This window comes from Pezoporus occidentalis, unplaced genomic scaffold (assembly GCF_034315485.1).
Source record: "Pezoporus occidentalis ecotype Australia unplaced genomic scaffold, CSIRO_AGI_Poc_V1 ctg11, whole genome shotgun sequence".
Classification (NCBI taxonomy): Eukaryota; Metazoa; Chordata; class Aves; order Psittaciformes; family Psittacidae; genus Pezoporus; species Pezoporus occidentalis.
This window is the reverse complement of record NW_026912886.1, coordinates 8266664-8373777: the sequence shown is the minus strand read 5'-3', so window position 1 is coordinate 8373777 and position 107114 is coordinate 8266664. Positions and strand designations below refer to the sequence as shown.

Genomic DNA, 107114 nt, shown 5'->3' with positions numbered 1-107114 from the left:
TGCACAAATTGGAATCTACACACAGAAACTGTTACATACATTTGTTCATGGATGTATTCTGAGGAGCCTGACATTCTCTCACACATGGTAAAAAGGGTCACAGGCTTGGAATATTTGTGTCTCCAACACTTTCAGGCCCCGCTGTTCTTTTCATTTTTGTCATGTTTTTTTTCTTAAATGAACAATAAAATAAATCTTTAAGTAATCTGGAGATTCCTCCCTATTTCTCATCACACACAGAAGAAAAAAACCTGAATCAGCATTTTCACATGTGCTTAACTATAATTGTGTGCTGTGCTAAATTAGAGAGCTGTGCTCAGGTTTCATATTACAAGGACTACTTCAATTTTATACAAGAAAAAAAAGGAATATTTTACACTATATTTTAATAAATAATTAATATTAAACTGCATCTATTAAATAAAGGTTCAAACTTGCACAGTGCCGTAAGCTCCCACTGGATGGTGTTTATCGACTTGCAAAATCAGGATCTGGTACAATGATATTTGGAGAGCTCTTCTGTTTCATACTGTGCCAGTTCAATATTGCTAACTACAGGTGTTTAAAAAGCATAAAGTGGCCCATCAAATATCAAAAGATTAACTTGATGCTTGCCAGAGCTTAAAAAAATAAATAAATAAATTTGGAGCTCCGCTTATTTGCCTTCTGGTTTTTGATACTCCAGGGTTCAGTTGGCTCCTGTTTTCATGTTTTTATCTCTAACCATAAAGGTTAGAATTTTTTTTTTGATGGAAGCTGAAGTTTGCATCTACTCACTAGCCTGCAGGAGCAGGCTTTAAGAAAACATCAAATATCCTTAATGCTCCTGGGAAAATTGTAAAAATGGGGAATGCTGCTTGATCACTTACTGATTTACAAATTTTGGTAATAGACATCAGTGCTTTGAACCACCGATGTGAATTAGCCAGGTCTATGTTCCTTTATAGTCTAAGTTTCTTGTGGCATTGAAATTACTGTGGCTCAGAAACCTACCCTGCAACTGAACAGAGTGTTGCTTGCCATGTGAATCTGAAACAGATTTGCTCCTAGACAAGGGGCTTTTTACATTTTATGTTGGAATAGAAACAGTATATTCAGACTAGTTTAAGTATCTTAAGACTAGTGTAGTTACTCCAGTTGTTTTAATAATGAAACTGTTGTTTTCCTCTCCTATTTCAGTTCTTTACCTCCACTAAGAAGCTCCACAAAGTGCAATTTCATGCCATGGATTCTCGTTGTTCATTATTTGATGGACAAGACACAGTCAAAGGTGTTTTGTGAGCCAGTTTGAAGAAGAAACTATAAACCCCTGACTATCTACATATTTTGGTTTGTCTTAAATACAAGAGCTTCTGAAGCAAGAGAAATGAGATGAATTTGTTGGAGGAATGGACAACTGAGTAAACAAGAACTAATACACACTCAGGCTGTTATCACCATATGTAGCAGCATTGTTCCAGTGATGAACTTCTATGAAGAATTAAGAGTTCCATCTGAGGCTTATTGCCCTGTCATTTTTTCATCTGGTCACAGTAAATGGCCTCAAGGTGGGGGAAGGGGCAGGGCAGGGGTGGTGGGGTGCATGTGGAACTAAAAATTCTGGACCAATTTTTTACCCTGTGCAAAATTCTTTTAGAATTCTTTTTTCTTTTTTCACGAGCTGATTTAGTGCTTTAACTGGCTGTTGAGTAAAACGGAAAATATAAAATCTCACTCTATACCTTATACCTTACAACCTATGCATCTTTCAGTTCAAATAAGACTGCAGTGGTAAGCACAAAACAAAATTACCTGAGAACAAAGAGAAAGACTTTTTTTCTCACTGTCTTTGAAAAATCTCTTGTGTTGGTAAGGTACAGTAAGTAGAGGTGAACTACACGCAAACCCACTTCATTTAAGCAGAGTGTTTCTATAAATTGAACAAATAATAATGAAAGATATTTCAAATTATGAGATAATTAAATGTCCAGATTTTCTCTTTACTGATCCATTCAGTTTTACTTTATTTTAGGATTAATAAACTGCCATGCCTAAAGTTACTCTTGAAGTACTGAATCACTATTTGTGTACCTCCTACTGTGACAGTGCTCTGTGAGGCAGTCCCAGTATATATATTCCTTTACTGTTACATTTGGCATGTTTGTTTCTAAGAATCAGTAATTACTAGTAACAGCTGAACAAACAGAAACTGTTCACCCACTTAATGATATGCAAATATTTAATATTCTAAATATTAAGAATTAAGTGCTTTCTGTATCAGTGGCTGAAAACACTGGTATATTCAGTTCAGCCAGAATTGTCTTACTTCAGAGTCTGAGGTATGAATAACCTTGTGTTTAGTTCATCTAATACCCTCTGCTGGACTCGCTGGGTTTGCAGCCCACCTTCCTTAGCAGTGATGCCAAAGACCATCACTGAAATCACAACTGAATTTCTGTTAACATTCATGATCTTTTGTGATGTATTTGATATAATCCATCCTTACATGATTGTAACTATATAGGTGCTGTATTAGTAAGGTTCATGCTTCCTTACACTATTATAAGCTCTACATTTATTTTTATAAAAAAGCAGGACATTATTAGAGCACTTCTGTTTGCATGAAGTCAGCAAGCATTTGGAATGGGCAAAGAATGCAGGTTGGGGCTTTTGCTTTAGCAAACATTAATTACGCGGGTATTTCCTGCATAAGGAATTACTCTTTTAGAAACACAGAGCTGTGTTTTGAGAGTTAGTATTTTTTTGTTACCATGTTTTTTTTGCTTTCTAAATCAAAAGGACTTTTGTTTTCCTTTTCTCACAGTTCATTTATTGCTTTGGGTTTTTACCCCCTGAAGTACATCCCCACTATTTTGATTTTGAATCTGCAATCTTCCTAGGTTTAGAATGTCACTGAGCTGTTGCGAGGTGCCCTGGCCAGGGAGCCTTTGCAGAACTGGGCATACTTAAGAGCTGAAGTATTTTTAGTTGCAAATATTAAAAAAATGCACTCTCAGCTGTTCACACGGCAGTGATTGCACTGGTTAGATACTGGAGAATGCTGATACCTTCATATGTTTTATGAGTGTACTGTAGCTGTGCTTCAGGCAGAAATTCTTCAGAAGAATGAGCAAAAAGAACAGTGAGTGGAACTGCTTAAATTAAAAAAAAAAAAGTTAGTTTAGGTTTGGGTTGGTTTTTTTTTTCAGAAGGGACAGGAATAATACTAGAATTCATATGGACAAAATATACTACAATGCAGGTATATTTTCATTTGGGTATGGTGTCCAGTTCTGCTTTTATTACACAATGACTCCAGTTATCTTTCTAAACCAGGTAATTATCTCAAGTAAATGCCATAATATGAGAATTTATATAGCATTATCTTTCTGAACTGATTTAATTTCATTTTTCTTTTTTGGAATGCTTGTGAGTATCAAGCTGCTAATTGCTAACATTGAAAAAATGAGCATAGGAACACAGGCAAAAGCAGATTTTCCAGGGGGCATAAAGAATGTAATGTGTGTATCTACTTCCCCAGCATCCTTCTCCACTTTTCATTTGCCGCATCTGAAAGGAGAGCACCTGCATTTCTGCACAGAAGTACCCAAGCCCAATAGTAACCTCATTCTGCATCTGACCAGTGGTCCACCAAGCCCAGCAGCCCTTCTCCTAGCAAAAGCCAATATCGACTAAAGGAGTTTGAAACCAAGCAATTGATTTTAGTCTGCAAAGACCTCATGAACTGAAGCTGGCAGTTTTCACACAGTCTTAGAAAAGTCAGTTTCAGACCCTGCAAGAGACTTAGCAGAAAAATTTGTTAACATCTGGGTGCTTTACACAAACAAACTAAACCTTTCAAGTTTAATTTATTTTACCTTTTTGGTTTGATGTCTGCAACACCTATTTGGAAGAAAGCACGACTGCCATGACTGACCACTGATACTAATTAATAACTTCCAATGCAGTATTCATCAAACATTGCAGTTAAAGAAAATTTTCTGTTCTATTTGGTTTTGTATAAGAAAGAACAAACATAAAATAACTGAATCCTGTAAATAAAATAAAATTATAAATTAAGATAAAATATCACCCTTTTTCTTTTCGTCTGTAGCCTCACACATTCCTTTCAAACATGAAATAACTTTTGAAGGAAGGATGGCTGTGGTGAAAATCAATATTTTTCCTCTAGCTGAGCCTACTTCAGAGAAAAGTCAGATCCTGCCTATGCCCTCTGCTTGCATCTAAAAATTTTAGGTTTCATTCCCTGTGGTAACTATCATAACTATACAGCTACTTCATACAGTATATATTGACTTTGTAAACTGTGGTTGTTCTCTGGTGCAGGGATCAGTATTCTGGACTGAGCATTCAAGTGTGGAAACAGGAAAAGTCTGACATGTTATTAGATGCGTCCTTACTCATGCTCTTTGTAAGATTTCCTACATATCCCTGGATAGAAAATCAATGGTTACGTATGAAGTATCTGTGGTTACCTATTGGAAAGCAGCAAGATGCTTCCTCTATTTGTAAAAGAAGCTTGGCTTTCTAATTTAGCAATGGAGGACTGTAAAAGACAAAAATACAGTTGATATGTAATAAGCCTTAGCTTTGCCAAGTTTATTGTGAGAATACCAAAAGACACAATGAGCAGGAAGTGAAGAACTACATACAAACAGTCCTCTGCTAACTACAGCATAAAGATTTGCCTTTGAGCAGGACAGCATCTACTGCTTCTGCAGAACAAGACAAAGTTAATGAGGTAATATAAGTGAAGCTTCAACTGCAGACCAAAATGGAAAATCAGAAGAGAATTAAAGAGAAATACACTTTTATACAAGTACTAATAAGCCTCAGAGCTACTTACAGAGTTTGCACTATTCTAAGTTTAAAAAATCATTAAAAAATGTAATAATATTTTTTCAGTAGAATTTTAATTAGGAACAGGGTCTCATGTAATTATCAAATAAAAGATGATTTCCTGCTCCAAAGAGCTTTCCCTCTAAGTGCCAGCCAGAAGCGTCAGACAAGAATATATTGCTAAGCTGCCCGTCAGTTATTTGTTTAAAGTTCTTAAAACAAAATGTGGCCTTACCATCTGCGGGTTATCGTGCATCAGCACTGAGCTCACGTTTGTCATAGAGTTGACAATTACAGCTTTGCAGGACAAGACCTACTCTCTCACATTTCAGATGTGAAAACAAAGCAGAATATGTGCCTTTATGAGGCTGTAATGTCTCTAGTTGAGGAATCATATTCTACTAAATATGATAGGCCAGATTCTGCCCCTGGTTATGTGCCTTTGTCAACCCACTGACAAAATTAACTGCAAAATAATATAAAGTGACACAGGAATTAAACATTTTTGCATCTTAGAAAGTAGTGAGCTCACCTAAGAACATCCAGGCATTCTAGGCTTAAACTACTTATTTCTTTGCAGCTGCTAGATGTTCTTACTGTAGAGTATACACATTACATAGCATGCAGGTGGCAGTCACATCCAATCACTACTACAAAAACATTTTATTAAGCATACACAGTGTGACAGGGAAATGGAAGACAGCCAGGAATTTGATCTTACCTGGTGCTCTATGTTGCTGTTTCACGCTCTCTTACCATGCTCAGAAAGTCCTATGCTATGTATTTGCTTCAGGCCTAGAGCGTCAAAGTGTATCATTTCTTTTACAAAGCCAAACAGCATCAGTATGACATGTGAAACTAGCCAGTTCTACAGCTCTTTACACTTCAAATGTTTTCACGATATTGAGCCTTACAAGAAAAATGTCAGCCCAGCCTGATCTTTAAGCCTTTCACCATTGAATCAACTCACGTATGTCACAGATATTTAACAGTAACTGTAGAGATGGGTGAACCAGTTTGTGGAAAATCCTGCCCCAGCTTGTGTTTACTCCAAAAGCCCACCCAACCCTCTCAAAAGTTCCTATCACAGCAGTGGGGATCTTATTTCTTTGTTACTCCAAGCTAATTCCCTGTCATCATGATACTTGCGGCTGCTGCAGTAAAGTCACCATCCATCATCATAACCAACCCCTTTAGCTTCATCTACACAGCATAATTATGAAACCTCACTTTGGCAAAGGAGATAAGCAAATACCTAATGTAAGGGATGACAGTCACTCTGCTCAAAAAGCAGGATGTTTCACATGCTGAAAGTGAAAAATGTGCTTAAATACTTTGATGAGTTTTTCTTCTTGTACAACAAGCCTTTTTATCCACAGGAAGAAGATTGCTTCTGAAAAGGAGGTGCAAGAAGAGGTCAGGTGTTTGGGAAGAATGGGCCAGCAGTGTATTTGCTGTCTTATGTTTCTCTGTATTCTCAATTTTGCCATTCCATGTCTTCCCTTTTCCACTACATCTTCCCCCAGCTTTTCTTCCTCTTTACTTTCTGCTTCCCTCCTTTTTGCTCACAGACTCCACACCTGTAAAGACTTTGCTTCATAAGTTTGTGTTGTATTTAATTTAGTACTTATCCATTATTTTGTATTATTCTGCTTTAAATCTGTACACACCATCGTCCAAGCAGAAGCAAATGACCTGTGTGAATGCTGGTGAGTACCTTGTTCTCTGTGGCTGAGAGGTTATAAAGACTGCCACTCTTAATTGCCACCACAAATGACCTTTCAGCCTGAGTTTTGAAGTTCAATCATGAGATATATGGTATTTTCCAAGCTATTTGCACATGTTTTAACTGAAGGCTGTGTGTATGTGTATGCAGCCATGGGTCATTACACAAAGTGAAACCACCAGCTTGTATGTCGTAGGCCACCAGGCAGTCACCAGCTGATAATGACTCTCCGTTATTACTAACCAGGGTCAAATTCATGCCAGTGACCTAGAAGAACAGGGCTCCACATCTCATTACTAACATTCTGAGCTCTCTAGTCTTACTGACCATTTCATTTAGGTATTTAAGTAAAAGAACAAGTCACAAAAAAAAAATAAATAAATCAGGAACTAAACCAGGTATTTCAGTATTAACACATTAAAAGCCATTCAGAGTACATATAATTCTTCCACTCGTAATCTGATAGTGCATTCTTAGCATTCAGATATCTTATTATACAAAACAGCTGAGTAACTATTGACAGAGGTCCCTGGGTATTATTAATATGATAGAGAAGCAGTTGCAGAGTGTTGGGTGAATAACAGACATTTAAAGAAATCATAGAATTGCAGAAATCCCTAAATACTTCTATACTTGATAGCCCTTAATTTTTCTGAGTGACATTGGTCTGTTCAGTAAATAATAAGATTCATTAGAAGACCCTGGAGTGCATTTTAACAGAAAAATAGGCATTTTGAAATTTTCCTTAATTCATACTAAGATAAACTGTAAAGTTTTAAAGCTATTTCTTTTATTTTAAATCCTAGGTCATTAATACAAAGCATTTGCAAATACCAAATGGGATCCCATTATTCAAAAATTTAGGATTTTAATGTCTTTTCCTCTATTTGCAGTTCTTAAGCAGCATTTTTGTTTTCTGTTTTGGGATTGTAAGTAACTGTTGTAAATTTCAGGATATTTAGATATAAATGACTCAAATCTGCAGGACACCTCTAATGTGATACTGACCCAGCAAACAACTGCAAATGCCTGGTTTACTTCACTTAAACTGCTGATTGCCAGACCACATTTTAGGATTTAGTTCTAACAGATCTGGGAATTCAGGGTCTAACTAATTTAAATAAACATACACTCAGCTTTTTACTCTCCTTAAGCTGATAAACAGTACAAAATCATGAACTGTAAGTTCTTTCCCATATTGTCTGTACTACCATCTAAGACATTTCTAATGTAAATTTCCTAATGTTGTCAAGGCACTCATTAGAATAGCAGTTATGCCATCCTTATATCTCTTGAAACACTGAATCCTAAATTTAGACTTAGGCAGGTAAGTAGAGGAATTAATTTTTAACATTTTGTTTTACTGAAGATTTGAAGATTTGAAGATTTGGATCATTTAACTTGTGAAAAACTTATTATTCAGCTATTTATTTGGGCTTTTAGAGATATTCTTTCTGCTTATAGTAGGCTATAAGACACCTTCAATGCAAAAAAATGTGTCCAAATTAGTACATTTGCCTGAAAGGGAGTGGCAGGGGAATAGTGATAGTAAGAAAACATTGTGGGCATGTTGTTCCAGGCATGATAGCAGCCTTGCCAAATCCAGGTGTTCAAAAACCAGAAGACAGTTCCCCAAAACACAAAATTGGATCAAACATCACAAGATTAATATCTGTCTGTTTTTCTTTTGATTTACTTTATGGCTTCTGAGACTTAATTTTTAAATGAAAGCCGAGATTCTTACCTAACCACGGAATTTTGGAAGCTGTGAGTTTAAGAAATAAAAAATTAGAATGAAAACTTCATCTGCCCCTGCTTTTGCTCACCCTCTGTTGCTCAACATCTACACTGGAACTGTGAGGAAGGGACTCCACAAGCTATTTCACCAGAGCTGCACCACCTGGATTCTCCAACACACTGTGAATCACTGGGCTGCCAGTTAATGTAGCATTAAGTCTGCTTTGTGTTGAGGAAGTGATGCAAAGCAAAATTAATGGCCCAGTGAATTTGGTCATACACTGGAACCCAGTAGCAGGATCACGTCCACTTCTCAGCTGCACTTAACAGAGGCACATCTTCCTGCATCTTAAAATTACAGTGGTGATTTACAAGTGCTGCTGAATGCCCCGCTGGAAACTGCTGTGAAAGAAGTGTCACTGGTGTTTGTAAAACGTTTTTCAATTACAGGGAAGGTATTTTTCTAGTTGTTCAAGAGGACTGGTATACTAAAGGTCTGATTCTGTAACACAGAATTGCAATAGGTGTATTTTTGGAGCTGATCTCAGAAACCAATTACTATGAAGGCCCACAGCATAACACAGGTTACCCAAATAAATCCTGCTGTTGATACAGGAAGACATTTCTAGGATGGCGGCCTTCTATCTGCATTAATACAAACCAGATCCCAACACAAACTGCAAGCTTTTTCAGCTAAATTCAGGATATCCATCACCAAATATGTTTGATTATTTGAGTTATTCAGAGAGCTTCCATTTGATTTCTTCTGTGAAGGACAATCTGTGAACTTTGAATCTAAATTTCAGACATTTAACTTATTTTGCCTCTACGTGAACTAAGCTGAAGAAATAGATGTGTTTTGCCTCAGAGGCTTTACGTCAGTCCAATACATGCACTTTCAAGTTTTTGATCTGCCTATGATTATCTCTTAAAAAAAAAGAAAAAATGGGAATTGAACAATGAAATATTTTAGCACAAAAGAAGGTCACTTTTTTTTTTCCCCCAGAAGAAAACCAGGGAAACAGGCACATCTGGTGATCAGGGAACTACAAGAGACAGATGGATTTCTGTTTGACATTTTTATACTATGTAATGCTGACTTTGCAAACTGTTTTATGATAGCAGAAGACTTAAAAAACGTTTCCTGTTTATAATCAGGCTAATTAATTACTGTATAAAGTAAACAGAAGTCTGCAACTTCTAGAAATGAATTCATAATTTTAAGAAGTCTTTAATTTTAAAGATAAATGTAGTCAATTGAATTTACCAGCAAGTCCTAGCTGAGTTTTTAGGTAAGAGTATAAGTTAACCTAGTTTAAACAGTGACCTAAAAACAGTGGTTCCAAATAAACTAACCATAGTTGCCTGTTGCTACAGGAGCAGTCCCGTAAAGGTGTCTGTATATTCATACTGTTTCAAATCATATAATACAAATTATATAAAACTGGAGAGAAGCAGCTCAGTAACACTGAATTCAAAGGAACTGAATTAGCTGTTCATTAAAGCAAGCAGGCATCCATTTTGTTTTGTCTAATTTGCATCTTCACAAAGTTTTCAGCATAAGGGGCTCTTTGGTAAAAGCTCTTCTTTTGAAGATTATGATTATGATTATTTCATGAAAATCTGAATGTATACAGCCATTGCAAAGACACTAGAAATATTATATCAAACAACTTCAGACAATGGCCTCTTTGCAGCCAGGACATATGATATGCTGTCCTCAAAACTGAATACGTATTTGATACTACTGTTGACTGACACGCACTGGGATGCCAGAAAAACATACGTACAAATTTATACATACATATGTATGCATACATGTCTCTGCACATCTAGCACAACACCATAATTTAGTGATAAATTCTATTATATTTAAGCCTCACAATTAGAAATGGAATAATAATGAAAAAAGCCCCACTGAACAGCACTGAGACATTAACTGGTGACCACTACATTGGTGAATCAAGGCATCACATAGTTGTTACATAAAGAAATTCACAGACAGACTCTGTATACAAATCAATTTACATAAGGGGAGTTCAAGTCTGAGGTGTTACCTTACCATGTTGATATTGAGTTGTTTAATGAGTTTTTTCCAAATATTGTTTACAGAATGTGTATGACAAAAACTAAATAAATATGTAGGTCACATTTGTAACCACTGCTAACTCCACTGGTTGCAGCAGATTTATGGCAAGAATTCATATGACACACCTGGTTCAAATGGATTGGCCTTTCCCTTTGGCATAACAAAGGGCACTGCAAAACAGTGATCTTTTATGGAGACAGTAGGCAGGAGCATTCAAAGCTAAAATAAAATTCAGTTACATCTTCTACTGACTTGAAGGATAAATGTGTTGAACCAATTGAATGACCATTACTTCATAGATAGTTATCATTCAACAAAGAACTATATGAAGCAACTGAATTTATTATTTATTCCCCATTATTCCCCATCCCTGACAGTGTTCAAGGCCAGGCTGGATGAGACTTTGAGCAACCTGGTCTAGTGGAAGGTGTCCCTGCCTGTGGCAGGGGGGTTGGAATTAGATGAGCTTTAAGGTCCCTTCCAAACCAAACTATTCTATGATTACAGCTTCTTCCAAAATCCTTTCCCAAATTCAGCATATAGGGATTCCACTGCACATTTCTACAATGCCAAAACTTTCCCCTAGATGCTAGTATAATTAACCCTAGAGCATGTCCTAGTTTCAAAATTATTTCCATGATACAAAATGTGTAAGGAGAGGCAATGTGAGTATGCTGACATAAGCAGGCCTCCTTGGACCCATTGCTGGGATAGCATTATTTACAGTGTTTAGGAAACTATCTGATCTCTGAATCTGTTTGTCTAGTTTAGTCTACTGAGTACACACCTCAGTAGTGCACTAGCCTAGTCTAGTATTCAGAAAGCATTACTGTGTCCTTACCTGATCATCCCAAGCTTATGCAACTGTGTTTTCTGTCTTTCCCACTAACTTTTGAATCTATTGGCCAACCTCAAACAAATTTGATAGAAGAGCAGTGATCTCAAAGATATTCAGTTCTACCCAGCTACATGAAAACTGATGACTAGATAGATGACTGGCCTCATTAAGGGAAAAACTGCAACGTGAACTCAAAAGTTCTGTTTTGTCTGGCTTACCAGCTGGACAATCAACACACATACAGCTCATAACCAGCCACAGGACATGCTGCCTCTTGCCCAGCTAGTAATTAGGAATGGCAATGAGACCTCAGGATATCGTGTATGGGCAGTGAGAGAGGACAAGAAAGCACAGGTGGAAGATTTGAGGTCCTGGATGGCAGAATCATAAGGTATGTGAAAGGAGGTAGCTGATGTTACTGTCATGGAGCTGTATAGAGACATAAGATTAAAAGGCAGAAGTGTAGGTGTTGATTTATGACAACATTCTTTGTCATGGGGAAGGTGTGTAGTTGGTGGTTATCAATAATGGGCAACTGTTCTGTTTTGATTTTTGAAGGGAAGAATGTATGTCTGAGAATCTGATATTCAGGTTAGATGCTCAGTCAGAAGTCAGTGGGTCTATACGCAATTATAGAAACCAAAGGCAGCAAGAACGACAGCTAAGACAGTATTCTCTGCAGAACATTTATAGCTTAAACCAGACATATTCCATGGTGCACTTTAAAGGCAAATCCTGCACTGACCATGCTACATCAACCCTGCTACAAGCTGTAGCATTGCATAGATGCTACCAAGTCCAGGATTTGGGGCAGAATATTTTACAATAGTAAAAAAGGGAGATTCCACTGGCGTTCACTGCTGTTGGACATCATACATACAGGTGGTGTAAGTTACCTTCTAGGTTATACAGATGTTTGAAGTTACAGTGTATCACATATCAGAGTATACTAATAGAATGAAATAGTGACTACATGGTGGCATGCCATAATGTCCCCTGGTAATATATATAAATTCTGTAGATCACAGTACTTCTTCATATGGGAATATATTGACTTATTAAAGTATATGTTGTGTAGCCCAACTACAGTGGTCACAAAGACAGAAATAAATTTCCTGTCCTCAGCTACTACAGCAATGTGCATTTCCATGTTATGATTTACTCTCTGGTAATGGTGCATATTCTGATCATAACCTCCAGCTGCTAGTTATCAGTGTGCTGAACAAAACTGAAGAAACTGCTAAGATCACAAAAGCGAAGCTACGTTTTCAGTAGTTACCCTTTTTCATACAAAACTTCACTAAAATTCTGCTTACTAGAATAAGGAAAAATGTAGAACTAGATTCTTTCCTTTGCACAAAGATCCAGAGGAATAGCAATGTATGGAGCACCACCATCACAAAGGAAATGGTACTTATCATGCACGGCATTTCTACTGAAAAGAATTCTGCTGGTTTTGAGTGGGCAACCAAGTACAAAACTGAGCCCTGTAGTCTCTGAGTGCTCTTGAAAGACATTTTTTATATAGATTTTATGCTTTGGTAGACCCATTATGCTATACGACTAAATAATAGGCATACTTTTCTTATAATACCTTAAAAAATGCTATCATTATACTATTCTCTCCAAATAAAAGGAAAGCAATGACTATACAAGTGCTTCAGTATATGGTAAGAGAATAAAGGCAAGAGTTTTGACCTGCATCTCTGACTCACATTCATGAATTCATTAACCTCAGTGGACTCATTCACCTCTGTCCAAGAGTAAAAACTATTCTCAGTGAAAGATTAAGCTGCAAATGGTAACATTTCCCCAGACTCGTGGCTGACAAAAGCCATTTCATTGTCTGGTATATGTTAGACTGCTGTTAGGTTTGCTGTGAATTAAATCCCTCTACCTATAATCATCAAAGGACTGATGCTTCATCTGGGGATCAACAGACATACAGACTAGTGACACGGTTGGAAAAGCTGCATATGAAAAGTTCTCATTCAAGAGGAATCAACATCTGGAGATACCTACAGCTTTCAGGTTCCTTTATATTCTCAGAATGATACATTCTGCTCAGAGCTCTTGAGCAGGACTCGGGAATTACTCCCTGATTATATGTCTGTCTCAGTATTTCTACTGGGCTCATCAACATGATAACTTGCTAAGATGTGCTTAACTGCTTATTCAGTTGAACATTATTATTGCCATCAGCATATCTTGTGGATCTTTCAGCGAATTTACAATTAACCAGTGCACAGCTTGAATCCACAAATTCTTGGAGTCTGCCAATAGCAATGGGGGTAAAGGAGTCTTCCCTTCATAATCAACAGCATGAAATAAATATTACCACAGTGCATAAAAATCTCTATTTTCCCAGAGCAGAACAAAAGCATGACATGCCTCTTTCTTTCTATAGTCTGTTAAAATATATCTATTGTACTTCCCTATAATGAGGTGAAAATACTATCTGGCAATGCTTTCCCTAACAGATAGCAATGCCCTCAACAGTCTTTACTACATAACTTCAATGTCTGTAACAAATTTGAGTAAATTAATAATGCTTTAGCATGCTTTAGCATGATTAATTAAGTATCTTAAGCACTAGTGTCATCAGTCACTTCAGAACGGGTTTGCAACAAAGCACCTCTTAGAAAGTATGAAACACTGCAACTTTCATTGAGCTCCGTGAGACTGACACTATATTTTAAGACGGAAACTTTTGCATATGTGTAGGAGGAAAATATGCCAGTCTATTCCACGGTTTATAAATTGTTTTCTTGAGAAAAGTGTAGCTTACACAAATGTTTAAATTTGCAAGCTCTTTCCTAAACTACATTAAAGCAGATCATATTCTGACCTATTTGCTCTTGGTGCTTCCTGATCCTTAATTGACTAACCAGGGAGTGTTATTTTTGATTTGCAGCTGCAGATTTCATTTATGCAATCTCAGTGCTTAGTGCTTGCATTAATGAAATCTGTTAGAAGCAATCACCTGTGGCTGTGTCTTTCACTTTTCCATATCTTGTAGATTAGCAGCATGAAAGAGAAAATATTTACATACAACTACTAATGGAGGTGATTTTTGTCATAAAGCAAAAAGATACAGTCTCAGAGTCATTTGCCTCTTTCCCTTCAATGAATTCCTGTTGCTTTCTACACTGTAATTTTCAAAGCTTGTGAGGTCTATCCCATGTATAAAATATTTGTGCCAGGGTTTTGCCAGTTGACGGTTAAAACCAACACAGCTCATTGTGAAAGTGTTCTGCCTGGGTTTCAAAATCAGATCTAGGGTTAAACTAAAGATTGTACCAACTGTATTCCTTAAATCCATTCATTCCATCTGACCTGCAAGTACACATCTGCTGCATGTTAGCCTTACCCTGCTGTCTGACAGTGGCACACATTTGAATCCTCATCATTTTGATTAAAGAGTTGGTTTTGCTAGGATGTCATGTACAGTATATCAAAGGAGATCAGTAACCAGTCTGAAAGTCAGATGACAAAGAAAACAATCAGCACATGCACAGTTAAGCAGAGTTTCATGAAAAGAAGGTTTAATGTAATGAGTCATAATTTGAAAAAGTATCTGTAAGTGGTCTCAGTACTCAAAACTCAGAGTGGGCAGTTCAGGATTTTATTATTTTACTTAATAACATACAGTTATTAAGTATGGATAATCACAAGAAATGTGTTGTCCTAGGCCCTGTGCTACTCTGAGTACAAATTGGTTATCTCACATAATCAAACTGTACAGTACCCAGACACAGGACACGCAAAGCACAGTATATATCAAAACATTTGGTAATAATTTTTTTCAAGTTTTGGAGATTCGTCCAGCTGCTCAGTAAATTAATGCAGATTAGGAAATTGTCTTTCCTTTAATCAATGGATAATGAAGAGCATTTGTTTCAGACTTGTAAGACTATCCCAAATACTAACTCTGTCTTTGTTTGGTAAAAAAATGATTTTTTTGCCTTGCCACATTAAAAGAACCGCTGGTTTCTGCCTTCCTGGCTGATTTATGGTTTTAACATCTTAATCCATTATGTTTTCTATTTGTGTTTATTAGTGCATATATGAGTGCATCTGTGTCTGTGTGTCAAGATCATTATTAATCATAGTAATGGCAGGAAAAAGAAAGAAAACTTCTAAGCCCACTGGAAGAGCAATAGTGTTCCAGTAAGTTCAAGGCCTGCTAGGATTAAGGTTGGCTGATCTGAGCCACCTGTTCTTCAAGTGAATGTAAAAAGATGTGAATACAGTTCCTGAAGAAGAGACCAAGGATTAGCTGGTCTTAGGGAAAGACAAATCCAGATCTTTGCTGAGAAGAAATGGTCAGTGTTAGCTGCCAAGCCTATCAAACCAAGCAGCCTCTTCTCATGTTTACATCTCTCCATGTCTTTAAAAAGTAACAATTGTTTATGTAAGACCTTTATACGTATCTATTTCTTAAGGTATACAGGAAAATGTGTTACAAGTCTCTCAAATTTAAAACCGTGTGATTAGATTGACTAAATTGTTTTTGAAACAGAAATCAATGTTTTTATGATCTACCAGTCCTTTTGATTATATTACTTCAGGATTTCACAAGTGAGCAATTCATAATCACTTGAGCTGCACACTGAAGGATCAGGCTTCCATCCAGTATACATACAGTGCTTGTGCCTTAAGGCTTTGGATCTTAAAGCCCGTAAAGAAATGCAGTCAGGCATAAAGCAGACTACCTGTGACCAAGAAACATGTGTTCATTAAAGAACACCTCTGCAGGACAGAAACAGCAGCTGGTAAAGTTGCATCAGGATGGATTTACTTGGGTCGCTATGTTAAATACATTTGGAAGGGAAAAGAGCAGCTTCTTGCACAATAAGAAAGGTAGTACATGAACACTCCTTCTAGCTGGAAAATGCTGATCTTGAACATGCGATTAATCTTTTTCCCAGGTTTCTCTTTAAAATCATCTGTGTTGTTTTAATGCAGGTAAGAGCATCCTGCGTTGTATCTTCTGCACTAACACCAGCAGAAAGTTTTCCATGGTATGCAAGTATTTGTGCATGATTTTCAGCAGGAAGCTATCCTTTGGTCCTCTAAGTCATGTGCTATTTATTACAAAACCAGGATAGGAGCTGATACTTTCACAAGCAATTATGTGAGTAGGGACCGCAAGCCCTTCTGACTTTCATTAAAAATCACCTGAAAGTTTTAGGTATTTTGAAAATTTCAGCAACCAAGTTTTGAAAGTGCTCTAGAAAGATCATGAACACAACCCTGTACTTCTTCTTTGTGAAGAAGAAAACTTCTCTTTCATTTTGATATTCATTTCATATGTATCTTTAGATCAGCCTAAAATCACAGGTAACACTTACTTACCAATTGGAGTTCACAAGGCTTTGTAACCATTAATTTACTAATAGAGTAATAGTTTCACTGGGATTTCCTTGCAAAGATTGACTCAGCATCTTCAGTCATAAGAAAACATGGATCACTGTACTGGTGAGCCCATCATATCATAAGTGATTTTGACTTGTCTTGCTTTTGTAGATTTCATTGTCCAAGAAACATCCCAGTGTTTTACCAGACCAGAATCCACAGAGTGATGGGATGGCTGTGGCAACTTATTTTTCTGTTAGTGCTTGTTTAAACTCTATGAAATCATTATCTCTGTCTTGAGTCACTGGAATAAACTTGAGCAAAAGGTAGATTCCTCTTATTTAGCAAAAGTTTTCTTTGGTACACATTGTAAAACAATTAAGGTGATCTTTACTGCAATGGACAGCATCAGAAATTATAATGCAGTTCAGATTCTCTTATTGACTGTAGCAAAGGTTCATTCATTAATCCTCTTCCCTTCCCCCTCAAGTTTTTCTTTCTTCTGTGCCCACAGTCAGATATCTGCATCCTGGGACACCCCTCCAACAAACGTTCTCTCCCAACATTGTTTTTTATCAGTTTTTGTAGAGCATATGTTTATATATATTTTTTAATTCTTTAATACATTAAAGTCTATTCATGTGCTTTTGCTGTATCACTACATAGATACATCATAGATTTATAGTCGGAATACTTCTTCAGGGCAATCTGCAGATGCTATACCAAATTTGTGTTTAGTTTCAATGATGCACAAGAAACGCATGTTCATACTTCTTAGCTATCCTGTAATCTACTCCTTTACATCCATGTAGAAAGAGTGATACCATGGCTGTACACATAACATCAGAAGCTTTGATTGCAAAAAGACCATGACTGTATACATAACATCAGAAGCTTGACTGCAAAAAGCAGTGCAGCATAGTTTCATTAAAGAATGAGAGGATGAATCAAGGCCCTCCCCACCATTATTTCTGAGAGATTTGTGGCATCTATTTCCATTAAAAAGACATTAGAACATGAAAATGAGCCTACTGAGCCGCAGCAAGAGTCTATCCTGCCCTGTATCCTATCTTCAACAGAAATGGATGCCTAGGGAAGAGTTGCTTTAAGATAAATTCTGCATAACACAACACAGTCTCAGTGCTACTGATGCACTGTGTCTGAAAGCAAATCTTTGCTTAGTTCATTTTTCAGTAAGCATTGCCATCAACACTTAATCAGATGTTTCTTCCATTTTCATGCCTCTTCACTAGAGCAAACAGCCTCTTAAGATATTAAGATCCTACAACAAAAGTGCATATTTATCATTAACAAAGCAGACTGAGACTGGCAGAAACCAAGAACTTTGTAAACACAAAATAAATGCCACAGCATTGTGAGATGATATGTGACTATAAAACACAGTTTTCCACTTTTCTGTCTTTGTCTCACTTAGGAAAAAACCAAAAACATTTCAGTACCAAGTTCATGGAAGCCCTGTTAGAACAAGAGACCTTCAAAGGTATGTGCTAATTCTCTTACCTGGTGCTCAGCCAGCAGATGGGGCTATTAAAGTCACATGAATGAAACAGAGAAACTGTAATTTGCAAAATTAATGAAAGTCTCTAAGTAATAAAGGACAGAATAAAGAGTACAGCTTATAAGAGATTTGGAAGCATTCAATAATACAATAATTTACTGTACCTTTTTAAAACAAATGCATGCGCTGGAGAGTGAACTAAAGGTACTGCACATATTAATTCCTTTTGTAAGGGGCTGATCTTTCTAATTTTATTGCCTGGGATAAATGTCTTGCAGAAATGAGACCACCTTATGCCAATGTGATACTTTTCAAGTAAGATCTACCAAAAATGAGAAAAAAAGAAAAGAAAAAAGTAAAGGTGTCATGACTGTGCCTCAAATACTAAATCAGTATAATTTCAGTGTTTTGAATTGCCATGGGAATAGCTCAGTTCCCATCAAGTTAAGTCTTGCATAGGTAGCAGTCATGCTTCTCTTTTCCTAATGGTGCTACCATCACTCCCTTCCCTGTTGCCTATTGTTCAGGTATAATTATAATGTGCCTGCAGAAATCCCATTAAATGTCTAGCTTTTGTTTGTAAATTATATGTATCATAAAGGCTATGGACTGATTTTTGTGTTAAAAATTTACAGAAGAATTCCGAGTAAAGAGCCTTAGAATACTATAGTTCAGAAAATAAAAATAGCAGAAGTAGAACCATGTCAGTATTTTAAAATGGAGATTTGAACCCTTTTCTCCAGCTCAGCCAAACCTGCCTTTCAAATGATACAAAGTAGTATTCAGGCACTGCCTAAAGGCTGTCAGTTTTCAAGCAACACAGCCAGTGAACAATTTATTTAAGGGCACAGCATACATGTCATTCCGCTACACATTTTACCCAAACCTAAATCCAAATATGCTGTTAAGGACCTGCAGTTCTTGAATTACTCCCAACCTTATCCAAAGTATATTGCTGGAGTACAGTTTTGTTATCAAAGCTGATCTGAAAAGTGATACAAGCAGAAAGAGGTTTCTTGTTTAAAAAGTAAAAGTTCACCTGCTCATGGATCTGAAATCACAGAGGACACTGAAGAAGATACATTAGAAAGAAAACAGTGAAGGAGAAAAGAAGGGACCATATTTGATGAAGGATGAGGTCATCCTGCTGCCTCAGCAATCTTGACTCCATTTTTTTCACTGAACTTGTGTATTAGTTTTCCACATATGTCTGTGAGGTTAGAATTAATACTTGCTAAAGGGCACATGGTCCACCAAACATTCAGACTGCCCAGCTGTGCAGTAGCCTGCAGCTGAGATTTGTACTTTTATAAAATCCAAGCTATCAAAACTGTTCCCCGATTTCTTAAAGGGAGAGGATAACACATAAGAACTTTAAACCCTGCATCTAATGTTTCTCCGCATCTAATGTTTCTCCCTAACAGGAGTTTCAAAACAGTTGGCTTTTATACATCAATGAGGTTTTGTATATTTAGATGGACAGAGATGGAGAATTAGGTTCATTAAATCTGGAACTAGCATACTATTAGACATCAAGACCAAACCCTAGCTTTTGTACACTGTACTAATTTTTACCTCACTCTAGAGCTGAGAAACATGGAAATGCTAGTACTGGTACATCAAAGCATTGGAAAAATTTAATCAACGGCACCTTCAAGCTATTATGCATATCAAGTGGCAAGATAAAATCATGAATAACAAAGTTCTGCAAAGTGGTTGCACAAACAGCGTTGAAGCAATCTTATAAAAGTGTAGTTTTGCTGGACTGGACATGTCCTCTGCATGGAGGACACCAAGCTCCCAAAGGAAAAAACGTGTAGTAAACTTTTAATGTGTGAAAGATCAAGAGACCGACTGAAGCAGAAGTAAAAAGATGCCCTGGAAAAAAAGAAAAAAGAACCTCACCCATTGTGACACAGGTAGCAACACATGTGGCAAACAAAACATCTTGGCGAGGCCTATTAACATCTGCTGCAGAAAGCTTGGAAGAAAGACATGCAAGCCAAGAGGAGAATAGGGTAACTGGCAAGCAGAGAGAATGTGAGAGTGGGAGCACATGCAGAGAAGCTGCAGAAACAGCAAAAATGATCCCAACATACGGAAGCTGATGTCACACAAACTCATGCTCCTTTCGTCTTCAGAACAACAGGCATCAAGTGATGATGACAACTTCACATTTGGAGCTTCATGCCAACCCTTGATCTGTGGTGCAGCAGCTAATATTATTCTTGGAGCTAGACAGAGTCTTGCCTAAACAGAAGTAATCTACATGAGTTGTGTTCACTTCAGCTCCATTAAAAAAATGTGGGTGGGGTGAAATACATGGGAAAGAAGCAATCATTAAAATGATCCATAAGGAAATTCATTTTGTACTTCTTATTTGGCAATAAGCAAGTGGGGATTTTTTGATTAGGGAAAGGTCCTTGTAATAAAAAATAAAAAATTAAAAAAAAAAAAAGAGACTTTAAACAGTAGGTTTGGGAGAAAAGAGGTTCAAAGGCATCCATTTTTATAAAAGAAATAATCTATTTTTTTTCATTTTCTCCTTGTTCCCTGGCAATGCCTGCTCCAATTCTTTGTTACTGAGCTTAGGAGACTTTTACTTTCACAAGAGACATGAAAGAAGGACATTAAGTTCACGTCACATCTGTGAACATGTTGCCATGTCAACAGGCAGTACTTTGTGGCTTAATTATTGATTGACTCATGTTCCTTTAGGACATAGCACAAGCAATAACAGCACACAGAGCAGCGTTTCTAACTTAGATACCTATTTATGCCATCTAAGAGGTGTGGCACGTCCAACCTAAGCATGGCTAAGGTCTGTATCAGTCTTATAAAAGACCCTACTGCAGTCATCTTACATAAAGAATATGATGGTCTCAAACATACATAATTATATTAATCGCATTGATAAAGAACTAGGATTAGAGCCTCAGTCTTTAAGATCTAAATCCTTAGCCTGAACAACTCCAGCTAAAGAAGAGCTCTTTTAGGTAATGAATGGATTAGTTCCTACAATCACTCAGTCATTCAACAAGTTACACATAGCATCCAGAACAAGTTATTTCCAGGCATTAACTGTGAAGTAAGAAAAGGTAAGAATTTACAGTGCATTACCTAATCCATGGCAGCTATTCATGTGTGTATGGCTTTCCCTTTGTGGGTACAAGGTCGCTTTCACTGAGCAGCAAACTACCTGACATTACTTTATGTTTACTGAGATATAACAGCACGTACCCCAACCATTAACCACGTAGTACCAAATCCTACAAATTACCACCCCAGCTTCCCACAGCTATGTGTCTATATGCACCAAGCAAGGGGACTGCAAACAGGCAGAGAGGAGCACTGAGTCATTCCAAGACCTCTTAGTAAAGTGTGGGGAAGATACACAGAATTGGAAGAGAGGAGCAGTATTTTTTTTAAACAACGGATCTGAATCTGATTTATTTCAAGAACAGTAAATCAGGATTTTCTATGTTGAAGTCTTATGAAGTCTCCTTTGCAAGAGTAAATTTGGATCCTGTATCAGAAGTGCAGTCAGGCAGGATTCTTAAGCACTTGAAAACAAAGCAGAAGGGTAGGGTCTTGTTTTTTAAAACAGGGTATTTAAACTGAGCATATAGTAAAAGTCATGCAAGAATGCAAGACAGATTTCTAGTTTAAAAAAAAACATTTTTTAATTTGTTTGGGTTTTACAGTATAGACAATTCCTCTGAAAATTTCATCTACCACTTATGATTTTAGGGTTAGCATGCTAGGAAGTGGATGGATAGAGAGACACAGCCAGCACCTTGTAACACCCTTTTGATGTGTGTGGTCAAGTTCACATCTTGCAAAGTTTAATATTTCAAACCCAAGTTGTGGACATAGTGCTTCTCACACTCAATTTGTCAGTGCTGTACCATTATCTATATACTGTGGGACAAAATAAGTGCTTTTTGCAGCTCAGTTCTTTACTGTGAGATACAGAAATAATTAAGACACAGCTTTGACTTAGACAGTTATATTTGAACCAAGCAAGTTTTAATTAGGAATGCTGCACCATTTTTTGCAAGATTCTTTTTACATCGTGGAGAGATAACTTTTCAAACTCTGTTTTTCTAAGTAATTTATATATAAAATTTACATTTCTTACAGATGCATAAGTTATGCTGAAATACGTATTTTTACAATTAAACTCATATCTCTTTTCTGGTTAGAATGTATATTTATTTGGAAATTCATCTCACATTTGTTGGGCTGGCAATATTTGCTTTTCAGTACTTCACTGTTCTTCGGAATTTACTGTTGTTTCCTGTGAAGTATCATCTCCAAATCAAGAAATCTGGTCTCATGACTAAGAAAATATGTTCACCCATCAGGTCTACTGATTTTTCTCTGTTGCTGGGATCAAGTCTGCCCAGGTCTTGGAACCTCCTTTACATTATCAGGAAAATAACACTTCCTTTCTTCTACTTTTATTCTACAGGGTCTATTTGGCTGCAGATACAGTCTCAGCAGGGACAGTGCTCAGCACACTGGGATTGCAAATCCTGTTAGGGCTTCTTAGCACTAAAAATGGATGATAATGAGCCTATTTTAAGTTTCAAACAAAAGTACAGCCATCCAAGACATTTATATAGACAAGTTAATTGATATACAGAAGTACTGCAGCTTTACATATTCTTTTTCCTCTCGTCTGTAAAAATGACATTTTTAGCTCCTCATTGTGCTTGCTTAGACCTACTTTTCAATTTAATGAGTGAACTTTTCTCTTACCCCTTCACTCCCCTCTCTTTAAGCATTAATCTCTTGGGTAAAACATTGTCAAATGACTCCTGAAAATCTAAAAATATAATGTCCATGGTATACCCTATCTTGGCAGTGTTATCTTCAAAGAGTTCCAGAAGGCTAGTGAAGCATGACTTCTTTTTTCCTAAACCATGTGTATACAACTAATCAGGCTGAAGGATGCTTTTACTAGATACTCCTTCTCCTAATCTACTAGAACTCTTTCAGATATCTTTCCTACAGATGAAATTAGCCTAACTGGTCTGTAATTCCACATGGTAAAAATCTTTATTAAAGACTGGAGAGGATATACTTTATGAGGTCTTGATATATGCTGCTTATTGAGCTGTAAGAGTCAGAAAAGTCCTCATTAGCCTCCGAAAGTGTTACATGAGTTATTATGTCACAATGACTCAAACTTTCCTCTTTTTAAACACTGGAATTACACTGGCCACTGGCCAGTTCTGAAAGAGCCATCTCTCTGCCCTGGCAGTGAGAGAGGAGCCCACTAGGAGTCTCAATTGTTTTGTATAACCCAATAAACCAAAATTCCAGAGTACTCTTTTCTTGCTACATTTGTTACAGAGAGAACCAGCAGGAAGGAAAAGAGCAGTGGACCTGGTCCCCACAAAACTGATACATCTTAATGAAAAGCAGAATTAATTAATACTTCGTTATGCTCCCTTTTTTCTGTGTTTTATATGGTCCACTATATGATGCAGCAATCCAACTGCCAACCCCAGAACGACAAATCAAGAATTTGTTGTTTCATGCAATTCCTGATTTCACCATTGCCACTCACATTTATGGCCCCACTGACAGAAGAATCTCTCAGCTGGTTTAAGACAGACTCTGCAGCTGGCATGGCATTCCTAACCAGCTGTTTGGCTGAAGGATAGCATAACCTTGCACCTTCACCCCGCAATAAAGATACAAGAGGAAACAAGATGAACCAGAAGTGAAACAGCACCGTATCATTTTCAGCAGTATGATTAGACTGTTTATTTCTTTACAGCTGGACATGCGTCCTTATCTACAAGCTGCGGTAAGCCAAAATACCAAAAGTGCAGAACACAGCTGTATGAGGTCAGCATGGCATTACTCAAATTTTTAACTAAAAATATATACATATAAATTGAGATGCTGTTTGTTCTATTAAACTTACATACCGATGCATGATAAAATCCTACCTCTACCAAAGATTCATGCAGGGAGACTCTTTAATGGCTCAACAAAAATGTGCAGCTGGCACAAATCAAGTTTTTTTTCCCCAGTGGTCAGAACTGTGATTACTCTTAGGTGCATTTTCCAAAGATTTTAGAATGCAAATTACTGACAAGCTTTGTTTATCAAATGCCACAGCTCATGTTTATTATGAAGCTACAATACATTAAGTATTACATGACAAGACTAACTGATTCACAACAGAACTACTCCTCTACCCTTTATTCTTCTGAAAAGTAGAAAAGTACAACTTATTTTCCTAATGCAGTGCTAAACAAATTATGAGCAAATATTGCTTCTACCATATGTAGTGCGCAGTAGCATCTGAGTGACTGTGATGGAGTGAAATCATCACAGCTAGAGAACAGTAAATAACCAGAGGGTGAAGGGAGTCAGAAAATAATTTCATCCGAAGTTGGAATGTCCCTTTGGCTGCTGGGGTCTGCAGTGGCAGTGTATTAATGAATTAAATGCAAAAGTGAGAATAAAAGTTGATGATCCCTGTTACTTGAGAACTTGACAATGCAGGCTAATGAAACCTCTGGCCCTAAGTTTTATATGTCTATGTGTTTTTACTTTAAAGTTGTGTTTAGTCAGGTTCCAAGAGCCTGAAAAAAAGGGTGCTTTATGCAGGTTTGTATTTAGTTTTGTTCAATATGAACCTTTACACAACTGAGAAACATTCCAAGTGATTCTTGACAAAACCTTCTACAGGTTCCTCAAATTTCTTCCTCAGACAAATATAAAAATTAACCATGAAGTTTGGGTATTCATTTGAAATTTAGTGTTACATTAAGCACTCCACTAGGCCCAGCCATTCTCTCAAATAGTTTTAAATGAACCTTCCCTGGCTTATCAATTTCCTGATTTAACAGTCAATTCTTGTGTAAGTCTCTAGGTGTAGGAATCTGTTATATCAACCAGCTGTAACCGTTGCCTGTGGAGATTTTCTTGGACAAAGCAGGTGACTCAATGCCTCTTCTTACAAAAATTTGAGGTGTGGTCACCTACTTCAGTATGTTCCTGTCTGGAACAGGAATCTCACATGACATGCTACATAAAGGAACAAATCTGATAATGCTTTTGCTAATTCTGATCATTCCAAATATTCATGATGTCCTATGCCATTTACTTCTGACCAAGAACATCAGTTAGAAAATGACAACTTTTCAGGAATACAGTTTACTCACAGTTTTGCTTAGGAAAAAAATCCCTCCTTCAGCATTGTTCTCACTCAGTAATAGAGACTGAATTCCTCCAAGGAAGAAATGCTTGCCTTCTTCTCCAGCTCCCCTATAAAAGGTATGGGGAGCACGTCATCTTCCATGTATGTTTCTTCACACTGAATGACATTAATTTGAATAATCCCAATAAGAAGACCCAATACACAGGTCCTGGTAATATGACCATGTGCATTGCACCAAAAACCTTCATGCGATTAATAATGACATAGGCCCACTGATTTTTTTTTTTACAGAAATCCATTCATGTGTTTTCCCAGTCAACAGTGAGTAACAGGAAAACAAAAGACAATTTAATACAACTTTTCTGAAAACCTGTAAAGGTAAAGTTTCCAAAACCGGTCTGTAACTCTGAATCTCCTCTGCTACTTACTGGTGGCTAACCTTGTTTGTGGAAGTAGATCCACTGCCTTGGCTTCACTCTGTCTCTTTTTATTGAACAGACATCCTTTAAAAAGCAGAAAGAACACACTTGGAGATTACAACTCTGGCTACACCTCAGGCAGAGCTCTCCAGGTGAGGAAATGGCACACACCTCTCCATTTCAATCCGTTCATGTTTTGAAGTAAAAAGACGTGTTCACAACATATTTGCATTCCCAAATATTCACACCGATTTCAGAGTACCAGAACCAGTATTTAGCAAAATAGTGGGGGAAAAAAAAATGCAAGTAAGCATCTCAAACACCCCACTTAGGTTTACATTTTGTGCAATAACATGCATAGATGGTCACAGTCCTGAATTCAGACTCTCTCTTTTGTAGAGGCTAACTCTTTACTCCAGGGTTTAACACAACACGGCACCGTGAAGGAACCCCTAGGTCACATTCCAGCCCTTTCACTAAATGGAATGGAAATTGTATATACTCATTCCAGGTATAAAATTAATCTCTTCCTAGTGCTCACTGGACTATTAGCTTGGCAGCCTTTCAGCACTATGCTTTTAGAGCATCAACTCATTTCAAAGAAGAAAATAATGAGTCTTTAAACTCCTGTTTATAGAATTGAAGATTCTCTGATTCTGTTTGAGAATCATGATGATCATGACATAAACCAGGAGAGCTGTGTGTACAACGAGTTGTCTATAAGATCTCTATTATTCACATGCATCTTAAATATTCTGAATTTGAAAAGGCCCATTTACTTGAAGAAGAAACATTATGGCTTAGTGAACTTCACTATTTCATGATCACATACTAAACATTTATAAAAGATTCATTTAAGAGATGTTTTTCTGTTGTGTATTTCCCACATTTTTAGCACAAGACTAAATAAAGAGTGGTAGGAACTTCGCTCGTAGCATTAAACCAATACAACTTTTTCCCTCAAAGCTGTTTGCTTTCTGAATAATTATAACACCTGGCATTAAGGAATTTCTGTGCAGCTACATATAGATATCAAACCCCTCATATTATATGCACAGTTTGCCACCTGTAATATGCTTGATTTGTTTCATTATTTGAATATTTTTGTCTGATTAGTAAGTTGATTCTGTAAACACTTTCTCATGTGATTAACTATGGATAGTTGGTTGACTTCAGTTACTGTTTTCACTAAGACTCAATGAGATTGCAGTAGGTGCTAAGTGATTAAAGGGTTCACATTTTTTTACACCATATGAGCATCTAACTATATTCCCCTGTTGATGTTGTGGAATCATTTACAGTGGTCCTTGCGAAGTATATATTATTTAATAAAACTATAAAGGTGTAACTATAGCCATGCAAACTGATCTTCCAGAACTGCAAAATAACCTTTTAGCCTAGTTAAAAAGATACTACTTATTTTTGGCAAGAACATTTTCCCCCTTTGTTCTATGTATATGGTATGCAAAATTTATAATTTGTATATTGCACCTAATGAATATTCAATAGTCTCTTTTTTTATGTGTATAGCGATCCATACCTTGGGGTCAGTATTTCTAAATGACTGTATCTTCTTTGAAAGGTAAAAGAAATTCAGAAAACTATTCACTTTTCCTGACCACACTGATGGCCCCTTCATTGGGGAAGCTTCTGAAAGAGAAGATTAGTTCCCTTGTCATTTGCCCCAGTTTCACACTGATGTAACTTCACTTGCTGGCATGCGGTCACTCACACTCTGCACCATTTTAGAAGTCAAATTCAGGCCTTTCATGAAACTCTTCCCAAGCAGATGCAGTGACTGACAGGAAAGGCCACCTCTGGTCAAAGGCGACCGAGCATCTTCCCTCAGTGGGTAGCAGCGCTGCAGAGGAGCTTGCTCCACAGGTGGCCGGTGCCCACCAGAGACCGCCTTTCAGCGCTGTGTCGGAGGAGGCAAGCACCGTGCTCCTCACCATCCCCAGGCGGTGACCTCCTCCAAGCCAGAAGCAGCCTCCAGGTCCAAAGTGGCTCCGAACCGCTGAGCCCACCGTGAGGGAGCTCGAGGCCCAGCGGTGTCGCCAGGCCCGTGCTCCAGGGGCGGCCCGCAGCTGTTGGGAGCTCGCCTGCGCTGAGGGAGCGGCGGAGCTGACGAGGCGGGTGGCGGCCCCTCCAGCCGGGGATGGGGCTGCAAAGCGGTGCCAGGTGTGGCGGGGCGGAGCGGGGCCGCCCAGCGGGGTGACAGCCGCAGGTGACAATCAGCCTGTCACCCTCCCCCGGCCAGGGGCAGAGGGCGTTAAATCATGAGGGGAAGAAGGCCGCCCCTCTGGGGAAAGGAGAGGACGCTGCCGCTGGCTCGGGTCACCTCAAGGCCAGCCCCTGAGCAGGGTGCTTCGTGGCCCCGTCGGACATGGAGCTCGTAAGTACATTCCGGCGGGTTAAGGGGGCAGGCGGGCGGCTTCTTCTCCAGCGGCCCTCCCAATGGGGGTTCTCCTCAGCGGGGTTCTGTGGCGCGGCGTTGGGAACGGGGGAGACCCTGCCGAAGCCTCTGGGAAGGGGCGGCGGCTGAAACGGCGCCTTCGGGAAGGCCACCCGGTCCCTGACTGGGACGTGCCGGCGGGGCTGGCTCGGGGACGACTCGGTCCCTGCTGGTGGGAGCTCAGGTCCTGGCGGGGCCGCGCCTCGGAGCCTGGCGGGCCGGACCCAGCCGCCGCTCTCCCGCTCCCGCACGGCGGCACGTGGCAGCTGCCGCGACGCCACGGCCGCTTCTTGGGACGGGACGGGACACAAGGGAGCGGGACGGGAGGGGGACGGCGGACCCGTGAGCGATAAGAGACGAGCAGCGTCGTGTAAACGGGAAAGAGCCCCTGTGGCCGCGTCCCCTCAGCGCGTGGAGAAACGCCTGAGGGGCGCGGGCAGGTTCCGCTCCCGTTTCCATGCTCCGGGAAGGTAGAAGGTTGCTTTAGGCCTCAGGTTTCTTGAATTTGTTTTATGTAACTGGGAGAGGACATGAGGTTTTGCCCTTTCTGTTAGGACCCTTGAGCGTCACGCAGTGAGGTGATGGTTAATTGCTGCTTTTTAAAGACTTTGATAGCAGTAAAGGAAATGTTTCTGTGATCATAGGAAGTTATTGAAATATACATGTATGTACATGAAATCACTGAAAAATTGACAGCAACAGCATAGGCTTTAACATTAGGAATCTTCCAGAGCCCCTCTGGCTTCGTCTTACTCATCCTGTTGTTTAAGGTAAATTCTCAGATTTAGCTTTGATACTCAAGTTTTAAGGAGTTACACAAACACTTTGGTTTTGAGTTATGAGTTAATGTTTAAGGTTTCTTTCCTCCCGCATTCAAACGTCCCATCTTGTGTTTTGGGAGTGCCTTTTCTTTCTCAACTACTGAGAGGCTGGAACCCGCTTGAGCTCTCCTGTGAGCAAACTTTCTGATTATGTTTATTACTCATAGGTGAATGTGACCTTTTCATGTACAAAGGTCTCTACAAACAAACCAAAAAGGCAACTCTAAGGGAAGGCAAAAATGCTTTTATCCTTTTTTTTTTTTCCTTTATATCCTAATGCATTTTCTCCTGGAACCCTTTTCGCAGTTCCTCTTGTAGCCAAATCAGCACATGTGTTACCTTCAAAAGATTGAACTGCTTATCTATGAAATAGATTGTCTTAATTACACCGTTTCATTTGATGTCTGCTTCAGTTGGTCACTTCTTCAGCTGCTGTACGACTGCTTTGAAGGCCAGTTTTGAATTAGTGAGGGGGTTTTTTAATCTCTCAGGAATGCTTCTATTAAAAAAGGCAACTAAAAATCAGTCCTCTGGCTCTTTTATAGTCTCATGTGAATAAAGAAATGGATAAAAGATATCTCCTCATCTATTGGTGTTTATACTGGCTGTTGCCATTCTAGCTTTTTCTGTCCTCTCCTTTATTTTTCAGTCATGGTAATTAGAAAAAGAGTGCTGGTATTAATTCTGGGTGGGATAGCAAATCAAATATATGAACATGTGCCAGGTTTAATGATTTTAGCTAACATAGCAGTCTGTCAGTGATATGTGCTGGACAAGAACCTATGGCAGATAAATCATGAAACACCATTGTTCAAAGTCAGATGCCAAAGAGAGCTTTGGAAGTTTTCAGTGAAGTGAATTCTTAGGTGAGAAGGAAGACTGGTTCTAAGTTTTGAGCATTTTCTGAGTGCCAGCAACGATCTCAAATATGTGTCCATCTTGCTAATGCAGGAAGCCGTGTGTTTGAGAGAAGGAAAAAGAAAAAGAAAAAGCTGCAAAGCCAGGTTCTCAAATTAGGAATGGTGTTTGCCTGGACAATCTTAATGTGGCTGCCTTCTGCATTATGGTACTCATTTAATTATTTATCATTATGTGCCTTCCAGGGAGCATGGTTCACTCAGCACACATAAAGGATAATGCTGACTTATTGGAGATCTTTGATATGTCTTGTGTCCTTTTTAATGGATTAATCGGATAATCATACTCTAAGACATAAACCCAAATTGTGGTGCACACTTACATGCAAACCCTCTGGCATTTCATTACAGGGGAAATTTGAAACCTGAACTTTTTTTTTTTTTTCCCAGTGTGTCTTTTAATGTTATTTTTCACTTAAGCAAAAAACTCTGCAGTAAAACCCATAGAACCATGTTCATTGGCTATACAATAGGATTTAAAGGGCAGAGCCTGTAGAAGGAGCTTCACACCCTGGGACTTCACCTCACTGGGCTTACTGGTAACAGTAAACAGGCTGTTAAATAAGCTTAACTGGGGAGAGATCACAGTTCTGTTTTGTAAATGTATTTGTAGCTGTTTGCTGTTGTTTAGAGAAATCTACATTCCTGAGCTCTGAACCCTTCTGCATTGGTCCACTATTCCTATCCCTGTCTTTCCTGACATTTGTCACCTAAGCATGCTTCTTTGTCTCTTTCCCTACAGTAAGAGCAAATTTTATTTTTCTTCTAAATCATCTGAATGTTGTGAACATTTGTTAAAAAAAGGCATCCTTCCTCCACTCTGTTCTAGTCCCTCTTGTTACACGGGCCACTTTTTTCATCAAATAGGGGTATTTGAATCAAAATTCATGTTCAGTTCTTGCATACCCTGCAGTCCAGAGCTTGTGCAATCTCAAGTGCTTTATAAATGTTTATGAATTAACCCTTGCTGTACCTTTGTAGTAAGGAAGCATTCATTTTCCCATCTGCAGAAGAGAGGGAGGAAGGTGCATGGATGATTCAGAGGTGTGAAGCACTGGCTGCTTCATAATCCTGAATCTGGGAGCTGCACACGAAACCCTTAAGATCAGTTTGCCTAAGATCACAGAGGTGCTTGGGCCAAGCCCAGGAGCAGAACCTCCACCCAAGATCTGTGCTTTCTTTACCTGCTTCGCCTTCCTCTGTGGCCAGACCTTGTCTGCTGATGTTTTTCTTAAATCACATTCCTTCTTTAGTACTCCACCATAGAAGTATCATGTGCATAGTTAATGGAAGGAGCTGCCCTCCACAAAGGAAAAGCACACATCTCCATGCCTGTTCACCTTAAATTAGTCTCTGTAGCTTGAATCATTTTACAGGGGGACATTTATATCTTGAAATGCACATCATGATAAGTAAGTAATATGATGCAGTAATATAAAAATCTTCTCCATTAAGCATAGGTTTTGCTAGGAAGCAAGACAGAAAGAAAAGGGGGGGAATTGGGATATTTCCTGGAAAAGGGGAGACATAACCTCCATTTTTAAAAAGGCTAAAAAGGAAGACCAGGGGAACTACAAGACAGTATCACCTGTGCAAGATCCACCTGGAAACTGTGCTAAGGCACATGGAAAATAAGGAATTGATTGGTGACAGCCAGCATGGCTTCACTAAAGGCAAATCATGCCTGATGAATTTGGTGGCTTTCTATGATGGGATTACAGCATTGGTGGACTTGTGCAAAGGTTTTGACATTGTCCCACATGACATCCTTCTCTGTAAACTGGAGAGATATGGATTTGATGGATGGACCACTCAGTGGATAAGGAATTGCCTGGATGGTTGCACTCAAAGAGTTGTGGTCAATGGCTTGATGTCCAAATGGAGACCAGTGACGAGTGGTGTTCCTCAGGTGTCAATGTCAGGACCAATACTGCTCAATCTTTGTCAGCCACATGGATAGTGGGATTGAGTGCACCCTCAGCAAGTTTGCTGGTGACACCAAACTGGCTGGGGTGGTTGGCATGCTGGAGGGAAGGGATGGGATATAGAGGGAAATTGACAGGCTTTAGAGGTGGGCCCATGTGAAGCTGATGAAGTTCAACAAGGCCAAGTGCATTGTCCTTCTCATAGGTTGAGGCAGTCTCAAGCACAAATACAGGCTGGACAGAGAATGGCTCAAGAGCAGCCCTGATGAGAAGGACTTGTGGCTGTTGGTTGATGAAAAGTTCAACATGAGCCAGCAGTGTGTACTTTCTGTGGCCCAGGAAGCCAACTGTATGCCGGGTTGCACCAAAAGAAGCGGTCAAGGAAGGCAATTCTCCCTCTCTACTCCACTCTCATGACACCCCATCTGGAGTACTGCGTCCAGCTCTGGGGCCCTCAACATAAGAAGGACATGAAGCTGTTGGAGCGAGTCCAGAGGAGGCCACAAAGATGGTCAGGGTCCTCTCCTGTGGAGACAGGCTGACAGAGTTGGGCCTGTTGAGCCAGGAGAAGGCTCCAGGGAGACCTTAGCGCAGCCTTTCAGTACCTTCCAGGGGCTGACAGAAGAGAGACTTTTCCAAGGACATGTAATGATAGGACAAGGAGTATTGCCTTTAAACTGACAGAGGATAGATTTAGATTAGATATTAAGAAGAAATTCTTCACTGTGAGGGTGGTGATACACTGGCATAAGTTGCCCAGAGAAGCTGTGGCTGCCTCATCCCTGAAAGTGTCCAAGGCTAGGTTGAACAGGGCTTTGAGGAAATTGGTCTAGTGGAAGAGGGGGTTGAACTAGGAGAGCTTTAACACAACCATTCTATAATTCTATGTAGAGCAAAATATATTTCAAATTAAAAGAAAACCATAAGCTTAACTCTTCAAGTTCAATCTCTGCCTAATAAAAATTTCAAACACTTTTTAATTATAGAGGATTGGTTTTCTGTCTAATGTAATATTTGCAAAGCTTTGCAAATGGCTCTGAAATACTTACTGAAGTGTTTTAGTTCACAAAGTTAATATAGTATCTTTGACTACTACGGTTTTATAGAGACTTTTGCAGAAATCATTAATTTGGCTTTTGAATAGCCTGGAAAAATTGAGCACTGGCAAGTGGAATATTTTTTTTTCTTTTTTTTTGCCTTTGTACTTCCTGAGCAAGTTCTGACACACACACAGGTGACAACACATCCAGGATTGTGTTTGAAGTACCTAAATGTTTTGTGACAAAAAAAAAATCTGAACCAGAAGTCAATGCCACTGTTTTTGCTTTTGCTTTCCTGCTGTTGTTCCAACAAGTTTTACCTCCTCGCCTCTGCAGAATACACTGAAAAGAATCGATACTGTGCTTTTATGCTGAAACCTTGGTTGGTTTCTGCCAGCTACTTGTTGGGCTGTTCCTGCTTCGATCTTGCATGTAATAATTCTTTTAAAAATAACTTCAAGTTTTACGATTGTGTTTAGCTTATATCTAACAAATATTTTTATTGCAAAGCCCTCGATAACATTAGCATTTCTTTGATTCTAGTCCAGAAAAGTGTCTTGTCACTCAGAATATTTATGCTCACAGTTGGTTTTTTATTCATCTTCATGTGCATAGACTTTCTCTATACATACCTCTCTGCCCATTTTTTAAGTACAAACATACATATATATCAATTTGTATATCACTATTTAGGTACAGGCTATTTGGCAGATGATGATGCACTTTAATTTTTTTCTGTCTATCGTGTATTGCTTCATAGTTCCCAAGTCAGGTCTTACACCATGACTGGAACCAAGTGTTACTTCCTAGTGAAAAGTAATGTATGATACATGGAGTGTCAGGCAATTCATCAGGAGTAAGGAGGAGATGGCCCTAAGGCAAACAGTTTGCTCTTTAGAATATAATGGTTACTTAACCCTTTAACTCATATAGCACATGTGTAAAGGGCAAACTTAGGGAAGAAAATTCTTCTCAAGATATTGGTGTGAACCATGCAAAGAAATATTAATCCTCAGTCTTCACATGTTAGTAAATGAGAATAAGCCCTCAGCCAATCAATGTTGACATTTAGGAGCAATTCATTTAAATTAGAAAAACTCCATCTGTGTTTGTTTCTTGTGAACTGTGGATTCTTACTTTGAGTGTTTTTAACATTATTAGTGGCATGTTCTCCAAATGAAAAGTAGTTGCAGGCATGTTAATATTTTTTGACCAAGTTCAACAGTGATTATTATATGTTTGTTTTCAACAAGAGCTGAAATAACTATTACTTTCCGTGTAATTTCTTCCAGAAATGATGGAAACCTGAAGTGTATTCTTTTTAAGTGTTTAAAGAAATACCGCTGTTCAGCTTGAATCCTATGCCATTGGAAAACAAATCAGGAGTAGTTTTAGGAAGTGCACTATTCAGAAGTACATTTGTCAATAGTACTAGCCTTACAATATTTTTTACTGAGTTGTTTGGGGGGGGTTAAATGAAAAGCCACACACAAACTGCAGAGGTGAACATATTTTTATAGGAGAGACAAATGAAATTGCCTGGATAACTACTTTCAAACCTATAAAATAAACTAGGTGAAGAATAGGGGCCAGTCTTACTCTGAGAACTGTGATCACTTGCTGTTTATATCTACAGATGCTTTTTCCCTACAATAGTGCACAAAGACTCTTGGCTACGGTTCAAATTTATTATTATTATTTTGAAATAGAATTGTTTCTGCCCTTTCATTTGAAGTGGCATGCGTTAATGTTGGCTGATGGCTCTACCTGCTGTTTACCTACTGTTGGGTCACTATGTGCTTTTAGGAATCAGTATGTTTATTTTGTTACATTTTTTCCTTCAGTACAATATTTGCTGAGGAAAATTGGTTTTAACAATGTTATTCTTTACATGGCTTCTGTTTTCATTTTAAAGTAGCTGTCTTAGACCCAGACTGAACAAAGTACTTAAGCACATGTGCAACTTTAAGCCCAGGGACTATTCACAAACTTAGAAGTTGCATGCAAATTTATGTCCCTGGGGCCAGATCAGACCCAGAGAAATAGTTAGAGAGCTTACAGTACAGATTTGGAATTAGAAATCCTGTTGATTTAAAGCCTGAATTGTCTGTTTGGCTGAAGGGCAGTTAATGGGCACTCTGATTCCAAGAAGGTAGAAGACTGATGGTCTGAAAAAGTGAACATAAAACTGTTTAGGAACTTTTACTGTGCCATTTTAGATAAACCTGTGCACCGAAGCATGGTATGAAAGAAGGAATGTTGTACAACGTTAAGTTTTAACTTCTAATTCCCATTTTTAATGAAATATAAGGACTATTTGCTGATTCTTACTGATAGCCCAATATCTGTCTTTCAGTTAAAGTTTTATTAAGCTGGATCAATCATGTTGTGAGCTGGTTTTTTTTTCCTCTTTCTATAAAAAAAAGACAGAGCAATTACTTACTAAAGGCTCAGCACAAACCCCTTAGTATTAACTCCTGAAGGGGTTAATACCACAAAACTCTTCAAGACATCTGGCAGGAGCTGTGGGTGTTGGGTGTGGCAGATCCCAGGGCCGTACCAGTCTCTACAAGGGAGCTGTCATCCTCACTGATTTATCCTTCCCTAATGTCACGGGGTATGGATGTTGAAACTGTGGCTAGAATGTGAAATACAAAAAACATGAAGATTATGATTTAGTGTCTGGGGAGGCTCATTGTTGGCCTCTGTTCACAAGTTGTAAGCATTGGAGGTAGCTTGACACAGGTTACAAAATCTGGTATGTAGCACAAAAAAAAAAAGGCAAAAGTATTTTGGCATTTGGAAGGCCTACATGTGTTAGTGCACAGAAATGAATGACGGCAACAATTAAATCAAAGAGCACGCTGATGATGTATTGCATTGGAGGCACATCGAAGGTGCTTGCAAATAACATTTAAATAAATGTACTTTCTGGTCCTTCATTGGCAAATAAATATAACGGGTACAGTGAATGAAGAAAGTAGGGAATGAGCTTCTTTACTAAAGACAGTTTGGATAATTAGCTGATACATTAATGGAGCTCAGGTGTAAGACTTATGCTCATGGTTTGGCATCTTTCAAACTGATTTATAGGAAGTTAAGTTTCAATATAGGTTTACAAGCACTTGTTTTCATAATGAAATTGATGTTATTCTTTACTTTTTCTATCCTGACACAATTAAATATTCAGTAATTAACAGTAGTTGGAACAAAATGTGTAGCATTAATTTTTTGACAGAATACCCCCATGTAATAAATGTTAACTAAGTGAAACAAGTTGGTTGGTTTTTTTACAGGACTCTTAATTTTCACTCAGGAAATAAGTTGAGGCATACCCCCAGCTCCAGCTTGCAGAAGTGTAATACACAAGCAGTGATCCTGTTTAGAGCATAACATTGCTTTTTCAGCTTCACTTTCTTAAAGCATAATGATAAATGTGATTGTGCTTTCATAATGGTGAAACATAACATAGCGCTTAAGTATCGACATAATTTTTAGTATCTAAAAACTTTCTGATATAGCATGATATAATATGTCAGGGTTAAAGTTCTGTTCTTTTGGACATATTTATTATTTGGATGAAAATTCCATGATTTTCTATAGAAGTAATGTATTTTCATAGAATCACAGAATGGTTTGCATTGGAAGGGACAATAGAAGCTCATCCAGTTCCAATCCCCTGCAATGGGCAGGGACACCTCCCATCAGACTAGGTTGCTCCAAGCCCCATCCAACTTGGCCTTGAACACTGCCAGGGATGGAGCAGTCACAAAGTCAATTAAACTGCTTTGTGCAATTCAGTTTTCTAAAATACTGTTTGCTTAAAAAATATTCTAGGAGCTCAGAGCTCAATGTGATATCTGTTCCTGAAGAAGTTCAAAATTGTCCAGTTGGGTCTGAAATTGGAGCCTCATTCATAATAAATAAGTTCCAAATTGAGAAACACATTTTGGTGGATTCAGGTCTGAATGACATTCCAAGGAATAAAGGGTACTTGTGCCAAAGCCAGGGATACTGTTTTAAAAAAAAAAAAATTTTTTATATTATATATAAATAATAAAATATATTTAATAATTTATTATTTTATTTCAATTTACGTTGGGATAAATCCCGTAACAGGACCTTGAGAACCAATTCTGCTGTCCTTATTGTCATAGTAAAACTCATATTGAATGTGGGAGCAAGAGCAATATTAAATACTTATTGACAAACACAATTAGGTTTTTAATATATAATTATATATTAAATATTATATGAAACAAAATGTTTAACACTCTATTTTAATTATTATTTCCTGTTTTGTTTGGGGGGTGGTTGGTTGGTTTTGTTTGGGTTTTTTTCCCCTGTGATTTGATTTGTTGAGCTTGCAATTATTTTAAAGGAAAAAAGTAGTGTTGTGCTGTTATTGAGGTGTTTTAAATTGGATTTTTGTTTTTTTTTTTTTTTTGCCAGACACAGTTACTTACACTGGTAGCCGGGTAGTTCTTTTCATCTTAATGTACAAGGATGTATGATAAAAACGCTACAGATCAGTTTATACATCTGCGAAACTACTGGGTTTAGACATTCTTTGTCAAAAGTGTTTAGAAATTTGCAGTCATTTTTGAGATTTAGGATAGGATTGTGTTTTCAAACATTGCTGACATTAGCCTGTTCCCTAAGATGTTATGCAGCTAGAATTGTATTGGGATTCCACATTAACCTGTTTCAAATCAGGGAAGTAGCTGTTTCTCTGGTACCTTTCTCTGTACACCAAAGGCTGTCTTGGCATCACTTTATATTGACTTTGCACAGGTCTGGGTGATATACCTGATGCAATAAAAACTGAAAAGCAGTGAAGACTTAAGTATCAAATATGTATTACTCAGTGGATTATCTTTCTGATTATCTTTGCTGTCTGAATCTTGTTTGGATTACCAGGTCATTTCAGTTATATTTTGGGGGATCTCTTTATAATCTTATCTTTGTCTTGTGTTCTCATATAGTACCATCTGAGCTCATACACTGTAACTGTCTGAAGTAGTCTGGAATAGTGGAATATGGAGCCAATAAGAGTTTATTAAAACAATATACCAGGAGTAAGAAAGAAAAAAAAATCCAACCCAAAACCAAACAAGAGGATCACAATACCATAGGTATTCTCTCTCAAAATTATGTAGATCTGGGCTAGTCAGGACTTCTGGAGGGAGCCTGAAGCCAGAAATAATGGCTCAGCTATACAAGGCCAAATTAAAAAAGAAGGCAGCTGCATGGATTCATTATATGCATAAACCAGGAAACGAACAAAGTGTTGAAGTGTAAGATCACACAGTGATGTGCTAATAAATAATGTCAGCCTACCCAGCACCTTGAATAAATGTGGTACACTTATAAAAACATAAAAATCAGCATTTTTCATAAACAAAATCTTTACTTTTTAATGAAAGTAAAGCTGCCACCCCAATAGATGCATGAAAGTAAAAGGTTTGAGAAAGCATGTACCAGCAGAGTTCTGCTTCCTTTGGCATCTTCACTGTTGCCTGTGTGACAAGAAATACCATGCGTTGCTCTGCTTATGAATTATGTTACTCATGTCTTGTCATGACCAGGCAGTGGCCCTTTTTAATGTCCAAACAGTGTTTTCCCGGTAAGTATAGGTCTGGGTGTCTTCACAACCAGGCTACTCTGCTGTTTTGCATCACACCTACCTGCAAAACTGAGATCAGCTTCCTTTCCATTTATGGATGCCTTCATTTAGGAGATACGTTGGAACAAGCTAAAAGTTGTCATGGAGAGAAGGATCATTCCTACTAGCTGCAGAAAGCCTATGGGCTCATGGTTTGAAAGGCCCTTTTTATTATAAGAAAGGATCTAGATACACACATAAATTCAAACATGTTGGAATTTGGTTTTTCAAAAATCTTTGGATCTTTCCAAAATGAGTGCAGCAATTGAAGAAGTTTAATGCATTTTTAAGAGCTCTGTTTCAGATAATGAGAATAATTAGAAATACATTTTTACCACATCTTCCCCTAAGTTGTTTTTGTTTACTTAGTCTGCTCTCTACCTTACATACTGATAATGAAGAATCCAGAGACACAAATTGAGGGTGTATGAATTACTATACCTGTCTTTTTAAAACAGTGACAGATGTGGAAAATTCAGTAGGATTCAAGCAGAAAATAATTCAGTGACAAAACTGTCACACACTTTTCTGAAACTTGCTCTACATAGCAAAGCAGCTTTATTTGTGCAAGAAAAGGTAAAGGTTTTTTAGAGCATGGGATTTGCATATGCAAATCTCATTCAAGGCCATTAATATTTTTGCTGTTTCTGAACAGGCTTTCAGTCATTTGATTCTTAATAAATTAATCTGTTTGGTTTATTCATGCTTTTAAAGGGACTGTTTGAATCACATGCTTAATTTGGAACATCCAGTTATTATTTTTTTTTCATAATGATGCTAAAAACAACTTTTGTTGTTGTTTAGATTACGTCTGTGGGAAAATATACAGGAAAGTATAGTATATAGCCTACTTCAAGTCTAAACATGACTGCTAACGTATATACAATTAAATGAAACACCTTCAAGATCTGAATCTAAGCTGTCAGTTTGTTGCCACATTACAAAACTTAAAATCCATAGTCCCTTCTTGGGACAGTTGCTATTAGTAATCCAGAACTTGATGTAAATTAAAGCTTAGCATATTATCTTTGCTGTTTGTTTTATCCATTTTAGGATGTAAGTTCGTTATAGCTGAGAATTCCATATATTTTAAGGAATAACAATTTTACCTTAATTGCAGGCTTTTGGGAACTTCTGGTGAGCCATGACATTCTTGACCACTGTGATAAATAAAATTCAGGTTGGAAACTACTTACTCAAACTGGAACTGTTCCTCCATTAAATTAATGAAATTATTCCTTTGAGTAGCTGTTCAGCAGTGTGGATAAGAGATTCACAATCTGCCTGGAAAACTACATGCATATTTTCCAAGAGTGTTACACATTAGCTTCTGTTAGGTCAAGCGGTTGCTTTCTATGTAGCTAAATCCTCTTCAGATTAAAGTAAATACGATATTCTTTGCTTTCTGTCCTAAACATTACGTAGGAGTTGTGTCTGCTGTTAAATAGCTTTCATTCTCCGCCCAGATGTAGCTGTATTTCAATGAAGAGGTAAATGATCCTTGTATATCTCTTTCCTCACTTGCCATAGAGGCAGGCAGGAGGGTAGGAAGGGGGGGTAATGAATTGATTGTAAAGGAGCTTGCAGTGCTTACATGAAGTGCGCTGCTGCGGAAGTTTGAAGTTATTTACTTTCAAGATGAATAGTTCTTTAAGAGATGGTTTAAACAGTCTGACTAATATACAAAACATTAAGTCTCTAAAAAGTCATTGTACATATCATTTGAAACAGCATAACCCCTCCCTCCATCTTAAGTTTATAGCAATAATAAGCTTTGCAGATGCTTTTCCTGGGAATTAAGGACCAGCTGGGGTAAACAGACCTCAAACTATCCTCTTAGCCAGTCATTAATCTTCAGGGAAAGCCTGTGCTTTGATCGTTATTGCTAAAATATGCCTAGTGCAGCCTGGTCTTACATGCCAGTAAAAGCAAAATAGTATTTTGCCAAAACATGAATATTCTTTTGTTTTCCAAGTAGCCCTGTGTCCTGGACTCATTTTTTATGTGTGTAAGCATGCTTGTGTATATGTGCACACATACAAACAGACATGAGGGGATGAGTTTCCAAGTTGAATTATTCATTCCGCGTTTATACAACTGTAAGTGAAGTGGGGTTTCTGACTCAACACTGTTGTATTGATTAACCTTGTAGTTAGCTTTGGTTCTTTTCAAAACTTGTGAAAAGGTATCTTTGCCTCTGAAAATTGGTAAGAAATATTTTATCCATTTATGACCCTATGGAGACTTACTTTGAATTATGCCAGTGGATCTCACTGAGGACCAAAAAGAATCAGGAGCTGTGTAACATATTACACACCAGCTTGGCTTTTCTTTGTGCAACCACTTGACTGAGAAGTATGCTTTGGAGATGTTGGTGCTTTAAGTTAAAAAGTTGACAGATTTCCCAAACCAGTTTTGCTTACATTTTTGGCTCTACAGTGTATCTAGTAAATAATCACAGGCTTTAGAAGTCAAATGTGGTACAGCATTTCCACATAGAAGTCACAGAGCTGGAAGTCCAACAAGCAGCCTTCCTGAACTGCCAGGCTTTAGTCTTCCTGAAGTGTGCCAAATGCAGAACTCTGTGAGATCAGAGGTCTCATGAATCACCCTGCTTCCCCGATTATCTTGCCATGCGTTATGTACTTCTGGTCAAGAACTAAGAAGAGAACAAAATGTACTTCAGACACTTGCTGCTTTTTGCAAAATTACCTTTATTACTTTTCTATGTTTTGTCATCTTAAACCTGGATTAAGGAAGGTTTTCACTGTTTGTAGTGTTAAAATGGTGAAGTGTCGCTAGAAGCAGCAATTCTTGGTGAATTTCTACAAACATCCCTGAATTTGAGACAATACTGGTATTTCTTAAGGGAAGAAAATTCCCCTAATTGCCTTTTGTAGTAACTCTCCATTTACTGAGGGAGGGGGATTACTTTTTATTTTCTTCTGTTTATCAGAAGCAGAGGTTGTGCAGTGCCCTGCTGAATGAGGTGTCAGGCACTGCAGCAACATAAAAGAAGGTGTAGTGAGGTAGATGGAGTTTACAACTGAATAGTATTGAATAATTCCAGAAGAGGAGAGCTTTTCACAACCTGTGTCCTTTGCCCTAAAAGAGACTTTTGGATCTTTCCCGCTACCACCAGTGTTGATTTTCTTTGTTCTATGTCCCCTAAGGGGAATCATCAAAGTAGCAAGAGAAGGAAATCATTCCTGTATCTTCTTGCCAAAAGCATTTTCCCTATTTTACTATAAATGAGCACCATGAAGGAAGTGGAGAGGGGGAAAAATCCTGCAGATCCTTACACACCCTGAGCAAAATCTCAGCTGTTACAGAGTATGAAGCTTATGATCGCCTTTGAGAGCCCTGATGAACCTTCTTGCAAGAATCGGGCAGCTGGAATGAAGAAGGCTCCTGCTGGTAGAGGGCTGGGTATTGATCACTCTATGGTGTGTTCAAAGATAAAAGTACATTATGTACAGCATATATAATGGGGACTTAGAATCTTTTTTTACATGTTTAAATCCTGTGTTTTAAATGGCAGGAATTTACCACTTTGATACATTGCTGTTAGATTCAGTGGGCAGAATCTTGCACTTCTTTTGCTACCAAGTGCAGTTGTCCATGTGATTTTTCATCGTTGTATGAAAATAGCATTCAGAAAACACCAGTCTAGATACAATTGCTTTATCTTGTGTCTTCGTAACCAATTTTAAGGTTTTTTGGGGGTTGTTTTTTTTGTGTGTGTTTTTGTTGTTTTTTTTTCACAAGCCCCTCTCCTGAAAGTAAAAAGCAATAAATAGGCTGGGTGCTCTGTAAAAGTAGGGGTTTGACCTTTCTATTTATTGGTATACTTTTAACCTTGCAGGTTTCTCTCAGTCTTTCAGCTTAGTGCCATTTTCCCCTGCTAAAGTGTGGCAGCAATGCAGTGTTGGATTATTTTCTGAACAGTTCTTGAACTGTTTCTCATGTATTAAGGGAGTCTTTAATTAAAATGAGCAGTTGCAATTTAATATTTTGTCTTTCAGCTCAGGCTGACTACTTCCCATTTAAAAACTTGCTCCTGCTGTGCAGTGATAGACTGTGCAGGCTTTTGGGGTTTAACTTCTCTGCCTCTGTAGAAACTTCAACTAGAGTAAGTAAGTAAATCAAGGTGTCCAGTTTAAATTCATTACAAATGCTGCATCATTATTGTTCAGCCAATTTCCATCATCCCCTTGCAGTTACTGTGGTTTCCTTATTAGTAGATATCCCTGGATGTTCCTGGTCCGGAAAGTCATTTGAAAATTCCTGTCATTTCCTGTGCTGCAGAAAAAGTGCCTGCATGTTCCCCAGTCCCACAGAACCATTGCCAGCATTTTTCTTTTGCTTCCTAGCAACTGCCAATTTGGCAAAAATGAATGTGTGGGACCTGGAACTTTCTAAGCTGCAAGAGATGCAGAAACAAGGCTCTGTTTGTATTGCATGGATGTGTTTTATAGTTGTTTGAATAGCAAAGAGGTGTCAGTGTCACCAGTCTGCCAGCATGGGAGATCAAGGAATAAATTTTCAGGGCAAAAGATATCCCTCCTCTGTAAGAAGTGTTTGTAGAAAAGAGCAAAGGCAGCATGAAGAAACCACTACTATGTAATGTGTGGTACCATTTCTCTATGTAACTAATGGTCTCCAGCCTTGGCCACTGCAGTCAAGAGTGTGAATGCAAGTTTAACTGGGATGGTTTTCAAGAACTGTCTTATTCAGATGCAGTGTTTTCAGCAAAGAGCTCATGGTGAGATAATCATCTCAGTATAAAACTGCCTGCTCACTTGAATTCTGCAGCCCACACTGAGCTTTGTGCATCTTCCGTTAGTCTGAGGCATGTTGACACTAGCTGCCAATACCATGGACTGCAGAGCGCACACATAAAAACTGTCACACCTCTGGCTCGTCCCTCACTTGAGTGAGGGAATCCTGCGTTGTCTGTGTGGTCTTTGCCCTACTTAGCCCTACTTTCTACTTTTAAGAAAGGTGTTGTGTTCCTCCCTCCTCGAAATTGCAAAGGTCACTGTCTCTTTTTGATCCTGCCAATCCCAGTTACAAAATTGCTTGGTGCGTGTTTAAAAAACCAAAACACAACCCCTCCAAACATTTTGGATTTTGGTTTCCTTATTCCTTCTCTCTACTTGCATAATCTGCAGTCATGCTTCTGCATAGTATTTCTGATAGGAACCACGAAGCAACTTGCTTTGCACTGAGAATTCATAACTAAATGTTCTTTTTTTTTTTGTAATGTTTTGTCTCTTCAAGCACATTTAAATTCTAACATTTGAATCACCTGATTCATTTTTCTTCAGAACGTTGGAAACAAGTTCTCCCCTGGCTGAGATCTTGCACAAAACATTTCAGCCTGCAGCAATCTTTTCTTTTTAATCTGGAGTTTTAGTAAACTCTCAAAAAATTGGGTTTATAATTGAAGTGACAGCACAACCCTAATTGTAGCACTACTGGCACACCTCCATGACCAGAAGCATACATTGCTGCAATTTTTAAGAATAAAATTAATCCCTGCTATGCTGGGCAGTGGACTTTGTGCTCCCTGCAGTTTTCTGAATTTGTTATGTTTTCATCCAAGTCTGAAAATTATAATTCGTGGCACTGAGGGTGGACCAGCTACCTCTCCAGTTGGCATAAATCAGTGTGATTCAACTGGAGGCAGTGATATTGTGCAGATTAGCCTGAGGTGATAGAGTGGCATAATAAATTTAAAAATGTGAGTTTGTAACATGGAGGGAGTTTGTGTTTTCTCAGGTGGACTAGTTGGGTATGTTTGATAGGGGTTTTTAGTGTACAGTAAGCAGCTGAAATTTCCAAGTCTCATTTTGTACTAGGAAACATCTCTTCAGTAAAGAAAATGGGGCAGCTTCCTTAACCACACTTTATGCAAAATCTTATCTTTTCTGTGAGTTGTTGAATTCAAGAGAGATCAAACTGTTGTTTAAGATCTTGGGTAACGATCAGAGCTGAGTAGCCTGAGCTGCTGGGTGGTCCCAAGGACACTGTAACCTGCTGGCCAGAATTTACATTGTATAGTAACAGATATAGGGAAGAAAAATAGACCAGTGTCATCTTCTCTTCTCATTGCATGTCTTGTGGTACTAGCTAGCATATGAATATGTAATTCTTTATATAATCACCTGTAAAAGTCTGTGGTGTAACGCACCTAGCCATGGGACTCCAGGTCTTTGGCAGGAATGTAACGGCATATTAGATACTGCTTGTTATTTCCAGTTGTCAGGAGTGACAAGTGAAGCAGAGTGTCACAAAAGTCATTCTAACAAGTGCAGGGAAAAAACCAGCAAAACCTACTTTGAAACGGCTTCCACTCAGCTCAACAGACAGAAGTCATGGCCATGAGGGCAACTGAGGGATCTATACTAACAGTTCTCAAATAGCAGATAGTCTAACCAGCCTGGAAGAAACAGGTAATCTTTCACACCTTGCCAGGAATATCTTCAGGACTTCTGTCACTTGCTATCTACTTTCTTTACTACTGCCAGCAAATCTTCTGCTGCCACTGCTTCCAGTTCAAGGAGCAAGGTGCAGACGCACCCAGGCTTAACCCGATACAAAGCCAGCACAGGTCTAGCAGAGCTTTTTCATTTGGGCTGTACACGCATGACAGAGGGTGCCCACTGCATGATCTGCATGCCATGCCTTGTTCCTGCATCCTGTTTTCTAGAGATGTGCCAAGGACACAGAGGCAGTTGGATACCTCTCCTCCCTGTGACAGAAGGATCAGTGTTTATAGAAGATAAATGGTGGCTTTGTCTTGAAAGGGTCTCTTCTGGACCAGGCTGAGGTCAGAAGCTGCAGATACTATTGCTTGTCCTGCCTTTTTTGAATGGACTGATAAATGTTTTGTCATTTAACATCTGTTAATCTGAGACACCTCACAAGTATCCCTGTTAAAGGGCACGTAAATGACAGCATAAATTAATGTGTTTAGCACTTGAGGCAAGCCTGCATGTATATAATAGATTAACTGCACAGTTACGAATTTAATATTGCATTGCTTAACATTCCTTGATAGCTGTTGCTTCAGTACGAGTCCTGCCCCTCAGATCAAATAGCTCCATGCTTCCACTATAATTCCTATGGGGAGTTGTTCAAATCATATTTGATTCTCCCTTGAAGAGTATATGGGGGAGGCACATGACAGAAATCACTGTAAACATACCAGTCTGCATCACTTCCACCAGCAGTTCCCACTGGTGTTATCTCTGACACTCAGGCTAACTTTTTGTAACCATCATGCAACATCATGAGTAATAATCTGTTGTTAACACACTGTCCATCAGAACTGTTTACTCACAGAGTGACAGCTAACACATCTGGACTACATACTGTGTTTGATCTGAAATACCAGACTCTACTGTAACAATGACAAAACCATACCATGGTTGTGCAGTTCAAAGCATAAAATGTAAGGACTGTATTGTTGTCTGATTCAATTTAAAATATCTATGTAAATATAATTCTATGAGGTATTATAAAATAGGTAGTAACAAATATTGTATAAAAGGAAGAAGACAGTCTTGTAGCAACAGACCTCTAATATTTTCTGCAGTGTCCACCTTTACAGTGTAATTGGTACTACTTAAAAGTTATAAAAATCATTCTTTAACTCGGTTTTATAAGAGTACCGTTTAGCAAATGCACTGTAGCAGCATAAAACATGTATAAAGTCTGTCTTAGTACTTCTGGTAAACATCTTATGTCAGACCATCTCCATGGTCATCAAAGCTGCATATTCATGTAAATGAAGAATTGTGCTCTATGCTTTATTGCAGAGAAGGCTTTTTGAACATGGATTATATCTTTTGCAGATGTAAAGAGGGACTCTGTAGTCATCCCTCACCACCTGGGAGCCTCACACAGGACTTTCTGTTGCCCTGGGTGACTCAGTGGGGGAATACTGCATCTGTCCCTTGCTACTTGCCTTTCCTGGTGTCTTTAGGACCCAAAGGGGAACAGCAGCTTAGCCTCAGCCTGCCTGAGTCCCTGGTAGAATATCTCCAGAGGAGTTCACTTAGCCAGTGAAAATAGTGGCTGTTGTAGACTCAGGCCGAGCAGATAACATTTGCCCGCAAGCCTATCAAGTGGACAAACAAAGCCTGACCATTTGCCCTATCCATACCCTTAATACATTTGGAGTTGCAACTGTGTTTTTCTCTGGGGAGGCATTCTTTTCTAGCTATAGCCTGCAACTTTTCCAGTAGACTATGGTTGTATCTACAGGACACAGGTGTAATACTTGTCTATGTATACAGAACAGAGCTTGCAGGCTAATAAAATATAATTTAGAATAAATGTTAACATTTAATAGAAATATCATAATTTCAGACCAAGTCATTCAATAAATAGTTAGGGAGGACATAGTGGTTTTGTTTCCTTCCAAAAACATAAACCATTTATATGCTTCAAACTGACAGTTTGTGTCTTACCCTTATTAAAACTCACAAGCTATAGGCTTTCCTTTTAGATTCCTGATTAAGTTTTCTCTCAAGTTTCCCTTTTATTTACCCAAAAATTAAATAACAGCCCTCACAAGTAGATATTTATGTTTTCAAAATATAAGTGGAAGAGATGAGAGCAGGGAAATGGGGATAACTGGAAGGGGACAGATAAGAAGTAATGACTTTTATTTATTTCTCTAGATCGTGTTTAGCAGGATTCTGTGTAATGAGGGTTTTTTGTGGTCTGAAGAAGTCTGAGATGCATATATTCCTTGGTTAAGGTGAAGAATCAAATAGTGCTGGGTGGTTCATTTAGAATGATGCCGTAAGGCAAGAAAAAGTACTCTGGCATGTCACATGAAAAGAATGATCAAATAGATGTTTCATGACTGGAAAAATTAATACTAAAGGGACTTACAAGGCAGAAAAAATAATTATGTGGAGTTGACTCTCAATTTTACCTTTAATGATCACCCTCTTTTCTAGAGGAGCTCCACCTTTAGACAAAAATAATCATTAAAAGACTCTAATTTATATAATTTTATCCTTTGAAACTACTGTTCTTCATAAGCCTAAGAGTGTCCTTTTGCAGTAATTATTCATTCTAAGAGGTAGGGATATATGGTGGGGTTTTTCCTTTGGTCTTTTACACCCTAGGGGAAGAGCTTGTTTGGAGATTTTTGTAGTGCTAGATGGTATATAAGGTGTACAGGAAAGATTAAGTTAAAGAGGAAAAGGTAAAAGTAATCTTGGCATCTACTTGAAATTAGAGCCTTACCTTCAGAGTGACACTGAATTATTATCTGGCAGGGAAGGTACTGCAAAACAAAGGAACGGTGTGTAGCTATTCCCCAGAAAGACCTGATTCATGTCACAGTCTGAAATGAAGTCTATGGAAGACTGGAGACCTGACTCTGAGCTCTTTTCCCCGAAGAGGCCTGTAGGAGTGTCATGGGTTTCCTAACTGCAGTCGTGATCTAATCACTGTCAGCAGCTTTCAAGCAACCTGCCTTTTTCTAATTAGTAAATAGAAGAGATTTCTAGAGTGAAAGCAACTGGATGTGTGGAACCTTCCACATCAGATGAGCTGTTACACTGTAGGTTGTATGCAGGTGAACTGTTTCTAGAAATTGCAGCTCTTCATGAAATTCCTTATTGTCTTGTAGCTCTAAAACTGTAGATGAGTGTATGTCTGTACTCTCTCTGGTTTCTTCAAGGGGGTATCTGTGAGAAAAACGGGAATACAGCAACTATTGTGACCTTGAATTTCCTGATTCTGGACTTCTAATGTGAACGTGGGACAGTCACAGCATTTTGTTGATCTCTTTACTTGCTTTGTGCAAGGTATAGTGATTAAAGTAACGAAGAAGCTGAATGATGTTATCTTTTATTTCTCTGCACAGAAGGTACTCTTCAATTTATACTCCCTTGTTCACTTTATAAGTAGGTGGTACTATGTACGTGTTAAAGGCACAAATTTGATAAACATAGCAAAGTTAAAACCAGCATTGCAAAAATGACTGAATCCCCTGGGCTAACAAGAGTCCTCTTGTTTATGTTTTCATATATTTCATTGGACAGTTTTTATGTTAAAGCCAGCTGTCACAACCTGATGTTTCACAGCCTTCACTGTTGGAACATGCGTGTGTTCTGGCATCAGTCTATGTGGAATATCTGTTTGAACAAACGTAGTGTCAGGGCATGCCAGTTACGGCCGTTTGCATTTAGTTACAGCAGTTGCTGAGTGTACCTTGAGGGTCAGCATTCAGCAGGGAATGAAGTCAATTTTGGCATCTCTCTAATAATACTTTGACTTCAGTATTTGTACCTCATCATAGTATATGGGGAAAAAAATAGCTTTTCTACTGAAGCTGGAATAGCTTGCCTGGCTGCAGGACCAACATAGCTGTGAGGACTCTGTAGTTGGATTGTGAAGGACATTGCAAAGGCTTAAGTGAAATGTAAGTTCTGAACTGAAACACCGATCCCTAAGACCACTATAAAAAACCCAAAACCATTAACTGCTCCCTGGATTGCTTCCTTCCACAGACTCTTTCTAGCTACAAGAGGATTTCTGAGTAAATGTCCTACTCCCATGAATAACCCTATAATAGCCGCACAGGTTTTTGTTGCCCATAATCTGATTCTTTTTACATTCTGTAGGAACCCTTGTGTAAGGATGCAAATAATTTATTAGAAACAATAGAATATGTATTAGGCCTAACTGCATTCAAAAGCTTAGAAAGTTCTCCAAAAATAACCTGGTGAGGTCACAGCTTTATTCATACAAATGAATGTAGTATATGTGCAATGCCTGCCATAAATGTTCCTTTCTAAAATGTGCAGCATGCTCACCTTCTTTGCAGTGTTGACTGAAGTGAAAGAATCCAATAGTCTGTACTAGACTAGTTGTACACAAATCCATTCATCATTAATCACACTTGGGGAGAGGGTGCCCTTCTTGGAGTGAATTATTGTCAGAAAACTACAAACAGCACAGCCAGATCATTGTGTAGAACAGTTTCATACGCAAAAGGAATAACAAGAGAAGTATTTGGAAAATCAGAAGAATCAGGTCAGTGAATTAACGTAAGTTTTAATAGAAATATTCTAATTAATCAATTGTACCTGTAACAAATGTTATGTCTACAAGTAGTCTAGATAAAAAATAGTAAAGAAAAGGAAGTATTTCCTTCCATAAATGTAGAAAGGCTGACCCTGACAACTCCCACTGACCTCATATTCAAACTCAATGAAATAATGGATCACAGTTAATTTTGGGGCCTGTCTGTTCCTGGTGGGAACAATATGGAGCAAATACACCTCAGGGTGGTTCTGCTGAGTGTTGTTTGAATACTGTCTGGCATTCCTGGGGAGCACAAGTGTTGCTCCATCTTGTGTCTACTTTCATAGTTGTGGTAGGAATTAAAATGAGACTTGTTTATATCTGGTTGTAACACTCCTCTTGGGGTGCAAGGAAGGAGCAGGAATTAGTTTGTGTCCTCTGAAGAGTGCAAGGGTTTTAAAATCTAACTGGTCCATTAATATGACATAAAGGGATAGAAAAAGTCCTGGTTGGTTTCCTTCAGTTCCACATGCTAAAGGAAAAGCCAGCTGGATCAAAGCATGTTGAATACACTGAATCATGACTGTTCTTAAACCACTGCAAGTTAAAAAAGCTGAACCAATGAATTGCAAACTGCAGGCACCAGTCGATAATGCAAGGATGCCAAATCTACTTTATATTCTGGTGTGCAGAAGGGCCACTTACAGCAGCGGTACTAAATTCTGCACAGTTATACATAGATAAAATCTAAATTTGAATACCAGTATGCTGCTCCTTGATACTTGGCACTGCCTGAACCAGTTTGGGACTGATTTGCTTTGGGCCATAGCTACCCTTGCATAGTGTTTCTTCCTAGCTTAAACCCCTGTGAGGAAGATGCAATGCAAATATGAGTTTACTGCTTCCAGGCTTGAACTGGAACCTCTAGACAGGTCTGCAGAGCTTCGTGAAATCTTATGGCGTGAGTCAGCGTTCTGCCTCATGCACTGCTATGCAGTTTTGACATGAGCCAACATTCATGGGGAGTCCATGGGCCAGGAGATGTTTTGCAGACTAGGTAAGCCCACCAGCTGTTTGCTTGGCACTCATGCTCTAATTCTATCTTCAGAAGTATTTTTTCCGACTTGAGTTACGGACCTCCATGGTACACCTTTGTTGAGAGAAGGTTGCTCATGGGAGAAAATGTTTTGCAAGATCAAGCCCAAGGAAAGGAAAATGTGTGGTTACACTGAATATAAGATTAAAAAGCATGTATGTGTTACACTGAATTTGTATTGAATAAGGTATTACACAAGGAAAGGTCTGGAAAATGGAGCAATAAGAGAAGGTTTCAAGACTGGCAGCAGTCAGATACAGTTTTCAGTGTTTAATTTCTTTCTACATAGTATTCCACTGCAAGGTATAAATATTGCTTTATATCCACAACTAGGATATGCTGTTAAAAATATTTATTTAGGATATTTCAGATCCATCTGAAATAATTCTGAACTTGTGTACACACATCAACATGTTTTGATTGGGATGTGAAGGTCCAAGTTTTAGATTTTTTTTGCTTTACTGGTAGATGGAGAGAGTTTTTCTTAGTGCAAAGCCAGAGGATTTTGGTGGTTGACATAACATATGTAGTGCTACAGAACAGCTTATTCCAAAGAAGCAGAAGGACAGCCATGATTATTTTTAAATAGTAATATGTGTAAATTCCCAATATAAATCATATAATGAGCCTCTCTGGTGGGGAAGTGGAGCACTTTGTCAAATATGGATTAGATTTCTGTTGGCAGCCATGTATTTTCCTAAATTCAAATGACAGTTGTTTTGTCCAAGGAGACATCTTTAATTTTCTATCTGACCTGAGTGATTTGCATACAAAGGATCTATGGCAAAAAAAAAAAACCACTTAAATGTTGGTATTTTTATTGGTTTAAAAAGACTTGCGTCTGCACCCTTCATTTCAGAAGATGAACATCTCTCTCAAGATCTGTATATAGATAGCAATTACAGAAAGCAGTTCGCCCACACATACAGTGGCTTAACTCTTTAATAACAGTTTATTTTTGCAGAAAACCATAAGCATATCTCAATTGATGCATTCTTCTTGTTCTGCAGAATTTCTTGTTTCCTTATACTCTTTGGGAGCATGACCTAATAAGCAGTGTCACAGCAGTACTACTGTTGTGCTCACCAGTGTCCACACACTCGGGAAAAAAAAGTGGTAAGCCTGAAAAGCTTTTCATTTATTTCCATCTTAGTCCCAATAAAGAAATGAGCAATGAGTGCTTCTACAGCACATAATGCAGAAAATTGATTTATTATCTTATGAACAAAGAATAATTTAACTTTACCCTAGCTAATATTGAGACAAAATATATATAAACCCCTGAAAACAAATGCTGTCATATGAGGTTTCAGTGGCGTTTGTGTAGTGCAAAGCCATGTTTTATCTTACACCATACGAAAACTCGATTCCTGCTATTTTTTTGTGCTCTGTTGTTTTGTTATCTTTTCCTTCCCATCTCTGTTTACACTTTTAATATCTTGCACAAGTATTGATAGTGTTAATTTGAATTCAGACTCACCATGACAATCAAAGCCTTCAAGCACCATAGGGAATGTCTTGAGGACCCTTTCCACTTCCATTCCTCTATTAAGCTTCAGTTACTCTTCCATAGGAGCCATAGCACATCCTTTACCCTGTTGAGAAACAAAAGCCGTTTGGATGGGGAAAGTCGCATTCAGCAGTTCTTTCACAAAAGGTGCAAGAGAGGAGGAGTTGTGAAAAAATCATGGTTATGGGGCTCTTTTGTCTTACTCATTTTCTTTTGAAACCAGTTAGGTATCCCCCCCCCTATTTTTTCTTCTTACTAGTGCACCAGCACCAGAATCAAATAATTTGCCCTGAAACCACCCCTAATTATGCTTTGGTTTAGAGGAAAAACCTATGAAGCTGTGGAAATTATGAGATGGGTGCCATTGGGGTGAAAGTGCAAATCTCCTAATGGAGACTATGGATGATGCGAAGTATCGTATAGCTGACATGCAAAGGGTATTTGGTTCGAAGGCGGTTGCCAGAAATCTTTCCTGGCCCACTATAAGTTGCAGGTGGGAAGGGCAATGGAGAAATCAGGACAGAACTGAAAAACAAAAAAGAAAACCAAACCCCAACCCAGTTAGTTCAAAACTGTTTTGATCAACATAATTTAAAACATCCTTCATTATCTGGATAGGAGTAACACAGGAGACAAGTGTGTGTGTGTGTATACCCATGCGTGTATGTATGCACTTTTATACTTTGTATTTCTGTTCCTGGCAGTGCCACCCGTGTCTTGTATGTCTGCTCCCTCTCATCCTGTATTTAGCTTATATAGATTTTGGTCTCGTGACTGTCTTTTCGTTATGGATACATATGATTCCTAGCACAGTTACCAGCTTAATCCTGATTTTAGGCTACAGAAAGCCTCAGTTAATAAGCAGTGATAACATTCACCACATAAATGGAAAAATGAGTTGGGGGGGAAGCTTCAGATGTGCAGTGGGTGTTTCCCCTTCAGCTGGCCTGGGCTTTCCTACCTCTGATCTATGGTGGTTACTAAAAGAGTTAACTTTTATATGACCAGGCAATGTTTTTGGCAAAATGGATTGCAGGATGGACTTTTCTGAAGGCAGAGGAGCTCTGCTGTTGTTTGAACTTGAACATTATTTGAAGTTGCTTTTTTTTTTTTTTTTTTTGGCCTCTTGGGCATAAATGGAACAGGTGTGTGTTTGCCACAGGCCACAGCTCGGGAAAGCTATGTCAAAGCACAATGAGGTCATTGTGAAACATCAGTATTCTTCCCGAGACCTGGCTATTACAGAGAGGAATACTTCAGAAAGCTCTGTGAACTGGATTCCAGGTGAAAGACAGAAAAGACTCCAAGAAAAATCTGTATGTCTGCCTAATTGTGTTTGCCCAGTGAGAACTACATCTTATCACCTATCTCTGAACAAGCTATTTAAAACAACTGCTGTTGACAGTGAAGTGGGTTTGCACACGTCCAGTGTTGGGTTGATCTCTGAGTGCTAAGGAGATCTGGTTTCTTTAAACAAATCATTCTGCATGTGAACAAAGTGAATATTTTCAGTGTAAAGTGTGCTTTGACTTTGAGTGTGTCAGGAAATACTGTACCCGCTAAATGATTATTAAATGGAGAGGAGGGAGGAGTTCCCAGGCATTACGGAGCTGGCTTTTGCTGCCGGAGTCCTATCTGACACCACCAGCACTCTGCCAGGAGTGAAAGAATATGTTGTATAACTCACTGGCTCTACCATGTACGTAGTGGTACTCTGCAAATAAACTTTCTATCCAGGTATTTTTGGACTTCTGCCTCAAACCAAGCGGATAAGGAGCATTTATGGCTCTAGCAATAAAATAGTGCAGATGTTCTTTTTCGTATGTGCAGTACTAAAAAGGAAAGCCATGCTATGGTTTTATCAGATCAACTTGAAGTCAGTACAAGTGTGGCTCAGGGTTGGGATTTATGCTTTCACAGCAACGTATCTTTTTACTCCAAGAAGGCTTTCAGTGTTTGTGCTTAAAGTCCCATTTTAAGCCCCCCAAAGTGACAACAATATGGTTTTCTTTGTGAGATCTGAATGTGTCTGGATTAGGTCACTTCACTCTTTTATAGCTTTAACCAGCTTCAACTTGTACTGTGGTGACACACATCTGCTGACTCGATGGATCAGTGCATTAAGCTTCAGGCTGACTGGTGGGCCATGCTTGAAAGACTTTTGGCATGTGCTGGTGCCTGCATTTTTCACCCTTGACTGAAAGCATATGCTTCATACAATTGAGACAGTGTTAGCATGTGGGTCTCAGGCAGCCTCCTACACATCTGGCAGAGCCTGGCCCTCCTTCCAGGTGAATCATCTCTCCTGGGAGGGTGGCTTGCAGCACTGTGGCATCTGCAGAGTGGCAGGAAGTGTCTGAATTCATCTGAGAGTGATTTTTATCTTCACATGCTTTTCCAATTTCATCAGGCCCCTCATGCTACATTCCAAGTGACATGATTAAACCTGCCAAAGACAAAGGGAGGCTGATTGATAAAAATTATCTTTGACCCTTCACAATCTGTCATAGCTTAAGATAGTAGTAATAATAGTAGTAATGATGGAATGAAATAAGTGTTATGCGAAGGAAGCTATTATTGTTTGAATAATATTCAGTAAAACAGGATTACTTCCTTGCTTTTTGTTTCCATTTTATCACACAAATTAACTTGTCATCAGCATAATGGAAGAATGGACTGCAAAGGATTATAAACTTTACGTTGACTTTAAGTGGCACTTTACTGTGATTTCCATTGGCTTGGTTTTATTTTAACATATAGGTTTGAAGGCACTAATAAAGATGCAGACCAACAGCAAAGGATCAGTTTTCAGAGAGGAGGTTAGACATTTAGGCAGGAGTGGTTTTTAACAAGGAGTGTATGGATCTATTTTTCTCAATATGGAAAGAAAGTCCTTGAAGGAAGGTTCTAAACATACCCAGTACTGCACAGCAAATAGAATATTTTATAAGCACAGTACATAAAAATATTTTTATTCTTTAGTCTGCTGCACTAGTCCAGGCACTTGTGTTATATTTCCTCCCAACCAAGCATCTGGATTGATACAGATGATCTGCAAGAAAGGAGATTAACTCTTTGCACCCTGAGATGTGTTGCAGATCTGTTGCATGTGCTGGCATTTCAGTAATGCCACTGAGAAAAGGTTCTGATAGAAATATAGTCAGGCTTTTGTTGTCTTTAGAATGTACCCTTGATTTTGCCAGAGGATAATGCAAAATAGGCTGTAAAGCATATAGATATGTTTTGTACAGATATGTACAGGTATCTGTATAAGCTACGGAGAAGAGAGCATAGTGCTCATTTAGCTCTTGGTTAGTGTAGTGTTAATGACAGATAATTCTGTTGATTTCATTTCAGTTATTCTGAATGAATGCATCTAGTGAGGGCAGAATCTGACCCACTCTGCTTTGATGTGTGCTCTGCTCTGTCAGGAGCTGCTAGGTTCTTTTGAACAGATGCCTGTATTCTACTGATACGGGGTCATTAAAAAGATCAAGATGACCAAGCCAGAGACATTCGGATAGCTGCAGACAGCTGCGCTTTGCCTCTGCAGTCTGCATGAGGTGGATTCTCTATGAATTTTCCCTCTGAGGTTAGTTGTGTGTGGGAGCATTTTGCATACTGACCACTGCCAAGCCTCAGCCCAATGGCTGGATGTACGAATCTGGGCAAAGATTACAAGTTACAGCTCTTTCTGAGAAAGCTGTAGGTTCCCAGGTATCATGTAGGAGGAAATCCATGCAGGGCTTGTGTTGGACAGGCTATGAGAAAGTTGCCGGGCTTTTCCCAGAGAGACAAGGCAGAAAATAAATAGTTGCTGAGTGTATTGTTTCTGTACTTGCAAAGGTTTGCTGTTTAGTGTTCTGTAAGTACAGGACTTTGCAGTTTACTGCTACCACAGCAAAGCCAGCTGGTCACCAAGTAGCTGAGTCAGTGTTAGATAGCCTCCAAGGCTTCCTTCCAGACACTTTATGGAGGAGTTAAATTTGCAAAGAATACTAAGATATCCTCAAGCGATTGCAATGGGTACCAGCTATCAACTGTATCAGGTAATAGTATTTCAAATCTTGCCAATTTGCTATTGAGAAACTTCTTTGGTCCTCTGTGAAGAGGACAGTTATATCTTCTCAAGAACCAAACGTTTAATTCTACCTATTCAGCTTTGGGTTTGTGCCTTTTTGTCTCTCTACTGCTGTTATAAAAGTACCATAATTCAGTGTAGATTGTACCAGTGTGCATTTCTTCATTTTGTGATTTTTCATTTAAAGTCTATTGGAGATAAAAGGTGGAAGTTACTATTGCTTATGTACAAATATATATGTAAGCAGAATAGCATCATTTAGAGTAGTAAGTATGGTGTTTGTTCCTCAATGCAAATAAAGTTCAGCTAAATTCAGCGTGAAACACTGAATACTTGAAATGAGAGCAGAGTAAAGCCACACTTCTGTGTTAGGATAGTGAAGCATAATCTGCATTTTTTAAAAAGGCATTTCACACATGGGATCTTTCCCAGCCATATTTCCTGATTCAATGAATGAGTTGGTAAAGGCAATAGGAAGAAGCTCCAAAGAGCTGGGCTAGATGCTGCTATCATTTGAATGTGGGATGGCAGAGCTACTCAGCTTTGACTTTTCCACATGACCCAAGGCACAAGTAGTGCCTTCAGCAGTGCTCTGGGGTGGGAGGAAAGAGTATCACACTTCCACCAGTGAATCCATGCCAGCTGAAAAGAAAACCAGCCCAGTGATGAAACTGGACCACTTTTAAAGTGCCACGGTGGAATCCTGTGAGATGGCAGCTACATAGCCTTTCCCATGTGGACCTGCATGGTTTTCCAGAACAGAAGGAGAAGAGGCAAAATAGACTGACATTTGATCCTTCTCTTGGAAAGCCTCTTTCATTAAGTAGCTGCTGATAGGAAGTGTCATTCAACAGCTATAAAGTCCAACAGTTGCAGATAGGTCTCTGGAAGGGCCCTAGTCCAAACTGAACTTGAAGCCTGCAGAGCCAAGGTGGGGATGGAGGTGCAGGCATGCTGAGGCACAGCTGGGCAGGACAGCACTCAATGGGCAGAGCACCATGCGCTTGTGTGCCTTGTCCAGTCTGCAGCCAGGCAGGTAAAACCGTCTGGTCTTTAGAGATGTTGCAGTAACTTGTCTTTATGGCAAGCTGTGCATGCAGTAGTCATTGCCTTCCTTCCGACCTCCCCTCCTCCAGTTAAGCTGCTGAGAACGTTTTTAAATGAATTGGTATTTCTTGCCATTCACTAATAGCAGTTTGTGTGAATATGTAAAGACATACACACACCATGCTTCTTACATTCAGTAGTGCATCTCTTTGAAGATAATTGTAATAAGGCATAAAGATTACTTCATTGTGGCAGAATTATCCCTTGCCTATACTAAAAGAAGTGGGGCTGCAATTTTTCCCCCCCCTGAAAACAGAGCAAGATTTGTTTCAGAATTCCTGTTTGCAGTATTCCAGACCTGGCCCCTATTTCTTTGGTCTTATGCTCCCACTTGGAATCTCTCCACTGTTCAGTTGGGCTTTCCTTCTTTTCTTTTATGCTTTAAGATTTCCAATTTAAGGTTTTTAGATCAGAAGTTAAGAGTATGTGCAGTTGTTCATATATATTCATGTATGTGAATTTAAACGTACAGTGGTACATATTCTAACAATGTACGTATCCGTTCTTTTTCCTACTCGCACAGGTTGAGAAATTGGTGTTTGTGAAGCGACACTGCATGGGCAATTGTGAGCTAATTACCAAAATACAACATTCTTGCTGCATTTCTTGGCACTTAGATTTAACTGTAATCATGACACTGTATGATGAATTGATTAATTTAATTTGCTAAGTGGAGGGACTGCACTAAAACTTACTCTCCCCATCACACCTCTGAGTGCCCTTGCCACTAGGCAAGTCTTTTTCCAGCTTGTGTTCTCCTTGTCTGGTAAAAAGGTCTGACAAATAGATGCTGGGTGTGTGTGTGCATGCACGCACATGTGCATGTGTTTACTTTGCTCTCATTTACAGACATTAAAAACTCAATCCCACAGGGTTCTGAGCATTTTTATTTCCTGCTGCCTTTCCAGGGTGAACACCTTGTAGAAGGCCTTGGTGATACCATCCATTGCAGAAGGAAAATAAGAGGGAGTGGGGGTGGGAGGGGAGATGGGAGAGAGTAAGCAGAGGAACATGACCAAAACACTGAATTACCATTCTTGTTTCTGTCTGTCCAGTGTGTTCGCTGCCATTAGATTCATGACAAACAGTTTTGAGACAGGGCTTTCAATAGGTTAATAGGTGTGCATGGCTTTTATCTGCCACTGCCCTCTATTGAATAGAGATATGAGATATGATATTTCAGCTATCTGTAATAATTTCAGTCTTAAGGTATCTGAGACTCCATTAGCTCAGACAGCAGAGGTCACATACTTCTGAACATCTTTAATTTTGTGCGGAAAGTGATGTACAGTCTTCTGTTGTCTAATACAAAGGCATGGGGCTTGGAGAAAGCACTCATACTAACGTTAAAATTGTAATAAAGCCCTTGTATTCTGTGCTTGTAGAATTAATAGCTCTCAAGTCAATGCATGAAATGTATACTTAGCTTTAGGAAATGTGTAATCGTCACCAACACTTGTCGCATACCAAAGAAAAAAAAAGCACTAGGCAGCCTGTAAGGAGAACAAAGTTTAATTTTCCTGTAATCTTACTGTCTGCAAGAAATTAATTGAATAAATTAAAAAGAGCAGCAGTTGTAGCTTTAAATTTCTTTGCTTTAGACAGCTCATGGCAAAAATTGCATTTGTGTTGGTTTTTAACCTCTAACATGGAACAAAAAGGTAGATGTGGTCTCGGTTTCTCCCAGTTATTGAGGGGGGAAAAAAAACCTGTTTTGAGTTGTCTCACTATTTCATCAGCTTTCCCTTTAACTACAGCAAGGGACAGAGTTTCATGGTGAAAGAACAGAAAGAAGTAAGAGAGCTTAACAGGGCCCTCCAGGTAACATGAAAGAGTGCCTCAGTCATCCTCTGTCTTGTTACTCTAAACACCAACTGCATTGTCTCGAGTCGTTTTCCCTTGCGGGAACACTTAGCCTTACCAAACACAGCTCAGCCTTACAGGTACATTCCCACCAATTAAAGAGGAGGGGTTCCTCACAAGTCCTGCCAATGCACCCACCTAGCTTGAGCAAAGATTGCCAAGTACAACAAACAGTGCCAAAGCGTGTGGTGGTTTTGGGCTCTGCTCCAACGGGGACCAAGATGAGACAGTCACAACTTAGCCTTTACAGAAAGCCAAATCTTTGTGTATTCCTCCGGATTAAACTTGGAGCCATCCTCATCATGTAATGGAGCTGTACCTGGGCGGTTGCTGGCCTCTTCTCCTGGCAGAGCTCCACCCTGAGAAAGACTGGGCAGTGGTGCATGCTTCTGGTTGAGACCTAGGTTGGCAAGTCTGGTTTGTGGCAGTCAAAACTGCAATTCTCCCCTCAAGATTTTCAGCTGTGGAGTGTATGAATTTGATAAGGCCTTGCAAAACACCAGCCTCCCAGAAAACAGAAAATAGGTACCTTCCAGTCTTGGATCTAACAAAGAACTGAGCCCAGAGGGTGGGGTTTGGATGAAGGTTCAGATCTGGATTCCCTGTTTAGTTTCAGTATTGTGGTTTTGGACCATCAGTAGTGGTAACATACAAATGATTTTTCACTCTAAAGAGCACTGTAAAATGCTATTATACTTGCTAATCTCCTTTTTTATACCTTGCCAAGTGAGGACTGCTACTCTGCAGCAATATAGCTTGCGTAGTGGAGGTGCCTTGTGTTTTTGCCACTCGTTTTTTCATGGTGGAATGAGGACAGTTTTCTGTACACAGTATTCTGCCCTCCCCTTAAAACATCTGAGTCACACAGCTGTTTCCCAGTTAAATCACAGGCTTGATCTGACTGTACATTAAGTTGTGTTATGCAACACATGCTGGTAAGCTTCGCCACTGATACAAACAGCACAGAAAAATCTGAAGATGGACAAAATCCCTAGAGGTGGGTTTACTTTGTGACAGTGACACTTCCATTATAAGCTCACTTGCCTTGACTTACTGAGGGGTTTGGTCCCCATTATTCTTCATTGTAGTATGCTCTGCTAAAGACTGCTTTAAAATCTTTTTGACTCTCTCTAACAGAACCTGCAGTAGAAGATGCTTTACACCATGATACCTTGGGCTGCCATAGCTGTGAACCTGCCCTGGCCAGGCTGCTCTCTCTTAGTGCTGCTGCATTTAGACCCCCAACAAAGAGGAAGGCTCTGGGTGCTTTCCACTGCTTCAGCCTCTCCCTTCTTTGCTGGCAGAGGCCGCGTGTCCTGGTTTACATTGGCAGAAGCCAGCATAGCTCAAGGATGAATTTAGCCCTTGGCACTCCTTGGAGAGCTGACTCAGATGACTGCACATGAAAACTACAAGCTGGTCTTTTATTTAATTCCCCTGAATGCTCAGTGTTTTATTTTTTTATAATTATTTTAATTTTTACTTCTTGTAAAACCATTTTTGTGTTTAGTGGGAGAGATTTGCTGTTGGAGTCCTTGGGATGTTCTGGAGTTATTACAAGAATGGAGTAAAAATAGTTTTCATATGCACAGTACCTTATCCCAGAACATCTCAAGGCCTTGACAAAAACTACACACAGCCTGATGAGTGGCACAGCTGATAGATGATGTTTTTTATGTTGTATGTGAGAAAAGAAAGGTATGGAAATTATAGGTGATGTGCTCAAAAGTAAATGGCAGATCCATTTCAGAACTAGGATAGAAGTTCCTTCCTCTGAAAACTGTGGAAAAGGATGACTTCTGGAGCCTGAATTTCTTCTGCCAGCAGCTGCTGTGGATCACGTCAGTGATCTGTGTAACTACACCAGTTTGTATCTTGGACATCTCTCAAAATTGACTGATTTTTGAATTAAGCATCCTCTGGTCTTCACTTTGAGTGGGGAAACTTGAAAATGTGGCAGTAATATAGACTGTGTAGTAGCCACCATAGCAGCAATCCCTAGGCAATATCTCAGGGAACATACCAACACTGCTCAGTCTGCTACTGCTGGTGTCAAATACTGTTAGGGGCCTGATACACAAAATCCTGTGCTGGGAAGAAGTGATCAGTCTTCAGGCAACCTGTCTGAACAGAGACAGGGGATCTGCTGGGTACGTGTTGTTAAAGGCCTCAAGAAGGAGAAAGGAACCTCTGGTGCCAAACCTACAACTAGAAGGGAATCTTCAGTTAAGTATAATAAATACCCACAAGTTTAAGCTGGGGAAGACTTGTGCTGTCCCAAGTAGGTGACAGGGTCACATCATATGCATGTTACGGCATTTGGGAAGCTTACACATTCCATGTGAGAGGGTATCTTTTCACCAAGCGGACACTATCTGTGCCTAGGTCTTCTTAGAGACTAGGAGTCCTTGCACCGTGTCTGCTCTACTGGCAGGTTTGCAGCATACAGCACATTCCTTAGATTTTGAGGCATAAAAATTGGAGTTTGTTTTTCATACTGTGCGAATACTTTAGCCTTGGAGAGACCTCTAGACAAGGACAGGAGGGAACAAAGCAGAGATTTGCTTCAGAAATAAAATTCTGCTGCCCTTGTTGCCATTTGCCCATGAAACTGCTTCCTGCCAACTCTGTGCCTGACGCACAATTATGTCGGAAGCAGAATTGGTTGGGGCAAGTTTGTGATTGTAGCTGGCATTTCTGTCATGCCTCATGCTGAACGCACAGCCTCTCCCTGCGTCCTGGGTGTCTGAGCGCATTAGGAGCATTGCAGGAGGAGGGCCTCAGAAGCGAGTGCCAGAGGAGGAGAGCCACGGGGCAGGCGGCAGCAGAGGCTCAGTGTGCAGCGTGCAGTCACGCTCCTTGGGTGATCAGAAAAGGTGGAGGAAAGTCTGTTGGAGCTGTGATGGGAATGTGAGAGACACCATTTGCTCATACGGTCTATGAACAAAATGTAGCTACTAATGTGTTAGTTCTGCAAAGCTATAAAAGATTCTTTTTTTCTAACTTGGTCCCATGCTACATGCAAATATATTAACATTTGTTTTTTAAAAACTCCAAACTTAACTAACAGATGAAACTGAAATCACTGGATTAGTTTGCAGTGGAGGGACTATACTAATTGCTCTAATAACATTTGACTGGGCTAGCAGTAGTGCTGGGTTTTGTTTCTTAATCCAATCACCTCATGATTACTCTCAAAGCCTTCTCCTTTCTTTTCTATTCTTAACATGCAATTAAAGTGAAACTCCCCTGTATTATTACTGCAAACAACATGAAAGTAAGTGAAGCACATACTTTCCAAATGTCAATGCTTTGCTTACTGCTATCAGTTAAACTGTATTGCTCTGACAGTTGATGTTATTGGATTTATGCCAGCACATAATTTGTCCCCTTACTACTAGAATAAGTAGATGTTGAGTAACAACTAGATATTGTTTGTCTCTGATGTAAAGGTGGGGTTTGCTCTTGACTTAAATAGCTGTAGGAGTCTTTTACTGAATCCACTGAGGAAGACACAAATGGGTGTGTGGAACTGCTAAGCTACAGAAATCTGTCCTTTTGGAAGTGCCCAGCTTTATTCCACATTTATTTCCTAATATTAAAAAAATTATGTAAACAGAAGTCTGACTGAATTGGGCAAAAGAAATGTACTTTCAAAGCAAAATATTTCATAATTTAATTCAAACTAAGTGATTAATTCCATCTTTTCAATGAAACTTTGTCATGCTACCAAAGCACTCCATTTTAACTAAATTTCACTAAAACTCATCCAATTTAGAAAGTCTTTAACACTTCTCTGTGCTGCTTTAGTAACTTATTAAAAACTCTGACTGAATTCTTTTGTTCCTGAAGTTGGAACAAAAGGCAGTAGCTGGATTCCTAGGCAGTCCATGCTGCCAAACAGCTTCTATTACTTTTCAGCCCAATAAGCCATGACTTGGACCTCAGTGGGCTTTGTATCATGCTTTTTATGTGTGCAGCAATACCTTTGATAACCTCTGAGGGGGATTCTTTAAAGAAAATTGCACAAAGTTAGCTAGATGCTGTGATTTTGGTGATGAGGGTAAATATCCAGTAGGAATTAAGGTGGATTAGTCAAACTGCCTTTATATACTTGCCAAGCTTTCAAAAGCGAAAGGCTGCCACTAAGCCACAAGACCCTTACTACAAGCAGCACTATGCTACTGTAACTGGTATTTAAATGACTTCAGTGGGAGGTATCTCTTAATAACCATATTGCTAGTGCAGAGTTGCTTAATGACTTCACAGGCAAATAGATAATTAAACCATTAAACAATACAGAACTGAAAATTGTTTCCCCAGCGAACTTCAAAGTTGTCTCCTTAATGGACTGTGAAACCCAGGCCTGGGTCTGAATCACTTAGGATGTGAAGTGGAAAGAAGCATAAAAGAATATGGATTTAGATTTTGCAGCTTGAGCCATTCTTCTGATAAGTCTTTCTTTTATTTTCCAAGTTATCTACTTTGTAAGTATACCTGTAGGTGTTTAGAGAAGAGCAAAAAATGCTATCAAGTCTTGAACTATGAAGGGGTTTCAGTGTATATGGTGTTTATCTTTTGTCTCATGGGAGAATAATATGGAGTTCAATAGGAAGATACTGTGAGAGATATAATTCTAGTAGAGTTCTATTTTGGGGTTTATGGGCACAGGATTTCTTATAATGCAGCATGTTTACAGCATTTATGTTAGGTGCATTTGTATCCTGAGATAAGGCAGAAACTACATTCTGAAACGGGCCCATTTCCTCACTGGAAGGGAAAGGGTGGATGTTTCTGTGTGTGTGCGAGCTTAGGATGGGAAAAGGCAGATACTTTAGTGAGGTCTCCAGTACTCCCTGCAACTCCAGGCAGATACCTTACTTTTTTATCTTTAAATTTTCAGGAACACAAATAGCAACAAGAATGGCAAATAACTTAGATCTCAGCTGGCAAGATCTGCAGTAGTAGTTCTTTTTTTAAGAAAACAAGCCACAGATTTGTTCAGTAAATGCTGTGTCATAGGGACATGTCTTATTTAATGTACGTTTCTGTTCTAGTATATGCAGGCGTCTTTTTTGTAGGCTAAAATTAAGCATTTTGGTACAGAGCGAAAACAGACTGCAATGTTTGTAAGATTAGAGGGTGAGGTCACTGGGCCACAGGGTGTCTTCAGTTTCATCCTCTGAAAATAGGTGAACATGTTAAAAACCTATGGGAGAGTTTTTATAAGTGAGTAAATCTGACTTCTATATCAAGACTTCTATTTCTTGTCACCTGTCTGGTTTTATTAGATTTTTCACTTCTCAAATAACATTTTAAAAAAGGAAAGAAAACCCTCTGAAGGGGACCGTTGCCTGTAGCAGGAAGTATAATATCGCCGTTTCTCTCTTTCTCTTTTTCTCTTTTTCTCTCTCTCTCATTATATGCTGGCATGAACACTCTGACATTGCTAATTGCCTCCACATTACACTGGCTGAATTCCAACAGTAGTGGCATAAAAATTAATGAACAAGACAGAGCTCACACATAAGGAACATATGGTGCAATAGCGGTCAATTGCATTCTAGTTTAAAATAATGTCTTGAGAGAGTCATGATCAAAGCAGTTTCACAAAATGAAAAGGGCCAGATTCTACTTGCACTATATATCTATGCTACCTCACTGTCCTCAGTGAGAGTGCGTATGTGAACAAGGAGATCCCCCAAACTGTAAATAGCCAATGCCAAAAAGTTGTTTCTTTTTCAAATATAGTAGGAATTTGCTCCACCATTCTTACTGTGAAAAATTCTGTGAATTTTCCTTTGGGAAGCAAGGCTGGGGAAGAACAGTCTTAGAAATTAAGAGAATTCCTCAAAGATTTTATTGTTGTCTCTGCTAACAGTGCCTGCCCAGAGTGAGCTATGCAGTTTACAGAAGGGTGACACACAATTATTTCCCATTATCCTAAAATGTGCAATTTAAAGTTAACATGAATTGGTTTTATCTGTGTATATGCTTCACACAAAATCCAGATTTCAAAGCAATTAAGATAGTGTTAATCCCAGGTACTCTCAAGATTCTTTCAAGTTGAAAGCTTGTGTAAGATTAATGTTAAAATTCAGGTTTTATTCTCTCGCCAAAATACATGCTAGGTAACCTCTTGTTAACATTAATGGGAGTTAAATATTTGCACTCAGAGGAAAATAGACCCCAGACATGATACGAAGTATGGGTCCGTTACATAATATAAATAAACATTGCTTGTTTAATAACTTTTACTGACATAATGGAACAAACTGTTACAATAGTATTGCTTGGCCTTATGATATAAATTATTGATTTTTTTATTATGCTGGTGATTTCTTACCATTATAAATGTATAAATGAGGTGTTATTTGTCTTACAAGATTTGAACAGTAACTTTAACTTATACGGGACAAGTCCTTCAACAGTTTAATGAATTACCAAAATAAATCACTGTATCAGTACAGTACTTCATATACAAGAAAAGGAGCTTTATGTCGCTGCAGCATCTGTATCCTTAGCCAGATGTGGTACTTGGGTCTGTACCCCAGGTTAGAGTAGCCTGGGTGTTGCCCAGACTGAAATGTGGCTGCAGATGGCCCCGTTAGGTCATTACAGCCGCTGGAGAGAGCTGGAATGCAGAAATGCTCAAGCCACATCCCCAACATGCCTCCTGCTACTCTGCAGGAATTTCCTTGGGGCTACCTCGCACTGGCTCATAGCCATTTCTACTTTAACTCCTAGCAGGATAACGAATAGGTAGGACAGCTTATTGGGGCAGTGGGAATGAATGTTAGACAGTTCTTTACCTGTCTGGATAAGAGTCTTATTTGTATTTGAATTCTATTTTTTTGAGTGTTTCTGAAAGAATTACTGAAACATCCTTTCAGTAATCCTGAAATAGTAATTGCTTCTCATCTGGATTTTCTGAATATGATAGAATGTTGATTTCAGTTTATTTACTTATTTTAAGGTTTTAACCTTAAAATTGTTGCTCAAGACATTACCAGTTATAAAGGAAAAAGCATACAAAAGCTGAGTGATGAGTTCAATGCAGTGCACTGGCTTCAGCATAACCCTTTCCATTTACAATGCAATTAGATGCTATTCTCCTGCAATTAATGGGCCAAATGACACTCCCACTGATTATAATAGGCTGATATAAATCTGAGATAACACAGATTAATACCGAGGTTTGTGGAAATGCCTGTGTTCTACAGAGGTGCAACTGGGAGAGAAAAGCACCAGCTGAGCTGCTCTTTCTGCTGCTGTTACCATAAGCTGGTTTTGGCCCACAGTGTCTTAGTCTATGTATGAGGAAGCAGTTTCTCTCTCTCAGCTCCCTCTTCATTAAAAGAAGGCCAAGGGTACCAGATGGCATGTGTTACAGAGCTTTTTCTTCTAGCACAGAATTTATTTCCAAGATGTAGAATTGCGAGGATTCCTTCAGTCATCCCCCTAGAGTCACAGGTTTGGTATCTCGCCAATGGCATGTAATACACTTCCTGGCATGCTGTAGGAGAAGTAAAATTAGTTCAGAACTTCACTTTACAGTTGTGGCTGGTTTTGTTGGTTGTTTTTTTTTTTTGTTTGGGTTTTTTTTTACTGCATTATTTGACCATGCCTGGAAAAGGATCTGTGTTTAAGATTTAACCATTTAATGTCCAAGTTAGCCATAGCCTCCTCCCACCCTGGTTGTAGATTTGGACAGTTGTCAAAATATGCAAACACTTTGAGTCTTGTTGCTTAATGCCATATGTGAGTATCACTTGTGCTTTGTTCTGTTTCCTTAGGACGGACTAAAGCATTGGGAGGGAACTGGAAGCAATATTAGGAAATATCATCTATGTAGCTTTTCTTACAGGATAGTATAACTGGTAAAATTTATTTTTCAGGAGCCGGGGTTTCCAGGTGTAGTTTCAAGGTTGCTTTTGTAGATAGAGAAGAAAGAAAACAAACTAGAAAACTCAAGTGAGTAATCACTGAATGTTGTTTCCCTTAACAAGGATTTCAAGTGAATTTAAAGCTATGTGCAAAAAAAACTTCATGGAAGCGTTGTTACAACCCAGTCCTTAATGTGTGCAAATAGATATTTCTCGGGCTTGCAGGTTTGGGTGAAATTTAACAAGTTGAGTGTCAAAAGAAAGTCTATCTTAAGCAGCTTCAGCAAAATACTTCATTTAGCTATTGGGACATGACAATGAAATTCTTTTATGACAGTTCCCTCTTAAAGGCTTTCGTCCTATTTTTTTAAACAAAGTTCTTAGTTGTATTGCATGGGTATGAGTATTTATTTAGTATTATGGGGCAAACTTCCTGGGTTTTGTTAGGGTTTTTTCTGTATCTCTCTTACATTCCCTTGCCATTTTATGGGTGTGCTGTGCTGTTATCTCAAGAACAATACACATCACACCGTATGCATGTAGTTGAGTGAATGTTTATATGAAAAAGGAGATTGTTTCTGTCTTGCTATAATCCATGTTTGTACAATTCTTTCAATGTCTTTAATTGTTTTGAACTCTAAAATGAAATGACTCCTAGATAAAATGAGCTTTCAGCTCTCTCCTTTTGTGACAGATTCCAGAGCATCTCTACCTCAAGGCACGTTTGGTCACCATTTTGCCTTTGTGACCCTTCCTAACCTGTACCACTCAGCAGGCTAGCACTAATGTCAGTACTGTTTACTTGGGCAAGACTGATAGCATCCAGGTGGAGTTTCCAGTCCTCTTTTTTCTTTTTTTTTTTTTCCCCTTCCCTCCCCCCCCCCCCCCCCCCTTTTTCTTTATGCAGCCATGGAATGCATACCCTAACTGAAAAGTCAAGCAGCAAACTATTTTGCAGATCTGCCAGGTCTTTTTTTACACACCAGTTAACATCCATATTCTTTTTACAAACACAGAACAAAACCTCAAGTCAGTGGAAAATGGCACAGTTTAACTTGACCTTAGTGGTCTTCTACCACTCCTAGGTATACTAAAGGTCTGGCTTGCAAATCTGAATTTTTCCTTTTATTTGACCCTTTCCAAATACAGTTTGCAGTGAGCTTGTAGTCCTCACTTCTCACTAAAATACTAACATCTTTATTTCATTGATTTAATCACTTGTCTTCTGGTTTAGTGATAGCGGTTTACTCAAATACCCTTTCCCTGTTTTTCTTTCATTATTTACAGATTTAACCTAGATGAACAAGGTCGTGCAAATTAGTATAAATCAGCAGACTTATAACTTCTGACGCTTATGATTTAAGTACTGAATTACTGTCCATGACAGTTGAAAGTTGCAGTTTCTCGCCCTTCCAAATTTAAGACTGGAATGTAATTCTTGGCAATTAATAATAGATCATTAGAAATAACTCTGAAAGTATCCACAATTGAACTGTAAACGTGGTGCAACTGATCAGAATCCTGCAGAGTACTGCAGCAGCGTCTGTCAAAGAAAGAACATTTAACAGCGAGTGCTTACTACATTGGCTCCTCCAGCCAGCATAAAAGCAGGGTAGGACAAGTCCCAGTTATGTCTTTGGGGACAACCTTTGCAAAGAGCTTAAATACCATTAGCGTGGCAAACTGTGCTGAGTACTTCTCACAGTGAAGTACAGGAAGTCCAGTATAACCCCACTGCTCAGCTGAGGTTACATTTCTTTAATGCACAGAGTAGCAGTCTGCCACTGAAATGCGGTGTGAGCCTCCGTCCTTTGGCTCCAGTTGTACAGCTTATGCTCCTGCCTCATTTCCAGATAACAGCTAATATGATAGCTGTTTTCTAAGCCTTGAACAGTAGCTCGATGCAGATAGCTATGTAGGTTCCTTGAGCAAATTCACAGATGCAGCACACTGAATTTTAGCAAGAGGAAGCTGAATTTTCCCATTCAAAAAAGATGGATTTTGTCAGCAGGTGAAAATCTCTAGGGGTGAGATTTTTTTAAACATATTTTTCTTCCTCGCATTGGTCTTGAAAGTGGGATTTCCCTTTTTGTGATTGGAGGAGTGACGAGAAGCACTCCCGTCGTTCTGTGCTCACCTAGTTAGTGCCGCAGCACCTTTGTAACTTTGCCACTGAGGATTTGTGCCCTGATAACCTAGTGTTGAGATGGTAAAACTAAACAAAGTACTCCAACAATAATTATTTTCCTTAAGCTTAAAATGGGAGAAGAGCAAAATACCAGTGACTTTGTTTCTGATTAGAATTACTGAGTTTCAAATATAACTGAGTCTTTCATTGTCTGTTACATATTAATTTGGTGTTCTGTCTGTTTAGAAGCTGATGTTCCTTGCAGTATGATGAAAACCTGCTTGTTGTGCCTATGTTCTTGTGAAAGTGAGTTTCAGCTGGTTTTGTTGTGTTTATGGTAGCTGATGGAAATATTGAGCAGAAACCCATTTTTGAGAAGGTTCAGAGGGAGCATTTGTGGACTTGCTATAAAATGGCCGTCCAAGAAAAGAGTTGAGATATTTAAAACTCAAACTAAAATTTATTTACCACAGACTAGCAGTGTGTCCTGTTATTATTTACTGTACCTTTGTGCAGGAACACAGTCACGGTTGCTGCTTTCTATCACTGATAGCATACTGGGATCTAATTTTAAATATGCTTTAAAAGGAATTTAAACTAAGAAAACTGTTGGTGTGTGACATTACCTTGATTTGGTAGTGTTTTCTTCAATATTTTTGGAGGCAGGAGATGAGAGAGAGGAAAGATGATGCTTAATTAAGCTCATCTTCCCAGGCCCCCTGTATCAACATTTCTGTAGAGTACTGTGCAGAGCTACGCAGAATATCTGCTCCTGTTTTGAAACATCCACAGAAGGAATCTCTTTCTCTGCAGTAAAGATAGAGGAAGCCTGGAGAGAATAATCTTTTGGAATATCCTCTACTGGTGCTTGTTAATCATGAGAGAAGTCAAGAAACTGTTGTGCTAAAATCAGTTTTCTCAAGTTCTGTTCTTTCGAACATATGGTTTTCAGATCTTTACAAGAGGTTAACTAATGGAACAATAGCATTAGACTATCTGGCTCTGAAACAGCCCATAGCAGCACAGCCCAAGGTACTTTCTTGCTTCTGCAAATAGAGCAGGCAATAGCGGGGAGAGAGAGAGATGGAATCACCTGCCTGTAATTGCACAGTGGTTTGGTAAAAGGTTGGCAGTACAGTCCAGGTCTCTGAATCCAAAGTCAGCATTTAAGTGATTAGGCCAAATTCACTTGCAAACTGTATAATAAATGTATAGAAGACCAAAGGTACTAGTTGTTTAAACTTGCATCATAAGGTCTTGCTTTGTTATAGAAAGAGCATTTCAAAAACTTATTTAGTGAATGCTGCTGAGCGAATGACCTTTTCACATGTAAGATTGATCTGGACCATGTTTCTGCAGAAGTTAGGTGATTACTTGCAGTGGTAAAATGGGCATTTTCTCCAAAGATAAGAAAAGTCTGGCTTCACTGCTACCTCAGGAATTAAAAAAAAATATAAATTACACCAATAAAAAGGTCTTGCATCATGCCTAAGGTCATTAGCATCTGGCTTTGGGAAGCTGCCAAAGGGAATGAATTTCAAAGACTGAGACTATTAGTTGAGAGCCTGCCAGTCCCAGGAGATCTTACCTCAGTCTTAGAGCAAGAGCTTCCTGGCAGATCTTAATAGCTGTGACAGTACTTTCAGTGCGAGGATATCACTTACCATCGAGTCTAGAACTGCACAGGTCTTGGAAGAAACTTTGCTAGCACAGTGAATGGCTCCAGGAAATCACCTGAACTCAGGGAACGGTCGGCATGCAGGTTTTGCCTGCTCACAGAGGTTCTGTCTGCTCCAGGGGAAAACAGATGCTTTACTGCACCTGCCTGACTTTCAGCCCAGCTTAGAAGAATGCACTGCATCAATCTTGTATAGAGGTGACCAAGGCAAGGTGAATCTGCAGGGTCTCTTCCGCAGCCATAAACAGGCAGCTCACTAGATGAGACTGTTGTATATAAACCCGTAAGCCAAGAATAGTCAGTATGCAGAGCAGGCGCTGCTCCTACGCAGAACTCCAAATCCTTCTCCAGCCAAAAAAAACCCTATCTCATCTACCTCATCTGAAATGAGTGACAGTCACATTGTTTCATGAAATCCCATGTCTCTGTTAGGCACTGAGAAATGGGTCTGTGGTTGAATGTTGTCTGCCTGTTAATGTGACACTGCAGATCAGAATAGTTGCCTGTGCTTCCCAGGAGCCTTTACAGACACAGTAGTGAGAACAGTAAAATGCAGGCTTTTCTGGGGTACAAACAGCTGCCCAGGGGTGTGCTTTGGAGCACATTAATTTGTTATAAAAGGGAAGAGTGTGTATGTGTTAGCACATAAATAAAACCAAAAAGAACTTTGGCTGAAAGGCATGTGGGAAGTGAACTTCCAAAAAAACTTTAATAAATAAATAAAGCAAACCTGCAAGTCAAATACATCACTAATGCAATTCCTTTTCTTCAGTGCTTTGTGTCCCTTTTCCAGTGTACGTTTGTAGCCAGTGTCTGTTATTGTCTCCAGACAGAAAAAGGTAGTGTCCTTACCTTATTACTGATGGAAACATGAAATTTGGCGATTACAGTGGACAGAGGTCCTTGGTTTCTGGTACAGATGGTAAAAAAAGTGAGCATAAGCAGAAAAGTATTTAACGTTTCACCAAACCCTGCCTTGCTTCACTTTCAAGTTCACCCTCCTGTTGTTCTCACCTGTTCTTAATAGATCATTGGTAACCCAGGTGTAACTGAAAGAAGCGCCTAACATCACTTGCATGGCAATGTAAGTGGACAAAGAAACATGTGATGCTTGTTCCAATAGTGTACTGGTGTTGCTGTATGTAAAGAGGTGAAATATATCTTCTACAAATAAAAACCATCATTGTTCCGCAGAGATAAAATGTTGGATTTTAAAACTTAACCTATGGCTCATCACTTCTACATGAGATCATTGCACAGCAGAATGAATTTCACAAAACATGGTACAGATAACTTCAGAACAGGATGGATTACTGTCTGTCTTTAACCTCAATAATGATGACTGGAAACTGTTCCACCATGTAGAAGTGAAAGTTGATGGGTGTCAGTTCAGTTCCCATATGGATTCAGTTTAGTTCTCACATGGGAAGGTGTACAAATCGCTAAAACTGCCATCCTTTTTTCTGTTCTTTTTTTCTTTCCCCCTGGTAAATGAGATCATATTCAGCAGGATCAGGGAAAGCAGAGTTGAGTGAGCTGTAAAAGAGAACATGATTTCTAGAGTTTGTCTCTTCAGAGCTAGATTTGGGTGGTATGTGGGACAGGGCAGGACAGCGTACACACCTAGTCGCTGCCTGCAGGTCCCTCCATTTGATGCTTTCCTCGACAGCTAAATTCAAACAGAATTTTAAATACCTGCTTGTGCCACCGTGGGACCTGTGGATTTTGTTTGTCTGAGGAGGGAGAGAATTTTTTTGCAAGGAGAAAACCTTTCACTCCTGTGGTTGAGGTCTGGTCATTTGATTTTTAATTGCAGGTTCAGTGACATCCTTTGTGCACTTTCATCTGTAGGGTGAAAATTTAAGTGACGCACAAGTCACTTAACTATTTTAAAACATATTATGCTGAAATTTAATTTAACTTTAAAGAAACCATCTGAATCTGAAATAAACCAATTTTGACACAGATTCAGCAGTTCGACCCCAAATAAAATTACAAAGAGCTGCTCAATTTAATTTTACTTTTTTTTTTTTTAATCATACTTGGAAAATAATTTGACAATCTTTTTACTGTTAATATTAAGAGAAACACAAGTTCATTGATTCAAAAATGCAATGATTATAAATCAAGCAAAATAAGCATAAATAGTTATGGGTATGTTGAAAGGAGATCAGTGCAAATGTCACTTCTGCTATGCAGCCCTAACTACTCGGTGCAGGTACTGGCATTGGTAATTGGGTGTATTTTTGCCTGAGGCACCACAGCAGGATGCCAGACCTGGTGTCCCCTCTCTGTTCCCGAGGTGTGTGCTTGAGTGATAGCTGTGCTTCCCAGTAAAGAACTGTGGGATTTCAGAGAGGAGGAGCAAATGCTCTTTTATACGGATGTCTGTCTTTTCCCAAGATTACTGTTATTTTATCAGCTCATTTACTTGTCAGCCACGTTTTGAAGTGAGCTGAGTGTTCAGAACTTGGTATATGGTCGGTAATTTGCAGTCCTGGATACAGCTGTTGGTCACCCGAGGTTTGAAGGCTGCAGGTCTTTGATAAATACTTGTTTGAAACTCTGCTTGAAACTACTAGAGAGATAATAAAGTAGGTATCTGCTGTACTCCTGCTCACAACTGTTGTTTACTTATGCTTATCATGCCAGTTTTTCCAACTATGACTGGCTAGGTGCAATGCAACACTTCAACTGGTGAGTAAAATAAGCAGCATGTTCCACTGCTAATGGCTGGGCTGTGCAGAGCATTTTCTAATTAGACTAAAGAAGCACCAAATACTGGCATTGTCACAAACTGGCTTTTCAACAGCTTATTTACATCACAAAATCTGTATATAAAAGTGGCTTGCATCCCTCCTTCCCTGTAAACACGTGTTTCACATTCTGTGAGGCTGATGGCTCCCAATGAATGCCATCCAGATAATGTAGTTTGGAGTGTGAAGGAAGCATCTTGATAAACAGAATACAATTTCTATGGTTAGAAATGAGTTTTTAGAGCTTACTAAAGAAGCTATTTTTTTAATAGATGTATTGCAAAGACTGCTATTTCTCTTTACTGGCCAGTATAATATGGTTCTGCACAAAGCCATCTGTTTCTAATTCTATTGAGGAAGAGTTTCCAGCACTCTTCAGGCAGGGGTTGTACCTATAGTCTACTATTTTTGTAAATGGCAATTGTCACTCACTTGCTAAAATGGGGGTCAGGAGAAAGTGCTATTCTTGGGAGGAGGATGAAGCCACAGAACTGACCGAATGACATGCTGGCTCTGTCACAGGTTTGTTGTATAACTTTGGGTAAATCACAGATTTACCAGTTTGTAAAAGGGAGATAATGGTAAGCTTAGAGTCAGGCTTTTATTGGTGTTTTTATAATAAAATATAAAAAAACAAATGTGTTGAAATTACTTGAAAAGAACAGCCTTGGAGTTACAGGGAATTTATTACAGACCTGTTGTAAATTGCATCTCTTGGAACTAAATGTATTTATACCATTGAAGATTTGAATATGTTCAGAGTACGAAAAGGCATTTCTTTCTTAGTAGTCCTTTCTACAGAGAAAATTAAAGATCACACCAAGTATTTAATTAATTTAGTTTCTTTACAATTGCAACAGTTTTTTAGTAAAGATTGTGGTGACAATATCATGGCCTCATTTTAGCATGAATGATCTCAAAAGAAGATGGCACTAAATGCTGATTTTGAGTTCAGTGTTTCTTGCCTATTCAGGTTGTTGTCAATGTAGAGGTTTGGTGTTCCTTTACTAGAGAGTCACAGATGCTGGATGTCAGCTGCATCTCCTGCTTGTAGAACAGACAGTTCAAAAAGAATATTCTCTTAATAATCTATTGGGCAAGCTGTGTATGGCAGAGCGATATTGGGGTGAAGAGTTTAATGCAGAAAAATTTATGACGAGCTGCAGGCTTTGGAACAAGGCATGTGGCTGGGCTAATCAAAGTGTCTCACAGTTACTGCTAGGGGGCTTGATACTGCTTCCCTTGAAGCAAGTGACACAAGTCACATTGGCAGTGCAAAGGCAGGATGAAGTCCTTTAGCTTGTGGAGACCCTCAGCAGGAGGGGACACCTGTCCCAGCCGTTGAAAAAGGCATCAAAAGTAATCCTGAACTGCCATTAACCCCATGCTGCTCCAGTACAGCCTGTTGCAGTATTGCTGCCTTACATCGTACAGGGCAATGACCATTCAGCTCTTCTCTAAGGAGCCTCAGGCTCCTTCTTACCACCACTGTATGGTTTATTTTAACATTAGGACAACATAAAAGAGAAAAGGAGGTTTGTGAGAAGTCACACAAACTGTGTGTGTGTTAGTATACCTGAAGGCTCATTACTTCCTTGTGGTAATCCTGCCAGGCCTCCTTCTTCAATCACTTCTGTGTCGGTCTGGCAGTCAGCTTCCTGCAGATCTTATACCGAAACCACTGCTCCATAAGAGACTTCTGTTTTACACCTGCCATCCTTCTCTTAATTGTATGATTTCGCACCTTGTTCTAGGCCTGGCGCTCCTCCAAGCAGTTCCCAAGCGTTCACTAAAAAGTGGTTGGTCTTGAAGCACTTTTCTGCTTTTCCACTTTTCATGCTATGCATACTCCCCTATTATTTTAAACCAGGATAGTAATGGAGGGGAAGACCTGGTAACCAGTCCAGTGCTTCAACATTTTTAACAGGGCAGCTCTGGTCTCACTGTAGAATAGGCTTGTGCTTGTTCAAGTGCATTTCAGGCATGGATGCTAACATTTAAGGGACTCAGTAGCCAACACAACACTTATTCATAGCAACATTTTGTGTTCCTTGAATTGCTTCTACCTGTTGCAACATTCAAACTTTCCCACAAGTTATTTAGTTCCCAAAGTCTAGATGTCTAAATAAGCATCCCAGCCACTTTACCCAAGTCTGGTGTCCAGATCACCCAGATAGATACAGCTTGAGCTCACAAGGAGTTTCACTCCAGTCTGAACACATTTAAGCTAATAATTTCCAGTGCAAAAGTATGTTATTACTGCTGCCTAAAAAATACCAGGTAGCAGAGAGGTTCTGTTTTTTCTGTATAAGCAGTCTCCTGTCAGAAAGCTCAGTGAGACTGGGATTGGCAGGAGGGAAAGGGGCTGGAAACCTGGGTGTGTGTAAGTGGAGAAGGGCTCTGTGCTGGAAGGCTGCTCTGCATCCTGGGTTCAGAGGAAGGCAAAGTGGTGAGGGGATGAGAGGAGGGGAACTGCGGAGACCGCCTGGGCAATGGGGCGAGGCAGCATCGGAAAATAAATGAGAGTTCACGGCAGATGCCGATTCCTCAGCCAGCTGTTCTTGGCAAGGAATAAAAAGGTTAAAGCAAGGAAGAGTTATATTTATTTATATATGTATATGTATGGATGGATGTCTTTTATTTTTTTAAAGGTTACCTTTATTTCCAGGTTTTCAATTATTTCTGAGGTTGCCTGTATTGGAGGTGCCACAATAACTCAGTTTTGCAGAGACAAATCCATTATTGCTTATATCACAGGAATGCCCAGAGGCCTCTTGTAGGGACAAAGCCCTATTGTGTCAGATGTTGTGGAAACATCATGTATATCTTTGATTCATAGTGGATTTTGAATCACCCTTAATAGTTTAATATTTTTTTCCCATCAGTTAATTTCAGTTTTCAAGCTCTGAAAGGGGCTTTTACACAGCATTTGTAGGTTCTGGCAAAAATCTCTGCAGATGGCTACAGCCACCTCTGCATACCATTGCATACACCACCATTGGCAAATACCAACAGCAGGCAATAAAACTAGATATAAGTGATTCTGAGAATGTATCACAGTGGTAGGTTCAAGCAGTAATTGAAAAAAAGAGTAAGGAATTTGGGGGGGTTGGGGAGGGGGGGGAAGGTGTCTGTGTTTTGGGTTTTTTTCCATTTCCCCCTCCCCCTTGTTTTTTTTTAGGTTATGAAGTAATCGTAAGCTTGAACTGGCCCTTTACTAGTAAAGTGTTTAGACATTCTGTGACCAAAACTGAGGGAGGTAAGAGTAAGGTAGTGAAAACAGTGAAGGATCATTTGGACAAATTCAGTGTAACATTTTGAGTAAAGTATTGTCAGTTTTAGGGTTTTTCTCAAGAACCATAAGATCTCTCCTAGCTGCCGATAGACTTCTTTTTTTGGATAATATAACAGACACTAGGTTGACTCTGCAGTGTAAAGATGTCCTATTGAGCAGGCAAATAGTTGCTTGCACCATTTAGCAGCACACTGCAAATAATCTTTGGAAGCCACTGAAACTATTCCTGTATTTTAAACATGTGCCTCTGTGAAGTTCTGGCTTTGCCCAGGAACGGTAATTTTATTCATTATGTGAATGCAGCAACTTAGAATTTTCGATGTAATAAAATGGCATCCGCTATGCACAAATGTTGGAAGACATTTGGACTAGGGCTGCATAAAGTGATGGTTTGTGTTGTTTAGACTGGTGTTAGGCAGAACTTCAACATTTTTATTAACACCACTCACATCATCAAGGTATAGCCAAGGCTACCTCCAACTATAGCCAGGCAGCTTTCACTGCAAGGTTTTCACATATTATCCTTCTGCACTTCGCTTCTAAAGTCTTACCTCCGTTGTCCATAGCCAAAAGCTACTAACTTGGAACAAAGTTCAATCAAGACCCAAACATAATGAAGAAGGAGAAATCACAAAAGATGGAGTTAATGGCTGCAGCTACCGCTGTGGATCCTTTTGCCACAGGCTCTGAAAGTCTGGAAAATTAATCAAAGTTCAATCAAGGATGTATGATATTGCGGCTGCTGCTGCAGCAGTGCTGGTGTCACCTGGGAGCTGTCCATTAAAAACAGCTCACTGCAAACCTTCCTGGTATTGATGTGCTATCCTGGTTGAAGGGGGTAGTTAGATGCTACTCCAGGACATTGCTATACCTTCTGCTTTCACTCCTGGGTAAACTTCAGAAGTTCAACATGTATTTTAGACATAAAAAGAACAGGCACATGTCTGGAGTAAGTTAATAAAAGAGGAAGTTTTAAAGGAATCTGCGAAGTGGAGGGTGACCCGTTCAAGGAAGTTTTCTTGGAATTTCACTGTAAAATAGGAACCTGAAATTTCTTCCTCCCAATCAATAAGAAGAGGATGTAGATGGAAAAATGTAACAATATGAAGTTTTGGCTGAAACATGAAGTTGTAAGAAAAGTCTTCAGCAGAGTGGGAGAACTGGTAAATATGCCTCCATAATAAACATGAATTGTCCTACTAGCAACAGTACTTCAGGCATGGTTGTTAAACTCAACCGTTTGGTCAGAAATTTGTAGCTTACGAGCTTGGGAAAAAATCTTCCATAGTAATTTTTTTTCCAATAATTCTTCATCCAAAAGTTCATTTAAAAATACAAAATGTTTGCTTCCTATTTCATTGCCTGGAAAAATAAGTGTCCTGTAACCCGTGTGATGTTTATGACTAAAACTTGACAACACTTGTAGGCAGGGAAAATTCATCTCTCAATTTATCAGTCTGCCACTGAGACATGTCCTAGTCATCTTTGTAGTACTCTAACACTCCCATGAAACAAAGCAAAATTGCCACCACTGCTATTACTGCTGTGTTACTCATCAGTTATTATATGCCATAGTTTAAACGGCTGAAAACCACTACCTGGTATTACAGAACAAGGAGGACAGAAAAAAAGAAAAGAAAAGAAACTCAACAACAAACCCATAAGCAAAAGGAAGGAAAATGCTGGAGGCTGTGAAAAGAAATCCTCAGCTCCATACTGTAAGTAAATGTCTCTTGTATTGGTAGGACTAAATTGTCTTTGGAATAAACCCCAGCAGCATTACTGTTTCAGGTATCATATTGCCGACGCTCCTTTTCTTTAGCCATGTGAATATGAGTGGCTAGGTTTTATGGCAGGCATTTCATTCTGACTTCAACAAACCTCTGGCCCGATGTCACACCCTTTGGCCTGGGGGCACAAACGTGGTTCCTGACTATTCCTCTTATGACAACACGATGTCTCTGGAATTCTGTCTCAGCCCTTTCAATCAGATAGGGTAAATATGTCTGTCTCCCCATTGTATTTCTGCCTAGTTCATCAGTATATCTTAACTGAAATTACTGGTATTCTTTTGATAAACCATTAGTGTTGGGAAGGGGGGTGAATTTTTTTGTTAATTACTAAATCTTGGTGACAGACAGAACCTGCCTGTTAAAACTTGTGCTGTAATTTGAGGATTAAATGCTGCACCTCTGAGAAACATCAGTATCAAAACTGATTTGCTCTAAGAGACTTAATGTTAGGAGCTGCAGTTTGACAAAGTAGATTCCTTAATGATAGAGTTAGTAATTAAATGTTTTAAACTCCTCACAGGACTTGCAACATGAGAGGGTGGTCAGTAGAATTGTCCAGAAGTGGAAATGTGTGGCCAATACAGCTCCTACCTTAATCCCTGACAGAGAAAGTTTTCAATTCCCGTTATTATTTGGTTATTAGCTAACATTATGGAAATTGCATTTCATTTGGTAACACGTTTCTCATCTAGCCCAAAAGTTTGTAGGTTCACATTCTCTGATCTCTTCCATGTGAACCCACCCCAACCAAGCCTGACCACACAAAGAGAGATGGGCAGTGCTGCTGAGAACACTCAGATATTTTGTCTTTGCTGCAGCATTCCCATCTCACTGTAGAGCAATATCTCTAGCTGGGCAGGTATCTCATACATACAACATTCACATATGACGGAATTATGCCACTCATTTAGATGGAAGCTGTATACTTCATTGTAATTTAAAAACAATAATTAGAAAGGTAGAGAAGAGAATCCCTGGGTGAGTGAGTTTGCTTTCTCAAAGCCCAGGGTGGGAGGAGGGAACAAAAAAAGTCCTTTATTCTATGACTAAAACTGTTCTGATTCAGGCGACTCCCTAAATATGCTTACTTTGGATGGCAATGTGTTGCAATCCATATTTTTGTAACAACTTTTCCAATCTTGATATTTACTGCATGTATATACATGTATATACAAAATGTCTCTATTTCTGTACTTTCAAATAAATATGTTTCTAGGGGTTAGACAAACCCCTAAGTTAGACAAAACACAAGTTGGTGCTTTTTAGCCTGTTTGCAAGCCTTAGTTACAAACTGGATTTGGACTGTGACACTCTCTTCTCCTTGAAGTTAAAAATTTGTGGAGGTTGATCTGCTTTACAAAACATGTTAAAAATAATAATAATGTCACTATGTAAGCTTCTTATAATTTCTTTTCTTCTACTCTTGGGTTACACATGTTGAAATCCAAGTACAGAAAGCTACTAAGCAAGAAGGGGAAAGGTTATATGTTTATTTTAACATTATAAACTGCCAAAAAGAGAAAAAAAAAAAACCACAATAGGAGCAACTGGCAAGTTTGCAAAGGGCTGATAGTTTAGCTGGGTGCTCCAGGCTCTACATTGGGTCAGATGGTGTTTGTTAAACAGCTGGGGAAAGTGGAAGGGAGGAATGCTGCTTGCAGAGAAGATACATGTTTTAGACTCATTAAGATTCTGAATTGCAAGCTCTCCGAAAGGATCAGAGAAACCTACCTAAAGAGCAGATAGAGCTGTTGAAAAACACAAAGTAGAGCATGCTGAAAAGAAGTCACTTAGAGTTTTTGTAAATGTTGCCAGGTCCTGGAATGAAATTGTAAGTATTCAACAGAACTGTCCACTTATCACAAAACTGGGTGAACTCACCAGTATGGCAGATGTGAACGATGAATTAATGCTACTGCTTTCATTAGGAGAAAGTTGCGTATCTCTCTCATTCAGTGCAAAAAAGCATTAAAGGGAGGAAACTAAAATAGTAGAAAGCAAAAGAGTGGAATAGAGTAATATTTAGAATACTTTAATGCTATCCAAAAGTCAGGTGGAGCAGTGTGTGTCTTCTGGTGATCCTAAAACATCTCCAAAAAGTTTTAAACAAAGAATGAAGAATGAAAATCGGGGACTCAAAATACACAACTATAGAAATCATTGGAAGCAGGGGAAGGTTTTGTTTGGAGGATCATCAACAAGACCACCTCCATTAGCAAAGAGATTAAGAAGATATGACATGATATTTACTGACAAATGTAGTGATTAGCACGAAGAAGTCAAACCAAGTTCTTTGGTTTATTCTGTTTCACATTTTAAAGCAATATGTTTTAAAACCAATATATTAAAAAATTTTTACTTTGCAATGCATAATTAAGCTATATTGTATAAATACGGTACCATTCATGGTGAGAAATTGGCCTTGGGAAAGGACTTAAAAAAACAAACTATATTAGATTGCAAACTCTTATAGAATCGTGTTTTTCAAGGACAAATACATTGTGGCATAGAGCAATAATTAATAAATTATATTTTAAAAGTTTACTATTCAGACAGGTCTTTTCACTATAGATAATTGCACGGTTTCTTGATACTAATGACTGTTTCAGTGGAGGGGCAGTTCCCCAGGAAGGAATTAGTGGTACGATCTGGTATTGGTGATGTCTTTCTAGGTCTGCATAGGCACTACTTGAAATACTAGCATTTGGTAATACTGGTGCTCACTTGACTTCATTGCCATTTTGAGCTACAGAAGAAAAGTAATGCAGTGAGCAGTTAAATGAAAATTAGTCCTGAAGCAGGAGTGCAAAGCCAGGTAGTGTTCTTATTTTTGTTGGGATTTTTTTGTTTGTTTGTTTAATTGCATTAGAATGTAAATACCAAGACAGGGGTCAACATTTGAACTCTGATTAAACTGTTAATGAAAAAGTTTTGGACACATTATAGCTCAGTATTATCTGCTCAGACCACTTTACCAAATCAGCCTACCTGGAAATACTGAACAAGAGATTTGGGGTTCCCTGTTGCTTGGATGGGAACTGGAGTGCTCTACTTGACCTTCCACAGATCTTAAGAAACTTTATCAAGTACTTTAAGCCTTTAACCAGCCTGTGCCCAAAACCTATGCTGTAGCACACTAAGTTTAAAATTGTTTTCACTGGGCTTGCAAGTTTTTTGAAACCTGCAATTGTCTTTATATCTTGCTGACAGAACCTCAGTTCTCCTGGTTTTCACAGTCTGTTTCCTCTTTCTTCTCCTACCTGGCCAAAATCTTGTGTCCTTTCAGTCCTGGACCGCAACCCCTTCTCTTGTTGGATTCTCTCCTGAAAGGTAACTGTGTGAATCTGTATGGTCATGGGGCTGACCATGACTTCAAAGAGGTGAAATGTTTAATCCACACATCTCTCCAAGGCGATAAGCGAGCAGAGCATTAAATTAGCACTAAGATATTTGCCAGCACTGATTTAAGTAAGAGGGACGTAGTGTATTATGTGTTTGGAATGTAGGCCAAGCAGGGAGGACACGGAGGTTAACACCATTTTGCAGCTAACTCTGGTAGAAACAGTGTGAAGCAGGCAGAAAGTTCTTGCAGAAGGTATGGGCACACTTGCCTAGAGAACACAGCAGCAAAGACCAGACCTGCTCCTAATGTTTAGTTGGTTCTTGAATAGTTTATTAATATTCTTTTTAGAATAATTTTGGTTTTCCTTTTCTGGAATCAAACACTAAAATTCAGGTCATGATTTAAACTGAAAAGTCAGGAGAAAACTTTTCCTGGATATTTTATTGTGCTTTTGTGCTGTATCACACTGGCTTAACTGTAGTGATTCCTTAGGATTAATACCCATTTTTTAAGTGTCCCAAGGTAATGAAACTAGGTAAGAGCAGCAGCTCCTTGTTTATAGTTGGCTCCATGTGTGGGGGCCCTTCTTCAAACTATAAATACTCTTGTACTTGGTTAAGTAGTTTTAACACTCCACAATCTGCCCTACATCCTCTTAACGCTCATGGTGTTCTGAACACACAGGCTGAGACATGGAGAGGAAGAAACAGGCTGGGACAGGTGGGAGGAGAAAGCAGCTTTCCTTGGACAGTTGTTACACTGTGATTCTGGGTATTTATGTTGTGACTTACAAGGAGACCCTTTACTTTGCCCTTGGCACTGTCCCTGAGAACACAGTAAGATGCTGTGGTTTCCTCAAAAAGCATACAACTCAAATAGATTGAAAAAAAATAAATAAAAAAAAAATTCAAAAGTGAAGTCATAGAAACCAGAATTGAAATAGCTTGCCCAGGGTCACACAACAACTCAGTGGCAGAGCCCCATATGAAGCCCGGGACCTCTGGCTCAAGCCTATTGCTCTGTCCCAGTACCAGTTTCTGTACATGAGAAGCTGGTTTTCCACTAGATTTTACTGGAAAAGGAGTTTCCATTTTGATCATTCTTCAGGAAACACCTCAGTAACTGTTCTGTACAAGCAAGCTTGAACTACAGATCAGCTGAAATTACTGAAAACACTGATAAATGTGCCAGTATTTCTTTCCAAGCTGACCTGTAGGAACAAGCTGTGCCTTGCACATGTCACATTGCGCTAAAGATTGTTGGATTTTACAAAAAGGTGCTCAGATAGCAACACAGTGAAAAAAGGCTAATCAGTAATAGTGGATAGCTTAAAAAGAGCAAGGCATAAATATGCTCCCATAAAATATTCATTGAAAAAGCTTGAATAATGAAAACAACGCTTAAAATAAAAGACTGTTAGTAGGTAATTAATTAACAAAAGTAAATTGGTCTTAAATTGTTCACTATGGATAGTTAGCCCATTTAATAAGAATTATCATCTTCCAGGCAAATGGCAGATAGCTAGTAAATAGGTTTTTCCTGGGAACTGGCTAGAGGGGAGAGCAGCTCTCCACACATCTAAGTTTTAGTCACTTATCATTTTGAAGTCAGTTCAGAGCTTCTGGCAGTTTATGTAATCTTAAACCACTCTTCCCACTTCTGTTGCAGAATTCTCAATCAGGTAGAGTCCTTTTTACTTACATCGCTGCTTATTTTATTAAGAAGGTAATACGATTTTAGTAACAAGGTGTGCCTTCAGCTTTGAGTTCCCATCATGAGAGAGCAGTTAGGTTTTGTCCTCATCACAGAATGTATGCATTTAAAACAGTGCTGTTAAGAGTCACTTCAAACAGCATGATGGTCAACCTGACTTCTTAGGTGCTTTTTCCTACCATTTACAAGACAGCTGATAATCCATGTGTAACTGTTCCCTAGAGAGAATTGTCCCAGGCATGTTGCAGGTGTCCCTGGAGCCCCCTTCCCCTCTGCTGGGAAGGACCAAGTGACCACTGGTGGTTGGCTCTTTGGCTGTCCTCACACTCCAGCGTGTTTTGGCAAAAGTATCTGGCAGACCATACAGTGAAACTAAATCCCCCTCTCTGGTTTTCCGGCTTGTTCAGTAGCTCAGTGAAGTAATAAGGTATAGAGTGGAGAAACCAAGAGACTTAGGGAAAGCATGTGCTTCATGTAGCGCTTTGTGGGACCACATTCTGGTTATCACCAATGTGATAGCAATGTGGAACCTCCTGGCCTGGTTCCAGCTACCTCCATGGAGTTAACATTAAGTTTACCTCAGTAGTTAGTAAAAGGTAAATTAGGTTCTCTCCTTAAGCACTGTGCATATACCTAGCAAATAGTAAACGGGATTAGAAGAAGACAACGAATTAACCAACAGTAATAATATGTTAGCTGTCTTCTCCCTACAGCCATCTTATTTCCTGCTGCCTTTCCTATGGCTTTACAGGCATTCATCTGGTCAAATACTGTCCTGGTATGTTCCTACAAGGATTCCCACTGAGTTCAATGCATCTTGCTCGTGTGGGCGTAGTACTGTGTATTCCTGAGTTAAGAGAGTGCCAAGAAATTATCTAGAGGAGGGAGAAGTGTTTTGTTTGGGGGTTGTTTTGGTTTTTTAAATAGGTGAGAAATGACTATGACAAAAATCCTGCTGTAACTCACGAATGCAACCCAACACCTGAATAACTGAAACCAGATTTTGGCCCAATTACTAGAAGGTAATTCTCCTGTCTTTATGACCTGTGCTTCTGTTAATAGGAAGCTTCAACTTCATAAAAAGAAATAAAATTCAGCCCTAACTCAAAACTAAACTGATGAGGGGAAATATTGTAACTTTAAAAAAAATGCACACCCCAGTCGGAGCTTTGAAACCTGCAAATGTTTAAAAAGGAAAAAAAAATAAAGAAAGGAAAAAGAAACAAATAACACAGCAGCTGCAATTTAGAAAACAACACTCTGACGCTAAGAAAAAAAAAAGTAATTTTAATCATAAGTACCTCATAGCTTATTTGCAGATAGTTGTACACTCCGGGAAGAGAAAAAAAAACCCTGTAATAGGCCTTAGGTCAGCTGCATTGATTTAACGCATTACTTAGGCTGCCAGAGCAGAGGTAGAATCTCCTCGCGCTGCATTAGGAGCGCCTCAAGCCTCCTTTTGATCAAATCTCTGTGAAAGATGAGTGTCATGCCCTCTTCAAGCCAGCTGTGAGGGGACTGCCCTGCGACTGGAGGAGCGCGCTGGAGCACACCACTGCGGGGCAGCGAGGTGAGAGCTGGCTGCAGAGGTGAGAGGCAGACACAACTTCGTACTGTAGGTCTGGAGAACACCAAGGGGGAGGATCTTATTTCACTCCCCTGTGCACAGCCTGAGCATACATCAGACCTTGAGGTGCTCAGAGTCAGACAAGAGTAAAGAGGCGTGTGATGGTTCTGCCTTAGTACTTGTACAGGCAGGAGTGTTTCCAGTACTTCTTTGTACAACTCACTGAGGGAATGGGAAACTGTTTTATAGCTCTGGAAACATAAGCACAGTAAGAATGTCTGAGGTAAGGAAAGTTCTTTGCAGTTCTATATGAATGTGTATTTTTTTTTGCTGTGCAACTTTTACTTGTGGTTATGCACTGTGGAGATATAAAAAAATCTAGCAATGGTGTTGTTTTGGGTAATGAACAATGGAGATGAGAGCTGTAGGGAGCTGTACTCTCCATTTCTTAATTACGAAAGGTACTTTGAAAGTAGAAAACTAGTTTATGTGAAAAATCCTGGTTTTCTTTCTGCTGTGCACTGTAAACAACTGTATGACTTTTCTGTTCTACAGTCAGTAATGCAGAATTGCAGGCTGATTATAATAAGCAGAGCCATCACTTGTGTAATTGTTTTCCAATTGAAGTAGTAGCATGTAAATCATAAATACTTGACAATGTTTAATTGTACGAGTCCTCAATATACATTAATAGCAATAAAATCTGTGATTTGTGACTCAGATGTGTTCTGAGTCAAGTGCTTAAAGAAGATACATTATCATTAGCATGACGTATAAATGCACTGGAGAGCAGACAACAGTGTAATTTCACTACGAAGTTCTTCAGAAATTACCACTAAAGTGGAATCTAATGTATGCCCTTTATATACAATTTATTGTTGACTATTTAGCATCCAGAAAATAAGGCCAGTAATTATTTTCTTAGGATCAGTCTGTTTGTATTTTGGGGGAAGAGGCAGGGGAGCTGGGGGGGGGGGGGGGGAACTGAGTGTTTGTGTGTGTGTGTATTGGGGGGTCCGGCTTTTTAAATACATTGCACTAATTAAGAGGTTAAATGCATCAGGATACAAGACACTTATTTAATTTATTTTGATTATTTTTTCCTCACATAGAAAAATAAACATGGTTTAATTGTCAGCCCATACATAATGAGGGTTTGTTAGATGTGTGTGAGATACAGCATTTTACTTTCTGGTTTATTAATTGGCCAAATACTTCTAGTTCTCTGCGTAACGAATCCTTGGTTTAAAAATGAGGCGAGGGCAGATCGGTAACCCAGGGGAGGACTACTGATATACACAGGCTGTGGTTTATCCTTCTGTAAAATCCTGCGGATAAAAAGTGACCCTGGTTTTTCTTTTCTTTTCGTTCTTGGTTTTTTTTTTCCTTAATGTTTTTCATTAAGAGCCAGGAGCCAGGCAACATGCAGGTATTTTGGGGATGTGGGTGAGAGAAAATGAAATAAACTAGTTTTGTTTTAATTAAAAAAAAAGCCCCAACATTGTTTGAAAGGCATTTAGCAGTCAATTTTCACGTCTGATCTGAAGTTGGAGTTTATTGTGCTCATTTAGCTGAGGTTGTTGTTCAGGCGATTTCTGTATGAATTTTTGTAATTCATGTAACTACTTGGCTTCTTGAACCTCGGGAGCTGATTGTTTGTCTTATCTTGGTGAGCTAACTCTGTGTTATGTTGCAAAACCTTGAGGCATGTTGTGTTTCTTCGTGTTCCTGCAGTCTGCAAGTGAAGTCAGCTTCATTAGTTTCATGATGGCACATCAGTGCATGGCTGGTGTTGCCGCTTCCTTCAAGCTACTCCCGGAGCATGATCTGGGCTGCCTTGGTTTGGATAAGCTTGTAAGGATTTGTCAGCCAGATGTGACAAGATTGTCAAGAGGCAAGTAAAGAAGGAGATCTGATATTAATCAGTGCATAGCTTGGAGCCAAACTTTCTCAAATGCAGTGTAGTAACATGTTCTTCTCATTTACTGCTTCTCTTTGTGGCTATAGAACTGCCACTGTCTGAGTTTGACGGTTAAAAGGGATGCCAGCTAATAGTCTTTAATTGTAAGAATACAATTCTAGGTGGGAAAAGATCATATGCTTCTATTTTTAACTTCCTTTTGTAAAATACAGTTCTGTTTACTGCAGTTCACTGAAAATATGCAAGCGGTGTGTTAGACAAATGTCTCTGTTTCTGTACTTTGGTTTTAAAACAGTGAAATTGTGGCTCAGCTCTCAGTGCTGGAGGAGTGGGAGGTGGGGAGCCTCACTCCACTTAGGTCATGGTGCAAAGTAGGACTAGCATTATTTGTAACTACTAACAGTTCCTGTTGGTTTTCTTTGTTCTAGTGATTAAAACAATATACACTTTCTAATTGCTGCTTTTACAGAAAAGGGGGAAAATACAGACTTTTGAAGAGCGTATCATTTATATTACATTAGATCTACTTACCATTATGTGTATACTCCTAGTAAGTTTTCTTCGTAATCAGCATAATTTCATTTCTGTTTGATTTAAACTCTAGAGTTTTTAACAGTTTGCAGCTTAATCAGACTTTTATTTGGACAATAGGTGAACATGAGAAAACTAATGTTATGGAAAATATATTTTTGTTCTACTTTATAGATATGTTTTTGCTTGATCGGTTTTTATAAATTAGTTTTTTTGATTATTCTTTGAACTACTGAACCATCTCTAACCTTTCCAGAACCCTAAAATAATGGTCTCTGCAAACATATCCAAACCTGCAGGAAAGCCAAATCTTCAAGGAAACAGGAAAAATTATTAAAATTATTATTGGGCCACTTCATGCGCTTTACTATAGCAGAGATGAAATTCTGCCTGCTTAGGCTGCAACAAGCTTTTGCCTTTTGATACCATATGTCTTGACTTCCAGCTTCCATGCCTGTTCATGATACTGTTAAAAATTCATTCATACAACGCTGAGCGTTTCATCCCATTTCTCATCAAACCAGCCAGTGGCTGATTTTGTTTTCAGTAATAAAGACTTCATTATGATAATGTTAAATACATCTCTGACAAGAACAGAAATGTTTTCATTTAATTTCAGATTTTTGCTACATAGACACATTCTAAATGCACTTTTTGGTATGATTTGGCATTGAGTAAACATTTTTCATGCAGATCTGAGCTAAATTTTAGGTATGGAACTTGAATTCATCATTCCAGAAAAACATCTATCCAGGGAAGAAAAACTATTGGTTTGGCCCCCTTGATCATTTCCTGCCCTCCTTTACTTCAGTGGTGCAGGAGCTCTCCCAGTGTCTATGTACTGGGCAGCCAGTAGTTTTTGTCCTAACAGATGCTACAGTTGAAGTTTTATAGCAAGCGTCATTGTCTGTCTTCTTTTTAGTTTTTACTTCTTGCTATTTTATTGCTAGTTACAATCTCAAAAATCTGCTTAGGGACTGAAATGTCAATATTCAGCCTAAAAAAAAAATATTATTGAGGGAATGAGGAAAAGTGTCAATTTCTAACATTCCTCAGTCATTTTGAAAATAAAAAAGAATGACATTTTCATTCCACACTTTAAAACCATGGTAGGATTGTTTCTTTAAACAAATAAGTGGGGGAAAAAAGTGGCAAAACACAAACTTTTGACTTCGAATTTCAAATATAGCTGATTATCAATGAGAAATGGGTATTTTTTCATTTGAAAGGACCTGATGTCTGAAAGCCACTTAAGATCTTCCTCACGTGTGTTCACTAAAAGGGAATACTGAGTTTCCAAGTTTTAAATTGTGAAATTACCAATGGAGCCGACCCTGTTGCGTAAAATATTGCGTAACTGCAGCACCATAGATAGTATCACGTGTATGTGTACAAATACTGTTTGGGTTTAAAATTTCTGAAATTTCATTAAATGAAATTGTGTAATGCTGAATGTTTCAGAGAGCTGCTATTTTTTTATTATTACTCTTTAATCTATGTCTTTGCTCTGTAACAGGGAAAAAAGGAAAAAAATAGGCATGAATATTTCATGGCTTTGAGACTTGAGCATCTGTGTGAGGAGCTGAAAAGTTAGGATTGTCTTTGAAACATTGACTCACCCACATTGCATATATAACACTTTATAAGCTAGGTAAAGACATATTTTAAAGGGCTTGCCGTTGATTTATACTAATATTTTTCATTTCTATGATATTTGTGAATTTGGGTTTATAACACTTATTCCTTGCTAACATGGGGCTTGGTGTTATATATTTAATTAAATTTCAGTTCATGGATAGGTCTGTACTTTCACCATTTACCGTGGCACGCATAGCATGGCAATAACAGATGAACAGTATGCGCACAATTTATTTGCTACATTAAATGGCATCTTGTGCTTTATCATAAGACCTTTCACACCATTTCTGTCCAGTGACTTATCCAGACTCCTAAAGCCTGAGCATTTTTTGTCATGAGCACGCAGCACTCTGTTACTTATTTTTGGAATGCATTAAGAAGAACAATTCTTCCTGTAAATTTATGAAGAAAGGAAGTCACTTCAATACCTTGTGATAGACACGGCTTAATACTCAGCAAAACATTTCTGCCCTATGCAGGCCAGGGCAGGTATGCCAGTGGAACCGTAGCATTGTAGTCTCTTTCAGAATCAAAAGTAAATAATTGTAAGAAAATGATAATGTGACATTTTTCATTCCTCAATTTGTATTTCTTGTTTTCTTTTCCAAACCGAACGGTAAAAGAGGATCTAAATGCGTGCCCAGGTCTGACCAAGCTGTCTGTCAGCACACACCTGTTGTTAACAAGTGAGATTAATTGCACCATAACCCAATGTATCTACAAGCATGTTGCTGAACGGCAGAATTAAGTTTTACTGTCCAGTGCTTTTTGTTCAAAGAGTAGCAGTCTGAGTGTGTGCTCACACACACACACACACACGCGTGCGCTCACATTCTTTCTCTTTATAATTATTTTGACAGTGCCATTAACAAGAGTTGCCCTAAGGGGCCCTTTAGGGTAAGTGACATGCATGAGGAGTGATTTTCATCCCACAAGTTATGCTGCGATTAAAGTTTGGCCTTGTAGCATGCTGCCTCTCTCAGAAACGGCTCCCTTCTGCTCCCTCACCCTGCTGCTGTGCCCAGGACTGCCCTGAGCTCCTCTCCGTTAGCTGCTGCTGAGCCCAGAGTGGCTCTAGGATTGAGTCTGATTTAGTTCAGTCTCATCTCAGCTCCTTGGTCTCAGGTCTGTTCTCAGAGAATTTATTTAACAAAGTGGTGACACATGGACTCGTGGCCCATAATTCCGTAGCTGGCTAAAACTGTCTTTTAAATCCACAAGCATGGTTGATTTGATGGGGTGGTGCCATCGTGTGAAAGTATTACCTAATTTCAGTTCCATCTTACTGAGCTTTTTCACTTCCCCCCTTCACGTTTTAGATGGTTTTCAGGATATTTTAGTTAATTATTACAAGGACAGTTAAACATTTTTAGCTCAAGGTGCTCAGCTACACCCACAAGAGAGAGATTTGGTCAAATTCTAGGCCCAAATTATCTTTGTTCAGCCCCACTGAGGGAGAGGCTAATGGGGTAATGCAACTTGCTGCAGGATCTGGGTTGTAAATACTCTTATTTATGTGTATGTTCAAGCTGTGGCTGTTTAAAAGGAGGTCAGGTTTTGGTATCTGACCCCAAATAAACAGTATGAATATATACATAAGGATCCAGATAATTAATGGGATGTATTCTGTGGTCTTATCTAGAAAATGTATTCAACTTGTGGCCTTTGTGTTCTTTTAGGAGTAAAAATCATAACATAATTTCCCCACAGAGAAGGGGTAAGTGGGAGTTGAGTGGTATTGGCACCAGCCAAAATCTTCAGCACAACAGGTGTTGTTTGGCCTCTGAAACAAAAGATTTTTGTCTGGGTTTCGCAAAGGTTCTTGCACCTCCTGAGCTTGGTAGGAGCTAGTGTGTATGGTTGGTGCGTATGAAAACCAGCCCAGTGATTGAGGAGCCATTGTGGATTTAGGCACTGAGTTATGACTGTAACTTTGTGTTTAGTGGCACTGCAAAAGGCAAGTCATGGCCCATCTTTTTCATTTGTCTCCTGCTTGGTCTCTTGAGCAGGAGACAAGAATTTTGCTAAATTATTTCACTAATAAGCAGTTTGTCAGATGAATCATCGAGGGCTAGCATTTCAAACATGTCCTCTAATGGAGAAGGTTGGAGCTATTTGGTCGGTGCTGTTTACTCTGTCACTTCCGTGTGCAACTTTTCTCTGCTTAATTAAAAGCTCAAAATATGGATACAACAAACTGTAAGGTTTGTTTTTGCTTGTTTGCTTCTCATGAAAGAAGTTTGTTGTTACTTATTATATTTATTAAATAACTGTATTAAAGGCAGCTGTTACTTTGTAAGAAACATTTTCTGTGAGATAAGACTGTGGAAATAGTGTGTGCAGCATTCAGTGTAGTATAATTGGTAATCTTATAGGGACCTTTTCCTTGTTTTAATACTTTTATGTAATTATTTTAGTCTTAAGTATTTTAAACTTCAGTATAGAAACAGCACAGATTGCAACAGCCAGATGTACTTGCACAGGCATAAATGTCCATGAATGGAAATCCATTTGTTTCAAGGACTGAGGCAGGCAGTGGATGTGTATTATCAGTGATGTGTGACTTACCAGCATGGCTTTGACCTCAGCCATGACTGAGAACTGTAAACACATGATAGCAGAAAATACCACAAAATTGAACTGAACAAGTTCATGCCAAGTCGTAGCATGGGCCAAGTCTACCTTGTGCAGAGTAACTCAACGGCCCTTGCTGTCAGACCTGTACATATGTAAGCGTGTTTCAGTGCACTATTGCTTGGTGTGTCTCTTTTCCCCATTCCCTATGTGTAAGCTCTGTTTACAGGCACTGAAGGGTTTCCATGTTCTGTCCATCCTCCAGGCATCCCTGTTTCCCCTTTGAAGTGAGCATGTAAGGAAGAAGAAAATGGCCCAAAGCCTTTCTTTGAAGGTGCTGCAGGGGCTCTCCTAATGTTCTTTACAGGCAGATGGGATTTATAGCCTTAGTAAACTGGGAATACCTTGAAGCTTTCAAGGAACAATAGAAATGTAAGATATTTAATTTAAACTCTAACAGATATATCAGCGTGCATTTTAGGTTTAATTGTTGAGTTATATCTTCAGTAAGTACTTAACACCATCTGGAGCAGCCCAACACCTTTTGTGATTGCACTTGGAATATACTGGAATATATTTTAATTTCAGTAAACTGCAGAGAGCTCCACAGAGTACAAAAAGCTGACGTCCGTGTTTAGGGAGAACACGCACAAGGGCTAAATATGTACTATAGAGGGGACAGGGTGGGTACAAATACGTATGGGATAGATGATGGAAAAATGGTGTTGGTGTGAGACAGATAAGCACAGCTGAGTTGTGGTACAGTGAAAGTAAGGTGGGCAAAATGTAAATTGAGAACTTGTTCTAAATCATGACAAAAAAGACAGTATTATTTATCAGTGGAATATATCCTTAGGTGAAGTGGTAAAAGTTGCCTTACAAAAAAAAAAAAAGGCTAAACCAAAGCTTTGCTCATTGTATGGTGTGGAAAAGCAAAGCATTGACAGAGGTGCTTAAGATAAAGGGGGTTTTAATTAATCTCTGCTTTCAGTGGTTGTTCAAAGGATTCAAACACAGAAGTAATCAAATGTAAATGGGTGGTGAAAAAGGAAGACTTATTTAAACTTTGCAACCACAAGAAACCCAGTGGATAACAGCACTAACAGGAAAGAAAGCAAATTGGCCAGGAAGGCAACTTCGCTGTCATATATAGTTACTGTTTTCTTTACTAAAAGGTACACACAGATTCGGATTTGTCCTTTAGCTGTGGATTGTACTTCTAATTTAAGAGATAAATGTATCCATCCCTTTACTTCCCTTGCAAATCTCTTGCGAAGTGCAAGCAAGAAAGTATTTCCTAATAACCATACATATGTCCCATGTTTAATTTTAGTTCTGTAAACAAAACAGAGCTTAATTTCTGTGGATTATTCTTAATATGTGAGAAAATTGTTACCTGTACTCTAGGAAGTACAAAGACTTTCATGGTTTAGCTGATTGGCAGACAAAACCAAAAATCCTAATGCTTTACAAATTGATCTTCCCCTATTATAATTCTTGGCTCTTCCTCCGCAAGTGTTCTTACTGTAGAGCCCCTGCAAGTTTATTCTACAGAAGTGGGACATGTCCCTGTTTTTTCCTATAGGATATTTTCTCACCAGAGCACATATCTTGGAGGGTTACATATATTCAGTGGAATTACTTTTTCTGGGAAATGAAGATGGGATGGCTATAGGAGATACAGCTTGTTGCTAGAAGAACATGAAAAGTTACGTCTCATCTAGTGGGAGTTTCACACATTTCTTTCATGCAATTCCTATTTTTATTTGAACCCTGCATTTTAAATTGATAGGAATTTCTAACCCCTGATTGGAAAAGATGTCCCTGTAACACAGCATCAATGGCAGCGTTTTGTCATTAATCCTCATAGCAGAGCAGCAAAGCTCTCATGCTTTTCATGGGATGGCAGTAGCTTTAAAATAGCAGTTTCTAAAGGGAGGGGTAGCATTGTGCAAAGAGAACAAGGGTTTTTCTTGGGTGCCAGAAACAAGGGAGGCTGCTGACCTGTGCAATACCAACACTAAACGCTATCAGGGTAATCTGGGACTTGCTCTTCCATTTTAGTGGTGTCTGCATTTGCAGCTCTCACTGCATGCAGAGAGCCAGACTGGCATTCCAGTGTGAGCAGATATCTCTAACTCGGTCCTGACAGAGTCTTCAATACTTGCTTACTTTTTAATTTATTTCCCAAGCCAAAGTGCTGTCAAACCAGAATCCACTTAACACTAAATGAGATTTGGTACAGTTATACAGCCCTTCTCCTCTTGCTGCTTTGTTTTAAACCTGCTGTTAGTATGTTACAAGCAAGAGTAGGTCCCAAAAGGCTTCGGGAGAGTATAGGTGATCTCAAATCTGCTTTAGAAATGAAGCCTGATTATATCCCACAATGAGAATGAATTTGTCCTATTAGCTTGTGCTTTTCTGTGAAGGCGGCGAGTGGGTTGCAAAGTAATGTTCAGTAAGTTTTAAAGCATAATCGAAGCCACATCAATATCTGGCAAAGAAAGATGTCAGCAGTCATGACTTTCAGGCAACAGATGTTAAGATTTCTTTCTCAGCGATTCGTCGTTAGATGCTTTATAATGGCCAGTTTAATCGTTCATCTGTTTCTCTCGTAATGAGGAATTATTTGCATTAAAAAATCCGACATTTGGATTTCCACAGTCCTGCTGGTAAAACCACAGGAAATTTTGATCAGAATTTTCAACTCTATTAAAAAAATAATACATAAAATGAAGAAAGTGTTGCTGATAATGGGTTTAGAAAGATCCATTTGTGAGGGAGAGAGTGACTGGAAAGCAATAACAAGATCCGTGATGATAGCATAAGATCTATTTTTTGAAATATCTGCCTTATGTTTCTGGAAAATGACACTAAATTAATAGACCTAAATGAAAGGATTGAACTTTAAAAAATTTCCACTTTAATTTCCATCTACATTTCCAATCCTTTAATTACAATTCTGAAGTTTTACATGTATGCAATATAGAAAGTTATTCCTTTGTTCTATAGAATGAAATTGTATGTACATTCCACTTGTTAGGAAAATAAAGCTCATTAAAAGACTTGATGTAATTACAGTACCTTAGAATAAGCATATAAAGGACAATAGGATTAACAGGCAAAAGACAAGCATATAAATCTCAAGAAGTTTTGCCAAATTTCTCTTCATTGAACTCTGATATAAGTTAACTTGGGAGATAATCAAAGTGCATTTTCTAGAAGTGCCTTTTTAAGTTGAACAGTGAATGAAGATTTAGAATTGTGACTCACTGATTATTTTAAAAGTTAATTTTGCCATGTTATATATTCTCTGTGACTATATTAACACAAATGTTGCCAGAGAAGTTTTAAGAGACACAAACTGTGTTGAGCACAAATGAAGGGGCAGGCTACCAACCTGAAAATCACGCGTGTTTCTTCTCAGGGATTCTTACAAGCCATTTTTTAAATCAGCAGCAGATCCCTGATTTGAGGGTATACTTTGATATGTTGGCAGTGTGCAAGCTAACTTCATATAAGGCTGGTGTCCAGAAGCAGTAACATATTGACTTGAGAGGGGATCAGTTCCATATTTAGAAGAGAAGGGAACTTCACTCTCTAATAGCCGCTTTCATAGACATAAAGCAAAATGTCCTCCTTTTGCTTTTTGCCTGTGCAGCCTTCTACACATATGCAGGAAGACATAATAAATACATGTATCATATAGAAAAAAGATGTTACGCAAAGATCTGAAATGTGGGATTTTGTGCAGTATATCTTTCTTGTCTAAGTACACAAATCAAGAAGAAAAAATAGTTTTGAAGGTCACTGGTTTGCAGAACATGTCCAAAGGAAAAGGGATTTAAAAGATTTTGAAATCTTAATTAACTTATCATCATGGCAGCTTTCTTCATTGTGCATATTTCTGTTACTTCTTGCAGAAAAAGGAAGTACTCTTCTGTAATATTGTCTGGAGGGACTGCAAAAGATGCATTCGTGGAATTCACAGCAGTTTACCAAACCTAGCAGGGTTGCTTATGGTAGGGGTTCAGTCTGTGCGAGGCACAGAATATTATGTATGTACAGAGGGAGAAGACTTCAACTGCATTATTGTTGGATATTTTGTGATAGAAATGAATCAGCAGCCAACTGTGTCTTTTTTTTTTCCCAACCTTTCTGTAAAAAAATTATGGCTTTTTGTTGTTATATGAAAGTAGTTTCGCATCTAAGTGAAAATATATCCTCTATTAAAGTGAAGCAATTCACACTGTGTGGGCTATTGATGTGTATTTTATCACTTTATGGGGAACACAGATTTTTTTTCTCAAGAATTCAGTATTTTGCAATGGCTCCTTTAAAAGATTAAAGGCAAAATGATTCAGAGATTTCAATAGCCCTGTTGCCACTTGTTCTGATTCTTCAAATAAAGATGAATCTCAGCATCAAGTCACTGCAGTTTGGAGACGTGCATGTAAGCTAACTCCTCAATAAGCCAGCTACTGAGATTTTAAAATCTCAGTCCAAATCCAGTCATTTAAAGCACTAAGCATCCAAATATCCTGCACAAGCTTGTTTGTAATAGATTGTTGTACTTGTTGTAGTGTCTTGTTCTGCCCTTAATCAGTCAAATTCTTCAAACCTAAAGAAATGCGCATTGCAACCCCCAGTGAAATTATCTTTCTCTTAATGTCGTTTTCATTTTAAGCACCTCCTGCATTCATTTTCCTTAGTCTGATTGTCCAAAAACTTGCTTCTTTGTGTGTTTTTCAAAGCTGCCAATGTGGGGATGCCTGCATTGAAAAGAAGTTACTTTTCAAGTCTTGTCTTGCTTTTCTATGGGTATTAATAAGTAGAGGAAGTCCCCATTTTGCATATGACCCTTGGAGCATGAGTAGCAGCCAGTGGTGGGTATAACTGCCTTATTTCATATTTGCTGTCTGTACTTCAAAACATAACATGTTTCTTTAAAACCAGAAAATTGCAGACACGTTACAATTGCATAATCTTTTTTATTTATTTATTCCAGTGCAGACTTTCTGCACATTAATTTCTTCACTTTCCCTCTCTTAATAAATACTCCATTTATGCAGGAACTATTCTCAGTATCAGATCTAAGCAATACAGAATCTTACAAATGCTTTGCTCTATAGCAATCCCTATGGTGCTTTAACTAGGACCTCAAAGTTGTCTGTCTGCCTTTTGCAGCAGATGGGCACATACAGAAGCAAGCATGTATTCCTGGAAGCAAGTTTGTTTCACCCTGTTGGTTAGGAATATCTGAATACTAATTTGATTTGCATTATAGATGACCTCGGTGAGAGTAAAGTGATGCACAAATTGAACTGTGCAACTGGTTGCTATTTCTGCGTGTTCTTTATTTTGCCTATTATCTTTCAAGCATTTCTCTTATCAAGTGTGACTGCTATAGTGTGTGAGGAGCTGGAGTACTTTTTGATGAGCTTTGTTACTGAGAAGCACTAGTGGACTCCTGTATATTGGACAGGATACTTATCTTCTATGTGGATACTGCTGTACATAAGGGATGGCATCTATGCAGAGATAAGGCATTGCTCATTAGAACTTCTTATATTGCAGTACAGAGTTCCAGCAAAACTTTGAGTGGGACTTTCATCTGTATGTCTGTTTTCAAACCTTCCTTGAAAAAAGTGGGCTTGCATGAAGATGGTAGCTGAGGTGAATGCACAAGAACACTTTATTATTGTTATAAAGGTGCTTCCGCCTAAACAAATCTACAGAAGTGTTGCACGTATGACATTAAATATTTTGTTTCCATAATATTCTAGTGTTCTATACGGTGTCTGATCCTCTTTAAAGCAGAGGTAATCTTGAATAACTCAGGTTTTGCCTAGGCTATTTCTATTGCACATTGATAGGTATGTGCTGGCATGCTAACTCTGTCTTCATGTGGATTTTATGGGTGGATTTTATATCTATACTCTGCACACTCTAGACGGTGCTTATATATTACTTATCATCCTTTCTATTGATTTCCAGGCTATCCGATGCACTCTCGTGAACTGTAGCTGTCAGTGTTTCAAACCTGGGAAAATAAATCAGCGACAATGTGACCAGTGCCGGCATGGATGGGTAGCACATGGTAATATTTGTTCTTGCAATCTATATAAAACCTTTTAGGACCCTCCTCGCTATAGCATGCTTTTTATGCCACCCCTCACCCCCCCCAAACCCCAGTATTAGTTATATTCAATTTTATCTATCTCTTGTGACTCAAGTTTATTTACATTTTGTGATTTTATTTTCAGCCCTGAGCAAGTTAAGGATTCCCAGCCTCTACCCATCAAGCCAGGTAGAAATAGTTCAATCCAATGTTGTTTTTGATATCAGTAGCCTCATGTTGTATGGAACCCAAGCCATTCCTGTGCGCCTTAAAATTCTGCTAGATCGGCTTTTCAGTGTACTGAAGCAGGAAGAGGTGATACAGATTCTCCATGCCCTGGATTGGACACTACAGGATTATATACGTGGATATGTGCTACAGGTATTTAGAGGGGCTTTTTAAATATACATATGATCGCTGAGTAGTAATTCATAATGTGTTCTAGCTTAGTCTTGTCAGTGGTTCGCAATGTGTTAACAATGTGATACATCTGAAAGGCAGTAATAGACTTGTACAAGCTTAGCACTGGAAAAAAAAAGGGTGGATTTTTGGTCATTGCTCTCGCCTTTAGTCAGGCTTACCTGAAATCTTCCTACTTTGTTCAAATCCATCAACAAAGGTAAATCAAGAGAAAAAAGAAAAGTTACTGGGAATGTATAAAAGTAAAGGCTTCAGAATTTGTGCTAGTATTATTTAAACAGGAAGTTTACTTTTATACAGTAGCATAATACATTGACAAATAAAATTGCCATCTTTTTAAACACCAGGGACAATGTTCATCTCTGGTGTGGTGCTACTGACCTTACTGGAGCTACATCAAGGATGAATTTGGCCCTATGTGCTTACACTGATGTTAGTCCTTGCTACTGTGGAAGTTACCTTTTATGTAAAGTAACATTATGATCTTAAATTATGACACGAATCAATATTTAATGGTCTTGATAATCTTGCTTTTTAGTGTTAGGATTAAAAATACGGAATCAATTACCTTGAACCTCTACCACATGAAAAATTTATAATGTTACGTTCTTCATCATCTTAGGAACTCTTACATGCACTGTGAAAAATCTCAGTAGGCCATCAAATACATGTTCTGTGATAAAATATTTATTGTAGTTATTGGGAAAAGTTAGGCATAGCTAGAGTTTGAAAGAACTCCAACACTAGTGTAATTACAGCTGTGCTCTGTGAACACTGGCAATAGATCAATACAGGTTCATTTGTTCTCTGATCTTAGTTGCTTGGAAGATTATTAAACTTGCTATGAAAGAATACTTGACTTAAATGAGGAGCTAAATCTTGGTCTGATTGCTCCATCTCTGCTGTCTGTACTTACATGATACTAACTGTTGTTCAAATGACGTGTCTTAATTTTTGTGGAAAAAAAATAGTTTATTGGAAAGTATTACTGTCAGTCTGAAAGAAATAATATAACTACTGTAGTAAAATGTGGAAGGAAGTATCACAGAATTGGCATTAATCTCTCATTAAATAGAGCAAGTTTATCATTTCACTAGATATGAAGTTTTAATCCCTGAAAAAATGAGAGATTCAGGGGAGGGGTTTTTTGTTTGCCTTAACTAATTTTGGACTCATTCAAATATTTTTGGCTTTAGGATGCTTCAGGAAAGGTGCTGGATCACTGGAGCATAATGACCGCTGAAGAAGAACTGGCTACTTTGCAGCAGTTTCTTCGTTTTGGAGAAACTAAGTCCATTGTAGAATTAATGGCAATTCAAGAGAAAGAAGGGCAGTCCATTATAATACCACCACCAACTGCCAATTTGGATATTAGGGCATTCATTGAGAGCTGCAATCAACACAGTCCTAATTTTTCTGCTTCCTTGGACAAAATGAGTCCCACCAACATTCATCCCTTTGAGAATATTGTAAATAATATGGCTTTCATGCTGCCATTTCAGTTTTTCAGTCCAGTGCCTCCACCTTTGATAGGTTCACCACCAGAAAGACATTTGATTGAGCAAGGTCAAGACCATAGCAGTGAAACTAAACAAGATGTTCAGATACCATTTTCTGAAAGCAGCTTCTTAACTTCTAGTTCTGCACCATTTCAAGTTGAAAATGAGAGGAGCATAAATGGTCCAGATGTCACCACTAAAACAGAAGATGATGCCCTTTTAAGTGATTCCAGTTCACATAATGCAGCAGCAAAGCTTGAAATGACAGCACTATCTCCAGAAAACAAAATGAAATCTATTGAAAAGAATGGCGCTGGGCCAAGGAAAGGGCGTGTTTTCTGCACTGCATGTGAAAAGACATTTTATGACAAAGGTACTTTGAAAATACATTACAATGCTGTTCATCTGAAGATAAAGCACAAATGCACAATTGAGGGTTGCAATATGGTATTTAGCTCTCTGCGTAGTCGAAATCGTCATAGTGCAAATCCTAACCCCAGACTCCATATGCCAATGAATAGAAATAACAGGGATAAAGATCTAAGAAATGGTTTGACCATTGCTGGACCTGGAGATAGTAAAAGGACAGAGTTTACAATTTTAGCTCCGGATAGCAGAACTATTACCAGCTATGCCAGCTCTTGTACAGATTCAAAGGGTCAGGCTGGATTTCCCAGTATTGGGCAGAATGGTGTCCTCTTTCCAAACCTGAAGACAGTACAGCCTGTTCTTCCTTTTTACCGTAGTCCAGTCACACCAGCTGAGCTTGCTAATACTCCAGGTACTCTTCCTTCTCTGCCTCTTGTTTCCTCCTCTATACCAGAGCAGCTTGTTTCAAATGAATTGCCATTTGACATGCTACCCAAGAAGAAATCTCGTAAATCAAGCATGCCTATTAAGATAGAGAAAGAAGCTGTGGAGACACCAAATGAAAGCAGTGATGTTGCCAGTTCTGAAGATGATACACGTCTGCAAGTGGTAAGCGACGGAGAGCTTGAGACCTGTGAGCATAAGATAGAGAAGCGGGTGACCGACAGGGTGGAAAAGCACCCCCATTCAGGTAATTCATGGAAATCTGTCTCTGGGGTAGAGGGCCCAAAGTATTTTGAATCTGTCTTTGCACCAGATAACAAATACATCAAGGATATCTCTGAGAATGAATTGCATCACTATGAGAAAGAGGTTAAACCAGAAGAAAACCAGCCATTAAAAATAGTTTCCCATGAGATTATGTATGAAGATCCAAAACACCACCACAATGATGTTATAAAACCAATGACTGAACCCCCCCTGTATATTAAAGAGCAGTCAAAGCGCAGGATTCCTAAAGATGACTGCCCTGAATTGCAACACCACTTGCTGACCGGGGGGTTTTTCAGCACTTTGTCAAACAGGGGTGCTGCCATTCCTTGTTTTGAAGACTCTAAAGATATGGATCATGTCAGTCAACATGCACTAGGGATTCAGAAGGAAGAAAGCCGCTTTCATTGTGACATCTGTAAGAAGACTTTTAAAAACCCTTACAGTGTAAAAATGCATTTTAAAAATGTACATCTCAAAGAAATGCATATTTGCACAGTTGAGGGCTGTAATGCTGCTTTCCCTTCTCGTAGAAGTCGAGACAGGTAAGAAAATTATGAGCAAAATTGTATTTATTTTACCATCACAATGGAGCCTAATTTGAATTTAAAATGAGTGTTTGAGGAATGGAGCCTGCAAAGATTTTTTGTGTATCCTCATATAACAGGTACGATAATTTATCAGAACATTCATGAAATGAAAATCCATTGAAAGAAACATTTCCTTTCCACTAGACAAGGTGTTAAATAAAGCCATGAAAATTTCATAACTGACAAATACTGCAATAGTTGAAAGAATACTTTAGAACATAAAGGGAAAGCCACAAGGGTATGAATTCAGCAATTTGCCAATAGATGCATGTGTGAACTTAAATGTTTATTATGTACTTTCATGTGTATTTTAATATATACAGTGCTCTTTAACGAAAAAGCAATGAGATCAATTCAGGAAGTCTTCACTTGCTCTTGTCCTTGCTTTACTCAAGGATTTTGAACAGACTGGTGGGGAAAAACCCATAATAAAAGTAAGATTACACTATGTCGGTACAAAAATTAACATTACATGGTGCTAGTTGAACTAACACTATCTGGTGTGTATCCACATTGGTAGTGCTTTTATGTGTGATTGCATACTAATTCCTAAAGTATATCATGATTTTAATTCAGTTTACTGTTAGCTGCAGTATTGTGTTGCTGTAAATCACTTCATTTCAGCCTATTGTATACATAGAAGCAAGAACTGAAGCTTTATTGTTGACTATCAGTTATGTATCTGAATTGATAAGTAATAGATAACAAACCTGTTAAAGTGCAACTAAGTGTTGTAAGTTTTCTATCTCTCCTGTAAGAGTGTTACTGCAGCTTTTGGCTGCAGGAAGCATGCCTGGATAGTTGTTCAGAGTGACACAAGGTTTAGATTGTCTGTAATCTGCTAGGAGTGCTGGAGCCAGCTGATGCAGTCCAGAGAGAGGATGAACTGGTCTCTGAGGACTGGCCGCTGCATCTGAGATGCACAGCTTCATCTGCTGCCTGCATCTTCCCAGATGTGAATTCCTCTCCACTGTAATTGTGATATGGGCCACAGGAAAGAAGGCCAGCAGTAGGATTTGCGTTCACATGCCATGAATTCCTTTCTGCACCCATACATTAAGTTTTAACATAGGTGCTTTTGGAAGATGGTTTATAAAAAAAAACCAACAAAATAACAGAGCCAACTCACAAGAAAGTTAACAAGCTTTGTGCAAAACAGTAGTTATGTGAAACAACTGAGTTATGTGAAACTTTGCAGAAGTTTCTAGATGAGTGACTGTGACTGCAAGTGCCGCATTTCTATGCACATTTGAACAGTTCACGGTTCGGATTAAACCATAATGGCAAAGAGAAAAATTAATATTTTCCCTGTCTTGCAATAAATTGAATCTCCTATCCAGAGCCTGGAAATTTTCAGTGAGCTGATTGGTTGTATTCAGTGGCCAGCAGGGATTTCCATATGTTTTGGTGGTTTTAAACCGAATCTAGAGATGCCCATTTGAAACCTGCAAGTTGCATAAAATGTAAAATTCCTTACTTCAAGGAAAATCCTGTCAAGTGAAAGCTCTGTACTGATGTGTACAGCTGCACCCTGGCACATGGTTACAGTATTTGAGATCATCAGTATTTTTTGCAGACTCAGGTGTCACTCCTTTCCTGCATTGTCCATTGGGAAAGAATCTTCTTACTGCCCTCAGTCCATTCTCTGGTCTCGGTTCAGTATGCAGGTTTTTGGTCTGTCCTCCAACTCTTTTAGGCCCAGCACTAGACCTAGTGGAGCAGACAGCTATCCACAATGCAGGAGAGAATTTGAAACATTGATTTCTGTAGAGTTATTTCTGATATATGCCAGTGCAAGCAAGTTCAGATCATCTGTGTGCACTCCCAGTGTGGCAGTTGGTCAAATTAGAAGTATACAGTTCATGCATGCTACTAAATATTGATTTTTTTTCTATGTTAATAATCATTATGAAACCGCTGTTAAGTGGGGCAAAACGCTTTCTTGCTAAGCTTGTCTTTGTTCTTCTAGACATAGTTCAAACCTAAATCTTCATCATAAGCTTCTGACTAAAGATACACTGGAATTCAACAACCATTTCAATGCAACATACCTCTTGAAAGACATGGCTAAGGAGTTTTGCCAAGATGTCTCTTTAAAACAACATGTTGGACATACTTCTGTAATCTTCAAAGGAATGAACAGAACAGGCAGCTTCGTTTTTCCAGTGAGCAAAATTAGAGAACCCTGTTCTGAGAGTTATGGATACGATCCATCGAATGATGGAGCTGTTCTGGATCTAAGCACTACTTCCAGCATTAAATCTGAGAGCAGTGCTCATTCTTCTTGGGATTCTGATGGAGGAAGTGAAATATGCACCATGCCCATGGATGATAGTGATGAAAGCTGTGAAGGACCCAGCCTAATGCCCAATGATGAACTCTACCAAGACTGTACTTTAATAGAGAAAGCTAATCAAAACTTTACAAATTTAGCTTCCAGTTTGCCGATAACTTGTCATATATGTCAAAAAACTTACAGTAATAAAGGAACTTTCAGGGCTCATTACAAAACTGTTCATCTTCGCCAGCTCCACAAATGTAAAGTCCCAGGTTGCAACACCATGTTTTCATCTGTTCGCAGTCGGAACAGGCACAGTCAAAATCCTAACCTGCACAAAAGTCTGGCTGGGTCACCAACTAGCCTACAGTAAGATCATGCTGATCTGCATTTATTTCCGCTAAGAATCATTTCAATTAAGGAATGTGTTAACATTAGTTTTATTTAAACTCATTTGACTGCTAGCCCACTCAAAAAACATGGTCAAATTCTTTTCTCCTGTGTGTGCTCTCCAGCGGTTTCATTTAGCAAAGCTTGGTGCTGTAGTTTTTGTGCAATTGTTTGGCTTCATGTTAAATAGCTAAAGCTTCCATAAAGAAAAGAAAGCATCTTAGAAATGGGGGAAATATGGAGACATTAACTAAAGTATTTTTGATACCTATGAAGTATTACTTGCCAACAATAGGAGCTTCAAATGAGAAACATCATCCCTTGTGTTTACATGTTAAATTAGTTGTTTTATTGTGGGAGAAATGAGTAAGGATTGGGGTGAGTTTCCTCTGGTTGGGTTGAGAGTTTTGGGGCTATCATTTCGTTCCTGAGACCATAGTCTGAAGCTGACTTGCAGTATTAGTTGAATGTGGTATTTGCATTTTAGTATCTCCCAAAATCCAAAAGATAAATTACAAATTCGGGAAGACTTTGCATACAGTTCAAATCTGAAAATCCTGCAGTCCTTACTCTTTAAGTTGGCATTTCACTTGGATAAAGATTGCAGTATTTTGGCTTTCTTAGCATTTAATACCATTTGCTTTGCAAAAGGAGGGGCTACCTAACTTGGCAGGGTTGCCTCAACAGATCTGAGACATTCTGATAAATTGTAGTGATAGAAGGAACGAATAGGTTAAGCTAAAATTTCTAAACCACAGCAAATGCATTCATAAAATGGAGGGGAAAAGTAAACCCTTTAATTTAAAATGCACTTTTTGAGTTCCACTTCCAGGAAAAGAGGTTTTGTTAAAAATAAATAAATAAATTAAAAGGGAAAAAAATACCCAAATATCCAAACTGCTCAAGAGTCTGAAGGTGCAATTCTATGCCTTTAAGAGACAGATAAAATGGATGCAGCAGATATTTTTCATGAATTGGCAGTTACTGTTTCTCCTACCAGTGGGAGATAAAACATGTTGATCTTCGTAACAATAGAAGAATGCCTATTCTCATTCATACCTTCTTTTTTTTTTTAATGAGAACATTGTTCAGTATCTGTTAAAACATTTAATATCTTTGTACTTGTCCCTGTAATTAACAGTATTCTGCATTATGTTCTGTGCACTTAAGGAGACTGGTCTTGCATTGTATTTAAAAACCACTTTAATATTTAATTTGTAGTCACATCATAAAAATGCTGCATGTGTACTTGTGGTGCATCTTCTTTGACTAAATCATTTCCAAAAAGAGAAAGAAATAAGAAAGCAGGTCTTACAGTGTCTTTTTTTCTTTTCCTTCAATTCACAAGCTGAGATCTGTTGATCAGTTCTAGTATGCAAGCATGATATTGACAGCACAATCTGTACATATTATACCAAAGTGCTTACAGTATTTGTGGTTTCTAGAACTAGTCTAGTTTTCCAGTATAACTGGATCTTAGTCTTAATTCATTTTTGTGACTGAATTAAAAATAGACTGAATTTCTGGAATTCATATGTATGTAGAAAGAATAGTACAATGCTATTGCCATATGTCTTGATGTTTAACTTATTCTAAAAAATACTATGGTATTGTAACCATTTCATATTGTATAAAAGAAACAAAAGTGGACTGAATATTTCACTAATTCTTTTGAAAACTGGTTTGTGTGTGAGTATGGGTTATGCAAGTTAAAAACATGACACAGTTGTAAATGTTTTGTGCTCACTAGATATGGTTTCCATGCATTGTGTAAAGTGATCTTCTATTTTTTTAATTTACAGTAGGTTTATGTGATATTTAAAATAATCCATTTGTGCTTGAAGCCATCAGGAAAAGTTATTGGCCTGAGGAAAGCTGTGCCGTTGCTTTGAGGTTTTGTGTTCTGCGGGGTTGGTGTTCTGGGACTTTTGGTTTCGGGTGGTGTTTGGCTGTGTTTTGGGTTTGGTTGTGTTTTTTAAATGGGAACTCATGTCAGTGGAGATTATGGTTTGAAAGCTAAGGGCACAATCATTACAGACACAATTGCTCCCCGCCTTCTGATAGTATAAATCAATGATTTGTTATCCAGCTATTTCAAGCTCTTTTTTTTTTTATATATATATATAAACCTATTTGTTTAATCATAAACGTTTTCTGAAACAAAGTGTGATGTAAACTGATGCTGTAATGCCCATTTATTTAGCTTTCACTGTGTACAAAAAGGAAATGCATTTGTATACCCTAATAATTTTGTATGTGTTAATAAAAACAAATAACAATGCCTCTGGTTGATTCAGAAAAATAGGCTTTTGTGATTGAAAAAAAAAACCCTACTATTCCTAATTAAAACCAAAAAAATCTGAAAACACATTCCATCTGCAGAGAGCACTGTTTTGACAATGGTACTAATTTATTCCGTAATAAGGAGGTGTCATGATTTTAACGAGCCATTAGAAATAATGTAATAAATGTTGCCAGATATTTTATTGATTTTTTTTTTTTTTTTTTTTCCTTTGTACAGTAGGCAAGGGTAGAGATTAATTTAAATGCCATCAGCTAAACAGAAGGTAAATATCTCATTGTTGAGGACTGTGCTAAAAGACAAATAGTTGGGGCCCTATTTATACTTTGTATTTTGGAAAGGGGATTTTCCTGTTATTTCTC

The 107114-nt window shown here is 38.7% G+C and overlaps 1 protein-coding gene and 1 long non-coding RNA gene across 3 annotated transcripts; one reads left to right on the top strand and one right to left on the bottom strand.

Annotated features, from left to right (window-relative positions):
• Positions 1-21775: 21775 nt before the first annotated feature.
• Positions 21776-24190, bottom strand: LOC134167100 (uncharacterized). The gene is made up of 2 exons (XR_009966073.1): positions 24073-24190; positions 21776-22027 (listed from the first exon to the last, which is right to left on the bottom strand). It is a non-coding gene; the product is annotated as an uncharacterized LOC134167100 (long non-coding RNA).
• Positions 24191-27980: 3790 nt separating this feature from the next.
• BNC1 (basonuclin zinc finger protein 1) lies at positions 27981-106731 on the top strand. 2 transcript variants are annotated; one of them, XM_062629801.1, is made up of 5 exons: positions 27981-28106; positions 98070-98172; positions 98339-98574; positions 99810-101737; positions 103752-106731. In XM_062629801.1, the coding sequence occupies exons 1-5, from the start codon at positions 28098-28100 to the stop codon at positions 104431-104433; spliced, it is 2958 nt and encodes a 985-aa protein (XP_062485785.1). In that variant the 5' UTR covers positions 27981-28097; the 3' UTR covers positions 104434-106731. The 2 variants fall into 2 exon arrangements, with proteins under 2 accessions (XP_062485785.1, XP_062485776.1); XM_062629792.1 differs by lacking the exon at positions 27981-28106 and adding an exon at positions 84725-85691.
• The last annotated feature ends 383 nt before the right edge of the window (positions 106732-107114 follow it).

Coding starts and splice junctions, on each gene's coding strand:
- BNC1 (XM_062629801.1), top strand. Junction 98,575..99,809: donor TACGTGGATATGTGCTACAG/GTATTTAGAGGG, acceptor TTTTGGCTTTAG/GATGCTTCAGGAAAGGTGCT. Junction 101,738..103,751: donor TCTCGTAGAAGTCGAGACAG/GTAAGAAAATTA, acceptor TTGTTCTTCTAG/ACATAGTTCAAACCTAAATC.